Source organism: Panthera leo, chromosome B1 (assembly GCF_018350215.1).
Source record: "Panthera leo isolate Ple1 chromosome B1, P.leo_Ple1_pat1.1, whole genome shotgun sequence".
Taxonomy (NCBI): Eukaryota; Metazoa; Chordata; class Mammalia; order Carnivora; family Felidae; genus Panthera; species Panthera leo.
In genome coordinates this window covers 17,502,315-17,646,493 of record NC_056682.1, presented here as the reverse complement: position 1 = coordinate 17,646,493, position 144,179 = coordinate 17,502,315, and the positions used below count along the sequence as shown (strand labels likewise).

Below are 144,179 nucleotides of genomic sequence, written 5' to 3'. Positions count from 1 at the left end.
AAGTTAACAGCGAAGAGGATAAATTCCACGTTTTTCTTCCTAGTGTTCCCATGCCCCTTGGACATTGCGAGTTCTCCATATCCTTGTATGATTCCTTGAAGGCTTATTAGCCGTCCTGCAGAACAACGTTGCATCATTTTTCATATGGTTAGAAAGTGACAGGAACAGCAAGAGCTGCCTTTCCCAGTGACCTTAATTTGCTACCACTGTAGAGATTGGCTGAGGACCCGGCACCTGCTAAGCTAGGCAGACACAGCTGTTCTGCGTCCTGGCTCACCCTAAATAAGTACGCATCTGAAATTTTACTGTACTTAAAGGCATTCAAAGATTTCACGTGTGTGTTGTCTTCTCTCATTAACTTGGCCTCTACGCATCGCTCACTTTTGTTTTGAGGTACCGAACTCATTATTTATATAAACATTATGTATGCTCTTTAGCCATTAAGCCCATTTTTATAAACCCCCCCACACACAAAAATCTTGTATGATAGATTGGAATTATGCCTATTTCAGAGCATCTATAACGCAAGCAAGCCTTTTAAGGATTTTTAATGTAACCGACCAGATAGAAAGGCAATTCAGGGACTAGAATTTTACAAGCAAGTATATATGAATTTGTTAAGCCTGTAAGTGCCAGCACTCTGCAACGCATTTGGATACAAACAAAAGATAAACTAAGCTCTTCCCTGAAGATCTCTAATGCTGTTTCTGTGTAGATTTCACAATGTTGCATGTATTCAGCTCTCCTATCACTTCTCAAATTGACTTGGAAGGGATCTATTCATTCATCGCAAGCCAGGAGGAACAAGGTGTTGTTAGAATGTACAGCAGCAGGTATGATACACTGCTGTGGGAGTATAAACTAGCACAAATTCTTTGCAAAAACAATCTAGCATTATCTAATAAACTTGAAAACACACATACACTGTGACCCAAATCTTCCCCTCCAGGGTATAGTTCCTTGAGAAAGTTCCCCATGTGCATCAGGACACATGTCCAAAATGCTCACAGCAGCAATATTTTTAATGGAAAACAAAGAATCAGAGAACAACACAACCATCCACTGACAAAGGGAATGGCTAATTCAACTGCATGTTAAAAGAAATCTCTGCCCAATCTTGTACGTGTGCTAACATACTTGACTGCTGCCTGACCCTAAGCCTATGTGAGCCTTCTGTGACTCATCCCCAACCTTGCAGAGAACTGGACCAGATCTAATGCCTTCCCCAAATCCATCAGGCCATGATAATAACCCATGCCAAGAAAGGCTTCTCAATTCCCTTCTGTATTCCATTAAAAAGTGCCTTTCAGAACCCTAACTTATTTGGAAGGAGTTTTCAGAAAGACTCACTAAACTCACACAAGAATAATGCCGTTCTAAAAATTAAATTCACACTCATCACATACTGCTCTTAATCCTTGGTTATTCTTCAATATGCATTATGTTCACTCGCTTGTGTATTAAATAGCAGTGTAAATGAATGAGCTGTAGAACATATGCCAATAGGAAATCTACCTTACAAACGTAATAACATATTGCTTAGGAATACATACATGTATCTATATGTGTGTGTGCATGTACAGAGCGTACGCATATTGTTTGTGTGTGTATATGTAAAAGAGAGATTGGCACAAAATAAAGAGTGAGAAACAGGCAGCACCTCCAGTCATCTCCGCCCAGCAGCCAGACATGTGAACGAAGGAGCTCCAGGGATATTCCAGTTCTGTCTTCTCAACATAAAGCCAGGACGCTAATCACCATAGCATAGGATTATTATCGAGATGAAATAGCATAACGTGTGCAAGATCCTAGCATACTGCCTTGAACACAGTTGGCTACTCGGTAAACTGTAGCCAAGTAGCAACATCCTGAGATACCAGAGGCTCAGGTGAGTGCACTGCATTTCAGACACAGGGTCCGGTTTTTCACACTGTGATCAGTCTGATTACCTGGCCAAAGACCCTGGGGTGCTTTTAACAATGCAATGGTGGGCCGCGTTGCAAACCTACAGAATTAGAACCTCTATAAGTGGGGCCAGTGAACCTGTATTTTAGCAAATGTTCGGTGATTCTTCAGCAGTAAAAGATTAAACCCACAAGCTTGGAGATTCAAATTCAGTTGTCTATAAGGTAGCCTGAGAGAGGATATAAAAAGATTGGGAAGTAGAGGCAATGCCTCTATAATGATTACCAGGAGTATGAATACAGGAGTACCTGAGATTTCAATGAATAATAATTATGCATACTACTGGCTTACTGAATAACTGCCACGTGGTAGATGAAATAAGCACGGTACGTTATTTCTAATAAAATTCCTGAACAGTGTTACTACCCCTATTTGTACAGATGGGGACAGTGAAGTTCCGAGCTTTTCAGTGCCTGCCTGTGGACATAATTCTAGTAACTAAGGAGGAGAGGCAGGATCTCAAACCAAGGCTGAACTACTCTTTCTATAAAGATGTACGCTATCAGATCATACGGTTGCTGTTAGGGATGACACAAGGCTATACTGATGTTTATGTATGTCCTAAGGGGCCACAAGGTAGCTTTAATACATGAAAGCCCAGAGGTGTCTGCAGAGAATTCTTTCCTTGCTACAACTGTTCTCTCTGAGAGCTGTAAGAATTGAATGAGCCCATGCTCCGATTTTCTAAAGGCTACCCCTACAGGGGACGGGAAACAAGTGACTATGATGTTTCCAGAAAAATCGACATTCGTGTTGAATACACTCTCTAGCTCTCCCCGACATTACTTCCGATGGAGTTTCTGGTTGTCCGATTAGCAAGGTTGGAAGTCTGTCTTCCATTCCTGGCACTCACTGGACGTCTGATTCTGTTGTGACCTAACAAGCACAGCAACACCCAGAGCTTTCAGTGCCCCGAGCTCAGAGTCATGTGACGGGTCCAGTCTGTTTAGGGCGGTGAGTGAGCAGGGAAGCCGGTGTCGTTAAGGACATCCTGACAGACATGATGCTTGAGGCTGAAGAAGCCCAGCCTCCTCTCGTCCACCCCCATCACTCCCCACCTTATGCTGGGCACTGCTGCCAACGTGGGGCCTGAGACGGGAGGCCAGGGAGTCCAGAGCGAGCCCATCGATGCTCCCAGTTTGCCACCCCTCCTGGATGCCAGCCTGACCGCCGCTGACTCTATGGCTGGAGGGAATAGGTGCTTGGAGATTCCATAGGAAAGGACGATGTCCCTTTGGACGGGGAAGCCACAGAAACATGACAAGAGCCAAATACCCCCGGAGAGCACTGAACCTGAAGATCATTTCCAAGTGGACACTTCTGTTGTAAGAAGTATAAGACACAGGCGAGCCCAGGGATTAATGGGAGACAGGAAAAGGAGAAAGTATGTTCTGAGGTCTTCCGAATGGCTCAGGTCACCCGCAAGGCACACTCCACAGATCTACACTAATTCCGGCGGCTGTTGGTTTTCTCTCTGGCTTCCCTTCACCTCACTTAGCCAGGCTTCACCGCCAGGCATTTGAGAAGCTAATGAAGTTCCTAATCTGATTTCTCCTGATCTGAATGCTGGGAGAGCAATGCTGCCTTCACTGTCACTAGCCCAGCCAGTACAGTGTGTTTTCTTCTGAGTGTTTCGTGTGCAAACATGTTTCTGTCATCTGTAAGCATTTCCAAAAGAACCCCTCTGGGGGAAGGAATGAGAGCCAGTCTGATGTCCCAGCCCAGTCCCTAATGTACTTTGAAATTTTCTTATCACAGAAGGCCAATCACAGGGCTGTCGTTTTCCCACGAGAAGCTCGTGGTGTCTTTTTAGTGACTTCACATTCTATGAGCTAATTTTAGTGGTTGAGGACTCTTTCCTTAAAAGCAATGCTCTCCCCTCCCCTGTACATTTGTGTTCTGGGAATAAAAAGTATCTCAGTATGTTGACAAATATATATTGGCACCCCTATTCTATTCATCCCTTCTGGCCAGAAACCACCCAAATAGTTCATCAGCACAGAAGATATACCTGCAATTCTAAAATATTGGTGTCACAGGGAGGTGGTTTTTTTTTTTTTTTTTTTTTTAAGGCATAGTAAAATCAGTTAATGTTAAAAAAAAATCTTAAAACATTTCCAAACTGGAAATGATCAATAATCATTATTAAAAAAAAAAAAAAACCAAAACACTAATCTTTAACTTTTGAAGCCAAAAATGTTCCCAAGGCCAATTAAAGTATGCACAATTTAGGAGGTTTTTTTTTTTTCTTGTTTTTTTTTTAAGCTTGGAGGAGGTAAAAGAACAGATTATCCCCAGACAGAATCAGCTGAATTGCAATGATATATTTTAAAAATTCACACATCTTTTTTACCATAATATATTTTCCTCTGATAGCTCTAATCTTAAATGTAAAAATAGCTTCAGAAAACAATAAAATTTGTCTTTCTTTAATTTGATATATCAGTTTTTACAACAGGAAAAATGCCAAGTTTTCAAAGAAAATGTATAGACGGGATTCTTTCCCAACCAAATTACAACAGACTATCAGTCACAGCTGAAGTTTCCCTTTAACGTTTTTTTGTTTTTTTTTTTTTAAACAAACACTAGTTTGGACTCTTCATCCTGAAGTAAGAATTTCATAAATATCCTCAGTATTCTTTGTTCACGGCTGAGCAGCAAAACTCCCCTGAAAAATGTTCACATCCTCTCCTTCATTTATTCCTGTCTCTGAAAAAATAGGGACATCTGGGCAAAGTTTTTGAAGGAAGTCCCCATTTTAGGTTGAATGTGATAGATACTTCATTCCTTTTCTTCAGTTGGTCTCTGGAAAAATACGAAACAAACTGAATGCTTTTTCTGTGAAAGTAGCCATTTATCTGTGATTAAAAATCATGCCCTTTAATGAATGGGGGCCAGCAGGCTGAGCCCTCAGGAACACAGCCAAAGCAAGAGGTGGAGGCAGCTGGAGAAAAACTGTGGGAAACACACATTGTGGGGTCAATGCTGAGGTCGCAGAGTAATGGGGGAAACTCTGACTTAATTCACGTCCGGGTCAGGGTAATGTCAGGGTCCATGGAGTTCTTATCAGACCACATAAGAAAGCGGTGGGAGTATAGGTGGCAAGTGCTCTTGAGTCTAGATAGGAAAGGAGAGACAGAAAAGCCCCAGGATCTACCTGCAGGAGGCTGCAGTTCTGGGTGCCTCCGGCTCACCCCACAGCTGACTGAGCCCTGAAGCCTTGGGCACAGTCCCATCAGGACTGAATAGAGCTGGATGTATAGATCCTGGGATCAGTGACTTCAGCTGGGAGGGGTAGGTAAACATTATATAAAATTCTTCATTTGCATTTATGACTCTTCCAGATTCTTTAAATTATCTTACTTAGCCCTTTAAATTATTTTGGTTAGACAGTAATTGTATTCTCTCATTAGCAAAATGGGAGGTTTGCCCTTTTGCATTTCATAAGCCTGGGAAAAAATGCAGTTCTTAAACTCTCTTAGATAGCTAGGTTGTTAAATTTCGGAGTAAAGGAAGCCTGTGGTTAAAAAAAAAAAAAAGTCTCTAGACTTGCAAATGGTGTTCAACAAATTCTTAACAACCTTTCCTGCTTTCCTGGACATCAAGCCTGCATCTGACCCAGGCCTGAGGACACCTGCTTACTCCTGCAGGTTAACCTCTGCCCGGTGGCTCCCCAAACCATCAGTCTGTTCCTTAGATCTCGGCCTGCCTTATTCTATCATGGCCCTTAAACTGTCTACATTAAAGTATCTTTTTTTTTTCTCTGACCATTGCTCTCCTGGCTTTTCTTCTACCTCTTATTCATCCCTTCTCAGTCTTTTTCTCAGTTTATTTCTCTGCCTGTGCCTTAAGCGCTGTTTTTCTGAGTTCGGTTTTATACCTTTATACTCCTATTCCACATTACTTACTATCGGCAATCACTTTCATACCCATCATTTCAACGACCCTATGTCTGTGGAAGCTCAGAACTTTCCTCAGAGCTCTCACTCCTTGGAAGTGTCCCATGCATTCCTCAAGGTCTCTGAAACTAATCTCATTTTTTTTTTTTTACTTGCAAATCTATCTCCCCTTCTAAAGTCCTTATCATCATTACCAGCTTTTTATTCGCACAAGCTAATTCATCACCCATCTTTCTATCCTTTATCCTTGACAACAGTCATTCACTGGGTCCTTTTTTCTGGACTTTCCAAATACCTCCTGGCTCTGTATCATCTTCCTCATGTCCTTTCCTTAGTTCACTAATTCCTCGGCTCTCGCCCAGATTATTCCCATGGATTCCTAGAATTTTTCTCTCCTTCTTATTTGAATCCTCTCTGAGCACTCACCATGTTGCAGCCAAGTTATTTTATGACAACAAAATAAATTCTGATTATGTTACCCCTTGCTTAATTCTTTGTGTAGTTTCTCCATACCTACAAGATAAATCCAAACTCTTTAGAGAGTTTGCATTTTAAGGTTGTTTGTTTGCAAAGAACATAACTCGCCTTCCCCCAAAAGGTGTCTTTATTAAAAGTTACAGTGGTATCTCATGGCACACAAAGGTGGGAAGTCACCTCAAGAACCTCTCCCCTGAGTCCCATGGTATCATGTCTCTGCTTCTCTCTGAGCACCTGTTCAATAAGCTTATTTCTCTCTGTAGACCCACCAGCTCTACTTTGGGAGGCACACAGGGGAGAAGGGCTGCCTCAGCCCCAGCTCCAGGCGACCTCTGCGCACATCTCCATCACCGGCCAGTATGACTCTCAGTTCATATTTTTGGCGAGAAGTATTTAATGGGTTCGGTCTCCTCGACGGTTTGGTTCCTCTGGGGTCATGTAACCACCTTCCGTCCAATCAGCTGTGGCCAGGGGCAGCCAGAGGCAAACATGTTAGGTTGACTTACACCTTAAGCAAGGTTGTGAATGATGAGCAGGCCCCATAGAAAGGCATGGTCTGGGCAGGTGCCCCCAGTTAAGGTACACTGCAACAAACAAAGCCTTTTCTTATCTGCCCCTTGCCTGCCTTATAAGCCTCATTCCCTTCTCTAACTCTTCTGATACAACAGCAGTCCTGTAATATCCTGAATTCCTTGTTTGTTCTCACCTCTTTTTATGTTCACGTGGGCGGTGTCTGCCTAGAATATCTTTTCCTCTCTCCAAACCCCTAGAACCATGCACCTGACAAATGATAGTTATCTTTCAGAATGCTTCATAAATGTCACCTCCTCTTTGGAAGTTCCCTTAAAATTCCTCCCCTTGAATTAGAGATTCCACCTTCGGGGTTATACTTTGGACATGCCTCCCTTAGCACTTAAGTGCACAGTGTTGTCATCCTTTGTTCCCACCTCCCTTAACGGAGACTGACCCTCTTACCTGGTGAAGTCCAAGTTCAAACTGCCCTAGCCAAAAGCAAGTTTCCTGAGACATAATGAGCCTCAAGTATCAGTGGGAAGTAGGGATGGGAAGAAAAATGAAGATGATTAAGAAGGAGTAGAGCTGGATTTTTTTCTCCTTGTTTCCCCCAGCTCAGCCTGCTTCCCTGCCCTTGCCTGGCCTCTTTTCTCCCTTCCACAAGACCTTGGTTCATTACATCCATTGACAGGTTCCTGCCCCTCCACATACCGAACAGGACTTCTTGGCTGAAGAAGAAACAGCTTTTCTTTCAAGATCTCTGTCCTAAAGCATCTGCTGCTCGTGTTTCTGACATTTTGTCTCGTCTCGTCTGGCATCTTGAAGCCGTGGGCTCACCATCAGCGCCTGTGAATTCCCTGTTTTCTGGCTAATCTGCATCACACTATAAACTTGAGGGCAGAGATTCAATTCATCTTGACTCAGTTCTCCGCATCCTAGCCCTGAGCCTGACCCTTAGCAGTCAATCAAATGATGACATCTGTTCTTTATGACTTGCCCAATTTCATCCAGACCGACAGGTTCCGTGCCTTCTTCCTGCCCTCCTACCCATTGCTGCCAACCACATTACGGTGTTCTGTCTCTGTCTGGCGGTCTGCAGGCACAGGGGTTCAAGGAAAGAGGATTGCATGACCCCAAGGTCCTTTCAACCTGAGAAAAAGGTAGCAGAGTGATAACTTCTTGGAATAGTTACGTTGTGACACCAGCAGTCAGGAGGTGCTCCTGGTTCAAAAAGCCACATTTGATTTTCATGCTCCTGGGAAGGACTCTAACAACAGCCATTTCCCCCCAATTCACTGTACAATGGCAACATCTGAATTATGTTTGGTTCTTCCCTGAAGCTTTTCCTCTGCTCATAGTCCTACTCTTCCAGCTCCCTCTACTGACCCTGCCTGCTCCTCTTGGCATCACTAGCCCAGCAGAAATCATGCCCTCTGATGTTTGTCAGTGTGGCCAAATGCCAGGCCCTCTTTGTGAATAATTTCTGTGCTCTGTAGAAGAGCCTGATAACACTGGTTAAGAAGCCTAAAGTTTTGCAGAAAGGTCTTATTTCTCACTTTTATGTCACCATTGTCACTTGTATGGGGTGTGAGAGTTTGGGTCTGTGAACCAGTGTGCCTTTCAATGATCATGCTCCACAGTGAGTCTGGGCAGCGTTCTCAATCTTAAAAGTTAGCAAGGAGAGCTGCAGAGCAGTCAGATGATAAAGGTCCCCATCTGGAAACCGAAATCTCCTAACATGAAGTATGAGGTTTTCCATAGACCGACGTTTATTACTTTCCAGGGAACTAATGTTTTTCACAGAACTAACAACTGATATATTAATTAATGTCTCCAAACCCATTTCTTTCTCATTCGAGTAGCAATGCCTCGACTCTTAAAAAGGTTAAAACTACCCAATTTCACCTGCCACAGGGTAGTGAACGTAGGTATTCGAAAAATATTAAATGAGGGGAAAAAAAGGAGAGAAGATGACAGTAGATAGAAAAGGAAAGGTAGTAAATAATAAGAAAATAAATGTTTAAATAAGTAAAGTAATATGAAAATAGTCGCATGTCCAGACAGCCAATATTTAGCAAGGGGTTAATGTGGTCGCAAGAGAAAAAGTAAGCAGGTTGTGTGCTGGAAAAAAAAGTGAATATTGATGTATGTATTTTTTCCACTGGTTTCTTTCCTTATTCTTTTTTGCTATATTGACTAATGCAATATTCCAAACCACTTCAGTATTTCATCAACTTACCAGACACTACTGGAACATTAGGAAGATAAATAATTGATTTATTGTTGCCCCTTAATATAAAATTGTATTTTCAACTGAACTGAACCAATGAAAAGAAATGCAAACACAAATTTAGGAGAAAACAACAACAGGAAATTTAATTATTGTTTGTGTTGCAAGCCTGAAGTAAGAAATTGAACATTTTGAATTCCATTTCATGTCCTTCCTTCCTTGCTAAGTGTCGCTTCTTTCTATGCTTACTTATTTACCCGTGTTTCAGAATTAACAACCCTCCGCCATAATGACCTCTTGAGCAAAATTAAATATGCAAAAGGATAAGTATCTGTTTATAGATAAAATATATTTGGTGTCTTTAAAGCTTTTAGAAAAAGCTAACTCCATGATGATTAATAAATACTGTCTACAAACTTCAATAAGTGAAAGCATTCTATGGGCACTCTAAATTTCAGATCCTTGCTTTAAAGAGATCTCTGGGTCCCATTACTCCTCGGATTTCATCGCACCCATACTGTCCCGTGGTGGATTTGAAATGTAAATCCATATCATATCCCTGTGTGTTCACCCCATACGTTGGGCTGGAACAAACCCCTTGGAGCATTTGTAGACTTGGACATGACCTAAATCCTAACTGGCAGGTTGTTCCAGGTGTTCCGTAAGAGGCATAGGGAAGCCCCAGAGATGAGCTGGAGTCCAGATAAAGTCAGGGACACCTGCACAGGACCATCCTGGTGGGGGAGGGGTGGCGGGCATTGGTGACAGATGCCCAATAGACCCACCAGTACCCTGGTGATTGTGATTTCCCCAAAGACTCAATCAAGCTGCTAAACATTGAAATCAGTGTCCTAAATTGCTTACAACTTCTATTATGACACTCTCATCCTTATATCTCTTATTTAAATGTGCATGATGAATTCACTCATTCAGTCTTCAATATAGCACAGCTTCAAATATGTTTTTTTTATTTAAAATTTTTTTTTAACTTTTATTCATTTTTGAGAGACAGAGCGAGGCAGAGCATGGGTGGGGAGGGGCAGAGAGAGAGAGGGAGACACAGAATCCGAAGCAGGCTCCAGGCTCTGAGCTGTCAGCACAGAGCCCGACGTGGGGCTCAAACTCAGGGACTGCGAGGTCATGACCTGAGCTGAAGTCGGAAGCTTAACTGACTGAGCCACCCAGACATCTCAAAATATGTTAAAGATTATTCCGTATTTTCTATTAATGTGTTCTACAGAAGGCCTACCATAGTGATAATTGATGTACACCTAACCATATTTTAAAGCTCCCATTTAAAAAATCCCAATAGATCACCCAGGCTCCAGTATGAATCATAATAAGAGAGGCTTATTTGTACTTTCACTGACTACATAAAAAGTCTGTTGATATTAAATTTGATATATAAATAAACATGTCATACATTTAAAGAATATTTTTAAGTAATAGTTTACTGAAGGTTCCTATGAGATATTTTTTCATGGTAGAAATTTATTTGGATTTTATTTTGTTCATTTGTTGCACAATGAAGTAATGTTGCAAAATTAATTGTTGGGAGACAACTCTCCATGTGTCTCCCACATCCACATGTCTTGCAAATAGGCAATGGCTGTCTTTGCTCTGGGCTGTCTTTTCAAGGATTCCTTGTATAATAAATACTGTTGAGAAGATAGAGATAGCATCTCTCTCTGGAGCAAAGGATAGACTTACTTACAGCCATGGAAGATAACAATAGCATCTCCTGTCATAAGAGAGGACAGACATGCTTCATGTACACTATAATGAAAATGGCATTTCCCTCCGAAAAATAGCAAGCATGCCTACTGCCAATTATAAAATATCAGGCTTCCTAAAGTCAGACTTCTCTCCTCTAACACAACCCCCATGTGTTCAGATGTCACCTGGCCTTCTTTGCCTTACCCTGTGAGGCTTAGGGCTGAGGGAAGCAGCCCAAGAGATTGCAAATATTCTGCAAACTGCTATTGCTGTGAATAAGAAAGTCCTTTGTCTCTGACACTGGAGGCTCGTGTCTTCTGCCGGCATCCATGAAATCGTGGCAATCTAACTTCTTAGCTTGCAATTTGAGTAAAATCTCGGACCCTTCACAGTCCTTGACATTATTTTTACTAGTATCACACATTTTATATGAAGGTGCAAATGACACATGCATTTCAAAAATACTTGACTCAAAATTTTGAAATTTCTGTTAAAACCAAGTTTAGTGTCATGTTACAGCCTCTAACATCAGCTTTATTTCAAAATTCCAGAGTTCATAAGAAATTTTATAAGAAAAAAGGAATCACACTCTGACTCATAAAAATGCTTTCATGACTAACTTCTTGAAGAGATGAGCTTCTTTCATTCATTTCATTTTTATTCTTTCGAATAAAGCCTTTCAGCCTTAACTACCTCAGCTCCCCTCTGCATTTCAAAATGTTTCTTATCTTCACCAGTCTTCTCTCCTTCCCTTTTGTCTTAGAAGCAGAGTGGTAAGCTATTATAAAATGGCCCTAAGCTATTGTGCATCGATATTTGTGCCCTTGTGTTGTCCTCTCTCACAATGGACCTCAGCTGCCTGTGACCTATGGAATCCTTTGCTTTGACCTAAAGAATCTGACGTCAGCGATGCTGTGTCAATTTCAGGGCCTAGACCCGCAAAGACCTTACAACGGTCTCTTCCCTGAGCCACCATGTAAAAAAGCCTGGGCTATGCTGCTGGAAAGACCAAGGGAAAAAGAGACCCAGGAGGAGAAAAGAGAGGCCTCAGCATTTCAGCATCCAAGCCAAGGCAGGGAGGCAAAGGAGTCTGATAATTTGGACCCTCATACAAACTGGGGCCGTGTCTGATGGGCCAGCTGAGATGACTGGAGCGGAGAGGAGCCGTCTGGAGGGACAAGTAATAAAATGGTATAGCTTTATGCCTCTAAACCAGCTTTGAGGTGGTTTGTTAGACAGCCATACATGACTGACACAGATCTAAAAGTCCCTCTTTTCCAGAGCTAACTTCTGTGCTGTTGAGATCTCTCTTCATCTTTCTTAGAAGTCAACACTTTGTTTCTCGACAGCCTCCTTTCACTTATGATGTGCCATGGTCTTGCAGTCTTATCATCCAACACAAACAAACAAAAAAGCCCCTTTTGAAACAATAATACATCCAAGAAACTGTCAATGCATATGCTTCCATACACAAGCCATTGTCTGACAACGGTAAAATATATACCCATTTTTGCTTCATCCTTACCTTCCATTTAGTTCTGTCACCCAGTTTATGCCCTTATCTTTCCACAGAGAGCAGTATCTTGAAAGTCACTTAAAATTTGCTCATTAGCAAATTAGCAAATTAGCATTTTACTCTGGTAACCACTGTATTTTTTTCAAACTCTTCCACTGGCTTCCATGATTATAAGTATCCCTTGTTTTCTTAAAACACCTCTGGCTATTCCTCATAGTTTCACTGGCTCACTTTTCCCACCTGACCCTCTTGTTTGGGCACATCTGCTGTCCATCCCCCTCCTACATCTCTTTTTATTCACTACTCTATAATGTTCATGCCTTCTGGTCCCATGACTTTAATCATGACCTCTATTAAAATGGCTCCAAATCTTCCAAAACTCATTTCTTTCCCAGGCTCTAGATTTGTGTCACATGAACCGAATTGGCATCTCCTGGGAGCTAAGAGGAAAAACAGAATTTCAGGCTCCATTCAGACTATTGAGTCAGAATCTGTATTTTAACAAGCCTCCCAGTGATCTGTATTTGTATGAAAATCTGAGAATCACTGCTCTAAATATGTGTTTCCATCTATCTCAGCCAAAGCAAAAATAGTCATCCCTCCCTTCCCCACAACTACCACAAAACATACTCTTCCTTTTGCAGTGAGCCATTAGTCCATTATGATTTTACTATCTACCAGGTCAAAATAGCCAAAAGCTTTGGAATCTAGATTGTACCTGTACTTCTCCTTACCCACCCTCAACTACCAGTCCATCACTTGCCAAGTCTGGGCCATTTGACTACCAAGGTCTGTCCTTCTCCTGCATTGTCCTCTTACTTACATATTGAATTTCCTTTTCCCATAGACCATTAGGATCACGTCCAAACTGGACACCTTCCCTCCAGCCTTTCTTATAATGCATTACCACTTACTCCCAGCTACTTACTGCTCACTGTTCTAAAACAAAAGAAAACAAGCAAAAAATAAATAAATAAATAAATAAATAAATAAATAAATAAATATAAAAATAAAAAAACCCAAAATAACAACAAAAAAAATTTAAGACCATGAAAACAAATAACAAAAAATAAAACCAAAAGTCTTCATGAACTTTGCTTTTCTACACACTGTAAAGTGTAAACTCTGTGCCATAACATTCAAGACCATCAAAACTGAGCCCCAGTCTGCCTGCTGGTTGTTCTCTCTGCACTCTCAAGTCAAAATGGAAAATCAGCATTTATTCCCCTACTTACTCAATATGGAATTCTCTTCATTCTCCTTTGTCATAAGTTAATTGTCTGCATAATTATGGATTTATTTCTGGGTTTTCTATTGTGTTCCATTGATCTGTGTGTCTGTTTTTGTGCCAGTACCATACTATTTTGATTACTATAGTTTTGTAGTATATATTGAAATCTGGAATTGTGATACCTCCAGCTTTGTTCTTTCTCAGGATTGCCTTGGTTATTCTGGCTCTTCTATGGTTCCATGCAAATTTTAGTATTATTTGTTCTAGTTCTATGAAAAATGCTGTTGGTATTTTGATAGGGATTGCATTGTATCTATAACGGGCTTTGGATAGTATGGATGTTTTAGCAATATGTGTTCTTCTAATCCATGAGCATAGAATAACTTCATTTCCTTGTGTATCTTCAGCTTCTTTCATCAGTAGTTTATAGGTCTTTCACTTCTTTGGTTAAGTTTAATCCTAGGCACTTTATTCTTTTTGGTACAATTATAAATGGTGTTGTTTTTTAATTTCTCTTTCTGTGACTTTGTTGTTAACGTATAGAAATGCCACCAATTTTTGGGTATTAATTTTATATCCTACCACTTTACTGAAATTTTTTATTACGTCTAATAGGGTTTTTTTTTTTTGTTTTTTGTGGTATTTTTTGTGGTGGTCTTTAGGATTTTCTAAGTTATCTGCAAATAGTGACAGCTTAACTTCGTTACCCACATGGATGCCTCTTCAACTTACATTTATCTTTAAACACTAAGTTTAAAATATGTTTTAAAAGAATGGAAATTTCCACACCAGCTTGTTTCATTTTGTGTTTTGACGGCTGATAGATTTCCTCCCATAGAACAGGTTTCTGTGGAAATCCTGATAAACTCTGGCCCACATCACCACCAGTGGACATAATTACAATTGCAGTCTGGATGTGATTTGTATGCCCAGGCAAACCAAAGTCCATGTTTCTCCTTCAGTTTACTTATAAACAAAACTACTGTTGCTATGGATGTGTCATCCAAAATATGCTACCAGGAAGTAGGGGAGCAACCATAAAAAATGCAACTCAGGGAAAAATTAGCAGCTCCATTCTCGAAGTGTATAATCATGTTTAAAAGAAGATTTCCTGCAAGAATGTGGAATGGATCATAAAGTTAAATTATATGATAGTTAAGACAAGTTAAGTTTATTGAGGGAAAAAAATAACAGTTTAGAAACTCTCAAGCCCTTACACTGTAGAATTCTGTTGCAGAAGAGTATTTACGTACATGAGAGACTGTATAAATCTGTTCAACTGGAAAGATCAGACTTAACATGGGAAGCTTTTCACTACATCAAGGAGCAGGAAGGAAGGGAAGATATTGTCAGCTTTTGAAATTCCAATGTAAACAAAACATGGAAAAGCCATTTTAGAGGCCTTTAGAGGCCATGGCATATACTGTTTTCCTCCTTCAAAAGCAAGTATGTTGTTTCCTTATTTTTATAGTTAAGAAAACATGGAATGTTTATGACTGGTTATACTGAAGGAATTTTACACAGTGATCCTTAAATGTTACAATCCAGCACAGAGCAACTAGAAATAGGGAAAAATAAATAGCCCGGAGGGAAAATAATTTGCAATATTAGCTTTAGTCCCAGAGAATTCGAAGTCTGCATCAGAATTGAACGGTGGGTCTTCTCATTTGCTTCCTACCAGCAAAACCCAGGATGTCCATGACAATAGCCACAACAACCCTCAGAGATTCTGGACTCACACATAGAACTAACAATATGGGGTTTGGGGCCAACTTTAGAAGTCAAACTTGTGATGGCATTATTACTTCCCTTATTACCTCGAGTACCAAGGAGCTCATTTTGTGTTTTCCAGGCTTAAATTTTTCTCCTTTTTTTTCTTTCATTTGTTCACCTACTTGACCAATCTCTGTTCATTAGCCTTTTTATCAGAAAACGTTGACAGCTAGAGAAAAGGAGATTTAAAAAGTAATACAATTTGTAACTCAGAATTATAAGACATTTTATTTGCAAGTGTCCTAAGTTCCATGAATTCAGTGACTGACTTTTATGTTGTTATCTCCCTAGCATCTAGAATAGCCCTTGACAGTATTATATGCAATAGATATTTCTCAAAGTAAGGAAAAAATGAGTAAAATTATAACCGAGAAACCTGAAATGTGTAAATTTCAGGTCTTCCATTTCTGTGAATAATTGAGAGTTGGCACTGGTAAAAGCCACGTGACATACATCAATTTGTGCCCAGCCATATTCCAGTTTAGTTGTTTGGTGTTACAGGGTGGTTATGATTCCTTGATCAACATCCAAAACCCAGGTTGCTTCAGAGTTTCTAAGACAGCGGCTTTCAAACTATTCTTACTGCAACCCAGAGTGAGAAATAAATATTACATCAAGACCCAGCAAACACATCATACACACATCATACACACATCATGCCTACCACCCATCCCCCACAACTGATACACACAGGTGTATTTTATTTTTTAAAGTTTATTTATTTATTTTGAAAGAGAGAGAAAGCACGAGTCGGGGAGGGGCAGAGAGAGAGGGAGAAAGAGTGAGAATCCCAAGCAGGCTTTGAGCTGTCAGCACAGAGCCCGACGTGAGGCTCAAACCCATGAACGGTGAGATCATGACCTGAGCTGAAGCCAGGCGCTTAACCACATGAGCCACCCAGGTGCTCCAAGGCATAAATTTTTAAATAACACAGAAGTTTCATGGAACATACTTACTCTCACTATATAAAGTATACTGGCGTGTTCTATTCTCTTTGATTTTTAAATTGACTTCATGACCAATTAATAAGCTATGATTTCTGGTTTTTATAAAAACCCTTGGAACCACAATAGCTAAACAGGAAGGTTGTGAAATGGTTGAAGAGAACAACCTAGTCATAGAATCTCTGCACAAGAGTGCTATGTTGGGTACAGGCATCCAAAGATGTAACATGCAGTCCCTGACCTCACAGCACACAAGGGAGCGTGCAGATAAATATACAAGTGACTTCCAGCACGATAGGATGAATGCTGTAACGAAGTAGGAGTGAGGTGCAAAAAAAAAAGCATTTAAGGGGGTGCAGGCACCTAAATCAGCAAAAGAGGAGTTCACTGCTTTTATGGAGAACATGGTGCATGAGCACTGATGGATGAGCAGGACTTTGCCAGACAGTCAAGGACTGGGGTCATTAAAAATAGTGGGCGCATCTTGTTCCAAATTATGGAATATGAAAAACACAAGCAAGTCGGACAAAAGGCCTGTAGTTCAGCAAGAAGAGCTGAAGATGAGGCTGTTAGTGGCTTGTAAGCCTTGTCTGAGAGAGGCCTAGAGGAAGAACATTGACTTGAGAATCCTCAAGAAATGAGTGTCACTGAAAGCAATGGACATGGACAAGAATTACAAGGAAGACTTCAAGTACACGAAGAGCTCATAATTTCTAGTGTGCGACTTATACCTAACTGACTGCTTTCCTGTTATACCATTCCTGGTCTTGTGCAACATTATCATCACCACCACCATCATCATCATCATCATCATCATCATCATCATCATCATAGCTTCAACATCACAGCGTATTGAATGTCCGCAAGGCACTCCACCTGTATCATCTTGTGGAATCTTCACAATGGCCCAGTGAGATAGGTCCTATTATTATCCCCTTTTCCCAAGATCACAGTTGCAATGATGGATGGTGTCAGGTTGTGAACTAGATGGTCTGAATCCTGAGCCCCTGGGCGTTTAGCTACAATGCTCTCCCGATATTCTGTAAGAAGGTAGTCTGGGCTGTCCCAGGCCCCTTAGCCTGGATAATAAACACGGTCGAAAGAGCACTGAGTTACATCACCCCTAAAAAAGAGGCATAGCATTCTCTCTGAGCTCTCTTCACATTAATGTTAACTATTAAAACTCTCTTGTTTCTAGAATTCTCACTACTCCTTTCTGGGCTATCTTTGAGACTATTTTAAAGCTTTTAACCACGTAGATCTGCTGTTGCTGTGTGGCATGTTCATTGCTGCATAATTTGCAAGTTGTGGAATGAGTACTTACTGGGGTGATTTCAAATAGTACCGGACAGAATCACTTCAAATGCAGTAGGCAGAGGGAACTACCATGGCAGTACTGTGCTTGTTTGGGCCATAAATTTCCTGAGAAATGGAGGCTAGTTTCTACTTACAACAACTGTTGAGTATAAATCAAGCGAGAACTTCTGAAGCCAGATGCTTCATTTGTTATTTTAATGTACATTGTATTTTCTAAAGGATTGCAGGATCCGTGTTATCTTCTTTACTCAGAAACTGAGTGGCTGAAATAATCTCTGTGTCGGGTAGAACGCTTCATGGTCAATCAACGCCCACTTGTCCTGTGAACTTGAACTCTTGTGTGATTTTACTGGTGATCAGATTTTAAAGTTCTAGCTAGCTAGCTTTGTGAGAGTGACAATTTAAATAGCTCTCACCAGAAGTCACGAAAACGCTAGGCCGATTGGGTAATAAAGTAGTTCCTTTAAAGTTAAATGAGTCATAATTTAGCATGAAGTAGATTGATTAGAGAAACACTTGCAAGTTGGCAGGCAGTTAGGATCCTGGAGTCATCTTGGTAATTAGAACTGTTATGATGTCTGTTGGCACTACATATACAGCAGAGATGGGTCATGTCACAAGTCCATCCAAACACTTGTGGGTTCAGGGATTCAAACCCAAGTTGAACCTTTTGGTGTTTGAGTTTGTTAACTGTTGGCTAAATGCCACTTCCTGTTCCTAAGAAAAGAGGCTTGAAAAAGTCTCATAAAAAATGACTTAAAAGGCTTCCTTGACTTCAAAGGCTCTTACAAAACAACATTTTGATGAGTTAAGTGTAAAGGAATCAGAAACATACGGATTAAATTTCCCTTAAAGAGTCATGTGTCTAAAAATGGAGGGAGGAAAAAGTAGCAAGTTTATCTTGCTCAACTTGTTTCAAAATGTCTGGAGTGGCTATTGATTACCAAAGTAATTAAATTCTTCCATTCCAAAATAATACTGAGATAGTAACATGTTGAAAGGCACGTCAAAGGGTCCAACTGAATAAAGGCCAGTCCATTTGTGTAGGTTGGGTTATGCCAGGTCATCCTCTCTACAGTCCATTATGCCAGCCTCCACTTAAAAGGAAATAGCAGAGTGTCACAGGACAGAGCCACAAAGAACAAAGAATTTCTAAACCAGACGGCTCACTCAGGTCAGGCAATTGTCAACTCACCACACTGATGCATTACAGCTGACATGACTGTCTGAACAAAGAGCATACAAACACTCCTTCGCCATGAAGTGTCACGCAAAAGGCAGCATTACCTGGTGTATGTATTTAATTTTCCCATCCTTAATCATAATTTTGTGGGGTTCTAACCCTTGAAGATAAATAAACTAATGATTATTTCCCAAGTGGAGAAAAATGTCTTTGGCCAAGAATATAATTGCAGCATATAGAAAGAAATAAAAATCATTTGAACGAATGATGAGCAACCGTGAATTCTGTCAAGAATGATTTGATGTAAATCTCATCAGTTTGCCACTAATGAACCAACAGAAAGCTAATACCTGATTTGTTCTGTGTTTGAAAGCCTTAGAAAGAACACAGTGAGGCCAGTTTAACCTGTGAGGCCAAATAAAGCCATACACATGTAACAATGAAGCATTAGATACCAATGAATATAAGTTTAGCTAACTATTAGATACCCAATAACCCAAGGCAATTTTTTGTATTTGGCTAAATGCAATGGTATGAATTTTTATAGCAATATTTCTCTCGATTGTGGTTATGGCAGATTGTGGTTATGGTTAAAAGAAAAATTTCTAAAAGTAGACATTTTTTACTTTAATTTGCTTGTGACGTGAACTGCTATAGGAACACATAAATGAGCTGCCTTCTTAAAACCAAATTAGTGTGAGAAAAAGGTTCTAATTAATTGAATCCATAAGTACTTTTTCTAAACAGTATTGTTTTATTTGTGTCAATATATTTCTTAGGAAAAGAAATGAAGAAAACCTCCATGAATTGGCTTAAGGGGTGTAGTGATGTTTATATGTAATTCCAATGAATGTAGACTGGTAAATGTATTTATAAAACCAAATAAATATTACTATTTTTGTCATTTTTCTTTCAACATATCTCTGAATTTTATTTGAGTGGATATGTACTATTTTAGCAACTACAAAGCAATCAAGAAACCAACTGCAGATTTTTGTTTCTTTATATGCCCCAAATCACCTTGTCCCCTAACATGTCTCATGACCCAAAGACCCCAGAGGACAAAGAACCAACCTAGCCATGCTTCTGTACCCCAGCAGAGTTTGGGACTTCTGAGGGATGTGGCAATGATTCCATCTACTCTTAGCCTTAGTTACCAGAAAAGAATTTTGAATGTTCCTTAAGGGAGGAACTTTAGGACTCCTGAACCAAGTGCTAAAGAAAAATATAATGTTAAGAAAACCAAGAAGTCCTGATATTCCAAGAGTGTTCAAAGAAGTGGTTTCACTTAATCGCTTACTAAATCCCTGGAGGGAAATATTTGCCTTGATGGATACGGAAAATCACGGAATTGACCTTGTCATTCCGTAGGAGAGATGATAGGCATATAGCAATCACATAGCAGACACAACTACACTTTCTTTCGGTAAAGATGATTTGCAATTTCCTGTTTCCAATTTTTCTCTAAGTCTTGAAATTATCTACCCCACTGCCTCTCCAAAGATCCTGAATATCTTCAAGGTGTCCTTATACATACTGAGCATTTCTACTCTAATATGATATAATTGCAGGTCAGGAAGTCCAGCAAAGCCTCCCCTTCCAGGAACGCAGCTCTTGAAATTCTGCTATTGGAGAACTACTCACTTGGTTAAATATTGTCCCCTGAGGTTCTCCTTATAAAATTTATATCCTTCCAGACGGCTGGTAATTAAGCCACTAAAACCTCTGTGTTAATTAATCCGTCAAGAAGAACTCTGTATAGTTTGGGAATACATGAGATCCGTGAGTAGAACAGGAAGGAGAAAGAGTAGAAAAAGAAGGGATAAAATAATTCAAAGACAAATTTTACATCAACCAACTTGCCTAAAACTAGCTTCATTTCCTATCCTCCAGACTGGGGTCTCCATCACCAAAATTCTGTTTTTCTTCTATATTTTAGAACAATTTTTATGTGCACCTTTGAAAGTTGTGTTACCTGGTCATCAAATGCAAATAATGCACATGCAGCATTATCTACAATAGGCAAATTCTGGAAACAGCCCAAGTGTCCGTCAACTGATGAGTGGATAAAGAAAATACAGTACAGTAAAACCTTGGTTTGTGAACATAATTCATTCCAGAAACATGCTTACAATCCAAAGCACTTGTATATCAAAGCAAACTGTAAGAACCATTGGCTCAGTTGTGATCATGTGATATTCAGTGTCACATACTACTCATATTGCAAGACATTGCTCGTTTATCAAGTTCAAATTTATTAGAAGTTTGCTTGTCTTGCAGAATACTCACAGAACAAGTTACTCATAATCCAAGGTTTTACTATGTATATGTCCAATGGAATATTACTCAGATATCAAGAATGGAATCTTGCCATTTGCAATGACATGGGTGAAGCTAGAGTGTATTATGCTAAACAAAGTAAGTCAGTCAGAGAAAAGGCAAATACCATGTCATCTCACTTATATATGGAATTTAAGAAACAAAACAAAGGAGCAAAGGGAAAAAAAGAGACAGGGGCAAACCAAGAAACAGCCTCAACTATAGACAACAAACTGACAGTTACCAAAGAGGAATGAGTGAAATAGGTGATGGCGATTAAGGAGGGTGCTTGTGATGAGCGCTGGGTGTGGTATGGAAGTATTGAATCACTATATTGTACACCTGAAACTAATGTTACACTGTGTGTTAACTAATTGGAATTGAAATAAAAACTTAAAAATTCAAGTAATGCAACATCATCCAGAAATACCCCGAGAAATGACAGCAGCAACAGTGCCTCTCTCCAGGGCTTAGTAGCCCTTTCCTAATAGCCCAGGCTGTGTTCATCACTGCCGCATTTTCCTTACTGAAAGACTGTTCCACAGTCTCTCAAAACCATGCCTGGAAGGAGAGTATGATGGTGAATAAAACCTCAGGAAGTTGATTTTTAAGATGAGTGTAGGTAAAGTTTAGGACCAAAGTAGCAGATAAAATTGACAGTATGTTTGCAATGCGTAGAACAAAGAGTTTCCACACTTCTCAAGGATGTTCCTACCAGTGGCAGTGAAATCATCTTTTTCCCACAAAGGAAGTCCAGCTCCACTTACCAAAATAGGCATTCTAGGAGCCACAGTACCCACCAGCTTGCTCAGCAGGTGATAGCATATTCTTTGATAAGTTATTTTTGTTTCAGCATCTTGGGCATTATCCTAATCCATTTGTTCAGGCTGCTATACCAAAATACCATTGACTGGGTAGCTTGTAAAGGACAGAGATACATGACTGATCATTCTAGGGGCAGGAAGTCTGAGATCAGAGTGCCACTGTAGTCAGGTGACAGCTCTCTTATGGGTCACATACTTGTCATTGTATCTTTAATGGTGGAAGGGGTGGGGAATCTCCCTGAAGCCTCTCATAAGGCATTAATCCCATTTATGAGAGTTCCACCCTCAGGCCTTAAGTGCTTCCTGAAGGTCCTACCTCCTAATACCATGACTTTTGGGGCTTAGGATTTTAACAAGTGAATTTTAGGAAGACACGATCATTCAGGGCATAGCAGGTAGTAAAAGACAAGCCTTTACCTTTTCTCTGTGGACTAGATTTGACATCCTCATTTGCATCTCAGCTATGGTTACGACTAAGTAAAAACTGTATGTTCATTGAGTAAAAACTAAAAAGGAGAATGGAGAAAATGAATAAAGTTGATTTATTAAGATAGTGGGGCACTGGGAGATATTTTCCAGCTATAATTATTACAATTTTATTTATAGAGTATTGTTTGTTAAGAAGAATTCTAACAGGCATTCACTTATTTAAAGCCTTATCTTGACTGTGCAGGATTGCTGAAACTTTTGAACTATTTCAGGAGATGACACAACAAGTTCCAGCAGCTTCTTTCTTGTATCTGGGTCAAAGTACCCTCGATGTTCAGCCAACAGCCTGTGGTTATCATCTGTCTCTTTAAAACAAGTATCTAAAACTCAAACTGGAGATACTGAGGCTCAGCCCACAACTCCAGAAGTAAGGTAGGGCTTAGGAGCAACAGTTCACAGACCTGGGAACAACACACACACACACACACACACACACACACACACAGTTACCCCCCGGGAAGTCACAGGCTGGACACCCCGTGAAACAGAATGAGGAAATATTGAAACCAGCAGCAAACTGCAACTGATTTATTGTGGTCAAATTCTAATTAAATGCCCTCAATTCTGAGAACCAGAATGATGCCAGAACCTGGGTTGAACTAAATCTCCAGGTCCAGCTGGGCAGACACTAAGTTACTCCATCTTTCGAGTTGGAAATGAGTCAACCAGATAAGCCAGGCTTACCCACCAGTTAATCCTCCACCTTGAGAGTAGATTCCTAGGAGTATGCTCCCACCTGTGGCCCTTCCTTCAGTTTCCCCCTCACCAGAATGTTCTATCCCTCTCTTCCAATGCTCTTATGTTTTACTCTACTTTAAAGACCCAAAGCTACTCCATATGCTGCACAACGCAGTTCAAAGCCTTCTCTTAAATCATGTCAACTGTCTGCACACCATATATTCTATTCACAGTGGTGCTTGGAAAATATTGGCTATTTATATTAACCACACTAATAATAATAGCACGGATTATAATTAACCTTGAAAAAAGAATAATATTACAACTGGTTTTTGACAAATTTACATTTCATTTTCTTTATTTGAAAAGTGGGGACTGGGACACCTGAGTGGCTCGGTCGGTTAAGTGTCTGACTTCTTTTAAGTTTTTTAATTTATTTTTGAGAGAGAGAAGCAGAGAGAGAGGGAGAGAGAAGAGCTGAAGCAGGCTCTGTGCTGTCAGCACCCCACAAGAGTCCAACTCTTGATCTCAGCTCAGGTCTTGATCGCAGGGTCTTGAGTTCAAGACCCGCATTGGGCTCTGAGCACGCATGAAGCCTACTTTAAAAAACGGAAGTCGGCGCGGGGGCGGGGGAGCGGCGTGCCTCGTGGCTCAATTCATTAAGTGTCCGAGCTCAGGTCATGATCTCAAGGTTCGGGAGTTTGAGCCCCACATCGGGCTCTGTGCTATCACTTCAGATCCTCTGTCTCCCTCTCTCTCTGCCCCTCCTCTGCTTGTTCTCTCTCTCTCTCTCTCTCTCTCAAAAATAAACTTTTTTTTTAAGTGGGAAACATGTTTAATGTGAAATGGGACCCCACTTGGCTATAATATTCTCTCATTTTAGGACAGTTGGTCACCCCGGCAGAGAAACTACTTAGGGATAAGCCTCCCTTCGAAACTTACAGATAACTTTGTCTCATCCATTTGCTTCTACAACATTTCGACCTTTGACACGTTCTGACTTAGTTCTGAACCACCCTCTTGACTCATCTTGTATTTTCTCTCTATCCTGTTTCAAATCACCATATCTTCTGGCCTCATGAATCATAGTTTTTCCATCAAGCCTTGGTGCTGCTTCAATTTTTGTTTCCCTTCCCAGTTCCCAACCATGATTCCATTTCTTCCCACTAACTAGACAACAATTACGTACCAACATTATTGGTCCATATGAGCTCCTGGGACCCTAGCCACCGGCACAGACAGGCTCAGATTGTGGCAACTCTTACAGGTAGAGCCACAGCTAAGTGATATTATTTAGATGTCCTGTTCTGCCAGGTGTAGTCTAACTCCTGCACGGCACTGCTGGATAGGATACACCTCAAGAAAGGAATATGAAAGGTAAATTTAAAACTTGAAATTGGATTTTTAAATTCTCAATGCTTTATTAAAATACATAATAAAAGATAAACTTTTTTATTGTCTGCAGATGTTATTCTCAATTTTCAATTTTTATTTTAATAAAATTCAATAATGATGTTTTAACTCAGGAATTTTTTGGTTTCGTTCTGTTTTGTCAGTCTCAATTTGCAGTAACTTTCTCTCCACTTTGCTCCTTCCTTTAACCAATAAATAGGTAAGTATCTTCTTGTAGAGAACTGAGAGAGAATTAAATTCTCAAGACATTGAGAATTCAATCATCATCAGACTTCAGTGACTAAAGTCACTTGCCTTTAATGAACTAAAATACTATTAAATAAAACCTCTTTTTTCAGCTACGTAATGTGGAAAGAATTAAGCTTCAAAACTGGCTTTATTATGTCAGACATGGTTTTCCCCTAAAATTAAAATCTTAGATAGTAAAAAACAGAGACCTATTTTATGCCTTGAAATAAATATAATTCATAAATGCATGAGTCGGTGTGTATTATAACAGACTACTGAAGACAGTTCAATCTATTCTTTTTTTTTTAATGTTTTTAATGTTTACTTTTGAGAGAGAGAGAGAGAGAGAAAGAGAGAGGTAAAGCACGAGTGGGAGAGGGGCAGAGAGAGAGGGAGACACAGAATCCGAAGCAGGCTCCAGGCTCCAGGCTCCGAACTGTCAGCACAGAGCCCGACAGGGGGCTTGGACCCACAAATGGCAAGATCATGGCCTGAGCTGAAGTTGGATGCTTAGCTAACTAAGCCACCCAGGCATCCTCAGGGACTTGAACACTAGATTTGAGTAATATCCAAAAATTCCATCTTCTATAATACATAATATTTTCTTTCAAAAAACAAATATGAAGATCATATTCCACCTCTATGGATAGGGACTGAATCACTCATTTAGAATAGAGGAAGTGCACTTTCCAGTTCTGGAGGCTTCTAAATAAAGCCTCGCCAAGTGCCTAAAATACACACACATGCACACACACACACAAACTTTCTTTAATAATGGGTCAGTGAAGACCAATCTTAGTTTCTGTTCAAATGAGACATTGAAAAGAATATGTATGATTCAGCTCAAAGTCTTTTAGAGAATTAAAAATCACATTCTAAATCATCCCAATAAAAATTCACACCAAAGTTTATTCTAACTACTATATAGCTTTCTTTTAACAAAAGTGCTATTCTTTTTTCTTTTTTTTTCTATCTTCTTTTTTCAAAATTTTATTTAAATTCTGGTTAGTTAACATACATACGGTGCAATGCTGGTTTCAGGTGTAGAACCAGTGATTCATCACTTACATATAAAACCCAGTGCTCATCACAACAGGTGTCCTCCTTAATGCCCCCTTAATGTCCCATCTAGCCCATCACCATCCACCCTAAGTTTGTTCTCTATATTTAAGAGTCTCTTATGATTTTTCCCTCTCTCTTTTTCTCCCCCTCCCATATGTCCATCTGTTTTGTTTCTTAAATTCCACATATGAGTGAAATTATATGGTATTTGTCTTTCTCTGATGACTTATTCACTTAGCATAATACATTCTAGCTTCATTCATGTCATTGCAAATTGCAAGATTTCATTATTCTTGATGGCTGAGTAATATTCCATTGTATATATACCACATCTTTATCCATTCATCAGTCGGCGGACACTTGGGCTTTTTCCATAGTTTGGCTATTATTGATAATGCTGCTATAAACATCAGGGTGCATTACCCCTTCAAATGTGTATTTTTGTATCCAGTGGGTATTTTTGTATCCTAGTAGTGCAATTGCTAGATCGATGGGTGGTTCTATTTTTAACTTTTTGAGGAACGTCCATACTGTTTTCCAGAGTGGCTGCACCAGTTTGCATTCCCACCAAGAGTGCAAACGAGTTTCCCTTTCTCTGCATCTTCTCCAACACCTTTTGTTTCTTGTATTGTTAATTTTAACCATTCAGACAAGTGTGAGGTGGTATCTCATCATGGTTTGGATTTATATTCCCCTGATGATGAGTGATGTTGAGCATCTTTTTATGTGACTGTTAGCCATCTGGATGTCTTCTTTGGGAAAATGTCCATTCATGTCTTCTGCCCATTTCTTCACTGGATTATTTGTTTTCTGGGTGTTGAGTTTGCTAAGTTCTTTGTCGATTTTGAATACTAACCCTTTGTCAGATATGTCGTTTGCAAATATCGTCTTCCATTCTGTAGACTGCCTTTTTTGTTGCTTGTTTCCCTCATCGTACAGAACTTTTTATCTTGATGAAATCCCAATAGTTCATTTTTGCTTTTGTTTTCCTTGGCTCCACTGACGTGTCTAGTAAGAAGTTGCTCCAGCCAAGGTCAAAGAGATTGCTGCCTATGTTCTCCTCTAGGATTTTGATGGTTTCCTGTCTCACAGTTAGGTCTTTCATCCATTTTGAATTTATTTTTGTGTATGGTGTAAGAAAGCGGTCCAGTTTCATTCTTCTACATGTCGTTGTCAAGTTTTCCCCCACACCATTTCTTGAAGAGACTGTCTTTTTTCCATTGGGTATTCTTTCCTGCTTTGTGAAAGATTAGTTGACTATGTAAAAAGTTGTACTCCTGAAATCAGTAGTTTTAATAGAAATTGAAATTCTTTATAATGATAGCATTGAACTTTTATCTTTATCAGAGGTTTCATCAAAATGAAACAAACATTTATGAAAAAGCCTGATTGAACATTTGTAGACTGAAATAAATGTTCAGGTGGAACCTATTGTCTAATCTATGTCCAGGGATAACTCTCTGCCAAGCCACAAACTTAAAGAAAAGGTAATGTTAAGTATAAAGACAGATCAGCAACTACTAAATGATAATATTCTACTGTCCTCATAAAACCATTTTGCTTTTTGTAATTTATCTCAGATAAATTGTAGTAACAAGGTTTTTCTCATATATAGAAAAATAGGCTTATCACATTTCTCATGGTATTTTGTAAGCACAAGTCTACAAATATAAACTGCAAATAAACACTTTGATAAATGTAATCATTTTTGAGAGTGATAATATGAGAAACAATGGAGAATTTCAAGTTTTTGGACGACACGCTTAAATTTTTACATATAATGAGAATAGTTGGGTAAAAAGCATAGATTAGGGCAAACAAGTTTATTTACCTCGGTGAGTTCTCAGAAATAATGTTTTTACAGTTTTAAGCTGATAATGGAAACAATTATTTAGGAAGTAGAAATTTGCCAAAAACATCCATATATTGAGGACTTGAATTTTCATTTCCATTTTTCATCTTCGTCCTCAGCTTTGTCTTTATCATCTTTGATAAATTCAACGAACTTAACACTTCCAACTCAATAATATAAAATGCTTATCATGTTTAGTAACATACCAGTATAAACTATAGTGCTAATGGAACCAAAGGTTAATCTTAAAATTCTCTTAATGTTTATTTATTTTGAGAGAGAGAGACAGAGACAGAGTGAGAATGGGGAAGGGGTAGAGAGAGAGGGAGACAGAATACGAAGCAGGCTTCAGGCTCTGAGCTGTCAGCACAGAGCCTGATGAGGGGCTCGAACTCACAAACCGCAAGATCATGACCTGAGCCTGTCAGACACTTAACCGACTGAGCCACCCAGGCGCCCCCAAAGGTTAATCTTAATAAGAATATAAGTTGACTATGTTTTGTACACTTTCTACATAAACTTTGGTGTATTTAATATGGAAAAGAATCACATTATCTTTCCATATTTTATGCTAGCAATCATAAAAATATATAAAAACTGCTCAGCCTATAGTATGTTTTTACAGGGAATTTTTAAATTCCATGTTCATAAAGCCAACATCTTGCCTCCAAAGAAATTATTTCTTAGATTTTACTTGGAAAGCAAAGTTAAATAAAGAATTGCTGGAGTTTATTATGTGGCACCATCAAGTCTAGAAGTATAATACAGGGTAAAATATTAAGTAATTGATTCTTAAAACTGATTTTTCATTCTGAAGTCTACCACCTCACTCTCAGGAAACAATGGGACATAATTTTCAAATATGTGACTTCCTTTATTACCCACTTGAGATTTCAGACTGTAAATGGAATTATATGCTTTATTCTGGTGAATCATGTTCCTACATTTTAACAGTCTGCCAAAATTTGAAATCAGAAGGGAATTTTCTCTTAGAACACGTTGCAATAGACATGGGGTAGTTTGAATGTTTTTTCCCTCTGCTCTTGGGATCAGATGAACACTAGTGAGGACTAAGATCAACGTGAAAGTGTGAGCAGCTTGATTTGTCCTTTCCGCTGCAGCTTTGTACCGCACCCTGGGACCCGGCCGACGTCACATCATTCCATCTTGAAGCCCCTTGGGGATTGAATGATTTCTGGCCGAGTTCCATCCTCCTCAGTACAGGGAATTGATTGTCATGTGCTCTGTGAAAACTGGCATTTGGGCCACCAAGACCTGTAATGCCTGCCGAGGCTGCGTGCAGAGTGTAAAATGTGACCAGGGGAAAGAGAACAAACGCAACTGGAAATTTCATTAGAGCTTGCCATTTGTCCCAGTCCAAACCAAACTGTGAAATGTATGTGAAAACTAAACTCCTTGTGGGGGAGGGGAAACAAAAACCAAAACTGAATTAGTAAGAATAAAATTTAGGATCTTCAAATTAAAGGATTGTCTCGAGAACCATTTTGTAAAAATAAAAACTTGGGGTGCCTGGGTGGCTCACAGTTGGTTAAGCATCCGACTTAGGTTCAGGTCATGATCTCATGAGTTCATGAGTTTGAGCCCTGCAACAGCCCAGAGCCTGCTTAGCATCCTCTGTCTCCCTTTCTCTCTGCCCCTCCCCCGCCCACACACACATACACTTGTTCTCTCTCTCAAAAACAAATACATATTTTTAAAAAATTAAAAAAACATAAAAACTAACAATGTGACCTGAAATCATTATGATACCAAAGCATGAACAAATATGCGAGAGAAGTTCATAGTGATCAGAAACTCCTAGGATGTTCTACTACTTTTCTGCTTTTAGAAGTACTAACAGAGAAAATAACCAATTTCTTTGCAAGTGTACGAAAATCTGGCAAGAAAAACTTTCCATATTAGTGGTCAGTCTTGTTAGCCTATACACAGTACCTTGGAATCAAATTATATATATGGTTTTACCAATTAAAAAAAAAAAAATCCAGGGGTGCCTCAGTGGCTCAGTCAGTTAAGCAACCCACTTTTGGTTTTGGTTCAGGTCACGATCTCACAGTTCATGAGTTCAAGCCCCATGTCATGTCAGGCTCTACGCTGACAGTGCAGAGCCAGCTTGGGATTCTCTCTCTCCCTCTCCCTCTCTGCCCTTCCCCCACTCATGTGAGTGTGCGCTCTCTCTCGCTCTCTCAAAATAAATAAACAGTTTTTTAAATAAAAAATTTAAAGCAATCCAAGATTCAAAATCTACAAAGCAGTGCAGTTCTATTTATTTTTCAAATGAAGTTATTTATTCCATTCAACCCCAAAATGTGTCTCTTGCTGGCAATATTTGTGATGCATGCCATTTTTTCCTTGATCTTATAAACAAAAGAAAACAAACTTAGCATGAATCTTTCTAAAAAGATTAATCCTTATATTTATATTGACTTGACATTTTAGGATTTCTTCTCATGTAGGAAAACCATGGCTTGGGAAGCTTGATGGTGTTCTTATCAAGTTCCTAGCAGCAGTAAGACATTTAATCTGCTTTATCTGTGTACATGTGCACATAGGTGGATACTTTGAAATAAACAAACCCAGGCAGATTAGCTTTTTTTAAATGGTTTAAAAGTAGTTTGTGTGATTTTAATTGTGCAATTTCACTTGAATTCATCAGGGACAGATCAATGGTTTATATAACACACCTGATCTTATTTCCTCTTAGTTGCTCAGAAAGTCTTCAGTCCCCGACGACCCACACAGCAGCATGTAACAAAAAAGCAATTTCTGGATTGATTGATATTTCAATGCATTGACTTTTATGTAGGCAAGTCATACTGAACAATAAGAATGGATATATTGTTTTGTCTATTTCCATTATTTTCTATTTCAAATTGTAAATAATCCCTATGACTACTTGATGGGATGAAGTAAATCGACACAAATCTGGGTTAATTTTGCCATCAGATTTCTATTACATCTCAAAAGAAAAGCATTGAAATCTTCTAGGTTTTGAAACCTTCCAATGAACATCCATATGAAAACTGTTTTCAAAAACCAATAAAATATTCCTTTTATTTTGCATTTCACTACAAAGAGCAATATAATAGTAGCATTCACTACATTTCAGCCCAGAAACCAGAGCTGCCTTTGAGAATCTCATGATAGCTCTTTCTGTGTGAATTATAAAAGGAAAAACCCTTTGCCCGGGCATGCCCTCTGAACACTCTTCCTCCATTAGCTCATTTAATCATTAAACAATAATGAATCCTCATTTTCTCAGTGATATATAGCACTTTATTGTTGTTCTTCTTTTTTAATTCTCAGATTTGAATTTCTTCTCTGGATATAATTTCTCCTTATTTTGGCCACAGCTATATATTGAGGTATTTCCAATATGGCACTTAATTGAACCCAGTTCCTGAAACTAACTCAGAGAATAGATTCTAAGAAAATAAACTCACTGAACTGAGAAGGAGAAATTAACTACCTTCGGTGTCAGAATGTGACAGGCCATGTGAAAAGAATTCTCCCCCCGCCCCCCACAAAAGTATATTTTCTTTCTGTTCTGCACTTGTTCAGTCCACTAATACTAACAAATAGAAACCATGTGGTTATAAATCTATTATCTGCAGTATATTTTTAGTGTGGATGAATCCTTTATGTAACCAAAATGTCAAAGTCTAATAAAATCAGACCTGACTGTATATACAGAATACAGTTGTTGGGAAACTTTTAAACATTTCTGAATATTTTTCAAGTTGATTTGTTAGAACTCTTGGGAATATAGTATTGTTTTTAAACTCTGAGAAAAATAACTTTTGAGGATTTCTTGCTAAAACACCAGTAAACGAAAGGTATCATTAAGCTCCTATGCTAATTAATACTTCTCTCTGAGCAATTTCTGCACCTCTCCCTGCTTTGTTTCGATTGAACTGTGATGAATAGTGGTTTTAACATTTGACACCTTAGTATGTTTCTGCTTTATAATAGTAAAAATCATGTAAGTTGTCTGTTTAAACTTTTTGTTTGGAACTGAGAAGTTCTTTATGAATGTCTAAGATCACCATGGCACGCGATCTGTATCACTCGGCTGTACTCTTGCTGTATTCTTCATGGGATCTGAACTTCCTCTTTTGTATTTGCTAATCCCTCTCTCCCTCTTCCCCACCCTCCCCATGATCCCTGTCAGATGCCCAAAGCCCCATTTGATTTCTACACGTGGTGTTTTTTGGGGAAAGAGAGTATTTATTTGTTATTAAGACCAGTTTCTATGTTGCGTCTACCCCTGCCTCACCCCAGGGCAGTCTAAATCAGATGCAGTAATGGGAAGGAACCAGGCAGAGCGGTCCTCACTGCCATATCCTCTTATTGACTCTCTGGAGGCCCCGAGTCTTGAAAGCTGCACAGCACATGCCCACAAAGGCCTTGTTCACACTCTTTCCCTCTGGGTATGTGACACCCCCAAACCTGTATCTTTCGTTTCTTAGAGTTTTATTAAGTTTTTCATTTCAATTACAGTATCATTAGCATAGAGTGTTATGTCAGTTTCAGGTGTACTATACAGTGATTAAACACTTCCATACAGCACCTGGGGCTCATCATGAGACGTGTACTATTAATCTCCTTCGCCTATTTCACCCATCCCCCTACCCACCTCCACTCTGGTAACCATCAGTTGGTTCTCTATACTTAAGAGTCTCTTCCTTGGTTTGTCTCTTTCTCCTTTTTTTTCCCATTGTTTGTTTTGTTTCTTAAATTACACGTATGAGTGAAGTCATATGATGTTTGTCTTTCTCTGATTGACTTATTTTGCTTAGTATTATACTCTCTAGCTTCATCCATGTTGTTGCAAAAGGCAAGTTCTTTTTTTTAAAGTTTATTTATTTATTTTGCAAGAGAGAGAGAGAGAGAGTGGGGGAGGGGCAGAGAGAGAGGGCGAGAGAGAATCCCAAGCAGTCTCCATGCTGTCAGCACCGAGCCCAACTTGGAGCTCAATTCCATAAGCCATGAGATCATGACCTGAGCCAAAACCAAGAGTCAGATGCTTAACCAATTGAGCCACGTGGGTGCCTCAACAAGTTCATTCTTTTCATGGCTGAATAATATTCCATTATATATTAATATTATTATATATTATTATATATTATATATTATAATATGTATATTAATATTCCATTATATATATATATATATATATATATATATATATATATATATCTCACATCTTCTTTATCCATTCATCTATCGATGAACACTCGGGCTGCTTCCATACTTGGGCTTCAGTAATTTCCACAGTGGCTGCACCAGTTTGCTTTGCAAATAATGCACAAGGGTTCCTTTTTCTCCACATCCTTGCCAACTCTTCTTGTTTCTTGTGTTGTTGATTTTAGCCATTCTGACCAATGTGAGGTGATATCTCATTATGGTTTTGATTTGGATTTCCCTGATGGTAAGTGATGATGAGAATCTTTTCATGTATCTGCTGGCCATCTGGATGTCTTCTTTGGAGAAATGTCTGTCCATGTCTTCTACCCACTTTTCATTGGATTATTTGTTTTTTTCAGTGTTGAGTTGTATCAGCAAACCTGTATTTTGAGTGATAATTGGGCTTTCCAACCAACATGAGAGGCAATAAATTTTGTCTAAATATACAGGAAATACATTTGAAACTAAGTGTAAGTCTTAACACGAAGGAGAGATAGCCACCCGCGGTTTCTAGTGTTCTGGCTACCTCTCTGTTCTCCTCTCCAGCAGAGAACAAACCACTCACCTCACATCCCTTCCCTGGCCACTTCCATCATCCAGGAGTAGGAACATTCTTTTTGTCCTGCACACAGCTCCCACAGCATTCCATAAAGCTACAGACTTCAGATGTGTGGCTAAAGGAGTATGGTCTTATTTATATATACTGCTCACCCAGGAAAAATATACAAAAGAAAAGAAGGCCTAGAGAGAGAATAACAAGGAGATCTACACATGGTTGAAAGAAATAATCATTTTTTTTAGGATAAAGTATGCTAAGCAGATGAGAAAAACTAGCAATGTCCAAAAAAGAACAATGCATGGACTTGTGCACACATTTTCTTTTATTCCCTTCAAGGATCCTTACCACAGGTCATTATTGACATCACCCCCCCAGGACCGTTTTCCATTGAGCATATATCACTATGAAGCTTGGATGCTTTTATCCCTCTCTGACCAAAATCTCAAGGGTAGAACAACTTGTTGTATTTTGCCCTCATCATACCACTTTACGACTACTCCAACCAGGTCTCATTTGAACCAACATGTCCAAATTGTGCTGTGAAAGGTTTACTCTCGTTATTGTGTCCTGTTTTATTTTGCATTTGTTCTGTATGTCAAGATTTGCCTCCCTGTAGCATCCACATGGCCACAGAAACTTCGAGTCTGCCACTTAGTGGGGTTATTTTAGTTCAACACGTGAGGGAGCAGTTTATGTTGTGGTTAAGCCCTCAGGACTCTGGAGTGAGAGACTGGCTCATAGCCTGCATCTAGCTGTTCATCAATATATAAACTTGGGCGAGTTATTTAATCTCCTTAATCCTCAGTTTTCTTTCTATAAAGTGGCTATAATAACAATCCCTATTAACTGAGTGGTACTTATTAAGAAACAGTGAGAAGTCAATGAGATAATAAAGTGCTTACCCAGTGTTTGTTATATGGTAAGTGTTCAATAAATGCTAGTAATTATTACCATGCAATAATAAAAGACTTTTGTTTATTTGTTTCTGCCGTACCCAACATCAGTCACCTTTTTCACTTTGCCTCTTTCTATTTATATTACCTCCCTAAATGTGATTCTTCTTTTTAACTACTTCTGTGTGTCAATACAGGCTACAACTTACAGTTGATTGAAATGAGATATTTTGCTCACTTATTTTTGAACTGTTAATCTCCTCCTTTTCTCTCTGAATTATTTTTGTTTAAAAATGCGTTCTATACCTCCATGTTTATTCGTATCTTCCTTCTTGGTTTCATCTCTCTTTCTCATATGGCAAAGGAAGGACAAAATAACTGTTGTGCTATTTTGAGTCCTTGGACACATCATAGGTTTTCAAAACTCCATGATCTTGCTCTTGTTCTCACCTTTTCCTGAATGGAGTTTTACTCCCTCTCCTCTTTTGTTGTTTGCTGAGTTCCTATTTATCCCAGAGAGTAGGTCAAATGCAATATCCACTGTTTAGCTTTGCCTGGTTTCCCAAGGCACAGTGAGGAGTAGTGTCCTTGGTGCCCCCGTAATAAGGTAGGTAGGGCTCTGAGTTTATGTTTATGCTCCCTTTCTCACCATACACTGTTTCTTGAAGGTAGGGACTATGAACTATGGATTCTTTACTTGATATCTCTAGCCTCTAACATGCATGTTTTATGCAATAAGTACCGAATAAATATATTTTGAATGCATGGACGTCTTCTAACTTCTATAGAAAAAGGCTTAACTATTCTAAAATGTAGCTGAAATATGGCACTTATGGACTGCAACACCCATAGAGGGGTTGGAGGAAGGGAAAATACAAAAGCAAATGAAATGATTCAGGAAAGTGTACTACACAGGGAGACCCTTCAACTTTTCTGTGTTAGTTGATTTATTTTGACAAAAAGTGCCAGAGCCAGAATTCCATAAAAGCCTTTCCTTTGAGCTCTGCCATACTTTATCAACAAACATAACTTGTTATGACATAAAGTTACTTTCTTCTTCCTGGGCAAGTCTGCACCACCACTTAGAATCTTAATCATTAGCAAGATTAAGATTCTAAGATTAAAATTTACAGAACTATGATCCAACCAAATCATGGATAGCTACTACAATACAGTTCTGAATTTTTTGTATAAACAAAGCTTTTAAGAATTCTATCATGACACAAAGAAAAAGGTCATTTTTCTCATAAACATATGTATATGCTCATAGACATGTGTATAATACTTGACTTACTGTAATATATATATATATACATATATAAAGGTATGAACATTGTCATAGGTTGTTAAAACTACTGTAAGTTGCTTTGCTATGAGTTTAAGAATTCCCATGCAATTAATTACATTAAAATTATGCTATTACATGGGGAGCCTGGGTGGCTTAATTGGTTAACCATCTGACTCTTGATTTGGGCTCAGGTCATGATCTCACTTTTGTGAAACTGAGCCCTTCATCGGGCTCCCGCACTGAGCTGAACATGAAGCCTGCTTCAGACTCTCTCCCTCCCTCTCTCTCTGCCCCCACCTTGCTCGCTCACTCCCTCTCTCTCTCAAAGTAAATAAATAAACATTAAAAAAAATAAAATACGCTATACACAAATAAATAAAAATAAATAAAATTATGCCATTACACATAAATTACTTCTGGAGTAAATGACAACACAAAATAACAATGAAATTAACAACATTGGGAGAAAATCTGATAGTTGTGACTAAATTGCAGACAGGCCTAATTCAAGCTTTGCTCTCAGCAGGTTATTATATTATGACATCAAGCCACAGGTGGGTGTCTCTGATCATTGGCTATTTCAGGAGGTGAGAAGATCTCTGATGGGCTTCTTCCTAGGTCATAACGTTGTTAGGAAATAGGTCTCAGTCTGAGGTCTGATATCTGATTTATCCCCAGATGTCTGAGTTTAATCCTCTAAATCCCTCCTCTAAAGCATAGGAGCGATCCTCTCTTTCCTTCCCCCTTGTGGAAGTCTTTATTTTAAGAAAGTAAATTTATATCACAGAAATGATTCAGTGCAATAAAGACACGACATCTAGAGGAGAGCTTTTCAAAGGTCTGGCTATTTTAGGACTACAAAATTAGGTAAGAGAGAGGAGGGTCCCCTCAAATGGCTGGCTTATTCCTATCAAGCAGTGGTTCACAAATTTAAACTGTGTGCTACAGACTTCTAAAGAAAAAAAAAGTTCTCCGCCAGATTAATTTAAACTTTCTTTTTTAAAAAGAAAAACATGGTGAAATTATTAAAATGAGCGTGAAATGTGAACCCAATCCAGTTATTGTTGGAATCAATCAAGAAAATAATATCTGAAATTAGTTTTCAGTGCTTGCAGACAGAAGAATTTCTTTTTAAAAAAATTTTTAGGGGTGTCTAGGTGGCTCTGTCAGTTAAGCATCCTACTTCACCTCAGGTTCATGATCTTACCTGAGTTTGAGTTCCTGAGTTTGAGACCCACTTAGGGCTCTTTGCTGACAGCTCAGAGCCTGAAGCCTGTTTCATATTCTGTGTCCACCTCTCTCTATGCCCCTCCCTGACTTGAGTTCTCTCTCGCTTGCTCTCTCTCTCTCTCTCTCTCTCTCAAAAATAAACATTAAAAATTGTTTTTTAAATTTTTAAAAACTTTCTAAATGTTTTTTTGGTGTGTGTGTGTGTGTGAGAGAGAGAGAATGAGAATGAGAATGAGGGGGCGGGAGGGGGGCGGAGCAGAGAAGAGACAGAGGTTCCAAAGTGGGCTCTGTGCTGTCAGCACAGGGCTCGAACTCACCAACCGTGAGATCATGACCTGAGCCAAATTTGGATGCTTAACCGACTAGGCACCCCTGAAAAGAATTTCTAGTTCAGCATAAACTTTACTGCCAAACCACTGATGGAAATGAATAAATGTGAGGTATCATTCATTCATATCAATTGAGCATGAATCAGGTTTTCTTTACCATTGCTTACACTTTTCTCTTCAATTGGAAAACTTCACATGCTGTAATATTTATTAGGCTTTCATTTGGTGTAACCACCCTTCCCTGGTTCAGAAAGAACCAGTCCTGCCAACACCTTGATTCTGGACCTCTAGCCCCCAGAACTGTGAGAGGATCAACTTCTGTTGTTTAAGCCCCCAGGCTATGGTACTTTGTTATCACAGCTCTAGCAAGCCAGTAAACAAAGCTAGGAGCAGGCTTGGAAACGGGATTTAATTATAAAGAGGCCATCAAGATAATGCAGAACATGCTTCAGCTGATTAATTTCTTAGCCTATCATCGAAACAAAACAAAACAAAACAAATGAACAAGCACTGCTTAAAAATATTCAAGGAGAGCTCACAGATCCTAAAGAACACATCTGAGCAAGATCCAGAAATCCCATTTTGAGACCACTGAGTTAGAGGATTGGACACTTTCTTCAGTTCCTAGAGACCTACTTAAATCAAGTTCCTAGACTCTTCAAATCAATAGGCAGATGTTTGCAACAAGGTCACTGCCATAGCACATGAAAATAAAAATGCCAGATTTTCCTGAGTAATGCAGTGCACAAGACAGATCAGAGTCACCTGCACCGACATGTCATATAACCTTGAAGTTCAAGGGGCCTGATGATAGCCAGGAATGTAAGCACAAAGGAGAAACACACTGAGTCATTCCTGTCCGGTAAAGGTCCAGAGCAAAGATTCTTTTAGTGATCAACATGGCAACAAATTAGAAATTAGAGGAAACACCAGTTTCTACCAGCAGAACTAAAGGCAGCAAGGGGATAATCTATGGCAGGCAGGCCCAGCACGTGCAGAAGAAAATCCTGGTAACACGTCCGTCCCACCTACCAAGAGGACCTCACATCTGCCTCAGACTAATAGACCGATAGTGAATAGACCTGGCTGAGAAATATTATCCTCTAAATCTCCCAAAATTGAGCATCTAACTTTTGAACCACTTTCCAAATCCCTTCGATGTCAAGGAAATGGGTCTGAAAAGCCAAGTTAGTTAATTTAGAGAACTTGATAGAAATATTTATTTTTGTAATAACTGTCATCTAGAAAGTATAAACTATCACCTGCTTTAATAGATGTTTATGTCTGATAGCTCATTGATTTCTCACAGTGATGCTCTTAGGTCACTGTCATTTTTCTCAATTTGCAGAATAGAAAGATTCAGTCAACCTGTCAGTTTCCACTCTTAGATACTAGTGGATGCTAAATTACATGCTACATTATCCATTTCAGAACAGGCATCTTCATTTATAGCCATAACTTCCATCTTGTGCCGATTAAATTCAGACCCTTTCGGCCAACCCCTCCCCCACTTCACAGTATTTGATATATGACATATGACGTACTCCCTGTCCTCCGCTTGCCCCTTGTGTCCTATTTTTCTCTGCCCACATGTTTTCCTCCACTACCAGGAGAGAGAAAAAGCCCTCCAATATCTCCACTTTCTGAAAACACAGGCAAACCTAGTTAGGGTATGTATTAGAGAAAAGATAACAACAACAAAACTTTTAAGGGAATAATTCATCAGCACTTTTACGAAAGATGACACTGGGCTTCTCTGGAAGCACATGTCAATACCGCGGAGCATTGACTGAAGAACATGACCCGAGGAAGGCAGTAGACAAGATGAAGACAATGGAGAGTGGGCAGTGTGACAAGTGATGGTTGTCTGTGGCTATAACATATGTTTCGTCTCACATGAAGCTCCCAATCTGTCTCCTTCCACGTGGTGCTGTTTGTGTAAGGTCTTACACAGAGCACATGAACTTGATCACCGATGGAAGTTCCCAGGATATTCCTTAAAGAAAACGCTTTAGCATATGAGTATTTCTGGTAGAAAGGAGTTTTGAGGTCTGAATTGCAGATAATTACTTCAGTGTTCCCATCCTTCTTCCATAGATAAAAAACAAACTATTTTATCGTTTCTTTGTATTAAATTTGGAAGAAAACATCAGATGAGTGATGTGGTGATATTTTGATTTCGAGATTTTGTTTGGTCCAATCTAGCTGATAAAAGCATAGTACTCTAAGCAGTGTAGTGCACGAAATCATTTCTCGAAAGGAATTTACACCTTGTCCTCGACTGCCTTAATCTCATAGATGAGGGCTCTGCAGACATTTCGTGGTACTGCTATTTCTAACTCTCCCTCAGGTATCTGTTCCTGAAGTCGTCCACCATTTAAGACACAAGCACTGAATAATTCATTTCAAAGCGTCTCACGCGCCTTTCTCCAGCTTGAGCACTGTATAGAAAACCGCTTGTAAATTGCTTTTAGTCACGCTAACTATGCTATAAACTGTGCAGAAATCTGAGTGGTAAAACAGAGCACCCAGGTCATACTTCTGGCTTTATTTACCAACTAAAGAGGAAAGTCTTTAACATTTTCCTTCTTCTATTGAACGTATTTATTGTCTGCAAACCTCTCACTAATATGAAAATGCTATACTTTACCAGCTACAGTAGTTCGGCTGTCATGAGGCTGAGTAAAGACAGTAAAGAAAAACCGCTGACTTTTTTTTAGCACAGTGTTTTTACAACTTTGTACATTTCCCTTTAAACTCACTAATCATCAGGATCTTGGCAGTAAAAGCTTTCATACTCACACATTAAGAAGAAAATACCTACAGCATTGTTTTCCTTTCTGCCTACCTCCCACATTTCTTAGCCCCAGTTACCACCCATGTAAATATGAGTCACTTCTCTTTGGACATATAAATTATAACCGCTCACCCCAGGATATACTCGGCTTAGATAAGACCATAAGCTCTTTTAAAAATGCCAGTCACCACCCATTCTCAGTGGTCAAACAAAAATATTATGTCATAGAATGAAGAAAAGAGAGTGGAGTCTTTTTTTCAAAAGCTTAAAAGAATAATTTAAAATACTCTGCATTTTATAGTAAGGGTTTGAGGGGGGAAAAGTGGATTAAGTTGTGATAGAGGAAAAAAATACACAAAAATCTAAATATGTGATTTCATTCTTTTCAGTAGAATCTTATCCATTTCCTGATGTAAATATTTAAATAACAAACACACAATTAATAAATATCTAATGAGTAAATAGATAAACAAATCCCTTACATTGCCTTCTGAAGGTAAAAAAAAAGGTTATGTTTGGTTGCTTATTTATTATTTGTTTGATGTTCATTTGAAAAATAATGTGCAGGGTGCCTAGGTGGCTCAGTCAGTTAAGTGTCCAACTCTTGGTTTTGGCTCAGGTCATGATCTCGTGGTTTCGTGAGTTTGAGCCCCACGGTCGGACTCTGCACTGACAGGGCAGAGTCTGCTTGGGATTCTCTGTCTCCCTCTCTCTTTGCCCCAGTCCCACTCAAGCTGTCTGTACCTCTCTCAAAATAAATAAATAAGCTTAAAAAAGAAAAAAGAAAATGTTCAGCTCCCACTAGTCATAAATACCATACTGGACCATATGAAGTGAACATGGTAGACACAAGCATTGCAGGGAGGGGGACAGATAACAGGAAAGGCAATAACAGCATAATGTAATAGGCCTCATTTGGCGGAAATGTGTAGGAAAGGAAGCAGCCCAGTAAACCAGACATAAGCTACCAGCAAACTCTTTCCAGAGGTACAGACTTTTGAATGTAATCTGAATGATGAATAGTAGCTAACCTAAGGAGCTGATGAAGGGGTGGTGGGCTGGACAGAGAAGAATGTTGCAGAAGAAGAGGGAAGAAAGGAAGAGAGGGATGGAGGGAGAAAAGGTGGGAGGGAGAAAGAAAAGGAAAGAAGAGGAAGGAGGTAGGGGACCTCTTAGCTCTAAAGCAGCGAAATGGAGAGTCTGGTTCCCTGCTTTGTTTTTCTGCAACCACAGATTCCTATCAGTTCCATGAGGTCCTCATAATCTACAAAGCATACACTTAAAATGCCTTGACTTTCCCATTTATTCTTCATTAATTGGCCAAGGTTTACTTATTAATATTTATTACCTTTCTAAAGATGAATTTTAATCCTAAAAAATAAGAGTTAAAATATGTGATGGGGCGCCTGGGTGGCTCTGTCGGTTGAGCGTCTGACTTCAGCTCAGGTCACGATCTCGCGGTCTGTGAGTTCCAGCCCCACGTCGGGCTCTGGGCTGATGGCTCAGAGCCTGGAGCCTGCTTCCAATTCTGTGTCTCCCTCTCTCTCTGCCCCTCCCCCATTCATGCTCTGTCTCTCTCTGTCTCAAAAATAAATAAATGTTAAAAAAATAAATAAAAAAAAAGTTAAAATATGTGATACCAAAAACTTTTAAATCTTAGTTCTTTAATAATTTTGTTAAAGCACGCATAAAATGAACTATCAGAGTAAACTTGAAGGAAAAGTTTGCCTTCTGCTAAATAATACTTAATAATTACTCTTAATTAGAAATTAAATAATACTCTTAATTAGAAAATTCTGCCTTTTTACATAGCATTGCATAATGTGTAGGGAATTAGAAATAACTTAAAGAAACTGTATTTGCTTTTTTTTAATGTTTGTTTTTGAGAGAGAGAGAGAGAATGAGTGGGAGAGGGACAGAGGGAGGAGAACAGAGGATCCCAAGCGGGCTCTGTGCTAACAGATCAGCAGAGAGCCCAACGCAGGGCTTGAATCCATGAATCATGACCCCAGCCGAAGTCTGACGCTTAACCGACTGAGTGACCCAGTTGCCCCAAGAAACTATACTCCTTAACACTGAATCCATCTTTCCAGTAAAATTAATTGTATTATAGGTATTATTTAGAATATATTGATTATGCTATACATAGAGATTTGGGTACATTTCTAAATATTTGTATTGTGAAGATAATTTCTAACTATCAATGACATTACTATCTAGTTTTGGTGTTGTGAGGAATAAGCTCACCAAGTCAATCAAAGGAGAGACATGGAGATTCAGAGCACAGTGAAGTGACGCTTTAATCATTGTTCTTGCAAGAGCAGGTTTCTGAAGGTCAGGCACACTTGGGGCAGTTACAGCAGACAATTTATTTCTTAGCGTGCAGGTCCCTCCCCTGGCTCCTCATTGGCTGAGGACTAGAGAGGTTACAGCCTTACCCAGACATCACCTATGCCCACGTAAGGCAAAGAGTAGTCTGATTGGAACAAATGTACATTCCCTAAGGTGAGGCAGAGACTTTCAGTCCCTCCTCCCTTTGTTCTTTGGTGCATGCTCATTGCAAAGCCAGCAAAAATAAGCCCAGGACACAGAGAGGGGAAGAAGAACCAGGAAGTGAAGTGTCTAAGGGCTTGGGACTCCACTGGGTGTGTGGGTGGGGGTGGGGGTGGTGGTTCCTACATATTTCCAATAGGTTGTAAACCCATCGTTAACTAGACAGGACAGCTTCTTTTAGTATTTCTGAAAATGAATCATCTCCCTTACTTCTCATAGCGGTAGTATTTAATCTCAAAAAATAATGTGTCAGTATGTATGAAATTTTATCCTATTCTATGTATTACATAATTTATGCTATTAGCACCCGCATATATTTTACAGAAAAAAATTCAAAAATATTTGTTATAAAAACAGTAAGACATTACATAAAATTTTTAAAATATAGGAGTTAAATCACTCAAAAACCTACCACCTTAGTGGAGCAGCTATTGGCATTTTACCCATTTTAAGATTTTCGTAGTCAGGGTGGAAATGAGAAGTGTGGTACAACCAGGCGAATGCGTTGCCCAGTATTCTTTTCCTGCCTTTAGTACTGACACCTTAATCTCTTTCTGTAACCCTCTCTCTGAATTCTATCCAGGACTTGATGCCAGGACAGGCAAATTTCTACATGGAACAATTTACAAAATAAGCCCCTGAGTCCCTCACAATCTTTTTGTTTGTAAGAAGTACAATCCTAACATCATGGACATCTGGATTAAGGTTCCTTGGAGATAGCGCGCATTATAACAGCCAACCCCTGCCCGCCCCCGCTTGCCAGAAAGAAAAAAGAAAAGAAAGAGGAAATCTGTCATTGCTGAACACAACTTTGAATGACTGGGTCTTAATTCAAATATTTCTCTTAATTTCACAATGTTGAATGGTCATTAGCTCACCAGAAAATAAAATAAAACTTCTGATGAATTTTATAATAAGGTTTTTACCCTTTTACACTTGATCTTAGCCAAAGGCCGAAAAGAGATGGGGTTTTTCCCCTTTTAAGTCTAGCATTTAACACTATTAAATTAAAACACATTGAATACAATATTTTACCTTTACCTTGAAAGACGTGGTCATTTTTTCCTTTGAGGTATTTCTCATTTTCAGTTTAATTTTTATTAATTCTCTTTTAAAGATACCAAAACCTCCACAATTACAGGAAAAAATCAAAAGGTTCTTAACAGATAATTATTATGTCCATTTTTTTTAGAGAAGTTCTCCCTCAATAAATATTGTAACTATTCTGTCTATGCACACTTGAATGACTCTGAAGTAGGTTTTCTCTGGAAAGACAGAGTTAAATCGATTATTTTCTTATCCAACCTACCTTTATTCCCGACACCATCTTTTTTTTTTACACAAACCAAGAGAAAGCTGTAACTTTCAACCCACCTTCTTCTCAGCTCTGCTTTTAGTCTTTATATCTCCGTTTGTATCTCTGTGCCCTCTAAAAGTGTCCAGAACATTGGAGAGTTAAGCGAGTTCCTCCTCACTGCTCTACCAGTACAAATTAACCTTTTGGGAAGATAATTGGGAAGTAACTGCCACAATTTAAAATTGTACCACACAACCTTACTTCTAGAGGCGCGCCTGGGTGGCTCAGTCGGTTAAGCATCTGATTTCCTGTCTCAGGTCTTGATCTCATGGTTTGTGAGATGGAGCCCCGCATGGGGTTCTGTACTGACAGCTCAGAGCCTGCTCGGTACTCTCTCTCTCCCCCTCTGTCTCTGCCCCTCCCCCACTCATGCTCCCTCTGTCAGTGTAAACAAACATTTTTTTTTTTTTAATAAATTTACCCTTTAGAAATAAAGCACACAAAGCTATATGAAAGAAAAGTTTTGAGCAGTCTTGGTATTAGTAAAAAAAAAAAAAAAATTAGGAAAAAAACCATAAAAGCATTCAATAAGAAATTGAATAAATTAATGATGCTATAGTCATACAACAACATATTCAGTTGGGGCGCCTGGGTGGCTTAGTTAAATATCTGACTTTGGATCAGGTCATGATTTCCAGGTTTCTGGGTTCGTTCCCCATGTCAGGCTCTGTGCTGACAGCTCAGATTCTGTGTCTCCCTCTTTCTCTTCCCTTCCCCACTTGTGCTTTGTCTTTCTCTCTCTCAAAAATAAAATAAAACATTGAAAAAAAATTTTTTTAAACCAACCATATTCAGTTAAAAGTGTATGATGTGCCTACCTGTGTTGGCTTGAAAAATACCCACAGTAGGGGTGCCTGCCTGACTCAGTGGAGGACACAACTCTTGATCTCAGGGTTGTGAGTTCAAATGTTAGGTGTAGAGATTACTTTAAAAAAATAAAATCTTTAAAAGAAAAAAGAAAACTTCCCACAATAAATTGCTAAGTGAAAAAAGTTATACATCAGGATATAATATGATTCCATTTACATTATGCATATTGTGTGAAAAAAATTCCAGAATATGCACCTGTGAGCAGTGTTGATCTTTGGGAAGTAGGATTACATGGCAAACATTCACTTTCTGCTTTATTCACCTTTATAACCTTTTTTTCATAAATCAGCAAGTATTTCTTGATATTAAAAACTACTGTTAAATTATAGTAATTATAAAATTTGATCCAGCTTAGGAATAGAAAAATAAAGCCCAAAGTTTTACGGATCATATATGGAATTCAGAATACGGTAATGATGACATTGCAAAATAATAGGAAGAAAATTCAGCAAGTAGCACAGTTATCCATTGGAAAAGAAATTTAACCAAGTAACCGTTTCTTAGTCTCAGATGAACAAGTGATTTCCTGATTCATCAGAATTTTAAACCTACAAAAGTACTTCATAAAAGTTACAGATTTAAAGACTAAGTAAATATTCTGTGGCCTTAAAAGCATGGCACAAAATATAGAGGCACCAAAATGTTAGTATTCATTTTCTCAGTTGTGTGAAATATCAGAGGACTTTAAAATTATTTGAGACATGCTTCAACTTTGTGTGATTTTTAACAACAAATATCATGCAAGCAATAGATAAGTTTCAAAATAATAAATGGGTTCAGAATAGTCAGGATATTAGAAGTTGTGTGGTATAGTTGTAAATTTCTATACTTCATGGCACACCTGAATCATGGGAAAAAATACACTTTATATGTATGTATACATTTATTTTTTTTAATATAACTTATTGTCAAATTGGCTAACATACAGTGTATACGGTGTGCTCTCGGTTTGGGGGGTAGATTCCTACCGCTAGTCAATACTCTATCCGTGATCCATGGCACGACATGCCACGTCCATGCTTCTTCATCATTAAATTAAATTCCATTCCCTTGAAATCAGAAGACCCTTAACGTCCCCAGCAGGAGGTTTTGGGATTTGTGAACACATTACCGCATGCTATGTGTCTTTCTCACAAACAAAAAGAAAAAAAAAACAACTTTATTTTCTGACCCAAACCGGCACTTTTTTAGACATCTTTTTCTTTTCCTCCATTGCTGTCAGCAGCAGCAGCACTGTCTTCTTTTCTGAGAAACGCTCCCCAGAGAGTGAACTAAACTGCATACCACATGGTCTGCCATCATAAAGGTGCAGAGAGCCCCAGGCCTCATTCAGATATGAAAACTGGGCTGCTTCTGCTCATCGGTTAAGCGACTCGTCCTTGCCCACCAAACTTACAGCCGTTGAAAATTCAAATTCTTCCTTTCTACAGACTTTTCAAGACACAATTTGGCAATACTTATAAAAATATTTTAAGGGGCATAATTTTTTGGTATTTAAAGAGACACTATGCTTGTGTTTGAAAAGAAAACTTCTGGAAGATTATACATGAAACCCTTAATTTGGCAAAATTAAAATCAAGTAGGACTGAAAGATGGAATAATTCAAGGAACTTTTATTTTTAAAGAGCTTATTTAAGTTTTATAATTATAAAAGTCCTGCTTCAGCAAAATTAAAAATGTTTATAAGTCCTCTACTATGAGGTTGCTCATAAACAGGAAAAAGTAAATATCGATTGTGCCCATTAAGCACCTCTGGATCATTATGCTAAAGAAATAAGAACATGCCTGCCCTCTAAGAGTCTACAATTTTGTTGGGGAGATAGGCATGCAAATAAATCGTTAGGAAAAAAACTGAGACAGCCTACTATAAAGTTCTAGGTTGACTGGAATCAAATGCGTGTGGCCAAAATGCGAAAAGTGATCATTATAGTTGTTCAAAAAGAAAGGTCAATAATTGGGAAGCAGGGGGTGACATAATAATACATAATTTATGGATCTAAAGAAGAGAGAAGGGTGTTCTTGAGGAAGTGTCTCGAAAGAGATGAGACCTGGAGTAGGGTAATCAGGGTGTGAGTGAAGGTTGGGGTCATGGATGGAGACAGAAAGAGGAGCTAGGCAGGGATAGAACATGGGCATCTGACTGGCTCTGCTTATGCATGTGCCCTTGCCCTAGGGTCCGGGGTCTAAGAGGAGAAGAAACTCCCCATTTCAGCTCAAGAGTAGGAGACAGAGCCTTACCTCTCACCTATGTTGGAATTACTTCCGAGTAGTAAAAATGGGTAGGTACTGTTCAAAACAACAGAAGTGCACGCTGATAAGATCTGTCGAAAAATAAGTGGATTTCTTTTGGAGGTTGTACAGTAGGCTGAATGATGGTCCCTCAAAAGATAGGGCCATGTCCTAAATCACCAGCACCTGGGAATATTACCTTATATGGGAAGAGGGTCTTTGAATATGTCATTAAGTTGGAGCTCTTGAGATGAGGAGTTCATTCTGGATTATATGAGTGATTCCTGAATATATTACAGGTGTCCTTTTAAGAGACACACAGGACAAATGATGTGAAAACTTAAGCAGAGATTAGGGTGATGTGGCCACAAGCCAAGGAAGCCAGCAACCACCAGAAACTAGCAAAGGCAAGAAATGTCATCTTCCCTAAGTCTCTGTAGAGAGTGTGTTCCTGCTGAACATCTTCAAGTTTCTAGTCTCCAGAACTATGAGATGATAAATTTGTGGTTTTTGAGTCACTAAGGTACAGGTGGTGAGCCTCCCATTGCTGTAAGTATTTAACAGGCTGAATTCTACCTCTGAGATCAGTGTTTTGGAGATAATTCTTGCTCAGGGCCAGAGGTTGGATTTAGTGATATCGCACGTTGTTTTCAATTCTAGGATTCTGGACTTCTTTTTTTTTTTTTTTTTTTTTTTTTTTTTTTTTTAAGTTTATTTATTTTGAGGGAGGTAGGGTGGGGAGGGGCAGACAGACAGGGAGAGAGAGAATCCCAAGCAGGCTCCATGCTGTCAGAGCAGAGCCTGATACGGGGCTAGACCTCAAGAACGGTGAGATCATGACCTGAGCTGAAATCAGAGTCTCATGCTTAACAGACTGAGCCACCCAGGCGCCCCGCCCCTGGGGTTCTGCACTTCTGACTTTCACATAAGCAGCTCAGCAAATCATAGCCTCATCCTGTTCCTTAGTCTGTCATTTCTATGCAGTTAGGCTTAATGGCTCCAATGTTAATATTTGGCTACTGATAGATTATTGGAGATTTCATTTCCCAAGTTGTTCATAAACAAACTTGATCTATTACTTACACCTTCTCTTTCTTTTCCTCTCCTCTCTTTCTTTTCTTGACACAACAGTTTGAATTGACTAACATGGAAAAATTAACTGTTCAGATTATGCAGCTGTCATTTTTCATGCTCCTTGGGAATATTTGCTAGAGAAATAAATGGACTTGGGCTGCTACATTTGTTACCAAATCATTGGAAATTCCCTTATTGCACTTTGAATCATCCTGAGACACACTTATTTTTAGCCATTTTCCTGATGTTGTCATAAATCAGAGTTCATCTCCAAATCCTTGTGACTCATGTCTCATCTGCATAAATAAATATTGAGAAGTGGCAAGTTAAAAATTTCTCTTTCTTTTTACTTAAGGAATTTAAGCAGGTAACAAGACATCCTGACTATCCAAAAGCTAAAGCCACGGCACTAAGTTTGATCATATTTTATTTTCTTTCACACTTTCTCCAAATATTAAAAGTTAGTGATTGCGCAGAATCCTTTGGAGGGTTTTCTGTTTTGTTTTTTTTTAAACAGATTTAAATTTTTATATCTCTGTTTCAGATAATATATGATATTTCATGGTCGTACCCTACTCATAGCTAAGCATTACCTATTGACACATGTTATGGGAACATTTGGTTGCAGATATAATCTTAGTTTTGGCAAACGTGTAAGCCTTATGAATATTGGATTTTGTATATAAAATGAATTATAATCACCAGTAGATATCAAAGCCCTGGCATATGAAGATCTCTTGGCTCTACTGTAATCTTGTCTGCTCCTAATCTTAACGCTACTTTTCTCCATTGTCCTTTCATAATATCCCTCCCTCCCTGCCCTATCCAAATAGCTCACAGTGTAGAGGGAGGGACAGAGGCTGGATCAGATGAATCACATTTGGATTTTTTTTTTTTTTTTTGCTTGTTATTTTATCTCATCATAAATGCACTCCTTAATCCTCATCACCTGTCTCTTCCAGCCCCTCACTCTCCCTCCCCTCTGGTAACCATTAGTCCATTCTCTATAGTTAAGAGTCTGTTTCAGGGTAGTTAAGTCCCAGCTGGGTGGCTCAGTCAGGTAAGCGTCTGACTCAGCTCGGGTCATGATCTCACAGTTCACGGGTTCAAACCCCATGTCAGGCTCTGTGCTGACAGCTCAGAGCCTGGATCCTACTTCGGATTCTGTGTCTCCCTCTCTCTCTGCCCCAACCCCACTTGTGCTTACTCTCTCCCTCAAAAATAAACATTAAAAAAAAAAGGAGGCGTCTGCTTCTTGGTTTGTCTCTCTTTTCTTTTTTCCATTGTGTATTTGTCTTGTTTCTTAAATTCCATACATGAGTGAGATCATATGGTGTTTGTCTTTCTCTGACTTATTTCACTTAGCATTATACTCTCTACTCTTTCCATGTTGTTGCAAATGGCAAGATTTCATTCTTCTTTGTGGCTAAATAGTATTCCATTGTGTATATATACACCATATCTTCTTTGTCCATTCATTAATCCCTGGGCACTTGGGCTACTTCCATAGTTAGGCTATTGTAAATAATGTTGTAAAAAACATAGAGGTGCATGTATTCCTCTGAATTAGTGTTTTTGTATTCTTCGGGTAAATACCCAGTGGTATGATTACTGCATCGTAGGGCAGTTCTATCTTTAACCTTCTGAGGAACCTCCCTACTGTTTTCCCAAGTGGCTGCACCAGTTTGCGACCCCACCGACAGTGCAAGAGGGTTCCTTTTTTGCCACATCCTCAACGCTTTTTGTTTCTTATGTTGTTGATTGTAGCCATCTGACAGGTGTGAGGTGATTTTATTATACAAATAAAGGGGAGTCATTTGAAGGCTTTTGAGTACAGAAAAGATTTGCTCTCTGGAAAGCTCAGAATGATCTGAATATAAGGTTAAATTGGAGGGAAAAGAGGTGGTCCCAGGCCACTCTTCTTTTTAGGCAGCAAGTTTGGGAAATGGCATGCTGGCAGAGTGATAGTGAAGGAGAAAATCGGAAGTCGTCACCAAGGGAAAAAAAAAAAACCAATGGGACTGGATTAAACCTGGGAGGTGGAGGAAGATAGCATGTGAGGAAAGGCCAACATGTGTCGCCTCAGTCCGTTCTGCTACATAATTTCAGATGTGATCTGAATTGAAAAGCTCCCTATCCCGATGCTAAAATAATGAGAAAAAGTCCAGTAATATACTTGCAGATCCACACAACTTGAAACTCTGTTTGAATTGAATCCCAGTTGTTCCAAACAAACTCCTAAAAATCAGCTGACAGCTTTGCCACCCTACTTCATGTGGTTTGTAAGCAGGATAAGCAAACTTCGAACGATCTGTTGTTTTCCTGGATGGCTGGAGCCCACTCTAGAACTTACCCCTCTCTGCAGTCACTTACTGCTTTATTAATTTTTAGCCCAACGTAAAGACATCGTCGGTGGTGTGCGTACGGATTAGTGACTATCGGTTGGGGTCCAGGGGGAGGTGTCCAGTGTGAGGTTTGAATCCTAATTTCTCCAGTCATGGCATTAAACGCAGCTGCGGTCTTCCAGCCCGGCCCGCCCCACCCTCCCACCGACTCTAGAGTTGTCTTTTGTTTTAGGCACTTGAGCAAGCCTGTCCTACCTGCCTTTTATCCCAGGCTCCGTGTAGTCTGACCACTTAGCTTCCACATCCCTCCTGTCTTCCCCTCTCTCGAGGCCAGGCTCTCCCCAGCACATTTCTCTGCACTTATGTGCCCCTCACCTCCTGTGGAGAAACAAAGGCCACACAGCTCAGGGTCCGAATGGCGCTTACCACTCCCACTGGTCAGTAGGGGATCAGGACAGTTTGCCAGCTAGAGGGATGTTGTGGTTGTCCTTAGGCCTGCTTGGTTCTGCAACTCAACTGCGAGAAGGACAGTTTGTTTGTGATTTTTGAAATTCAGTATTTTTTAAGTGTGCAGTTTTACGAGGTAGGGCTTTTCTCATTGTCATAACATGTAATTTGTCAAGAAAACACACACACACACAAACACAAACAATTACCTATTAAAGTACTTGAATGATGCGGACTCGGAGGTGATTTCCCTTTGAAAACACACAATACATTGCATTAGACTTGCAAATGAGGTAACTTCCCATCTCTTCCTGCTTCTACACTTTGGTTGAGTTCTAGCTCTATCCTAAAAACCAGAATGGCAAACCCATAGGACGATTTAGAGTAATGCTTTGTGATGATCTATGTGAACTTCTCTCTCCTTTCTTCTCTTCCTGGATACCCACACCACAACCTCTCCTCACATACTCTTAGAGAAATTGTAAAGTAAAAAGGGCTAGCCTTGAAAACAGTGCATCTGTATAAAAATCAGAATGGAAAACGACTCCATTGATTAACATTGCCAGCCCATCTTTTGTCAAGCGCTGGCTAAGCCATTCGGAATACAAAGTCAAACAATATATCGTCTCAACTCTGAAAATGTGTCTACTTTAGTAGAAGCAGCAGCAAAGCAAATCGTCATTTCAGTGTAGGATAGCTGACTTTAGGGGGTAATATGGAAGCACCGAGGAGAAACTTCTCAATTAGATTAGGAGATAAAAGCGGTCTCTTTGAAGAAGTGATGCTCAAACTTTTGAAGCGTTTCGTAGAAGTTAGCTAAATAAGAAGGGAGAAAAAGAGAAGAGCATGAAGAAAGTTTTAAAGGAAAGAAACAATGTGACCCATTGTTTCCATACCAGAGGTATTTGGGAAAAAGGAACAAATAAAGCGAGGGAAAGAGAGAGGACACTTCTGAAAGACACACAAAAGCCACCAGTCCTAGGCTAAGGAATTTGTTACCCATCAGGCTCTGGAGAAACGTCAAAGGATTTTTATGTAAGTGAATGACATCACTGGACAAATATTTTATAGCAATTGTTCTGACAGCATTCTGAATAATAGTTGAAAAGACAGGCGAGGATTGTAATTAGGTGGCTAATGCAATAATTCAGGCACGCAGGGTGAAATCCTAACTTAAAGTGAGGATGCTGGGATAGAAGAGGTAGGTGGCTAACCTGTTTGAAGACGTTGAATTCATGACTCCATGACTCATTAACTGCAAGAGGTGGGGGAGAGGGAAAAGGTGAAGGTGTCAAATGGGATTCAGGCTTTATCAGTTGGTTGAGTAGTGATACTAGTCATTGACTGAGATAGGAAATTTAAAGGTAACCAATTTTCTAGAAAATTGTTTGAAAATGTTAAGTTTGAGGCTTATATCTACACACACAGTTATATAAATAATATATTCTGAGCAAAAAGTTGGGAGGAGAATACATCCTAAGTTTAATAAGGGTTATCTCCTATTAACATTTGGCAGATTTAGGGATTGGATTTCCTTTTTCCTTGTATTTTTTCTATATTCTAACTTTTACATAATGAATATGTATTACTTTTAGTAATAAAACAAAAACTAATAAGAAAGAAAGAAAGGTCAGTGTGGTCAAGAGGACCATAGAGCAGTAGACCTAAGGGAAGGAAGCGTCTATTGGTTTGGCAATATAGAAGTCATTTGGCAATTTTACTAGACGTCTCATTCCATGGGTGGAGTTGTAAATGGACTCAGAGGAAAAAGAGATAGAAAGCACGGAGGATGCTTTCAAAGAGATTGACTGTAAAAGGAAGCAGAAATATGGATGTGAACATGAGGAAGATATCAGTTGAAAGGAATATCTGAAGATAGAATTATCTCCGTGCATTTACAGCTGACAGGAAAGAGCCAATATAGATTCAAAACTACAAGACAGGGAAGGGATGACTATTGGAACAGTAACTCTGAAGAGACGTTAAGACATTGAATTCCAATATCAGGTGAAGTAAGAGCCTTAGACTAGAAAAGACTTCAGTTAAGAGGAAATGAGGAAAGCATGGGTAGAAATAGAAATAAAGGAACAAACGTTAAACACTTGCATTAGCCTCGAACTCTTTCCCAAATCCTATTTAGATAGCAGTAAAGCTAATTAATACATGGCAAGTATAAAAATCCAAAAGGAATGTAAACATCAGCAGTACAATTTTGGAAACTGAAAAGTAGATGAGTGAGTGGTAATTGACTTAGCAGACCTCGTAAAGTAGAGAAAGCTAAAAAATAACCCAATTTACATCTCCCACCTGCGGAAGACCCAAGAATTGGAGGGATCCTCTTACAGAATGCTGGCAGCATAGGGCATTCCTCCAGGCAAGAGTCTGGAAGAGCCTTCCCTGGGGAATCTGGCCCACCTACAAGGGGGGAAAAAAAATTACTGACATTGGGGATTCTACAAGAAAATAGCCAGCCAAATCACCATACAGTGAAACCCACTATCAAGAAAATCCAACCAGCAGCATAGAGATGCCCAAAAAGAACACTGACAAACTTGAGATTTAAAATAAGGGGCATCTGGGTGGCTCAGTCAGTTAAATGTCTGACTTTGGCTCAGGTCATGATCTCACAGTTCATGAGTTTGAGCCCCACGTTGGGCTCTGACCTGACAGTGTACAGCCTGCTTGGGATTCTCTGTCTCCTCTCTCTGCCCCTACCTCACTCTTTCTCTCTCTCAAAATAAATAAATAAACTTAAAATAAAATAAAATATACCAATAACAATGGAAAACTCAATAGAAAGATTGGAAGAGAAGGTGAAGAAGTCTAGAAATCAGTAGAAATCTAGAAAAAACAGAGAAAACAGGGAGGAAAAGAAAAAATAAGTTAGAGAACTATTTAAGAGAGCCAAAATCTATATAATAAGAGTTCCAGAAAGAGAGAGTAAGTAAGGCAAATGGAATGGAGAAAATCATTAAGCGAGTAAGACAAGAACATTTCCCCAGAGCTGAAGGATATGAGTTTCCAGATTAGAAAGACCCAGCAAGTGCCAAGTTGAATGAATGAAAATAGAACCACACCAGTACATTTCATTGGTACATTCGAAGGAGGGAGAGATGGGTGAGAAAAAGGTTCTTTTTTTTGTTTTCCACAGAGCAAAGGAAAAACAGGTCACATAAGAAGGATTAGGGATTTGAGCGGTTTGGACTTCTCAACAGCAATGTTGGAAACTGAAAGCCATGGAAAATGGCTTCGGAATTCTGAGGAAAAACAATTTCCGGCCAAGAATTCGAAACCTGGCCAAACTATCAAGTAAATGTGAGAATAACAACATTTTCAGACATGCAAAATCTCAGAAAGGTGATGGCTGCAAAGCAGACATAGCAGTCAGCCAGGCCAGACTGGAACAGGTCAGGGGCTCCACCAAGAGACTTTCCCAAGAAGAGGAAATTAACATTAGAGGTTGAAGGGATTGACTAGGAAGAGGATAGGGGAAGCTAACTTGATTACTATCAATCCTAAAAACTCAGAGGGATGTGTGTTTTCACTGCCTCCCATTCATGGCTTTGGTGAGGGATAAATTCCCATCCTAGGGTTGTGGGATGGCTGAACACAGCACCGGGCACGTGAGATTGACAACAGTTGATTAATCACAAATAGACCCCGGGGAGGAGGGCACCACCGCCAGGTTGCACTCATGGACTGTGAGAGGCAGTCTTTGCAGTGTGAAAAGGGGGAGGTGACCCCCCCCTCCCCACACGAGAATGTGATTGGCTTTTTTTTTTAACATGTTTTATTTTATATTTGAGAGAGAGAGGGATTGAGCATGAGCAGGGGAGGGCAGAGAGACGGAGACAGAATCCGAAGGAGGCTCCAGGCTCCAAGCCGTCAGCACAGAGCCCGACGTGGGGCTGGAACTCTTGAAGCATGAGATCATGACCTGAGCCAAAGTCAGATCCTTACCCGACTGAGCCACCCAGGTGCCCCTAGAATGTGATTGGCCTTCTTAATAATTCCAAGTGCGGGGCGCCTGGGTGACTGAGTCGGTTAAGCATCCAACTCTTGATTTTGGATCAGGCCATGATCTCACCGTTTGTGAGTTCAAGCCCCACATTAGGCTCTGCTCTGACAGCAGAGACCCTGCTTGGGATTCTCTCACTCTCTCTCTCTTTCTCTCTCTCTCACTCTGTCTTTGTCTCTCAAAAAATAAACAGAGAAAATAAAAAAAATAAAATAATTCCAAGTACTAGCAGGGCACTGAAATTCATTACCAAGGGATAAGCAGGAAGTACACCTGGTCCCCTTGATACGGACAGTTGTTTGGCTAGGGGACCTTCCCCATGAGAGCAGAGTGGGGAAGGGAAACTTGTAGAGAAACCATCTGAGGCCCTCCGGGTTTCACCAGATGTCAAGGCAGCACATAATATTGTGCTTTAATTGTAGGCCTTACACCACAGCATTCAGGAAAGGAAAAGTCATTGTAATATACCTGTGGCTCAGTCGTGATTGGCATTCACATTTTAAAACACATAAATGAATATAACCTGTAGCAGCATGGGGAAGGACAATACGGTCACGTGTTCATGGGGCCGAGGTTTTGCCATGGTGATTAGCTAATTCCTCATGCTTCCTTGGGGAGGGCAATAGAAAGCGGCTAAAGTGAACAGATCGGTGAATGGCAACATATGCGTGATATTTAGGACTATGGATATAAGTGCTCAGAGAGTCAGCTAAAAGTGGGTGCTTCTGGGGAAGAGAAAATTAAGGATAGGAAGATCAGGGGCTGCTGTTTTATTTATTTATTTTTTCCTGACCTATTTGTCTCTTTAAATTAAGTGCATGAATAGCTCTGAGAAATTTTTTCAAACCTAATTTTTAAAAATTAAAGAAGGTAAGTTTGTAGTCTACAGGAGAGAAAGTTGAAGAACTTCTTGTCTGATGCTTGAAAGGTCCGTTCTGGAGAACCCCGCAGGGGTTCGTGTCCGCCACCCCCAGCTGGTCCACCCTGGGTAAATGAGCCAGCTTCTTCCAGCTTCCGGGGGCCTCCGCCCCAAAGTGGAGACTTCATAACCGTATCCACTGAAGGTTAGATGAGGTGATGTGAATAAAGGACCTGGCACCGTGCCTGGCATACAAGCAGTGCTCAGTTGATGTTAGCAGTGAATTCATCAGGATCAGCTTGATTTTCTCCGCAGAATGCAAAGGAGGGTGTTTTGCGGAAAGGGATGAGGGGGAGGGGGTGGGTCGGGAGTTTGAGGAATGAGGTGAACACGGAAGGCAGTCGAAGGCTCTGGACTAGAACTGACAACCACTGCTGCGTGGAATCGGGGGCAGCCGTGGGACCTGGAATGCACGGCCACCCGCTGCACCTGCGCCTCTGAGGGCGCAATGCCTGCGGCGGGGTGGGCAGGGCCCTCCAGCGTCGGGATTGATGGGGGCTCGGAGCTTTGCTGAGCAAAGCCGGCAAGGGAGTTAAAAAACAGTGGCAAGAGAGCAATTGACATGATGGACTGGAGAGTTTCGCTGGAAATGGAACCTGGCAAAGGAAGAAGTGACCTGATGGATGGAGCCTGGAAGTTTGCTTGTGGCCAACGAGGATTACAGGGAGGAAGCGGTGCGGTGAACAAGAGGGAAGGGTCCCCGAGTTCAGACGGGACGTCAGAGAGGATGGAGGGGGGGGGGTCCCGGTTCCATAGCTCCACGGTATGGGAGGAAATCCACCACACGGAAAAGAACGTTTCTCTATTAGATCCGCGCAACAACCTTAGAAAGAAAGGAGGAAGCAAACAGACATCTGGTGAATACTTACCAGGTCCCTGGATTGATGTTCCCTATTAATCGCATTTATTTTTTGCAACAGTCTCATGAGGTAAATAATAGCCCCCATTTTACAAACGAGCGAAACTGTAGCTCAGAGAGATTGAATCCCTGGCTCCAAAGTCAATGTAACTTCCACGGCTGACAGTGAACTCAAAGACAAGCTCTTGGCTCAGCAACTAGCTGGGGAAACCGGGAAAGACGATTCTGTCTCTGAGGCTAATGAGCGGGCCGCCCTAGATATTCTCTACCGCACTTCCTGAATTAATACCCAAATATCCAAGTAACGATGTCAGTGAGCGCCCTTTTCCTCATTTGTCAGGTAGAAGTAACAGAATGTTCCTTACCCACCTCAGATAGTTGTTATGAAGATCAAATAAGATAATGTATGTGAGACGGATTTATAAATTAAGACACACTGTATGACTGAGACTTTAAAACATGTAGAAATACGGGGTCGGTGGGGATCAAAGTCATGAGGAAGAAAAATGGGGAGACTGAGATTCAAACAGTATCCACTGAACATCTACTCTCCCACCTACTAGCCGGAGACCTTGGGCAGATTATCGAACACCTCTGTGCTTCTGGAAAATGGAGATTGAAAACTGGACTGCCTCACAGATTTATTGTGAGAATTCTCTAGCACAATGCAAGGGCTGAAAATATTCACTGTTATCATCATTATTACCACTGTTTGCTAGGTGTGTTGTTTTTGCATAAAAATATGTAATTATGCTAAGAAATATGAATCTATATTATATCATGTAATTTATATATATTCTTATATAAAAATGCCTCTCCTGGAAAATATATAATATATATCTTACAGACTAAGATAGATAGATAGGTAGATAGATAGATAGATAGATTGCTAGAGGATTAGAAAAATATTCAAAGGGGAAGTATCAGGAGCCTGAAATGGGAATAAAGACAGAGCTTGAAGAAAAAGATCGGAGAACTGGGGACACGTGGACTGCTGCCGACACAAGCCTAATAAAGAGAAATAACAGACCCGTATGTCTGATCTGTGGAGTTCATGAAGTCGGCTCGGCTGCCTGCAGCGTATCAGTCCTCAGAAGTATCAATACTTCTGATGAGTACTTCTGATGAGTACTGATACTCATTCATTCTAGAGCCTAGGGTGTGCTTCCGATTGTGTGAGGTGTGGGAGAAGAAAAGATAAGCAAGGAAGGTCCCTGCCTTTAGGCGCCTAGTTGAGAAAGAATCCGTTATTTAAACAAATTGCTCGGATACAACATACAAACTCTATTTTTTAAAACAGGATAGTAATAAATGCTAACATACATTGACTGCTTACTGGGAGCCAGGTGCCGTGCAAGTGCTTTATACATATTATCTTCTTAAATCTCCCAGAAAAGCCAGGATTCCAGTTCCAGAGTTGGCACCATGGACACATTACCCTGCCCTGACTAGAAGGACCCAGTCAGGAGGTGGTTGCGGTAATTGAACTGGGAAGGGCAAGGGCCTGAACTAGGGGAGTGGTGGAAGGAACATAAGATGAAGATATGAATTCAAGTTATGTTCAAGGAATTAAAATGGGCAGGTCTTGGCAACCGATGACGTGTGGTGGGTGAAGAGATGCCGGAATTGAAACTTCCAGAGAACTCTGGAGGGACTTTGGCCAGTGACATGAATCTAGGGGACACAAACATTTGCATGTTTTTAAAAGCTCAAGCTCTTTTTAGAATCCCCAGTACCAGATACTGCTAGTTTCCTACCTAATATCCATGAAGTCATCTTCTTACTGAATAGAACATGCACATTATTAGGTACAGAAAAAGATTCCAGCCACTTTTCCTTCTAGAAGTAGCCAATGAAAAGCTAGAAAAATGCATTGGACACAGCTGCTGGAAAGTTCCTTTGTTCCTCTCCCTTCTTTTCTAAAGAGAACATGGGTATGATGGCTGGAGCTTCAGCAGCCTTTTCTGTGCACCTTGAGGATAAGCACTAATTGCTAAGGATGGAGGAGTTAAAAATACAATAGCCTGGGACATTGAAGTCATCGTGGCACCATCACACAGGCCCTGACTGTTCTACTGCTGGCAACTGCCACTAAGTGATATGCCTCACTTCGCCACAAAAACTAAACTCCCATTCTCTCTACCACTCCAGGTCTCTATTCGTTGTAGGGAGCTAGTTGGACTCAAGGCCATCCTCCATGGCAGTCAAGCAGAACTTGGAACGAGAAACCCAAATTCAAAACCAAAGAGGTGGGATTCTCTACTCCCTCGTGGCCTTCCCATGTCTCCCTTCGGCCAGGAGCCCTCGCTCAGTTGAAAATTGGGTTTAGGTTTTGCTGTCAATCAGTTTTCTGTCTTGTGCGACCATGTAGATGCCACCAACTGACAGCAGAAGGAGAGCAAGGGTGTCCAGAAGACAAAGCATTCTGTTTGGAGAAAGTTGCATTTAAGATGATTTAAGGATAGCAAGGTGAAGTGTCTTAGTCCTTCCGGGCTGCTATAACAAATACCATAAACCGGGTGGATTATAAACAAGAGAAGTTTATTTCTCAGAGTTCTGGAGACGAGGAAATCCAAAATCCAGATGTTGACAGATTCAGTGTCTGGTAAGAGCCCATTTCCTGGTTCATAGACCATGTCTTTTCACCCTGACCTCCCATAGCACAAAAGAGGGATCTCTGTAGGGCCTCCTTTATAAAGGAACTAATTCCATTCATGAGGGTTTAGCCTCTCAAAGGCCCCACCTTCTAATAGCATCACCCTGTGGATTAAGATTTCAACATCTGAATTTTAAAGAGACATAAACATTCAGTTCATGGCATGAAGATTTCCAGAAAGGAGTTGGATATTAATGTGAAGCTCAGGAGAAAGGTGTTGGCTGGAGGGCAGGTGGGTGTCTGGAACCATGAACATGGATGGGGTCACTAGGGAGAGTGTTGGAAGGAGAAGAGCAGGCAGTAGGAAGTGAAAGAACACTAGGGATGCCAACGTATAACATGTGGGCAGAGGAGCCCCCAAACGGTGACAGAGGAAGCCCAATTCAGTAAATGAATGAAAACGAGGAAAGAAACGTGTTGTGACGGGCTAGGGAGTCAAAAGATGCCAAGAAAGATTCCTTTAGCGAAACCTTCTTTAAAAGGTTCCCCCCCTCCCTAAAATCTTATTTAGATGCAAGCTGTCCTCCACGAGGACTGAGGTATGCTGTCACACAAAGGTTTTTCTGACTCGTAAGGCTTTCCTCAAGTCAAGGGGAAAAAAGTGAGGACCAGTGGAAATCTAAAGAGAGGGCGGTGGAGTAGGAGAGACAGGGAGGAGGAAGGGAGGTAACAGACATTCTCTACCTCTAGCTTCCCACTGTAATTCTGCGAGGCAACAGATTGACCATTGTGCTAGTGTTCCGAGCTCAGTGGACCCTGTTTGCCACGTTCCAGGAGCCTGCTGTGTCAACCAGAAAGCCGAGGGTTCAGTTGTCAGAGTCCTTTAAGATGAAAAAGGTGAGAAAAGCAGGTTAAAGTGTAAGACAGAGTCTCTGAGGCTGTAGATGGCCATTATTTAAAAAGTCCTATCGGAGGCACCTGGGTGGCTCATTCGGTTGAGTGTCAGACTCTTGGTTTTGCCTCAGGTCATGATCTCACAGGTTTGTGGGTTCAGACCCCACAGTGGGCTCTGGGCTGATGGTATGGAGCCTTCTTGGGATGGTCTCTCTCCTTCACTCTCTGCCCCTCCCCAACTTGTGCTCTCTCTTTCAAAATAAATAAGTACACTTTTTTAAAAAATAAAAAGTAAAAACTCATAACTATCTGGTTCTTAAATTTGTAACAGAATAAATATTTAACTTGCATGGATATTTGTAAAAGATTATCCATTATTTTGGTGCAGTTGTGAGCCACTAGTCCCAACACTTAGTTTAAGAACTCTGTTTCAGTAAATAATTCGGACTCTTTGAAAACATATCCTTTAAATCAGCTAAGAGTATTTCCATATCCTTTACTAAAACCACTTCCATTGTTACAAAGGAAGCACATCCATGTGTAAAACATGTGATTTTGCCTGTTTTTCTTATATAATGTGCATTGTAAACACTAAATCTGTCAGGTGCTCGCTATTCATGCAGGTAGCAAGCTACTCTGTTGACGATTCTTTTGATTGCGAAAATCCTTTCTTTTGAATCAGATGAAATATTTGTTTATTGCTTTAGAGTTTTATTTGTTTGTGTGTTTTCTCAATTTCTATTCCTAAGAGAACTAAAGCTATTTCTGTGAGAAGCTCAACAGTGAATGCCTATAAGATAAGAAATCAGATAAACTATCTTTCTGCTAACTGTCACATTGGGCTTTATTAATATATAGCATGTGTGCAAGGAGGTCTCTGTAAATTCCACTACCTCCAAGATGCATGGAATGTTTACTGAAGGCCTTGCCATTGTGTTCTAACAACTGTGTCTAGTTTTAAAGATTCATTTTCAAACACTAAGATCTTTGGTCATTATAATTGCATTCCATATCTCTGAAGAATGCCAGATTCATAATAGAATAGGGGACGTGTGTCTAGAGGCATGCTCTAAAACAACAATGGAAGAAAGCCCAGAAACAATGTCCTTTTCACGTTGCTTACAAAGCCTAACTGCTCTGTAATCAGGAGCACGGCGAACTTGTAAGAGGAATTGAAACATTGACTGGGTACCTAGAAACTAAAAAGGCCATGAAGGAAGGCTGGCTTGTCAAATGGGATTTCCCTTTTCCATCTAGGGAACATTTATAATTTTTCCTTGTCCAGATAACACAAAGGCCCTCTGCTTTTCTTCATACATATATTCTGCATTTAGAGGAAAATTACCTCACCCTTTAGAATTTCTCCCTTTATGTTGTAAATCACAGTGACTGAAGAGGAGTCCTCATCCCCTTTGCATGCCTGAGACCAGATTTTATCAGGAAATGTTTCATCACATTCTTTTCCTGTCATTAGAGTCAATTATCATGTATATTTATGCATTCCTTTGTATGAAAGTGTGGTTTGGGTCTGAAAAGAACCTGTACAGAAGGGCATTTTTAATTAGACAGCCTTGCGTCTCCTGACTCATAAATGGCTAAATAAAAATTATATAGACCTATACTGGACAAGCTCATAAAAGCAAGTCTCTGCTGCTTAGCCATGCTTAGCTCATTGAGCTGATGAGCGGTCAGCTGTATTCCTTTCCACCTCGCACATCACCAGCCAAACATCCAGCCAGACTCCGATCCCACAGATTATTACTGGTAATGATGTTTAAGGCAAAATTGTTTGAGCATAGCACCCTGAGCTTCTAATTTGGCAGTTAGAGCAATCTTGTCGTGACGTGTAAACTTTGCACTTAATAGGTAAGGTATTTAACACATGAATTATGTGTAGGGCTAAATGCCACGTCGCAGATTTAATGCCTCAAATTGTGTCCGGTCTACGATCGGAAATGAGCATTCCTAAATGTTCGGCCAAAAGACAAAAAAAAAAAAAAAAAAAAAAAAAAAATTGCTCTTCCCTAGAATCCAGGTAAAGAAGCCTGGCAGATTTCAAAGCCTATACGGTGTTTTCAGAGAGTTGTTTTATTCTTTTAAGGTTAAAAAAAAAAAAAACCTAAAAACAAAAAACTCTCTTTCTTTAAGAGGTATCCAGAACCTTTTGAGAGAGGGTCCAGTTACTAATATTGAAACAAAATGCCCAAACCTTGCCCTGGCGGCGGGGGGGTTGGCATCCAGCGGTCACCCTGCACGGTGGGGGCTCCACCCACCAGACAGACCCACTGCCTTTCAAGCAGCAGTTGAGGACATGAAAGGGCAGGAGCTAGGCACAGGCGGCCAGCCCGTGAGGGGCAAGTAGTCGCTGCGGCTACACCTGCTTTCAAAGGCAACAGCTTTGTCCGGTGTCCTGTGATGTCGATCTTGGCAGTGTGAGCCACGTGTTCGTGCCTAGCAGCGGCAGTTGGGAGAAGGAAAAACTTCTCCACCAATCTAGGTCTGACTTGGGGTGGGTGGGGGAACTGGCAATAGATAGATTAAAGAGAGAAAAACATATTCTGCTGGCAGGTGGGAGTATCCTACAGAGCATAGCCCCAGGAGCAGCTAGGGGTAAGGGTTTTTATATGGGCTCCAGAAAGCAGGAGGGCATCAACTATAAGTTCCACAGGTATCTTGGACTATCTAGAATAATGAGTAAAATATCTCTGTTGATTCAAACAAATGGCAAATTTTATAAGTAAAAAACAATTAGCCTGTTAACTTACTTAGTTTTCTCTATCGTGAGTCACTTGGAAATTCTGTTTCTTACTATCATGCATCCTGGTGGTTCCTCTGCTACTGTTTCTTTGCATTTCACAAACTGTACTCAGCGATGCTGCACGAAATGCAGTTAATCCCCTGTCTCCGTGTCAGGTCACTGCTCCAGAGCCGCTTAGAAAAATGTTCTTTCATCTATATTCTTACCTTCCAGGACCTGTTGGTAATATTAATACAGCATTTTTGAATTTGGGGATTCTCATTTGTGATGGGTTTGACTTCTTACTGTCAGTTCTAGATCAACTATCTGTAGATAGTTCTGTAGACTTAGTTGCAAGTTGATTGCATTGCTATTCAGTGTCTAAGAGCATCCTGATAGTTGTGCTGACTGATTACTAATATCGTCATTGCAGTCTTTTTAGCGGACCGTCTGAGCATGTGTTATTCGGCAGCAGAATTGAGACAGGTGCATTAGCAACAAAAGCCTTAAGTGTGCTAAAGATTTTATCTGATACTCATGTCTCAGTACCGTGTTAACCTTGCAAAATGGCACAATTTCTCTCACGTAGTTTTCTAAATGCGTTTCCGTAGCGTCTGAATGTGGCCCTTACTGCCAACTGAATGACTGTCGAGGATGTCTGAGAATGCGGCTTTGTGTGAGAAGAGCTTCTTCTAGGAGTAGAGGAAGTACAGTTTGAAATTGGCTACCAGGTTTCTAATTGCCTCCTTGCATAATGCAAGCTGAATAGACTGAAAAAGCCTTGAGTGTGTTTTTAAAATATCTAAACCATCTCTAAAGCCCAGGCCTGCAGGTTTTGTGCTCGGTCTTGCAGCCCTTCTCTCTGTTGGGTGTCGTTCTGCAGTGTACCCAGGAGCTTCCCTGGAGGCCTTCAGAGGAGCCGGCCTTCCCGTGCACGCAGGGAGGTCAGCAACCCGTTTGATTACATCTGATCTGCCAATGCCATCGGCTCACTGACCAAACCAACAAACTGCCTCGAATTCCGGCAGAAACTGGAAATGCGCATCTCACATAAATTAGCTTGAGCAAAGAGACTTCTTGGTAAGATGCCTGGAACTGTTGGTACCATGACGTTTGTCTTTTTTTTGTTGAAAGCAGATGTTCACCACAGCACCCTTTCACAGTGTGCTGCGAAGCCAGCTTGCCTGACACCAGAGAGCATAATCTTTGTGGTTCCACTTTCTTGGCATATTAGCCTTGATTCTATAACAAATAACTTTCCCAAACTACTCATTATTATTCCCTTCTCTCTTCTGGGGAAATGCATTCTTCTTTTCTCCTTTCCCCCCCCACGTAAGATGTATTCTTTCCCCACATGCTTTTCCTTAGTTACGTGAACTGTGTAATTGATTGTGATAATTACGGTGAGCCTCATTTATACTCCTAAAGCCACTCCTATTTTCCTGGCCTTTCAGCTATGATTTTAAAGTTCTTCCCATAGGAAAATGTAAAATTCTTTAATGTATTCTCTGATTTATAGTTGAATATATCGCATACATGAATATCAAAAACTGCCTCACATTATACTCGAGGAATCACAATGGCTAGTTTCTAAGCAAAATATTTTCGGCAACTCGAGATTTATGTTAACTGTAGACAAGTACATGAGTCTTCTTTAACCAACCAAGAAGAATTCATAAAATAACAGAGCTGGATTTTAGAAATTCTCTAAATAATGATTTTCAAATTAAAGTCCTGCAAGTAGAAGGAATGCTGTGGCAGTTTCTCTGCAGGAAAGGGCTCAGACCAGGGCTCAGGCGCAGACACACACACACACACACACACACACACACACACACACTGTGCATGTGTATCCGTGTGCACGCATACACACATATGGCACACTCACACACACTCTCCACACACATACGTCACACACACACTCTGACTTCAAGTAGAGCAGTCTGCTGCTGCTGGGTTTTTACCTATAACATCTGTATAAATGGTTCGCCAGCTGTAGGCATCAGCATAAAAGATCTGATTATTGGGGTACAGTCTCCTCATTGTTCCGAAAAGATAAGAAGTGCCAAATGGCTTAAGTGGTTTAACCAAGGCATTGGTTTTCCGTCTCTTGGTCAAATAACGTCTTCACTCACCTTGCTTTCTTCTTGTATTCTTCTTACTTGTTTATAAAATACAGGACCATTAGGTTTTTTTTTTTTAATTTAAAGTTACTTTAAGTATTTAAGTAGTTAATTCATAAATAGAGGCAGTTTTAGTTTTATGACATAACCAGAGAACTCTTTGTCACTTCCCTTACGCACCTAAAACTATCAATATGAACCATAGGAACTAAAAAGGCATAGTTATGTATCCTAGTGTTGACCTCACCAAAATTACAATGCCTTTCTCTCATTTAATATACAGATCAGAAAACTATGAAATACAGGACAAAGAAAAGATGCTATGCAAAAACAGCAAGGTTTCATTCTACTTTTCAAAACAATTTACTGTGCTTCTTTGGCCATTATGCAGAGTTTATCCACATGCTCCTGGAGTCAGTTAATAAAATATATTTGACAGTCCTAAGAAAGGGCAAGTATTTATGATATGCGCTTAAGAAGGTTTTTGGAGCTGTTAAAGATAGCACCAAAAAAGGATCAGAAATCCCGCTCTTCTATCTAAAAGGATAGGCTTATCTAACATAAATAATTTCAAGAGTGGGTTTTCCTTGACATTTTAACGTAAGAAACTTACAGTAAGAAGATGGCTCTGAAGTTCCCCAAGGATATTAATGTGATTCGACTTCAGTCAGGTCTCTGTTGTGACTTCACACAAACCATTTTTTTCTGTTTTCTTTATTTAAAGAGCAATATCAGGGCGCCTGGGTGGCTCAGTCGGTTGAGCGTCCAACTTCGGCTCAGGTCATGATCTCGCGGTCCGTGAGTTCAAGCCCCGCGTCAGGCTCTGTGCTGACAGCTCAGAGCCTGGAGCCTGTTTCAGATTCTGTGTCTCCCTCTCTCTGACCCTTCCCTGTTCATGCTCTGTCTCTCTCTGTCTCAAAAATAAATAAATGTTAAAAAAAAAAAAATAAAAATAAAGAGCAATATTAACTAATCTCACAAGATTTCTATGAACAAAAAACTATTACAGTAGCAGAAATCTTATAAAATAAGATGCAAAAGAATGCTATTTAACTGTGAAATTTGAATCATGACAACCACATTCATGGGTGACGATGACCAAAGAAACACTATTTAACTAAGGAAAAGCGAGAGAGAAACCTGCATCCTCTACATTTTGAGAATGGTTTTTCCAGAATAAGCAGTATGGACTTATATGTACACCCTCACACACATATGTACACGTAAATTTTATACATATATATACACATATACATATATGTACACACACACACACAGGAACTTTGGAACCAGACATCAGTTTCAAACTTAGTTCCACCACTTACAATCTACAGGACGTTAATCGAGTTGTTGAACTTCTTTCACCCAGTTTTCTTTTTAAATGAAGTGTATACAATTTAATAGTTGTAAGTGTTAAATACAACTGGATGAGAAACTTTAGATAATGCATCTGGCACGTAGTAAACACACGGTTTTCCTAAACACACCGGAAAAAAAAAAGACAAAAAATGGAAGAAGACTTATATGTTAGTAAGTTTCAGGATCCTTCAAAAGCACTTGTTCTGTGATTGCAGCCAGCTTCTCCACATGTCTTACAGCAAGCTTAGCACTCTCAGAGACGTGGTGATATTTTGATACAAATCTTGACTTTAATATAATTGTTTTTCCAGTATGTGTTTTGACTTAGTACAGACTCATAAAAATGGATTGAATGAAAATCAGGCAAAACAATTTACCTGGAGGCAGATCTCCAAGAAGACTATGTTTGAACAAACTGCAATTCTCAATATATATTTGTAATATCACGAGTAAATGAATCTGATGGCATGAAGAGTTTCCTATGAATCAAAGTTAAACAGAGAAAGATCATGGTTTGTGACATGTTTAATGTGATTATTGTTACTATTGTCTCTTAAAATCTACCCACTCTGATCAATTCTCTGTCCAATCTTCCCTTAAAGTATGATCTTCTCTCCTGAGGCAGTGACTTCTTTCTTCCTATGCTAGATTTTTCTTCTTTTGCTTCTGTGTGTTTACACTATTTTGACATTAAAAACCTGTACTTCCTAAAGGACATTAAATCATCCCCAAATCTTTTAGGGCTGTGTGGAATGGATAAACTTAACTGGGAATAATGAAATCATTCATTTGATTTGGATAAATGTTAAAGATTTGGAACCCTTCTTTCATGAAAATCCCATTTGCAGGCCACATTGAAAAATGCTACATAAAGCCAGGGCTAAAGGGCCTGGACTCTTGTCTCTCTGTTCCCACCTCATTCATATTCATCTCCTTCCCCATCAACTACCACGGTCCCCACCAAGGTGGCGCTGAGGGTTCCACAGAGCACCATTCGAAACTGTAGATCACTGTGAAAATGGCCTCTTTATAATCTGTCTGGGAAAAGGATGACTTCTGTTTTCTGGCAGCAGAAAGAATTCTGCATAAAGAGTAATTGCTGAGCTCACAAGAGGTAAAAGAAATCTCCAAGAGGTTCCCCAAACCCCTCAAAGTGAAAGGAAACTGGAGTGGTCAGTGAGGGGCCGAGAGAAGAGCAGTGTTAACCTGCCTGCAGGTGCCCGGTTCATCTCTGTGGCCAGGATGAGGCTTAGACCGGCATGGCAGCGGTAGGGAGGCTGAAGACCGGACTGATGGAACCACGGGACTTGGCAGGGTCTAGATAATATTAAACTGAGAGAGAGAGAGAGAGAGAGAGAGAGGGAGAGAGAGAGAGAGAGAGGGAAACATACCTTGTACATTTTGAGAATGTGTTTTCTAAAGAAGTTAGAATGTATAGTGCCCCCTGAATCTTACTAACAGCAAATGCAAATCCTCTCAGGAGAAACTTTAGATAATGCATCTGGCACTTAGTAAACAGGCCAAAAAAAAAAAAGTTACATGATACGTTAGTGAGTTTCAGATTTTGTAAAAGAACATGTTCTATAATCGCAGCAAGCTTCTCCATATGTCTTACAGCAAGTTTAACTGTCAGTTAAATTCTCTTAATTCCCAGGTTACCCTGGAGTAAAATCGACAGCATGAATTTACAATGAAAGATCAGCATACACACGTGGGGAAAAAAATCACCTTGAAGTCAGCAGAAACAGCCAATTTAGACCTTTAAAGTCTTCAGGTATGGGAGTATTAGAATTCTTTCTACTTGTTTTGAATTATTGAGCAAGACCAAAATTACCAGGCATGTTGGAAAAGTGCTCCAGAAGGAATTATAGAAATAAAAAAATAAAAAAATATCAGATTAAAAGCTCATTTGACAGATTAAATAGAAAACAGATATAGATGAGTTGAGATCAGTGGACTAGGGGTGAAAAAAGCTTATGAATCAAGAAGAATGCAGACAAGTGAGTCTCAGAGATGGAAGACACAAAAAGAGGTTAAGACATAGGAAGCGTAGAAGGAAGTCTGTATGTGTCTAACTGGATCGTTTGAATGAGGAACTAAAAAGGATGGAAAAGAACAATGTGTAAGATAAATATCATGGAAGCTCGCAATTCACAAAACAGAACACAGTGTTTGCCTACCAAAGTAAATTAAAAAGAAGCCAGCACCTAGAGACCATGAACCATCAAGGATAAAAACATGAAGAAATTTCAAGTGAGAATTGTGTACTCAGCAAAATTGCTTTTTAAGAACAAAGGTGATATATTAAAAAAAAACTTATAAATTAATAAGAAAAAAATTAAAAGTGAGCAAAACATGTGAGCAGGCAGTTCACAAAAGAATTTCCAAACGGCTGTTAAGAATACAAAAGATGTTCATCAATCTTTTGTTACTAGGAGAATGCAAATTAAAACTACACCGAAATCCCACCACATCCATATCAGAACGGCATATTAAAAAGATAAACAGTGCCAAGTGTTGGCAAGCGTAAGAAGGTGACTTAAACTTATTTATTTATTTTTAATTTTTTTATTTTTGAGAGACAGAGACAGAGCGTGAGCAGGGGAGGGGGAGAGAGAAAGAGGGAGACACAGAATCCGAAGCAGGCTCCAGGTTCCGAGCTGTTTGTTAGCACAGAGCCCAACGCGGGGCTCGAACTCACGAACTGCGAGACCATGACCTGAGCCCAAGTCAGACACTCAACCAACTGAGCCACCCAGGCGCCCTCAACTTAAACTCTTATTACTGCTTCTATGATATGAGTTAGTATAATAATTTTAGTATACTCTGTGGCAATACCTACTAAAAGTAAACATATATATAAAATATTTATATATATTTAAATATATTAACTAAGAACTCCATTCCTATTATATCTATTACCCAGCAATTCCATTCCTAAATATATACACAAAAGAAATAAGGGCTTATGGTCCCTAAAGATATATAGAAAAAGTTTTCAGCAACTTAATTCATAATAGCCAAAGAAGTTCAAACAAATCAAATATCAATCAACAATAGAATGAATAAAGTATGACAGTTGCATATAATGCAATTCTGTACAACAGTGAAAAGGGATGAGTTACAGCTACATGGAATGATAGGAATGAATCACATAGACAAAATTTTGAATAAAATAAGCCATACTAAAAAAAAAAGAGTATACATTATAAAATTATCTTAATGTGAAGTTTTAAAACTAATCTACAATAATAAATGTCAAAACAGTACTTTTGGAGTATACTAAATGGAAACAAGAAGAATGAGCCTGCCAGGTGGTTGGAAATATTCTATATCTTGATTTGGAGGGTGGTTAAATGTGTGTGTGTGTGTGTGTGTGTGTTTGTGCATGTACATGTGTGCGTGTGCATGTGTACATGCAAAATTTTAATGGATATATTTATATGTGCAAAATTTATTTAGCTGTATATATAAAATTTATATGCCTAACTACATATGACTTATACATCAATAAATGTTTTAAGTTACCGTAGGTGAAATGAAAGCATTTTCAGATTTTAAAAAATGAGAAATTTTTTAAACCTCAAACAGATCTATGCTGAAAAAGAAAGGAAAGTGATAGTTGAAGAGAAAGAAAGATTACTCCAAAAGGATGGTCTGAGATCAAAGAAGTAATGGGAAGCAAAAGAGAAGTCAATATGTGAATAAATACAAAGAGGTATTGTCTCTATAAAACGTGTTGCAAGTTTATGGGGTTTTAAAAAAGAGAATTAAAATTTTGACAAAATAGAATAAAAGCTGCAATGAAGTAATTTGAGTTAAATTATTAAATTGTTCTAATCCCCTGAGAATGGGATTATTTTATTATGCATGGCAATATTTGAGAAGTAATTATGAAAATAATAGAAATAAGGTGTTTAATTTTCAAAAATAACTCACTTAACTGATTTAACAAACAAGAAATATAGAAGAAGCAGGGAATCTAGAAATCCTAAAAAAAGAGTAAAGCAATTTTAAAATATCCATAATGAAAACGAATGTAGTGCTCGCTTCGACAGCACATATACTGAAAATTAATGTAAATAAATTTGACATGGCAGTTGAAAGAGATTGCCAGATTGCTTGGAAAAAAAAAATACCTATAACCTAATGACATGTGAAGTTTATAAATGAAGAAAAAGATGACCGTTTAAATTCTAAACTAAAGAAGACATTATCAGAAAAAAATAGATTAAGATAAAAAACATTACAGGGATAGAGAAGGTCATTATGTGATCATAAAAGTCTCAGTTCACCCAGAATGATAATTATAAATTTATATGCATCTACTAATATAGCAGGTGAAATTTAATAGAACTATAGGATGAAACTGGTAATGCCATCATCGGATGGGAGGTTTCAACACACTTCTTTCACTTGGGTCGAGAGAAAAAAATTAAGATGGAAAAGAATGTACAACACAGTTAACTGAACCTCCACCCCCAAACTGGAAAATAAGCATTTTTCTCACGCACAATGCAAAATTCACTGCATAACTGACCATAAATAATATCTCAAAAATTTTGAAATATTGGTTTATGTTATGGGCTCATTCACTTTAGACAATGCAAATTAACTAGGTGTCATTAACGAAATATAAAGGAAAAAAAAAAGCCAGTTTGTCAAACACACTACCAAAGAACTCAGTTGTCAAAGGTGAAATCAGAATAGATACTTAAAAGGCTCAAAACTGAGATGTATTGTGGAATATAGCAGAAATGGTACTTTGAAAAATAACAGCTTACATTATATTTATTTTTTTTTAATTTTTTTAACGTTTTATTTTTATTTTTGAGACAGAGAGAGACAGAGCATGAACGGGGGAGGGGCAGAGAGAGAGGGAGACACAGAATCGGAAGCAGGCTCCAGGCTCCGAGCCATTAGCCCAGAGCCCGACACGGGGCTCGAACCCGCAGACCGCGAGATCGTGACCTGAGCCGAAGTCGGACGCCCAACCGACTGAGCCACCCAGGCGCCCCAGCTTACATTATATTTAAAAAAAGAAGAAAAGCTAAAAATTAATGAGCCACATGCCCAAATTAGCAAAATATTGAAAAGAGTTTGGAGTTAGAAAATAATAAATCAACAAAATTACTAAAAGATAAAATATGGGGCACCTGGCTGGCTGAGTCGGTAGAGCATGCGACTCTTGATCTTGGAGTTGTGAGTTTGAGCCCCACAATGCATGTAGAGATTACTTTAAAAAAAAAGAAGATCAACAAAGCCAAAAGTTGGACTTTGCAAAAACTAATAAACTTCCAACACAACTATAAGGAAAAGGTGAGAAGGCACAAAAAATGTTTGGAATAAAAGTAAGGAGATAGCAAAAGTTCCAGGAGAATATGAAAAAAAAAATATGCCAAAAAATTTGGGAACTTTGATGAAATGAATACATGTCTAGAGAATTTTTCCTAACAAATCAGACTCGGGGAGATCTACAATACCCAAAGACTTCTCTAACAATTAAAGAAATTGAATCAGTGGCTAAAAAAATAATAATAATTCTTTAACAACACTGAGTCCAAATGCTTTAACAGTCAAAATCTACCAAGTCCTCAAGGTCTTTCCAATCTTAAAAAATATCTTTCACATTATAGCAAGGAAGGAATTACCAACCAACTCATTCTGCAAAGTCCATATAGCTTTGACAACAAAATCACACAATAACTGTAAGAGAAAGAGAAAGGAAATTACAAGCCAATTTCTTTCATGAATGTAGATGCAATTAGCCTATTCAAAATCATAGCAAATCAAACCCAGTTATATAATAATAATAATAATAATACACCATGACCAAACTGGGTTTATTTCAGAAATGCAAGGTTCATTTCAAAGTAGTAAATGTATAAACATCATTATCTTGTTAAATTAAGATCGTATCTAGAGAAACAGAAAAAGCATTAGATATAAATTAATATTAAATCATGACTAAAAAATTTTAAGATGCAACAGAAGTGCACATTATCAACCTAAAAACAGAGTATCTATCAAAATCCTACAGAAAACATCATATTTAATAGTAAAAATATTAGAAACCTACTTTTAAAACTTAGGAAAAAGCAGGTGCCTAATTTCACCACTCTTATTCAATACTGGAGCTAGAGAAGTAAGACAAATAAAGAAATAAAAGATATAAAGGCAGATAAAATGCATAAAGAAGAGTCACTATTTACAGAAAAAATGTGTTTGTCTACATGAAAATCCCCAAAAGACATACAGATAGGTTTAATTGGATGAGAGAGTTTAGCAAAGAGACTGGATATGAGATCAATATGCATAATTAAACTCATCTCTATACATTAGCAATTAATGTAATTAATAGAAAATATTGTGAAAAAAAGACACTATCTGCAATAGCAATAAAAATATGATAACCCAGCGGCGCCTGGGTGGCTCAGTCAGTTAAGCATCTGACTTCGGCTCAGGTCATAATCTCGTGGTCCATGGGTTGGAGCCCCACATGGGGCTCTGCACTGACAGCTCAGAGCCAGGACCCTGCCTAGGATTCTGTCTCCCTATCTTTCTGCCCCTCCCACACTCATGCTCTGTCTCTCTCTCTCTCTCTCTCAAAAACAAATAAACATTAAAAAAAATATTTAAAAAAAAGAGAAAACCATTTAAAAGAAAATATGATAACCTAAAAAAAGGTCTAACAAAAGATACACAGAGATGTATACAGAATGTTATTAATCTGTATTAAAAGTCACTCAAGAAAACATAATTAAAAGAAGTTTGATTCAGTCTGGGTCTCTCCACCCCCTAAAGGTAGAAACCTGAGAAAAAGCCTTTTGTAAAAGTCGTTTATTAGTCTGATTTTACAGGAAGGAATGAGGGATAAAGGAAGTTAAACAGGGAAGGAGAGAGAATCAATGCAAGGTTGCATTACTGAATTACTGAGTTGGCTGTTGCTATAGGCAACTGGATATTTACTGCCATGTAGTCATCTGAAAAGCTTTATGAAAAGGGTCTCATACCTCCCTTCCTTGTGAATGAAGGCAGTTGCATCTATTGATTCCCATTCTCCAGCGATCAAGGGTTGCCTAACAGGGTATGAACCACTCCATCTTCCAGGATGTGACATGTATGTTCTGAGTGGTTTCCCGCAAACATCTTACAATAAAAAAGACCCTGCCTAGAAAGCAAAAAGACTTGACAGAAGTTTAGGGCGAGGTGAGGCACTGTCCTATCCACATATGTGAAGCTAGTTGAAGTTGGCATGGAATTGGTCACTGCAGCCGTGTCTAGAATGAGAGAACTTGCAGAGGTGTACAAGAAGTATCCAAGACAGAGACGGATAAATACCATGCTCATGGACAGGAAGACTTAATATTGTAAATATGTCAATTCTTTCCACACCGTTTCAGATCAACATCTGAAACTTTTTTTCCTATAAACTTTGCAAGCCCATTCTAAAAATTATATGGAAGACCAAAGGGTCTACAATAGACTAGACATTTCTAAAGAAGAATACATAAGGGGTACTTGCCTTACCAGGTATCCAGACTTATAAATGTGACGTTATAAAGATAATGTGACTCTGGCACGCAAACAGACAGATTGACCAATGGAAAGGAAAACAGATGCCAGAAGCCTATCACACATGTGGAAACTTGATATTTGACTGATATCAGACATCCTGTAGACTACTTGGGGAGAGATTAATAAATGATGCCTGGGTAATTGGTAATCAATTCTCATTTATTAAGGACTTAACTGCAAAAGGCCAATTTCTAGATCTTTTAGTAGTAGATAGAGGACAATATTGTTAGTCTCTTTGGGAGGAGAAAAGTTTCTTACACAAAACTATGAAGGAAAAGTAATTGATAAAATAAACTAAATTAATGCTAAGAATAGCTGTTAACCAAAATATACCATAAGGTGAAAAAACTAAACCATATTTAAGGTCTAAGCTTCCAAGCTTGGAGTGAAAGAGAAGTTTTCTAAGAATGAAGGAGGTGACTTCCACAAATTTCCACAGCTTGAAGGTCTGTCTGAAGCTTTGGGAAAAATTTGGGGGGAAGCCCAATGAAGAAGTTTTATTTTCATTCCTGGGGCCTCAGGGGCCAACCTGGATATCCTATCCAGAGAAAAGGATAAGAACCAGATGGTGAAGGCACTTTCATTGGATGATTCCCTGGACAAAAAAACAAGAAAATTTCCAAAAACACCTAAGAAAGAACATCAAGTTGTAAGAGTTGAGTTTCTCAATTTATTTATTGGGCCATTGAGGGAGGGATTATTGAGAAAAAAAAAAAAAAAGTGTTCCATTTCATGACAGAAAGAAACCCAGGAGGAAGTAATAAAGTGTCAACTCCCAAAAATGAAATCACGCCAAATTCCTGGGGCTTAAGAAAAATGAAAAGGGCATTTGAAATTGTAGGACAGCCAAATGGCTGTCCCAAACAGTGGATATAGAGACATCACTTAACATGCCCAGACACTATCCTAGTTAGTGTCTAAATCTAATTTATAGGTTAACTTGTGCAATTATTATTTGTTGCACAATGATATGTGGTTCATGTAAACTCTTGTAGGATGATTATATATTCACTGAATGATACCAGAGGAAACATGGCTAAAAGCTAAAAGAGTATCTATCAATAAAGAATAAATTCACAGGAACATGGAAGAGGGTTTTTCTTACAAAAAGGCCTATAGACTAAACATAAAATAAGTTAAATAACATATACTTTTTATGCACCATAATATAATAAATTATGACATATATTATAATGATATGATAAATATACAATAAAATAATATGTGGAGGATATAGTAAATATAAATAAGATGCAAGAGATTTGTATAAGTTAAGAGCATTTGTATTCACCTATTCTGCTATTTAAGCTACTGCCCATTTCCCATGGTTATGAAGAGTAAAGATGTTCATTAGTCTTTGATCTCACACAAGTGCATCTCCCAGAGATCCATTCACCTGCATTAAGCCACACTCATTCACTCATACATTAACTTATTCAATAAACACTAACTCTGTGCCTACCATTTACCAGGCACTAAAGAAGTAGTTAGGAATCTCTGCCCTCAAGACTAAAGTTCATTACGGAAGGCATCAAAACAAAACAAACACTATAGCTAAAGAAGTTCAGGTTTTTCATACAGGACACTAGGCAGCTAATCAATGAGTGAATAATGAGCAGGGGGCAGGTAGAGAAGCAGGTATGGAACTAAGGGCAGTTTAAAAGGTCACTCAGGGTGACACTGATTTGAATTTTGAAAGATGTATGGTGGTTACCTAAGGGGAAGCATTTAAGAAAATGGAACAACAGGTCCAAAGGGCCGGATGTGTAAAATTGCATAAATTTCAGTAGCAGGATAGAGCCGAATCTCTGGATTGGTGTGGCCATGGGGCAAGATTAGAGGATGAGGCATTGGCCCCAACAAGAATTTTGTATGACAAATTCAGACTTACAACTCACAACTATTGCTGGAAGGCATGGAGATTCATTAAAGGAGTTTAAATAAGAAACTAAATGCTCTGGTTTAGATTTTCAAAGATCTCTCTGATGCGGGAATGGAGGTGGGCTGCCTCAAGACAGGTGCAACATATAGAGGTTTTGCAGTGTTCTAGGCAAGACTCAATGAGGGCAGCAAAGCAGGCAGAAGCCGAGGATAGGATCTGGAGGGGAAAAGTCTGATAGGAAAGGGATCAAAGAGGCAGACTCCACAGAAGTGGCTGCTGATAGGGTTGATGGAGATGGAGGAAAGGTAGGATAACTCACCAGGTTCTGGGTTGAATGTCATTTACCATACAGTTGGAGAACTTTGAAAATGGGAGTAGGGAATGAAGAGTGAATTCAGCTGGAGACAGGTTGACTTTGAGGACGCCCAAGTAAGAAGAAACATTCATTACATAGGCAATTAAATATGTGGTATTTGCACTCAAAAACAAAGTCCAGATTTCAGATTTAGATGTGTTTGCCTTCCCAAGTAGCAACTGATGTCATAAGTTGGACACTAGGAAAAATAGAGAGTAAGAAGAACCGAGAGCCAACTATGGCACCAGAAAACCATTTCAAGAACCAAGAGAGGAGGAGTGGCTACAAGAGGTTAAAGGAAGCATCCAGAGGGGAAGAACTAAAACAACAAACAGCCATGTCACAGAGCCCAACAACAACAACAACAACAACAATGTCCACAGCAGGAGGTTAAAGAGTAGAAACTTGTTTATAAATTCTTCCCTGGGTTTATGAAGCAGCGTTGGCGATGCTGCTGGGGAGCCGTTTAGATGGAATCATAGATTTCAGGTTGTGAAGGTGAGAAGTCAGGAGAAGGAGTTGAGGAGGTGTGGAAAGGGAAATTTTGACTGAACATAACTTGGTCTAGAAGGTTGGTTATGGTCCAGAAGCAACAGTGGCGAGAGGCACAGAAGGGATGAGAGACGGTTCTTGGCTCTATGTTTCTGTGCCGAAATCACAAATTCTCAAGTACCGCACCCAGGTACACAAACAAAATGCAACTTCTTTATTTTCCTGTAACTATTTTAATCTTACACTGGGCAGAGTGGAATCAACATAATTATTATAAATGGGCTCGTTCTCTTTAGCTTATATGGTCTCTTTTGGTGAGTCAGCCTCTTTCAAATTAACGCCCAGCTCCTCCCCCAAGAACACCTAAATCAATGAGACAGTTGAGGGGTTAACCTGTGTGAGGCACATTTTCAAGCATATTATAAAAAATATTTAAACTGTCATAACAACCCTGTCTTTACTTGAGAATTGAGGAAAATGAATACTTTTACCAGGATTGGGCATCTAATAAATTTTGGAACCAGGGTTCAAGCTTGGGCAGCCTGACCTGAGAGCCCGTGCTCTTAGCCACGACATTTGGCTGACACCAAGAAGTTGGGTGTGTAGAGGACTGAGAAAAATGAGTCCCTCGGGTCCTTACAATCTCTAATCATCTGATGGTTCCACCTGCGCCCTAGGCTTCTGAATGCTGGGGGGGGCAGTGGATCCCCTCTGACCGTCAAGCTGCAAGGGCTACTAGGTTCCGTGGCCCTAACCGTGGCGTTTGGGCACTCCTGTCTCCACAGACTGTGGCCCTTTTGAGCTCCGTGTAGGCCCTCCCAGCTTCTCTCGAAGCATGGAAGAACACCTGGGTGTCCCACGTGGCCCTTAAAGGCACGAGAACCAGCACCTCTGCCTTAGACACATCCTCCTTCGGTCACTAGGCACTGTTTCCTTTACACTGCGCTCAACACGGCCACTGGCTGCGTCCTGCCCCATCCGGGAGTCCCTTTATCTGCGGTTTCGGTTACACGCAATCACCTCAAAGAGGTCCAGAACCAGGTGCTCCTCCTTCTGACGTAGCATCAGCAGGTCAACAGTCGCCTACTGCTACGTCACATGCCTGCGTCATTCCCTCCACTTGCTCTCCTCATGTGGCATTTTATCATCTCACAGCATCACAGGAAGAAGGGTGAGTACAGGACGATGAGATATTTTGAGAAAGAGACCACATTCACCAAACGGTTACTACAGCATATTGTTATAGTCGTTCCATTTCATTGCTACTGTTCTTCTCTTTCTGGGCCTAATTTATAAATTAAACCTGATCTGGGGTGTGTATGTTTAGGGAAAAAACATAGTATCTGTAGGGTTTGGTACGATCTGTGGTTTCAGGCATCCACTAGGAGGAGTCTGGGAATGTATTTCCCAGGGATGAGGAGTTACAACGGTAATACCTATCGCACCGCCCTCTGTCTTCTGTACTCAGCTAGTTCGTCTCTCAGGTCAAAGGGGAAGTATTTCTCATTTCTCTCCGTCTCCAATTCTGATTGCCAGTTACACTTTGCATACGATAATCAACCACATTGTTATGTTAATGGGACCTAAAGAAACTTAGAAAAGGAATCTCCTTCGCACCAAAGCCTGGATTTCAAAATTCTTGCCTCAGCTACATACTCGAGAAATTCAGCTCTGTGACCAAAGCTGATCAGTCCTATCTTTGTTCTAGGCAGAATTGTCCTCTTATTCTGTGGGGCACTGAGCCTCAAGGCCCATCTGTAGACATAGGAAGCTGGCAGGGAACATGTTATTAAAGGGGAAATTAAAGTGCATTGATTTAATATCTTCAAGATATTACCAACAGATACGTGCCTAAAAACCTTCCTTAGGGTTATAAACAACTGTAAGTACATTCTTCTTACTTCCCTCTCCTTGGGGCTATTCTGCATTTCAGTCTAGGGAATTCGTCCTGTATTTGGCCAGAGATTTGCCGCCTATAATTTTATCACAGCCCTCTTTAATTTTTGCAGCCAGAGTGGGAGAGACTCAAGCTTGTCAACATTTTGCATCTTGAGGAAAAAGATTATTGTAACAGGTTCTTTTATTTAGGACCAGAACTGAGTCGGGTGTCTACTTTAATGAGTCCTACACAAATGAGAAATTTAATACTACATAAGCAAATATTTTCATTACGTAAAGAAGACATATTTTCCTTACAGGAGTTCAGCTTACAGATTTAGAGAGTCATAAAAGAACTACTGGTATTATTTACATCAGTAACACAGATATTCTAGCTTTAAAAGGTGGTATTCATAATTATTATGAGCTGACTTCTCTATCTGCTTTAATGAATGCCTGCATGAATTATATGTATCTATGTACAGTTGGTTATCAACCAACACATCTTATTGCTGGCTCTTTTAATGTAAGTCAGAAAATCATCCACAGGCTCATACAAATTAACAAGTACAGCAATAGAACTCTAATAGATTAGCATATAAGAAATATGATCAGACATTTCATCAAAGAAAAAACACCTAATAAATATACAGGGAAACAGCTTTTTTCATACTAAAGAGGAGCAAACATCTTTTTGAGACCATATGACATTCCTACACTGGGGCCAAGTAAATCCAGTCCCAGCAACTTACCTTTATGAAATTAACCAAAATGCAGAAGAAATGTGGGTACTACGATAATCATTTGGAGTTGGCAGTGTTTTTCTGTCCAGGGCCAGATAATAAGTATTTTAGGATTTGTGGGCCATCGTGGTAAGAAAGCAGCATTGATGGTATGCAAATGAGTACCTGTGGCTGTGTTCCAGTGAAACTTTATTTACAAAAATATGTAGTGGACAGGATTTGGCCTGTGGCCTAAACCCAGCTTCACAGTGTTATTGATGGTAAATGAGTGGAAAAATGTAAACAACGGTGTCAACAATTGGAACATAGTTTTATAAAATAGGATAATCAACTCAATGGTTGATTGTGTAGCCATTGTGATAACAACTATAAAAATTGTAGGAGCCTGGGGGGCGCCTGGGGGGGCGCCTGGGTGGCTCAGTTGGTTAAGCGTCAGACTTCGGCTCAGGTCATGATCTCACAGTTTGCAAGTTCGAGCCCCGCATCGGGCTCTGTGCAGACAGCTCAGAGCCTAGAGCCTGCTTCAGATGCTGTGTCTCCCTGTCTCTTTGCCCCTCCCCCAATCACGCTCTGTCTTTCTCTCTCTCTCTCTCAAAAATAAATAAACATTAAAAAAAATTGTAGGAGCCTGGGAAATGTTGGGTAAAACAAAAACAAAAACAAAACCAAAAACCAGGATCTAAAATTATATATTCAGAAAGATTATAAACATAAAATTCTGTTCGTAGAAAGACAAAGGCTGAAGGGGGATACATAAAAAGTGCAAATAATTGTTTGCCATGATGGGTGAGATTTCAAGTTTATTATATTATTTTCATCACTAGTATTAAAAGTTTACTTGAGAAGTAACACAAACTTTAAACATTCATAGCTATATAGCATTGCTGTCATCACACAGCATCTGACTTTTGGTTAGGAAAATTGCTAGAAAAACAAGGCAGAGGTTTTAGGTACTGAGGAAATTCTAGGGTGATCATGTGTAGTTTCCTAACCATACACGAATTTGCAACACACATGGGCTACACTGACCGCACTTAATCAGATGAAAAACTCTGCACGGTTTAAACAAATCTGCAGGCACGTCTCTGAAACCAGCTCAGTGGGACTAGCCAGCTAATGGTAGATTAATGACATTGTCATCATAGAGGACGGTGGTCCATATTTTTACATCTAGTTCTTGTTGCACACGCCAGAGGCCTTTCTTAAACTAAATCTTGTATTTGTCAGCGATTGAACATGGCCTGAAAATCATAGCCATAAAATCTTCATACTGCTATATACTACTCTTAGTTGCTATGTTTTTCTATCCCCTTTGCTCCCCTGAACTCATTGTTAAAAGCTATCAGGAAATTTTAATATAATTCTTGATTTATTATGACACATTAAAATTACATGTAACCATTCTATGGGTTGGTGGTTAAGAGCACGAATCTGGACCCACAGTGCCTGGATTTAAGTTCCAATTTCTTAACTTACTAGGTGTATGAACTTAGGCAAATTTATTAACTTCCCTCTGCCCCAGTAAAATGGGTATATAGCAAAAATGGGTATATAGAAAAAACTGTAAAATGGGTATATAGCAAAAACTACCTCATAGGGTTGTCCTAATGATTAAGTAAGTTACTGCAATGTAAATTGCTTAGAATACAGTTTGGTATACTCAGTAAGACTAAGGACTCGGTATTTGTAAATACTCAGTAATTATTGTTCTTTTGAGAGAGTATATTCCACTGATATTTTATTTCTTTTCTTTAAGATTTTATTTTTAAGGAATCTCCACACTCAACATGGGGCTTGAATTTACAACCCCAAGATCAAGAGTCTCACACTCTACCAACTGAGCCAGCCAGGCACCCCTGATATTTTATTTCAAATCACTGTTGTTTATGGAATTTTATTTCTCCACTCTGTTTACGTTATTTTCTCCTCATGCAGCACGTAAAAATTATGCCAACTTCTTCCTAAACAGACAATAGTTCAATATCACATCTCACAATCTATAGCATTGTAAGAAATGCAGGGAAAATAATCAGATTTACTTTCATGATAATCTTAATTTTCCTGTTGCGCTACAAGCACCCTTTACTCTCTAAAAGCAATACTAAGAATCAGGCCCCAATAGATATCCAAGAAACACTGCTTATTAGATGGCAAAAGTCATCTTGGGCTTTCCATGGAAGCTACCTGGGAGATGACAGGTTCTATCTAGGTCATTTCCAGGAAAACTGGTGGAAAATTTGTCCTGGGATCTGTGCCGTCAGACAAAAACAGGGATGTGACAAAGCACAGTGAGTGTTGTATTTTTTATTTTAAGTCACAGTCAGCATTCATATGATTTTTAATAGTTACTGTCAACACCCTACTTTTACTATCTAAGTAGCACATTGAGCAAATTGTTAAGGTATCAATCATATCCTGAAGACAACTGAGAAGAGTTCTGAAAAGTAAATAATATATATAATTAGGTAATCGCATGCTTTCTTTGATGTATTTGTCATAGCAAATATATTTATATTTTTCCTGCTGGTCCTAATGCCACGATTTTTACACTTGCGGACACTCCCTGAGAGTGTAGCACAGAGATGGTTTTCCGCTGTGCCTGTCAGTCTTCCGCAGAGTTTCCTCCTCACCTGATAAATTTAGCACGTCCTTACAATCCTCCTAACAGGGTTAGGAGGTGACTGGATTATTGGTGAGAAACAGTTAGAATCTTAACCAGAATATCGACATAAAGAAATGTTAGAGAAGACATTTCCAAATACAGTCCAAGATGCGGTGGAGTGTTTGTTAATCGCTAACAGTTTGTGGGTTACCCACCAACGTAGGCGGTGCATGTGTTAGTATGCAAGAGATTTGCTAAGGAAACATATTTAAGATACAAATCCCTGAGTCCCACCCAAATTCTGATTCAGCAAATCAGGGCTGGGGCCCCGGAATCTGCATTCTTCCCAGGCACCCCATGTCTTTTATAAAATGAATCTCAGAACACGCGTTGATAAAGACTGTGCTAGGCAACTTCAATGTTTCCACAAATCTACCAAGACAGAGTGCTTAGTGTATGACTATATGCAGTTGATGTACCTTTATTGACAAATGATATTGAATCGGGTTCTAGATGCAGCCATGCTGCTTAGTATGTGACGAAGCCAACACCCTTGGATTCTTTCAGACTTACGCTCTTGCGGTTTGTTATTACCTCTCTAGCATCCATGACCCAAGACAACAACCTGAAGGTCCCTAAAATGTGGTTAGTATGGCGTTGATCCTGGCTTCACCTCCAGGACTGGAAGTTGTTTCCCTTAGCCCACTCGGCAAATCCAATCCCATCAATCACAGAGGTTAATTCAAAAGAAAGAGTGGCACATGACCCAAATCAAGCCAATCAGGGCCAGGAAAACTCACTTGGGGGATTTGGTTTGAATTACCAGGAAGGCAGACTCTTTCCTAGTGGAAGTGTGAGGAAGCATGTGGCTAAGGAGCTGTTATCCCCGTTTTGTGGTCTGTACTGTACGACAAACTGGGGAGACACCGGGGCCTGGTCAGAGCCTGAGCTCTGGGTAAAGCCTCTTCTGTCACCTAGAACATCCAGTGCTATGAGCCCCAGAATTCCCATTTTTACTAACGGTAGTTTGAATCAGTTTTGTGTTACATGGAACCCAAAGCATCCTAACCAAGACATTTGTGAAGAGAGATTATTTTCCTAGATGAACTAGAAGATGCCTTCCCTTCAAAAAAAAAAAAAAAAAAAAAAAAAAAAAGTGACCTTTAAAATCTTTTAAGTTAAAGAATTAGATTAGCACAATAGTATCTGGACGATGCCCTGCATACAAACTGAAGAGAGATCTTATCTTCTGTTAACTTGTAAACTAACTGAGAAATTTTCTATTGGCTACTCTGGCAGATATTCTGGAGAGAACTCTCAACTGGTCCAAGAACCAAAAGATGTAAACTGGTGTGGGATTTGCTGTGCTAAGCCATGAAACACTGAGGGAACCCAAATACTGAATTCCCATATTGATCTCAACCAAAGGGACAGTTTGATCTAGGTGAAGGGTTACATCATGATTTGGGCCAAATAAGAAAAGAAGGAACTTTAGCAGAGATTAGTCAACTGAAGTGGGTGTGACAGCAGATCTAAAGTTATTAAGGATGGTCATTTTTATTGGAAGGAAGTGAATTGTCAGACAATATATCAAAGACTTCCTCCAGGAAACATCAAGTTAGTTTTTTCCAATTCCTAAATATATTTGTCACTTCAGTTCAATTCAGCCAAATTCGTCATCATCTAAGATACGTAACATTTAAAAATTATTTTACTATATTCTAAGTCTTCAGATTATGTTCCATGTAATATAACATACTGAGAAATAATTAAATACATTAAAAATAACATCAGTGTTACCATATTGCTTTCCAAATTAACATGTTATTACATGTTCTGTGATATATTCTGGCCATCCCTTTTGAATTAATTAGGATTACAAACACTGAGCTTAAGAATCATCACTGCAAAAGAATCTGTCCAATAATAGAAAGAGACAGAGCCAGGCATGCCAGATCTTATAAAAGTTACATTTTTCACCTCTGTAAATCATAATTTCAGTGTTTGCAACATTTTGAGTGCAGACACCACAGGCAGTAATAACTGGCTTAAATGCCTTCACAGTACAGCTGTTTGCAACAATACCTCCATTCATAACGCTCAAAAAATAAAATGACAGCTACAAGTGCCTTGAAAGAATATATGCTCCTCTTTGCATAGGTTAACTCCTAGGGTGCTTGCAGCTCTACACAACAGTAACTGTAAATAAAAGCACTACACCCAAAGTTATTGCACAAGGCCATGGTAAGTAACTACAAACATCTCCGTGTTTTCTCAATGGGGAATTTATGTTTGAATTGCACTGTGAAATCATTCTGTGTGTTGTGGTGAATTTGTTCAGATTAGCACAAAAAATTCAAAGTATCTCATGTGGCTGTTGGTCAGACCATAGGACAAAAGGAGAGAGAGTGACAGAAAGATGTTAGCAGAATTGCAGTCAAATCTTAACAGAAGTTCTGCAATAGGGACTACATTAGCTAAGACCCTTTTTGGTCAGACATGTTAGAAACCCAACTCAAACTGGCTTCCAAAATGGGAGAATGTAATGTCTCTGTGATCGGGAAGTCAGAAGTCAATGTGTCTTTAATTATGGGTGGATCCACAGGTAAACAGTGTGCTTAGAGTCCTGCCTCTCTCCTTCTTCACCTTTCAGTATGCTTATCTCCACTTGTATCGCAAGCAGGCTTTTCCTGTGTGTGTCAGACATGATGGCGTTCATCAGCCCCAGATGCACATTGGCCCTGCTTACCAGTCACGGTGGAATTATATGTTCCCCACCCATTAAAACCCTATATCAATCTCAGAAAAGACACTGATTTATCTTTCTTGAGTCACATGCACATTCTTGAATTAATCCTTGGCACTCTAATAGCTAGCCTTGGTTACCCACTTGCCCACTAAATGGGGATTGGCCATTCTGATTGACATCACCACCTGGAGCACTAAGAATGGGGAAGGCGTAGAAGGAAGGGGATGGGGAATGATGCTAAGCAGACAAAAACTACAGCTTCCACCAATCACTGCACACCTTCTACCCTCCTGATCAACCTACAGACCCTAGAGAACGGATTTCTACAATGTGGGAAAGATTATCCCAGTAAAGAGCATTGATCCTCTAGGTTCTTTATGCGTTTTCATTTGTGAAGAAGACTTTTAAACCAATCAGCACTGAAAGATCATTTATACCTGAACCAATGCATGAGTGGTCATTTGTAAATCATATTTCCTTATGTGGGTGAGGACCTTTTGAAATTTTCTGAAAATCCTAAAATGTGACTAATATGAAGTCATGAGTTTGGAAAATATAATACTTAAATAGAAAATAAAACAGGGCACCTGGGTGGCTCAGCTGGTTAAGTCTCCAACTTTGGCCCAGGTTATGATCTCACAGCTCATGAGTTCAGGCCTCACATCAGACTTGGTGCTGACAGATCAGAGCCTGGAGCCTGCTTTGGATTCTGTGTCTCCCTCTCTCTCTGCCCCTCCCCCACTTGTGCTCACTCGCTTGCTCTCTCAAAAATGAATAAACATTAAAAAAAAGAAGAGAAATCAGGTAAGTCTTGATGTTTTATACCCAAATCTTGAGGAGGAAATTCACTTAAATTAGATTTTATACTGTGGGGAAAGAAAACCACCACCCAAAGAAATCTCATCATTCGCATGAATAAGTGAATGAGGAATTCCACATTGTTTTACTTCATAAACTTAAAAGAGTATTTCCATTTGATTTCCAAATTTACAGACATGCTTTTGAGTATCAGTATGGTCGCCCCTGCTTCCCCCCCCCTTAAAACAACATAACAGCTTAAGTTCAAAACTAAAAGCCATTCCTACCCTTAAAGTGGGTGATTATTGTCCTATCATAGTTTCAAGCATCTTTGGATTAAACAATTATTTCTTTTTTTTTTTGTATTAAACATTTTAATTGTGTAATATATGACCATAAGCATACAAATAGTAAGTGTACAGCTCGTGCATTTTTCACAAGGACACACCCTTGAAAACAATTATTTCTTTATGTGCTTTCCAAATTCGTGTGAAAATGGTCAGTGGGAAACCAATGTGGTAACATTATTGGAACTGATTCAGCTCCAGTCGAGTGGAGATGAGAAAGGAAATGGTTATTCTTCAAGCTCTTTCTCTAAATTTTGACAAAATTGTAGACGTAGAATTTACTCACGGGCTTGAACATTCACAGTGAAGTCTGGTGCTTAGGAATAGAGCTCTTCAAGCTGGCAAAACACAATTTCTTATTCTTGGGGCTGGGGTGGGGGTGGGGGATTCCCTGAAGCTAAGAACAGTAATTTCCTGCTTATGAAGCAAAGGTGGGAATCTATATATTGTACCTGCTGGGTCACCTCTATGCCATTGTGGAGAACTTGTCTAAGATGGGGAAAAATGGTTAGAAACCAAAAGAACCACCACAGAAACCCTGAAAAACAGAAGACTTGACTATAAATTGTAAGTTCCTTTTATCACCCATGCTATAAGAGAGAGAAAACAATAGCTGCGTTAAAAATTAAGACGAAGAGTATAATTTAGTAAGTTCACTGAAGCCAACAGTTTCAGAAATAGGTAAGAGCTTTTGTTAAACTCACAAGGTGGCCAGAATCACCATCTGTTATGAAAGGCTTTTCTTCAGCAGGGGTCCGATCCAATAAGGAATGGTTTATTTCACAGATTTTCAAACTCACTTCATGGAAACCTTACAATATTTTTATTATTTCTGAGATATGACAAGAGTGTTAGTTCTGTTTTCACTGTACAGGATAAGGGAACTCACACAATTGCTTTCAACCCTTTGTTTCTTTCCTAAAATCCAGCTGAAATTGCAAAGCAGTCATTTCTCCCTTGACTGAAGTTTATTCCCACCCCCAAAATCCCTTCTTGATAATTGCTATCACCAATTCACTGAACTTTTCTTAACTTTATAACATAAACTTTTTTCCTTCTGAATTCTCCCAGGTAGAAAAGCTTTAAATAACTGTGTTTTTAGTGCTGTTCTCAGAATAAGATTCACCTGGCTTGCCTTGCCAATAGTTTTTTTTTTTTTTAATATTTCCACATATTTTCATTTAAGTTGAAATATAAATCTAGAATTCCATTTGCCATATAATCTATTCACTAGTCTAGAAAGCAAGTTTAGCCAAATATCATTCACAACTGTTCCAATTTTGATGTAATTAGTAATTGTTCACTTCTTTAATCTTAGCAGTCCCATCACATCAAGTAAGTATTCTTTCACCTTATACACTTTTAATTACCAGCAAACTGTACTCAAATGTAACTAGAACAGGATATAAAACATATAATAGCTAACAATTACAGAAAGTATTCTCTTTTTTTTTTTTTAATGTTTATTTTTGAGAGAGAGAGACAGACAGAGTGTGAGCATGTGAGGGGCAGAGAGAGAGAGAGAGGGAGACACAGAATTCGAATAGGCTCCAGGCTCTGCGCTGTCAGCACAGAGCCCAACGTGGGGCTGAAACTCAAGAACGTGAGATCATGACCCGAGCCAAAACCCAGAGTCGGATGCTTAACCGACTGAGCCACCCAGGCGCCCCACAATTACAGAAAGCATTAATTGCAAAACATTTTGATCTTTGATTTCAGCTTATCTAGAGACATGTCTTTAGGTGGTTGAACTATACCATAAAGAAGGCTGTAAAAGGTGCTATGACTCAGTTTTACTACATGGATGTAGACCCATTCCACCCATGTCATTTAGAGGCCAACTCTGTGCTGCTTAAGTAAAAAATTACCTTCTGTGCCTGGGCTGTAAGAGATTCCAGTCTGTCTTAAGCATGTCTAAGAAACTGTAAGAATAGGCAGGATGATTCAGAAGCCTCTTGGGAAAGCCGCATCACTTTGGGACCCATTTTACCGAGTATAACACTAAGTGGAAAGTGCAATTTATCTTCCAGGATCTTCTTCACTGCCACATACCACCTAGCTTTGGCACTCTAAAGGACATCAGTTCTAAAGACTGATGGAACAGCTTCCTGGATCATCCAAGCAACAAGAAAGACGAGGGTGCCTGTTAGAATGGCTGCGGAGAAAAATCCCAGTCTGGCCTCAGTGCCAAAAATTGTTGTATCTCTCCAAAGCAACTGAGAATCATTTTTCTCCTGGCCCTTGTGACCATGTAATTGATTAGATTTCCCTCTTCTCAGTGCCTGCTAGAAAGCTTAGAGCCAACTTCTGTTTCTGGCGCTCTTATAGATCAGATATTTTGAAAGACCTTGCCAATGAAAATGACTAAAATGTTGAATTAAGAAAAAAAATACATCTTTAATTGCATTGCTAAGCTGGCACAAATGAACAGAATCCACAGAGGCCAAAATTAAAATGAAAGAAGAAACCCAGGAATTAAGCAAGAGCCAAAGCCAGCTTTCCCTCTGAGGGGTTGAGCTAAGCACTGAAAACCTTGACTTTCCACCATGACAGCTGCACGGAGTGTAGAGGACAGGAGATAAATACGTGCCACGATGGGAAAGTAAATGGGAAGCTATGTCCATGTCGTGCTGAGACATTAAAGAGCTACACATGCTCTGCCTTAGGACAAATGAAAAATAAACCCCCTTCATAGAAGTGGACGGCACAAAAATTTTCCTAACTCAACCCTGGAGCAACGCAAAAGAAGAGGGAGAAGTTAAAGAGGAAGATATATTGAGAATTTATGTCATTTAAGTTCAAATTCACCTACCTATGTGATTCAGATCTTTTAGGAGAGAAATTTTATTTAAAGTGGGTCAGTTAAAGAGTATGTGTGTCCAGGATGGCTGGAAAAAAGCAAATACAAACTCTCTTTGAAGGAACATTATTTTAATCTAGAATTTAATGAAATTCCATGATTAAAAAGAATGTGAGTTCCTGTAACAAGGGTCACAAACATCCAAGGAAACGATACAAGATAAAGTCAACCAAAACAAAAGACAGCAGAAAATAACCACAATAACTTCAAATATTAGAATTTTTAGGTACAGAATATAGTGTAACTATGCTTGTAATCATAAAGTAATAAAATAAGAATTTGAAAATAGCCAGGAACATGAGACTATAGAGGGAAAAAAGAATTTTTAAAAGAATCAAATAGAAGTCTTAAAAATTAAAAACTCCATGGACAGAGTAAAGGGAATAGATACAACTGAAGAGAAAATTGGTAAACTGGAAGAAATCTCCAAAGAAACTATCCTAAATTCAGCTAATGGAGTGAAAAAGAAAAATATCAAAAAGAGTTTAAGAGACTTTAAGAATAAAGCAAGCAAGATCTACCATATTTTCAAACAGAGTTTAACAAAAAAAAGCTGAAGGGGTGATATTAAAGAGATAATGACAGAGCGCCTTCTAAATGGTGAGTCCTGTGGGCAGAGTGCACTATGGCATCTTAGACATGGATGCTTCAGATAGCCCCAGGACAATGAAGGCCATGCTCATTAAAAGCTACGTGTAATTTAAAAGGGGTGACTCCTTAATCAGTGGCTGGACTGGTCCCCAAACTTGTCCCAGGAACCCCAGCAGGGCAGCAGATGTGGATGCCACGAGACAGAAAAGCTTCAGTCTAGTGGCTTCAGAGGTCACACCAATGCCAAGTCGCAGACCCAGAAAAACCCTAGAGTAAGTCTGCCAAGGCCTCAGAAAGGACACGAAGATGCGGAATGTCTACAATTTGACTGCTAAAGGCTTGAACTCAAATTACAGACACAGCAATCTAAAATCACTTGATTATACCTTCCAAGGGGTCAGAAAAGTGGAAAGTGGAGAAATGCTTACCATCCTCGTGCTCACTTCTTGGACTTATCTTTACTATTCCCTGGACCTAAGACTCTTCTTGGAATTTTCCCTGATAACCACTCCTTCCCAAATGCCCCTAACGTCAGTTCGCGGAACACTGCACGCCCATCACAACGTTTAGTCTACTACACAGAATTTTAATCTTCTCATAATCCGTGTAACTGTCCCCTCCACTCTGAACTTCACACTGTTTGTTCCTACAAAATACAGACTTTAGGTTATTATTAGTCTTTGTATCTTTAGAGTCTGTTAGGATCTAGTTCAATGGCTAGTATATAGTTCAGTATGTTCAACAAATGTTTTTTGAATGATATATACATTACATATCATCTAGTATATATATTCCCAGTTATTACACCCTAATGTGTCAGAAAGGCTGGACTTTGTTCTCTGATCATAAAAACGAAACCTAGAGAGAGCTGCATTTAATTGAAAGTAAAAGACAGAAAAGGCTAAATAATAGCACAAAAGACCACAGCTAAAAGAAACGAGTTTAACATTTTTCATATTTCTCTTTCTGCTCTGATTTCCATGCTTCTACTAGGCTTTAATTTTCCTTCCAAAATTCTTGAAAAATAATTAGCATTCCTTATTTTCCAGACTACATGCATTTTACAAAACTTCTTCTTTTCACATTTTTCTCCTCCAGGCCTCCCAGGCCCCCACAGCTGGATGTGTTCTGCCAGCATGGAATCAAACAGTATTAATGCCTCCCATCAGCTGGTGCTGTCATTCAACCCACATCTTTTTTATTCAAAATTAACACTGCACCAGATTCCTCATTAATTTTAGCAGAAGGTTTTGTAAAAGCTGGTGCTCTTGTGGTGCGTGATGTGGACCCCAAGAACAGATTTAGAAAAAATATATATATGAACATAAGGACTATTATTCCCCACAATAGTAAGCCCTAAGTTATGTCCTAAGAAAGGTGAATAATATAATACAATAAATTAAATATTTATTACTCATTTCACTAAGTTTTTATTTTCATGTAATTCCAAACTTACAAAAGTTGCAAAAATATCATGAAGTTCAGTATACACTTTACACAGGCTTACTGTTTGCTACATTTACCCCCTCTGCTGAATTTCTCTTTGTCCCTCATTATATAAAACATATATATATATATATATGTATACATATATGTATATATATATATAATTTTTTACAAATCATATGAGAGCACGTTATAGGCATCATGCCCCTTTACACTTAAACACTTCAGCATATAATTTCTAACAACAGAGGTGCTCCCTTCTTTAACCATAGTGCAATTATGAAAAATAGAAAATTTAGGGGTGCCTGGGTGACTCAGTCAGTTGAGCATCCAACTTCAGCTCAGGTCATGATCTCACAGTTTGTGAGTTTGAGCCCTACATCAGGCTTGCTGCTGTCAGCTCGGAGCCCACTTCAGATCCTCTGTCTCTTTCTTTCTCTGTGCCTCCCCCACCTCAGGCTCTCTCTCTCGAAAATAAACACTTTTTTTTTTTTTTTTAAAAAGCAAAATTTAACATTAATGTAATTGTCTATAGTCCATCTCCAAATGTTGCCGATTGTCTCAGTAATACCCATTATAGCTTTTTTGCCCCTCCAAGTCTAGGATGTGAGCCAGGATCACCCATGACATCTAATGCTCCTGTCTCTTTAGTCACTTGGCCTTGCTGTGTGTTTTGCCATTGTTTTCAAAGCCTATAGGTCATCCATGTTGTACAGTGTCCTTCAGATTGGGTTTGTCCAATGTTTCTTCATGATTAGATTCAAGATAGGTACTTTGGGCAGAAATGCCACACAAGTGTATATTGAATCACATCAGTAAATGAAGTGAGTAATACACATACACATGGGCTTTTATAAAAGCTTACAAGAAATGAACCAAACGTAAGAAATGGATAACATTCAGAGAGGTCACATATACTAACAGCCCATTTTGACAAATGAGACAATAAGTGAGCTATCAGAACCAAAGAGATAGGGCTACGGGAAAATCTGGGAGCAGGGACATTTGCCTATTAAGGAAAAGCAAGTTGCTAATAGTTTCATGAAATATACAATAAATCAGGAGTCATTTTTAAAAAACTAATTTGACTTCCCTGAGATCCCCTTCCCAGGGCATTGCTATTTACTATTTATAAATAACTGGTGTATGATCATGGAAAATTTGGTCTATCTCTGGGGGGAAAAAAGTGATTTCTTTTTAAGTCCCTTTTGATTCAAAAGTTTTTTATGTTAAAAAGTTGTAGGAATATGTCCTTATGACACAGCTTTTAGTACCAAATTATAATATGTGAGAGTAAACTCAAAAATACAATATGTGGATTCGTATGTGTACATATGCATAATAGGACATATACGTATATTTTTAACATGTACAAAAAGTGGAAAATTTGTTCCTTTACATTAAGAAAGGACATAATTCACAAAGCATTAATTCAACTAATGTCACCTTGCTTTGCTACCTTTCCCCATTCATGGAGTTTCCATGTGTAACAGGCAGCATTTTGGTTTAAGAATGATATCAGAAATCTCCTGTGGTAATTGTATTCCATCCCCACAATTGGATATAGTACAATGCTTTTCGGAGTCAAGTAGAAGGGAATTTCAGTGCATTACAAATGTGCAAACTATAATTTCAGTCCCAATTTTCAGTAATTGTTCTGTTAGAAAAAAATAACTTCCCTGGAAGGTTCAGCCCTGTACTATTTTTATGCAACTCTCTAGGCATGCAAACTTAAAAACCTGAACTGTGCAAATAAGTTATTTTCTGTTTTGGTTTGGTAAGAACTCAGTTCACTTAGCACTGAAGTTGAGAATGAAGAGATTCTTTTTTTTTTTTATTTTTTTTTTATTTTTTAATAATGCTGTGATGACACAAAGCAGGACATGGAAATTACACTTTTTGTTCTTCATTCTTATCACTCTCCAAAACCTAAAGACATTAACTGGAAAGAGGCTAACTCATGTGCAAGGCACCATTTTAAACTATGGTATAGAAGTTTAGGAAGAGAATGTCTTATCTCTTGAGCTATTTAATACCACCTAGGGATGGTGAGATATAACAAATACAAATCATTTTTGGATAATGTTGCTATACAATGTTCTGACAATTCACCAATTACTGTGAGGAAAGTCAGCTGAGAAAGATGTGGGAAAACGGCCTAGAAGAAGAGCAGGAGTAGGGACCGGTTGGCTGAGCTTTGTGTGGGTCCCTCCTTGAGAATCTTCCCGGACTTTTAATCTCCAGGGAAAGGAATTTAAAAAAAGAAGAATACTTCTTTCTTAGACATCATTAAACACCCTTTTAAACTTCTGCCATGACGTCTAAAACATGTCGTTGTTCAAAGGTAAGGAAAGTTCATAGTCCAAATGAAAACTTTTGACCCATTCCTGTTCTCTCCTAACCGGTCTTCTTGTGTTAAGTCCCTTTTGCCCGTTCACTGCTACCTGCACAGTTAGGCCTTTCCCATCTGCTTGTCTTCCAACCACGGAGCCCTGGTAAGTGCGCCCTCACGAAGGATTTAAGGAGAAACCATTGCAAGTAGACTTGGCTATGGCCCTGTCATGACAGCTTCCTGCTCCCGAGAAGATAAGACAACTTTGCCACTCCTTCATGTCAACTCACTTTATCAGATGGAAGAAATGAGTGAATTATTCACTTAGTGAATCATTGGCAGGGGAAGCAATAACTGACTTTTGGACCCTGCGTGCCCTTCATGTGTGGCCTTTCATTTCATCCACGAGAGAGCCCTTAGGGAATGAACAGCAAAATCATAAACAGGGAGCCAAGGAGTTCAGTACCAGCCCTTCACAACCTACAGCGACTTCCAGACATTTCTGAGAGCCCTTAAAAATAATCCTGTTTATATTTGAGGCCTTACAAGACAGTTGGTCACTTTTACTCTTTTATTTTTATCTCTGTGGAAAAAACAGGAAGCTGTTTATATGGGGATGGCGGCCCGTTGCCTTGGGTAAAATGCAGCAAGTCTAAAGAAAGAGTGTAACAGGTTAAGACGTAACAACTGATATAAATATATTTAAAGGGGGGGGACAATGGAAAGCAGTTTTCCCATTTTGCTTTTGCATTTTAACAGAGAAATGTTGCAACCCCTATAGGTGGGAAGCAAGAGTTTCTTAAAACAATGATTTCTTCTTTTAAAGCAATTCCTTCAGTTATGAACTTTGACCAGTTTTGGCACGAGAAGCACAAACAGATTTGACAGAAAAGCACATTCCATGCTGCTTGAAGTGGGAGGAAAGAGGTAAGTCCACATGGTTTAAGAGTTAAAGCAGGGGCACCTGGGTGGGCTCCTTCCTTAAGCGTCTGACTCTTGATTGCCACTCAGGTCATGATCTCATGGTTTGTGAGGTCCATGTAGTTGAGCCCCAAGCGGGGCTCCGTGCTGTTAGTGCAGAGCCTGCTTGGGATTCTCTCTCTCTCTCTCTGCCCCTTCCCCACACTCTCTCTCCTCTCTCAAAATAAATAAACTTAAAAAAATAAAGGGTAAAATCATTTAAAAAAAAAAAAAGAGTTAAAACACACTGCACTTGGGGTCAGTTACGTTCTTGCAAAGTGGAAATCATTACATAGTATTTTCCTTGTGGGAGCCTCCTCTTTGGGGTCATGAAAATAACATTTACCTTAAATGATCAATGTGAGCATCCCTATCCCAACAATAGCAACACTGTGTAGTTTGGAATCAGATGTTCCTTTCATAACCAACGATGTAACATGTATAAGCCCCAGTTTTGTAATCCAGAATGAGAGTAGACGCAAGAAAGCAGCAGAAGATGTCAGCTGACTGAACTCCTGGACTGACCTCATTCAAGGGGGGGGGGGGAAAGAAGACAAACTTAGTGAGGGGCTGCCTTTGAAGTGGTTGCTGCTTTAGTAACCTAAGGGATAACCTAAATCTCTAGCATATTTTAAACCTAATCCGGGTTCTTTAAAAAGTTTTGGATGTGATTCAGATACGGCGAGCCCCCTAAGCCTAACATTTCCACAGCTGCCTTCATTTGCTGGCTTGTAAGCGAGACATTAAAAACGTCTATTGGAGAAACTCCACCATGGTGTGGTTAAAAAAAAAAAAAAAAATTGCTCTTATTTCCTCCTCCCACACTCCTGTGTGATACAGTCAAGAGAAAACTGGGGTTTGGAAAGCAGAGACTGATTCACCCCTGTCATTGTGAATGTCACCGCTAAGTCAGACTTTGAGCAAAAGTAAAGCAAAAGCACCGTGGAGAATCCAGCCCTTTGTCCAATTCTCTTTCTCTTTCAAACCCTTCCTGGCAGATTCGTTTATAGTGAGGAAAAATGAAAGACAACCAAATTATCTACTTTTGAGAGCGGGTTAAATACTTTATGGGATAATGAGCCAATTGAAAACCATTCGACCGTTTAAAATAATGAGGTAAATTGTACGTCTCAATATGGAAAAATAACCGAGACATTGTCGAGTGCAAAAAGCGAGTTGCAGATTATTGGGGATACACTCAATCTGTTTGTTTAAAAAAAAATGAAAAAATATACATATATATTTTACACTTTCTGGAAGAATGTGTAAACCACAGCTAATAGTCGTCAGTCTAGGGCAGGGCACCTCCGTAGAGGCACTGATGACAGGTCAGGCTGGATAATCTTTGCTGTGGAGACTGTCCTGGGCACTGTAGGATGGTTGGCAGCAACTCTGTACCCCCCTGCTACATGCCAGTAGCAGGAGCACCCCCTCTCCATTATGACAACCAGAAATGTCTCTAGAAAGTGCCCAATGTCCCCTGGAAGGCAAAACAGTCCCCAGTCAGGGACCACGGCTCTGCAGAATGAAGCTGGAGGGAAGGTTTTATGTTTCATCTTCTGCTGAACTATTGGGTTAATTTTTGTTTGTTTGACTTTACCACGAACATGTACTATTTTTATGAGTTATATTTTTATTTTTTACGTTTTTAATTTTTATTTTTTTTAAGTTGTCTTCATGCCCTACGTTGTGGGGCTTGAACTCACAACCTTGAGATTCAGAGTCACATGCTCTACTGACTCCGCCAGCCAGGCGCCCCTATAAGTTATATTTTTTTTTTTTTTAAAAAAAGGAAAAATTTTCCAGGCTAACCTCAGAACTCATATAGAAACTTGGGGAAAATGAACTATATAACTAATAAAAATACTCCATAAAGCTGTGTTGCCATTTTGACTGATTTCACAGCTTCACATAGTACATTTACTCTGAAGAGCTTAAGGCTCTGTTAAAAAAAAAAAAAAAAAAAAAAAAAAAAAATCAGAAAAAAAATTTTTATAGCCAGAAAATGACAGCAGCAAAAACATTGGGAAAGTGGCAGCCAAAATCAAGCCCTTTAATGAATACAACTGGCGTCAACATCGGGGGTTAAGAATTTATTTTCTGGCCAGTAGCACCTGCCCTGGGTGAAACCGTACAGAATGTGAACCGTCCGCAGTATCCTTCCAACCTCTCGTGCCACTGACCTTGATCACCAGTTCACGTATTCACTCAAATAAGCAGCAGGATTGTATTAGACTCTGCATTCTTTGGGATTTGAGAAGCACCAACAGCTTTGGTGGTATAAATTAATTTGTGGTTTCATCCTTACCGGTGACCTGTGCTTTAACATATCACTCAGAGACAGGAAAGTTCTCCTGGGGCATCTTCCAAGACCGATGTCTCTTAGCAGGAGCCACATGGGGAAAAGGGCTGCTTATCACAAAGGCAGCCACCGGGTGAGGCCAGGGGCAAGGCCAGCTGCTCCTCAGGAAGGCAGGAGTGAGATCCATAAGCAGTGGGGATGGACAGGTTGCTTCACTGAGTGACCAGAAATCCCAAAGGACGACGTGGAACCTGAAGACTTTTCAAAGACAGAAGTGGAAGTGTTCGGCCAAACTGCGGGGAAAGCAGGCGGCACACCAAGGAGAGGGCAGAGAAGAGGGAGGGAGGGGCACAGGGAAACACCACCACTCAGGACAGCAGTATGAGGCGGAAGAGTCTCAGGAAAAGAGAGGTGGAAAGAAAAGCGCCACCTGGGCCTGGCGGAAGGGGCGGGAGTTCAGACCCAGTAAGTGCCTCAAGGCAGAGGGTATTTTCTTACAGCACAGAACCAGTGGTGAGCTGTAGGGGTAGGGTCGATGAAGTCCCATTCCCCAAAGTCAGAGACGTGAATAAGTAGGTCCTACTTTAGAAAAAGGAGTATTTAGATTCTTCAAGTAGCCATATTTTAACTTCACAGGACTTACCCATTATTCAGCCTTTGCCTTCCTCCGGCTCCAGCCAAGACGTGAGTTTCCATTTCCCGGTTCTGTGGGTGGTTAGGATAATGAGGGGTATTCTGTGGCTTTGCTTCATTTCTGGCCTCCCTCCCTTTGTGAGGGTGTGTCTCTCTTTGCTCCATAAAAGATACTGTCACACACGAACGCTGTCTGTGTGTGGCCCTGGGGCCCGCCCAGCCTGCGCCTTAATAATAACAGCAGCAGCCAGAAAAGCCAGAAAATGGATTACAAACCTCAGTGTTAATGTTAGGACTAGCGGTGGCCATGGCGCTCGTGCTTTTTTCTTCTGAAACAGAAACAGAAAGAATGTGTGTCCTGGGCTTTGTATGGAGTAAGTCATCATTTGCAGAAAGTTTTCTTTGTACCTCAAGGCAGTTGTGATACAGACTTTTGAAAACGTCCGTGATCTTAATACTTGGCACATTATAAAACCAAGAATTCTACATTTAAAAAAATAAACAAGACTTTTTACCTTCCCCTATAATCTTATTTATGGCGATATTTAAGTGACTTAACTAAAACTGAAGTGCCAGGAATTATGAAATAGCCAACTGGATGCTCTCTTTTACATAAACCGCTTATAAAGGGATCCCTGATCCGAAAGAAATGGAGGAGTCCCTTAAGCTATTTCCAGTATTTCTGAGAGTTAAACAGAAATTGCAAGTTCACTTTCAAAAGAGTTGCACAGGCTAATTGAAATGTGGGGCACCTTTGATTCTGCCGGGAATTAAATTGATGTCATGTGGCAGCACTCGTCATCTCTTGCGGATCAGAATTTCTGTTACAGAGAAAAGGAAAAGTAAGGGAGGAAGAAGAGAGACAAGAGCAAAGAAACAGGATTTAGGTCTAGACCTGAACAGTCTCTGGTAACCTGGGTGATTTTTAATCTCAACAGGTCTCAGTTTTCTCATCTGTAAATTGGGCATAATGCTGACTGTGGCATGCTCCTACAAATACTGGGAATAATCTTTGTAAGCACTCAGATTATGTAATGAGGAGTGCTCGCTGTGTTCTAGACACTGTTCTGGGTGCTTTTCATGGGTTAATTCAAAACAACATGAATTTGCATGGGATAACAGTTATTATCCCACTCTTTAGGATGAGGAAATTAAGACACGAAACAGTTTTTAAAAACTCATTTAAAACCACACCGCTAATGAACTGGGGTCTCAACCGAGGCACTGGGCTTAAGAGTCCATGGCTGTCCATTACAAATCCATGCTGTCAACACTGTGCTCTATTACCTGAATAGGTAATGAATCTAACATGCAATCGTTCTGTCAGTACTATGATTCTACGTCATTGTTATTAGAAAGGAGAAAAACCAAACTTCCACCCGATAAATTTACTGTGTTTAGCAGATAAAACTCTTCAAACCTTAAGATCCATGGTGGTAAAATGGTTGGTAATCATTGCTCTATAAAGGGAAATTGTACACATTCTACGGTCCGTCATTAATTTCCTCCCTAGAATGGCTCTGATATAAATAAAGTAACCTTCCCATCATTCTCTCTTTTCTCCCAATCATTCATTCATTCATCCATTCATTCTCCAACTGCATGCCACATACTATAAAGTAGGCTATTTTCACAAATTCAAATGTAGTGTTTTTCTGAAACGACAGTGTACTTATAATACATGTCGTTATACTCATTAAATACAAGATGTATTTTTAGATTCCTGAGTATATCCTCTGAAATCGCAAATCTTTTATTTAATTCACTTTCCCACTTTGCTCTTTGTTACTAATTTATAACTTATTTATGCACAGTTACACACCAAAATGCATTTTCTGAAGCATATAAAAAGTCTTGCACTTCCTCTGAGAAGATTTCATCCAAACTGAAGGAACAAGTATAAAAAAATAAAGGGGAGGAAAAAATAACCCCCAAATAATCCTTATGTACTATGGATTCTAGTACAAAAAATATATAAGGCACATAACAATCCATTTCTGATGTCCTGATATATAGTTCCTATAAACCGAGTTTATGAAAAGTTTAAAAACATAGCTACAACCAATTAGAATGCAATTAGCTACAGTGGGTGGTCCATTCCCAATTGTCCAACAACAGACTTTTCAGGTTAGAGATTAACCATACTCCCCTTCTACCATTTTCTCATTTTATGCTTCGGGCTTCTCTCCCTTTAGCCATGTACCTGTTCACTAACATGTGAAGATCAGAGGCCCAAAGAACAGAGTTCTGAGCTAGAGCTCAATGAGGCCCTTTGACTCCTCATTAGCAGTTCTCATGGGGCTTTCATCAGAGACAAGAGACAATACAATGCATTACATTAGATGGCATGAATCAAAGTAAAATATCCTCCTTTCAATACTTAGATTAGCTATCTGTGACACCTTATGTCAGCTGGAAACATCCTTACAGATCATGAATTCCTACCTCCAAACTTTACAGGTGTTAACACCCGAGTCCAGACAAGGTAGGTGACCTGCCCCAAGTCATCCACGTAGATAACATCATAGGTTGAGAAACTAGGTTTTGCTAATGTTTCAACGTGTCCCTTTGAACCCTCTATTCTAATTTTTATCCGGATTCATGTTTTCCCAGTATATTTTATTTCTTCAGCATTTCACAGTGAGGAATTGAGTGAATTCAACTAAGACAATTCCATTAATAATTACAATAAAATTAGTTTATTTGAATACGTTTGATTCTTTCCGTCACATGGTAAACCAGTATTTATTAATTGTTATATATAAAGTCTCTTCAAATCACTTTAACAAAGATACGGATCCAACAGAATTAATAGCAAAAGTTCACTTTTTCCAAGAGCATTTAGTATAGAGGTAAGCAACTTGAATATTTTTGGGATGAGATAGAAGAAGGAAGATAAGAAAGGGAAAAAAAGGAGGGAGGGAGCAAAGAGATGCTAATATTATTATAAGGGTTCTGTTCTTCAAGGACATAATAGTTTCATTGTATTATTGAAAATTGTTTTTAATTTGTGATTGTAAGGAGATCTTTCAACATATACCCATGACCTCTTTTTATATACCCTTATCTAGAATATGTTCTTTAGTAAACTCTAAGAGCAGATACCCAAAATTGTTCTGCTTATAACCTATTGTTTATATAAATCATCAGCTCTAGAACAAAATTAGTTTCCCAAAGTTTACCCATTGATTTATTTCTGCTTTGTGGTATAGAGTGTAATAAATCAATATTTAAAAAAAAGCCTGAAGAATTCAAGGAAGATAAAGGACTAAGATAATTTAGTATCATTTATGTTTAGAATTATACAATCAAGCGTATGCTACATTCATATATTATCTAGGACTTTGGTGATAATACTTTTGTGATATATTTTGCTTCTTGCAACCTTGATCTATTTTTATTTGTTCATTTTAAAATGTGATCAATTCAATTCACTTAAATCTATAATTTCTCTAAATTTTTACTTACAAAGTCTCTAAACTTGTCTTCATTTGCCAATTTAACATTTCTTCAAACATTGTGCTGCTAAGAATTAAAAGCAACTCTTAAAATTACCAGTAAAAGAACAAAAGAAATGCTTCATTTTTATAGGTAGTGATAAATTAATTATATTTTTAATATCCTAAAACTAAATTTTTAATGTCTGAAAATAAGCCACAGGACACTTAATGCATTTCAAAAAATTGGTTTTCTGATAAATACTTTTTGTATACAGGTGCTTTTACAGATGCACAATCTGAATTGTACAATTCCCACAATTATCTGTTGTGCAATTATCTGAAAACATGCACATTAGCTAGGTAGTAATTTTGAATAAAAAGAAAAATCAGTGTATGCATGATCATAACACTATCAGCATTTTTTTAATATAGAATAAGCGACCAAATATTTAGTCATTTGAAAAAATTTCAAAGAAAAATATTTAAATAGTTTATTAAGTTATATTGCTGGGACATACATATTACAAATTTTGTGATAATTGGGGTTTTTCTTGTATTCAACGGTGGTGAACATAAGTGGGCTAACAACAACAATGAAAAGTTAAAATAAGTATTTGCACAAACCCTAATCATTCTACTAAGGGCTTTTCACATATTGTTTTCAGATTTCTACGGGTAGCTGTTTTATTTCTGAGTATTAGCTGTTTTTATGATTTTCCTGTTACAGAAGATGAAACAGGCTTACAAATTAAGTAACTTACCACGAAGCTCATATTGAATGTGGCTAAGTTAGAATGTGAAGCAAGTTCTGGCTCTGAGCTCTTTCCACAAATAACATGTTCGCTGTCTTTTGGCACCACAGCGTATAGGTGTATAAGGTTAAAGAGTAACCTTATAAAATCTATCAAAAGGTCAAAATTCTTCAGGCTCGTTCACTCATGCAAGAAAATAAAAAAGATCATTCTCTGGAAAATTAAAGAAAACGCTTCTTTCATCTAAATTGACTAAGATAGTTGATAAGAATTTCCATATTATTAACTCAGTTATCCTCTTTCACGTATAATCTTTGAAATTAAGAACTGAATGGGGAATAGGATTTTGTACGCAAGATGCTAAGAAAACTGGATCGAATTGATTGATTCAATGAAGTAATCATTGAATTATTTCTTAATTAATTAAATTTAATATTTGGAGTTAAATGGTCAAAAATAAAACTTGATTCAGAATTTTTCTGATTCTCATATATAGCCTTCACCTTTTTAATGTTTTTATTGAAATATAGTAGACACACAATGTTACATTAGTATCAGGTGTACAATATAATGATTGAAGAACTCTATACCATATGCTATGCTCACCACAAGTGTAACTACCATCTGTCACCATACAACACTATTACTGTGCCATTGACTCTATGCCCCGTGCTGTACCTTTCATCCCTGTGAGTTATTGATTCGATAACTAGAAGCCTCCTTCTCCCCTTTACACATTTTGCCCATCCCCCTTCCTCTCCGGCAGCCATCGATTCTCCATATTTATAGGTCTGTTTCTACTTGTTTGTTTGTTCATTTGATTTGTTTTTTAGATCCTACATGTAATTAAAAACATATGGTATTTATGTTTCTCTGTCTGATTTATTTTATTAGCATAATACCCTCCAGATCCATCCATGTTGCTGCAAATGGCATAATTTCACTTTCTTTTGTGACTAATATTCCACTGTATATATATTTTATGTATTCTTTATCCATGCATCTATTTATGGACACGTCGATTGCTTCCAAGTCTTGGATATTATAAATAATGCTTCAGTAAACATAAGCATATATCTTTTTGAATTAGTGTTTTCATTTTCCTTGGGTAAATACCCAGTAGTGGAATTATGGAATTGTATGGTATTTCTATTTTTAATTTTTTGATAAACCTGCACACTGTTTTCCACAATGGCTGCATCAATTTACATTCCCACCAACAGTGCACAAGGGTTACCTTTTCTCCACAACCTGGCCAACACTTGTTATTTCTTGACTTTTTGATTCTAGCCATTCTGACAAATGTAAGGTGATATGTCCTTATGGCTTTGAGTTACAATTTCCCGATAATTAGTGATGTTGAGCACCTTTTCACTTGTCTGTTGGCCATCTGTATGCCTTCTTTGCAAAAATGTCTACTCAGGGTCTCTGCCCATTTTTAAATCTGATTCTGTGTTTTCTGTGGATTGAATTGTAAAAATTCTTTATAGATTTTAAATGGTAACCCCTTCAACCCCTTGTCTGAGGAGACATATCTAGATAAATACTATTCAGACTGATGTCAAAGAGATTAACGCCTATGGTTTCTTCCAGGATTTTTATGGTTTCAAGTCTCACATTTAGGTCTTTAATCCATCTTGAGTTTATTTTTGTGTATGGTGTTAGAAAGTGGTCCAGTTTCATTCTTTTGCATGTAGCTGTACAGTTTTCATAACACCATTTATTGAAGAGCCTGGTTTTTCCTAATTGTATATTCTTGCCTCCTTCATCATAAGTTAATTGACCATATGTGCACGGGTTTATTTCTGGGCATTCTATCAGTTCCATTGACCTCTGCATCTGTTTTTGTACCTATATCATACAATTTTGATTACTATAGCTTTGTAATATATCTTGAAATCTGGGATTATGATACCTCCAGCTATGTTCTTTCTCAAGATTGCTTTGGCAATCGGGGTCTTTTGTAGTTCCATAGAAATTTTAGGATTATTTGTTCTAATTCTGTGAAAAATGCTATTGATATATGCATAGAGATTGCATTGAATCTGTTGATTCTTTAAGGTAGAATATATATTTTAATAATACTAATTCTTTCAATCTATGAACTGGTATATCTTTCTACTCTTTTACATCATCTTCAATTTCTTTCATCAACACTTCATACTTTTCAAAGTACAGGTCTTTCACCTTCTTGACTAAGTTTATTCTTAGGTATTTTATTCTTTTTAGCACAATTATAAATGGAATTATTTTCTTATTTTCTGTTTCTTTACTTCATTATTAGTGTATAAATATACAACAGATTTCTGTATATAATTTTGTATCCTGCAACTTCACTGAATTCCTCTATTAGTTCTGCTGGTTTTTGGTGGAGTCTAGGTTTTTCTATGTATAGTATTATGTCATCTTTAAATGGTGTCAGTGTTTCTTCTTCCTTACCAATTTGGATGCCTGATTACTGTGACTAGACTCCCAGTACTATGTCGAATAGAAGTGGGGAGAGTGGACATCCTTGTCTTGTGCCTGACCTTAGAGAAAAACGTCTCGGTTTTGTGCCATTGAGTATGATATTAGTTGTGGGCTTTTATATGTTCAGGTATTTTCCTCTAAACCCACTTCATTAAGATATTTTACCATGAATGGATGTTGAGTTCTATCAAATGCTTTTTCTCTATCAACTGAAATGATCAAATGATTTTTATCTTTCATTTTGTTAATGTGTTTTATCACATTGATTGGTTTGTGGATATTGCACAATCCTTGCATCCACGAGATAAATCCCACTTCATTATGATGAGTGATGCTTTTAGCGTATTAAATGTGGTTTACTAATATTATGTTGAGGATTTTTGCATCTATATTTATCAGGGATATTGGCTTGTAGTTTTCTTGTAGTGTCTTTGTCTGATTTTGATATCAGGGTAATGCTGGCCTCATTTAAGTATTTTGAAACTTTACTTCCTCTCTTATCTTTTGAATAGTTTCAAGAGAATAGATATTAACTCTTCTTTATGTTTTTTTCTTCCAAGATTTTATTTAAATTCAAGTTAGTTAACATATAGTATAGTATGGGTTTCAGGAATAGAATTTAATGATTCATCATTTACTTATGACATCCAGTGTTCATCACAAATACCCTCCCTTAATGCCCATGACCCATCTAGCCCATCCTCCCACCCTCCTCCCCTCCAGCAACACTCAGTTTGTTCTCTGTATTTAAGAGTCTCTTACAGTTTGTTTCCCTTTATGTTTTTATCTTATTTTATTTTTCCTTCCCTTCTCCTATGTTCCTCTGTTTTGTTTCTTAAATTCCACATATGAGTGAAATCATATGGTATTTGTATTTCTCTGGCTTATTTTGCTGAGTATCATAATACACTCTTCCAGCCACATCATTGCAAATGGCAAGGTTTCACTCTTTTTGATAGCTGAGTAATGTATGTATTATACACACACACACACACACACACACACACACACACACACTTACATGCACACCCCACATCTGCTTTATCCATTCATCAATTGATGGACATTTGGGCTTTTTTTCATAATTTGGGCATTGTTGATAGTGCTGCTATAAACATTGGAATGCATGTGCCCCTGCAAACAGCATTTTTGTGTCCTTTGCATAAATACCTAGTAGTACAGTTGTTCGGTAGTAGGATAGTTCTATTTTTAACTTTTTGAGGAATCTTCATACTGTTTTCCAGACTAGCTGCTCCAGTTTGCATTTCCATTAACAATGTAAAAGGGTTCCCCTTTCTCCATATCCTCACCAACATCTATTGTTTCCTGAGTTGTTAATTTTAGCCATTCTGACAGGTATGAAGTGATATCTCATCATAGTTTTGATTTGTATTTCCCTGAGGATGAGTGATGTTGAGAATTTTTTTCATGTGTTTGTTAGCCATTTGTATGTCTTCTTTGGAGAAATGTCTGTTCATATCTTCTGCCCATTTCTTAACTGGATTATTTATATTTTGGATACTAGCCTTTTATCCAATATGTCATTTGCAAATATCTTCTCCCATTCTGTAGGTTGTCTTTTAGTTTTGTTGATTGTTTCCTTCACTCTGCGGAAATTTTTTATCTTGATAAAGTCCCAACAGTTCAGTTTCCTTTGTTTTCCTTGCCTTCGGCAACTTATCTAGTAAACAGTTGCTCCGGCCAAGGTCATAGAGGTTGCTGCCTGTATTCTCCCCTAGGATTCTGATGGTTTCCTCTTTCACATTGAGGTCTTTCATCCAGTTTGAATTTATTTTTGTGTATGGTATAAGAAAGTGGTCTAGTTTCATTTTTCTCCATGTTGCTATCCAGTTTTCCCAACACCATTTGTTGAAGCGACTGTCTTTTTTCCATTGGATATTCTTTCCTGCTTAGCCAAAGATTAGTTGACCATATAGACATGGAGCCATTTCTGGATTCTCTATTCAGTTCCATTGATCTTTGTGTCTGTTTTTGTGCCAGTACCATACTGTCTTGATGAACTGCTTTGTAATACAGCTTAAGTTTGGAATTGTGATGCTTCCTGCTTTGCTTTTCCTTTTCAACATTACTTTGGCTATTCGAGGTCTTTTCTGGTTCCATCCAAATTTTAGAATTGTTTGTCCTAGCTCTGTGAAAAATGTTGGCTTTATTTTAACAGGGATTGCTTTGAATGTGTAGATTGCTTTGGGTAGTATAGACATTTTAACAATATTTGCTCTTCCAATCCATGAGCACGGAATGTTTTTCCATTTCTTTGTGTCTTCTTCAATTTCTTTCGTAAGTATTCTGTAGTTTTCAGAGTACAGATCTTTTACCTCTTTGGTTAGGTTTATTCTTAAGTATCCTATGGTTTTTGGTACAATTGTAAATGGGATCAATTCCTTGACTTCTCTTTCTGCTGCTTCATTATGGGTGTATAGAAATGCAACAGAATTTCTGTACATTGATATTATATCCTGCGACTTTGCTAAATTCATGTATCAATTCTAGCAGTTTTTTGGTAGTCTTTTGGGTTTTTTGCATAAAGTATCATGTCATCTGCAGAGTGAAAGTTTGACTTCTTCCTCACTGATTTGGTTGCCTTTTATTTCTTTTTATTGTCTGATTGCTGAGGCCAGAACTTCCACTACTCTGTTGAAAAACAGTGGTGAGAGTGGACATCCCTGTAATTTTCCTGACCTTGGGGGACAAGCTCTTAGTTTTTCCCATTGAGGATGATATTAGCTGTGGGTCTTTCATATGTGGCCTTTGTGATGATATTAACCCTTCTTCAAATGTGTGATAGGATTAACCTGTGAAGACATCTGGTCTTAGACTTTTGTTTGTTGAGCATTTTTTGATTATCTATTCAATTTTATTACTAGGAATCAGTCTGTTCAGATCTTCTATTTCTTCTTCATCCAGTTTTGGAAGATTGTATGGTTCTAGGAATCTATCCATTTCTTTTGAGTTGTCTAATTTGTTGGCATATCATATTTTAGTAGTCTCTTATAATTCTTTGTCCTTGTGTGATAACAATTGTTACTTCTCTTTCATTTCTGATTTTATTTATTTGGGTCCTCTCTCTTTTTATCTTGATGAGTCTAGCTAAAGATATATCACTTTTTTTTTTTTATTTTTACAAAGAACCACATCGTGGTTTCATTTATCTTTTTTTTCTTTTTTTTAAAGTCTCTGTTTCATTTATTACTGCTCTCTTTTTTATTTCCTTACTTCTACTAACTTTGGGCTTTCTTTGTTCTTTTTCTTCTAGTTCCTTTAGGTGTAAAGGTAGATTATTTATTTGTGACATTTCTTGTTTCTTTAGGTAGGCTTGTATCAAATTAAATTTTCCTCTTAGAATTGCTTTCACCATATCTCAAAGATTTGGGTCTGTTGTGTTCTCCTTTTCATTTGTCTCCATGTATTTTTATATTTCTTCTTTCATTTCTTCATTAACCCATTGGTTGTTTAGCAGTATGTTGTTTAGCCTCCATGTGTTTGGGGTTTTTTTCAAGTTTTTCTTTTAAATTTGATTTCCAATTTCATACTGTTGTTGTTGGAAAAGATGCTTGATATGATTTCAGTCTTCTCAAATTTATTAAGATTGGTTTTGTGGCCTAATGTGATCTGTTCTGAAAAATGTTCCATGTGCACTTCAAAATAATATGTATTCTGTTGTTTTGGGATGGAATGTTCTGTATAAATCTGTTAAGTCCATCTGGTCTAATGTGTCATTCAAAGCCACTGTTTCCTTGTTGGTTTTCTGTCTGAATGATCTATAATTTAAGTGTAATAATGTAAGTGGAGGTGTTAAAGTCCCCTACTATTGTTATATTACAGTTGATTTTTTCCTTTGTGTCTGCTAGAATTTGCTTTATGTATTTAGGTGCTCCAAGTTGGGTGGATAGGTATTTATAAATGTTATATCCTCTTGTTGGATTGATACTTTATCATTATGTAAGCACTTCTTTGTCTCGTTATAGTCTTTGTTTTAAAGTCTATTTCATTTGAGATAAGTATTGCTACCCTGGCTTTTTTTTTTTTTTTTTTTTTTTTTTTTTTTTTGGCTTTTATTGGCATGGAATGTATTTCTATATCTTCACTTTTAGTCTGTTTTGTATGTGTCTTTAGGTCTGAAGCCTACTGTAGGCAGCATATAGAATCTTTTTTTTGTATCCATTCCATTACTTTATGCCTTTTGTTGAAGCATTTAGACCATTTACAACTAAAGTAATTATTGATGGGTATGTATTTATTTCCATTTTGTTAATTTTTTTCTGGTTATTTTTGTAGTTCTTCTCTGTTTCTTTTCTTGCTCTCTTTGCTTGTGTTTTATGACTTTCTTTAGTGTTATGCTTAGCTTTATTTCTCTATATTTTTTGTATATCTATTATATGTTTTTGGTTTGTGGTTACCATGAGGTTCATATATAACATCCTAAGAATATAACACTCTATATTAAGTTGGTTACTCAAGTTTGAACACATTCTGAAAGAACTTCATTTTTACCACCCCCTCCATGTTTTATCTATATGTTGTCGTATTTTACATTTTTATTTTGTGACCCCCTTTAGCTAATTTTTTGGATTTAATTGATTTTACCTTTTTCTTTTAACTCTCATATTAGCTTAAATGTGATTGGTCTACTACTTTTACAGTCTGTTTGCTTTTATTCATGAAATTTTTTTCTTTCATAATTTTCTTACTTTTAATTATGGCTTTTTCTTTTCCACTAAAGAAATCCCTTTAACATTTCTTTAAGGCTGATTTAGTGGTCATGAACTCCTCTTTTGTTTGTCTAGGAAACTTTTGTCTCTTTTTCAATTCTGATTGATAGTCTTGATACTCACCTACTCGTGCTGAGTAGAGTAGTCTTGGTTGTAGGTTTTCTTCCTTTTAGCACTTTGAATCTATTAATTCTACTCCTTTCTGGCCTACAGAGTTTCTCTTGAAAAATAAGGTGACAATCTTATGTGGTTTCCCTTGTATGTTGCTAATTGTTTCTCACTGCTTTTAAAATTCCCTCTTTATATTTAATCTTTGACATTTTATGTATCATGATATAAACCTCCTTGAGTTCATCTTGTTTGAAACTCTTTGTGCTTCCTGCAACTGGATGTCTGTTTCCTTTTCCAGGTTAGAAAATTTTTCAGCTATTATTTCTTCAAATAAGTTTTCTGCCCTTTTCTCTCTTGTCTTTCTGGGGCCCCTATAATGCAAATGTTTATTCACGTGACATTATCTAAGAGAATCCTTAATATATCTTCATTTTTTAAATTCTTTTATATTGTTGCTGTTCAATTTGAGTGCTTTCCATTACCCTCTCTTCCAGATCACTGATCCATTCTTCTTCATCCTCTAATCTCCAATTGATTCACTCTGGTATATTTTCAGTTATTGTATTCTTCAACTCTAATTGGTTCTTTTCTGTATTTTCTTTTTGTTGAAGTTACCACTGAGTTCATCCACTCTTCTTTCCAGCCCAGTGAACAATTTTATGACCACTACTTTGAACTCTTTGTCAAGTAGATTCATTACCTCCATTGCATTTAATTTTGTTCTGAGGTTTTGTCTTGTTCTTTTGTTTGGAGTATATTCCTCTATCTCCTCAGGACACCTGGGTGCCTCAGTTGGTTAAGCATCTGATTGTTGATTTTGGCTCAAGTCATGATCTTGTGATTCATGAGATCAAGCCCCGTGTCAGGCTTTCTGCTGACAGTGCAGAGACTGCTTGAGATTCTCTCTCTCTCTCTCTCTTTCTCTGCCCCTTATCTAAACAAACAAACAAACAATTTAAAAAATTCCTCTATCTCCTCTATCTCTGTTTTTGTTTCCATGGCTTAGACAGAACAGCCATTTCTCCTAACTTTGAAAGAATGATCTTGTGTATGGTCATCCCCTGTATAGACTGTGTATTCCTGATGACTTTGTTTGACTGACTGGAGCTGTGGCTGACATGGGCTGTGTGTCCTAGGATACTTCATGCTGGACTGCCTGCTGGGATGGCTGTAGATGAAATGGGCATGGGCCAGGGTGGTCCCAGGGCTTTCCATGCAGAGGGCAGCCTGATAGGATGGCTGGAACTGAGGCAGGTGCCAGTGAGGGTGTCCTGAGGCTCTCCACACATAGAGCACCATGGCAGGACAGCTGAAGCTAAAGTAGGTGAAGGGCTGGACAGTCTTGGGGCTCTCTACACAGGGGGCAAACTGGTGGGGCATCTGGAGTAAAGGCAAGGCATGGATCAGGGTGTCCTGGGGTGCTTTGTGCAGGGGAGCATGTGGGACAGATGGAACTTAACAGGCATGAGCTCAGAGATGCCAGAGCGCTGTGCACTACTGGGTGCCCCAGCGAGTCAACAGGAACTGAATTGGTACAGGCTTGGAGTGTTCTAGGATACTTTCTGACTGCGTTACCTTGGTGAGACAGCTGTAGCTGTAGTGAATACCAACCAGGTGTGTCGCAGTGTGTGTCACACTGATGCCACCTTGGTGGGCGGGCTAGGGAGGTGGTGTGGCTTAGGGACTCACAGTGAGGGCACCCAGACCCTGCTCCTATCCATGCTATCAAGGCGGATGGGAAATGTAAACCATAGTGCTCACCAGCCCCTCTGACCTAGAGAGAATTCCAGCAGCTCTCCTATCATTTGGTAGGGTTCTAGGACTGGTTCCTTTATATTCTGACCGCCCTCTTAAGCCACAGCTTTTTTCCTATGTCCCAGGGCACATGAATGTGTTCATGGTCCTTTAGTACTATCCCTCCCCACTGCAGTTCACAGGGTCAGGTGTGCAGGTTCCTTTCATTACTATATTTTCATCTTTCTTGCCATTCACTATTTGATCTCGCTTTTTTTGTTGTGCAGAAGCTGTTCAGTCAGGCCTCAGTTCTCCAGGAGAAATTACTCTATAAATAGAAGTAGATTTGTTATGTGTATGGAAGAGGTGAGTTTACGGGCTTCCTATGTGGCTATCTTGGACCAAAATCACCTTCAACTTTTTTAAATTGAAGAATAACTGACATGCAATATTGCACTAGTTGCAGGTGTACAACATAGTGATTCCATTCAGTATTTATATACATTATGAAATGGTCACCACAGTATGTCTATTTACTGTCATCCTACAAAATAATTACAATATGATCGACTCTATTTCCTATGCTATACTTTACATGCTGATGTCTTATTTATTTTATAACTGGAAGATTGCACCTCTTAATCCCCTTTGCCTGTTTTTCCCCCTAACACCCCAGGAGCTCAGTCTTAGACATTATTACACTTGAGATGACTATTAGACACCCAAGTGTAGATACTGAGTGAGTATTAGATAGACAAGTCTGAACTTGAGAATAGAGGTCCAGGCTAGAGAGAGAAATTTGGGAGTTGACCATATATATGGCATTTAAAGACTAGATGAGGTCAGCAAAGGAATGAGTGTAGATAGAGAAGAAGTCTAAGGACCTAAGTCTTGTGACAACACAATATTAAGACTGCAGGAAAATGAGGAAAGACTAAAGAAGGAAATTGAAAAGGAAAAGTGGTGAGTTAGGAAGAAAATCAAATTGTGGGGTTCTGGAAGATGAATCGAAAAAGTGTTTCAAAGAAGAGGAAGGGGTTACTTGTGTCAGATGCTGGATATAGGTCAAGTCATATGAGAACAGTGATTAAACATTTGGATTTAGCAACATGTAGGCCACTGGTGACTCTTCCAAGTGGATTTTAAGTGTAATGGTGAGAGAGGCAAATGCCTGATTCTAGTGGGAAGAGAAAAACGGAAAGAGGGGAAGCACAGACACAAGTACTAAAAGAGACAACTCTTTCAGAGTTTTAACTTAAGACGAGGTAGGGAAGAAAGATAGGGAAGAAGAGGTAGAATAGAGGAATAAAACAGTAGTTGCAGGGGAAAGTAGAGCCAAGAGAGATTTTTTTGTTTTGAGATGGAAGAAATAATATCATTTCATATGCTGATGAAAATGATTCCCCAGAGGAAAAGCTGATGATGCTAAAGAGAAAAAGGAAGGCTGTGGCATTCAAGGTCATTGAATAAATGAACAGAAATGGAACCTGTATTGGTTTTCTCCAACTATCATAGCAAATTATCATAGGTTTTCAGCTTAAAAAAACAAATTGATCATCTGCAAGGCTCTGTAGGTCAGAGTGTGCAGGGATTGGGAAGATTTCGCTGATTCCTCTGCTCACAGTATCACAAGGTCAAAATCAAAGTGTTGGCCACTGAGGACTTTAATGTGGAGACTGCGGGAGAGAGTCTACTTCCGAGCCCATTCAAGTTGTTGGCAGAACTAAGTTCCTTGTGGTTGTATGACCAAGGTCCCCATTTCCTTGCTGGCTGACAGCCAGGAGACTCTCTCAGCTCCTTAAAGTCACCAGCATTCCTTGTCATGTTGCCTCCTCTGTGCTAACCAGCAATATCACATGGAGTCCTTCTTAGGCATCGAATTCCACCACCTTTTCTGCCACGTCTCTCCTGCTTTCAGCCAGAGAAAGTGCTCTGCTTTTAAGGGCTCAGGAGCAAGATAATCTCCCTCCATTGAGGTCTATAACCATAATTCCATCTGAAAAATCACGTTTTGCCATTTAACCTAACATATTCACAGGTCCTGGTGATTAGGAGATAGGTAGCTTTGTGAGGGCTACTTTATCTACCATGGGAACATTTCTGATAGGAAGCAGAGCAGAATACACAGGTGTATTGTACAGGTGGCAAGGGGGACAACATAGGCTGGAAATCCTCTGTGACTACTCCCGTTTTCATCATCACGTAAGTGTAAAGCTAGGGCTATAGGTGCCGAAGGTTTGAGAAGAGAGAAAGTATGAAATGAGTGAGTGCTCTGGATGTGGTATCATTCCCAGGCAAAATGAAACATTTAGCTGATGTCCACATCCAAGAATATAAAGGGGCCCGTCAGCCCAGTGGTTATTAAGCCTGAAAGCGGTAGGAATTGAAAGGAGAAAATAAAGATGAAAAGAGATATTGCAAAGTTGGACTGGATAAATATTTAGGAAAGGGAAAAGAAGAAATCCTATCTAGGGGATGGGTAACATTTCATTAAAATCAGGTACGTGTGCTATAAATAAGGAAGTTGGAAGCATGGGGGCACTAATTTGGTGGGGGCAAGGGGAGTTGATAAATTCAGTGTTTGGCATGTTGTATTTGAGAGAATGTTGGGACACCTGTCAGCCAAGCAGAGATGGAGGTTTGGAGACTGGGAGAGTGACGGGGCCTAGAGGTATAAATTGGGAAATCTTTGAGGAGCTAAAAATTGTATCCATAAGAGCCCATAAATTTTCTAATCATCCACTTCCTAGGATTACTATAAGGATTATAGACAATATTCTGTGGATAATAGATAATGATAATAGATAATGCCTTGTACATAGCACCTTGCACACAGTAAGCATTCTATAAATACTAGCTCAATTTATTTTCATTATTATTATAAAATGGTAGTGCTAGAATTCAAACCCAGGTGTTACTCCAGAGGCTGTTTCTCACCCACGCTACCTTTAAGTTAAGGATAAACGAGTCATGAAACTCATTTCATATTTATTATACTATTCCTCTCTGTTCGTCTTTTTTTAACAAAATCTTTGAAGGGCGATAGAAAAATCAATATGTTACTGATAATATCAGAGGGACTCATTAAAATTTTGTGTGCTCGACAATACTCCATTGTATATGAATATATACACACATATACACATTTTTTATATATTGTATGTAATTATATGTGTAATTACATATAATATGTTATGTACACACATTATAAACAAGTATATGTTTATAATGACTATAAACAAGTTGAAATAATTGAGTATCATTTCAAATCCTTATGTATTTTGTGGTCTCCTTAGAGGCTTTGTTTGGAAACAATTAGAAATGTCAACTTGACATATTCAAGACTCTCAGATCTCTGTTCTGAAAACCATCTGAATTTTTTTTTCTCTGTGAGGTATATTGGTAGACAATACATTGACTGGAGGGTACATGAAATTCTGCTTTCTGTGTTCATCCTAAGAAGTGTCACAAGTAGCAAAACTTCTTTTATTCTGAATTCCTCTGGCTGGGTACTAACCACTGAGCAACTATTCATAGAAAGCATGAAATTGGGAATTTGTGACGCCCAAGCCAGCTGTGACATCACAATTTAAGACAGCAGCCATGCATGCGAGCAGCTTTCGCTCATCCCTCAGTGCACCTGCCAGCTGGCGTCCATCATGGCGGGCAGTGCTCTACCTTATGGTCTGTTGCCATTCCACTCACTGGCCCTTCTCTCCCTGGGAGATGCCCACCAGTCTGAGACTTTGTAAACAACCCCATCAGCTTCTGTGCTCATGTGTCCTTTTCTTCCAGCCCTGTTAGGGGCAGATACTTGCCTGCTTTCCTGACAGACATTTTTTGGTTTAACACAGAGGAATTGTTCCAGACTTGCTAATGTATGGGAAATGCATAGGGTCCAATACCTTTACCAGATTGTAGCTTGCTTCATCTTGGTAAATTTGGAAGCGAGCAGTGTTGCCACGTGCCTGTGTATGTGGAGAGATCTATTTTTTCAAATGCTTACCTCCCTGCAATTAATGAATTTCTATTTTTTCCTTAGTTCTTATAACAATATTAAAAATCTCTTAGTAGTCATCCGTAAGTATTTCAGAACCTGGGTGTGAACAGTTTTATCGTAGACTGTTGCCAGGTGTTGGGCAGAGACCTCCTCTTGCAGGAGGAAAACAAGGCCTCTCTAGCAATTCCCCCCATAAGTGAGTTCTAGAAAACACTATCACTCCCTTTGTACACCTTTTTGGAGACTCCCTTCATTCCACCACGTCAAGAATTTACACCGTTAACGAGAGGGCCCATTTTATTGTTTTTATCTATGAATGAGGGTGAGGATAAGGATGTGATGATGAAGACAATGAAGACAGCCAGTTGTCTAAATGAGCAGCCCAATCACTTCTAAAACTTATTTGACAATCTTAAAAAAATAAAATAAAATCTCACAGTTAGTTTTTTTCTTTCCTAAAACATGACCTTTTCATTTCCCTTGGTTGTGTGTGATCCTAACCTCTGCTCCTCCAATATTATCACATTTCTTTAGCTCCAATCCATACAAATGTAATTTCCAGATAGAATTAAAATCATAGGGATTAAAGTGAGAATGTAAGTTAGAATCCGTGATACTAATTCATAATGATTGCAACATATATTTATAGTGCTTCACGGTTTAAAAGGTAATAAAATATAACACTTGGTTTATGCCTGACATCCATCTTCTGTGTCGAACAGTATCATCATTTTTCAGTGGACAACACCACAGCTCATGACGTTAAGAAATGTGCTGGTAATATGTAGATGGGATTAGGCAGAAGTGTGTGTAATTGGTATTTCACCTTTTCTGACCTATATCTTCATGTGGTTAGCAAGCAAAAGCTAGGACGCCAATCCTGAGCTCTTCCCCTCATACTCCAGTGCCTGGATTCTTAGTCTGTGTGATTTTTTTTAATGCTATAATGGGCAGATCATTTCTATAAAGCACTTAAAAATAATATGGTTGGCAACTTGTTACCTGCCTCAGCCTTAAGATGAACTTGATTACTCTGTAGTAAGTTAAGAAGCTTTATACAGTTGCCAAGTTAAACAGTAAGGAAAAAGGAGGTAAAACAAAATATCTTGAAAGTATGTAGGTTACATAAAACGACACAAAATTCTGAGTTTAAGTATGATGGAAACAGCAATTTCATGACTCACTCTCATTGGAATAACAACTAAGTAACAAGTGAATAGTGAAATTTAAGCCACTAGATCTGCAAGTGTACAATGTGTGTTGTATAGGAGAGGTCGTTGCTGAATTACTAAAATTTGGTTTTATTAACTCCTGTTATATGGGTTTTCCAGTATTTGTTATTTACACCTTTAGTAGTAAAATGTAAGAAAAATATTTTTTCCCTTAAATTCCTAAGATATTCCATTCTCTATCATTGTGTTACTGTAGTCCTTATTTATTATTCATGTATCAACTTGGAAAATAGGTACACACACACACACACACACACACACACACACACACACACTGAGAAAAGTGTATAAAATTTTGCAAATAAAGGGCATAAGTATGTTACTACACACAAAGTATACAACCAATATAGCCTGTTCTTTAGTGATAATGGTTCCATTGCTGCTCAGCTTACACTATCCCCCCTTCTGGAAGACAAGAGCAGTTATCTTTTTATAGTCACTGCAAGGTAATGGCCCTAAGTAAAATGCTAAATCATGGTAATAGACTATATTATTTTACATGAATAAAAGTAACATTTATAACATGTTATAATAAACAATTTATTATTAGTTCCAACAAGGCATAAAGGCGATAAAATTCTATGGAACTCTAAGATTATTTTTAAAAAGGCACTTTGCTCGTGTCAAATATTGCAAACCGAATTAGAAACTAGCAGCTCTGTCCTTACTCCCATTTTGCACAGGAGATGGCTGACCAGTAGAACACAATCAAGAAGTTTTAATTAGTTTAAAAATAAGCCACATTTTCCAAACCAAATTTCTATCTTGCAGCTTGCTGCATTATCCACCTCTACCATGATCAAACCTTGTTCCAATTAAGTAGACAGTAATGTGAAAACTGAATACTTGTGACTCACTTTCTCACTTTTTACCCCTCCTTCATGGCCCTAAAGACAGGGGGAGAAAGAACCTTGAATCTTGAGAAAAGATTTCTATGTCTCACGATATTTCAGCAAGATATCTGGACATTCCACTGTGAATCCTGTAAGAGTGCTATGTGAAATATTCATATTGCCTTACAGATGAATGGGTGAGCTTGGGGAAGAAAATAAGGAAGTATCTATAAGATCAGAAATGAAGTGAAAACAGTCCTACGCAGTTAAGCATCTACCAGTTTTGGGTGGCCTTGAACTTTGGTTTCATGTCTGTATAGGGTCTGAGATCACTGCCAAAACCCAGAACCCAGAAGGCTATAAGCATCAGTGATAGGGTAAAATGGGGGCAGGGAGTGGAGGTTAGAAAACCACTTCGCAGAGGCAGACAAAAATTGATTCATAAGACAAATTGCAAAGAACCGCTATAATACAAGCCACATTTTCTGACCACATTTCAAGATGGACAGAAATGAGTAACAAAAACAACAAAAAGGATTATTCCTAGAAGTAAGACTCTTTTCGCCGATACTCTCTATAAAGTGTCTTGCCACCAGAGACCTTCTTGGAAGATCACACTGCATAGTTAATTTCTGCTCAATAGAGGAGACTCCCACCTTTAAACCCTATAAAAATGAAGTTACTATTTTCTGTAGACATGTTTCAATAGTTACTCAGTCACCCCACCCGGTGAGGTCAGTTATATCCATGCATTCATTTACTGCACCAATATTTAATGATACAACTACGCGTCCGGTTCCTCTAGCCATTAGGGACACGGCAATGGAAAAGGTACACAATTTTAGCTGTCACAGAGCTTGCTTTGTAGCAAAGACACATCATACATAATATGTGATAAATATATATTCAATCAAATATGGTAAATTTGTTCATAGAATTGACCTCTTTTCAAGAAAAATTACAATATAGAAAAATGGCCCATGCATTTTATTTTAAAGCTCACCAAAAATCTGTATTTACAAGGAATTAGCATTGGCTTTGTAGAGAAATAGCAGCCTTTTGATTTCATAATATGTAACCACATAGAATAAAGTTGGAAACCTTTACTTGCTTAGCGTAAATGGAGAAAAGGTTTCCTTTAAAGAACATACATTACAACATGCTTTTGAAATATGATCAGTTAAGTTTATAACTAAAAGCGAGATGCCTACAGAAACAAATGATCCATTCTACTCAAACATGTCTTGCGCCCCTGTGACAGTTGTTGCATGATGGTATAATCCCCCTAGAGAAAACTCTGAGGGTTTCCCACCACCCGCCCCTAAGAGAAAAGTCAATTTGCACATACTAGTTATTCAACTCTGACCTATTTGTGCAGCATAATTCCCAAGATATCCAACTTACAAATAGGTCCACTTATTGGACCTGCTGGTTGCAGCCAGTCTTTTAAACTTAAAGAGGGAACTCCTCTGGGGGTTTATGTAGGAGGGAGGAAGCAGAGTCTAATCCTTCACAGCACGCTGGCTGCCTGCCAAAGCGCTCCAGAGGAATTCCGGAGCGCAGCCCCTGGAACGCAGTCCCATCTGGGGAGGTTGTCTGATGACAGAGCTCGCATCCAGGAGGCTGCCACTCGCGCTGCATGTGCTGTTCCCGGTTATTTCAGGGAGACACCAAGATGCAGCGTGAGCAGCGAGTCCCAATTCTCTATCTTGACTGCAGCACACTCTGGTTCAGACAGTAGGAGGGAGGGAGCTGGAAAATAGTTTGTCTTTTCCACAGCAATAGAAGCAAATGATTTATCTTAATTATTTTTAGATTGCAATATGTTGCTTCGTATGTCAAATGTACATTAAAGAGCAATTAGCTTAAATGTCAGCCTTAAATGATTCACTACTTAGCATTCCAGCAACAGAAGACAAAAATAACGAATCCGAGCGTCAGTATATACCAGCCTGAACATTTTCAATAGCAGTATACTCTTCTTTCTGCTTTGAATTTGGAATAAGGTTTTCTGCTTAAATTGTATCCAGGAGCGAATAACTATAAAAGCAAAATAAAACAAAATCCAAAAGACAGTCAGTAGTCAATAAGCTAAGGCCCATAAGCCAAATCTGGCCTGCCACATGCTTTTGTATATGAAACTTTATTGGAGCATAGCCATGCCCGTTGATTTACATATGATAAGTGCTTAATGTTATAATGACAGAATCAATAGTTGCAACAGAGACCATATGGTCTGCAAACCCTAAAATATTTGCCATCTGGCCCTTTACAGAAAAAGTTTTTGACCCTAGGTTTATAAAGTGTGAATAATTCTACGAGGTGTGTCCTTTCCACAGAAGCCCATCTACTTCACAGAGAGAGGATTATGGAGATCTGTGGAGAGCCCCTTGAGTATCCAGAAGAGTACCGATCAGTGACCAAACCACCCAAGATAAGGGGAATAACCATTAGAAGAGTAAAAGGAAACTGCCAGGGTCTCACACAGAGAAAGAGGTAGTTCCTGCGCTACTAGTCATACTGGAAAACATCATAATTCCAAAGCACTGGGGAGAATACTCAGAAGGGTATTGCCTTAGTGGGGAAGGCAAGGAGAAGGGACTAAAAAATACACTGACTGAGAATAACAACAGACTAGACATTGCAGAAGAAAATATTAGTGACCTTGAAGAAAAAAAAGCATTGAAAATACCCTTCCCCCCGCAAAAAAAGCAATTAAGTGAAAATGCATCAGTGAACTGTGAGACAACATCAAAAAGCCTAACACATATTTCTTTGGCATCCTTGAAGGAAAGGAGAGAAAAGGGGGAAACAAAGAAATATTTGAAGAAATAATGGCAAAATATTTCCGGATTTGATTAAAACTATAAAACCACAGATTGAAGAAGTTCAACAAACACAAAGTTCAAGAAACACAAAGAACACTATACCAAGGTCATCTGTTCTCACTATTTCTATTCAACATTGAACTAGAGGTTTTAGCCAGTGCAGTAACACACAGAAAAAGAAATAAAATGCATCCAGATTGGAAAGAAAGAAAGAAAACTGCCTTTATTTACAAATGACAAAATGGTCTATGTAGAAAATTCATTGGGATCTACAAAAACACTACTAGAACTAATACATGATTTTAGCAAGTTTGTAGGATATACGATCAATATAGAAAAGTCAATGTTATATCTATAGACTAGTGATAAACAATTGGAAACTGAAATTTAACAAGGACTACAATTAAGAATAGCATCAAAAATATGAACTACCTAGGGACAAATACCTGTACAATGAAAACCACAAAAGACTGATGAGAAAAATAAAACCTGAACAACAGTAGAAATGTACTGTTCTATGGGTCAAAAGACTCAATACTAAGATTTGACTCTTAATAAATACAGGTATAGATTCAACATAATATGAGAAAAACAACCAAATGAGCTTACAAAAAAAATCCAATAGGTTTTTTTTGTGTGTCTAGAAATTCACAAGCGGATGCAAAAATTTATAAAGAAATTCAAAAGACCTAGAATAAAAATTATTTTTTTATTAAAAATAATAATTTTTTAAAAAACTTTGTAAAAAGAAGAACAAAACTGGAAGATTTTTACTACCTAATTTCAAGACTTATTAAAAGCCATAGTTATCAAGGCACTGTGTTATTGACATCAAAGTAGACAGATAGATCGGTAGAACAGAGTAGAGTCCAGAAATAGACTCTTATATAAACAACTAATTTTTGCAAAAGATGCAAAGATCACACAGTAGAGAAAGAAATCTTTTCAACAAATGGTACCAGAATAATTGGGATATAAATATGCAACAAAATAAATGTTGATACATATGTTGTATCATATACAAAAACTAAAACACATCATAGACCTAAATGTAAAATCTAAAACTGTAAAACTTCTTTAAGAAACTTAAGAGAAAATATTTGTGACCTAGGCTAGGCAAAAATTGCTTAGACGCAACACCAAAAAGAAAAAAGACAAAAACAAAAAAACCAAATTGGCAAATTTAACTACATCAGTATTAAAAACTTCTGTTCTTTAATAGGACCGCTGAGAGAATGAAAAAATGAGCCACAAACTAGCAAAAAAATATTTGCAAAATATATACCTGATAAAGAACTTCTATCCGGACTCCAAGATGAATTCGCAAAACTCAGCAGGAAAACAAAACAACCAAACAAAAATTGGGTAAAATGTTTTAACAGACACTTCACCAAATTTGTACAAATGACAAAGAAGCCCGTAAGTAAAAACTCAATATGGTAGATCATTAGGGCAGTGTGCATTAAAACCACAAAGAGAGACTACTTCCCACCAATTAGAATGAATAAAATTGAAAAGACTGACCATACCAAGTGACGGTGAGGAAAGAAGTGACTGGGAATTTATACATGAGTGGTGGAAATAAAAAAAATGGCACAGCAACTTCAGAAAACAGTCTTGCAGTCTTCTAAAAAGTTAAGCATACACATGCCATATGTTCCAACCATTGTATTCCTAAGCATTTACCCAAAAGAACTGAAATCAGATGTTCACACAAAAACTTGCGTATGGATGTTTAAAAAAAATTTTAGCAGACTTAATATATTAGAGTCGTTTTAGGCTTAAGTTTAGGTGTTGAGTGAAAGGTTCAGAGATTTCCCATTTACGCCCTTCCCCTACACATACATAACGTCCCCCATTAACAACATCCGCTACCAGAGTGATATATTTGTTACAATTAATGAACCTACACTGACATCATCATCATCACCTAGAGTCCATAATTTACATCAGCTTTCACTCTTGGTGTTATACATTCTCTGGGTTTGGACAAATTATTCTGACATGCGTCCACCATTATAGAATCATATAGAGTAGTTTTGCTGCCCTAAAAATCCTCTGTGCTTCACCTGCTCATCCCTCTTTCCCACATCTTTTATATTTAATATCCCCCAAATGGAAACAAACCAAATATTCCTCAACAGGTCAATAAATAAACAAACTGGCATATCCATGCAGTGAAATACAAGCAGCAATAAAAATAAATGAGCTACTGATACACTCAACAGTAAGCATGAATCTCAGCGTCATTATACTAATATGTGAGAGGAACTAGACAATACATATTGCATAATTCCATTTACAGAAAACTCTGGAAAATGCACATTAATCTACAATGACAAGCCAGAAATCAGTGGGTACCTGGGGAAGGAAGGACTGGGGGCTGGGGGTGCAGGGGCAGGAAAGAGTGACTACAAGGAGGCAAGAAGACATTATTTGTTGACTGTGGTGGTGCTTTCATGGATGGATGCAAACAGCATAATGTTTCAAACTGCACACTTTAAATATGTGCAATTTGATGTCAATGGGTGCGCTTATAATAGCAATTGTACCTCAAAGCTGCTCTAAAAAAAGAATATATGAAGATCTACATCCTAAAAATAAATTTGTGTTAGAGCCAAGTCAATCCTAATTAATATTTATTGAGTTCTTATTTTTTTCAAGGCAGTTTTACAATACATTATCACATTTAATTGTCATAACACATCATAGGAAAAAGATACTGCTGTCCTCATCTGGTAGATAAGAAAACAAAGCTCAGAACGGTTGGGTAACTTCCTCATTGTCATAGAAATGGGTAGTAGCAGTTTGGTTTTGAAGTCAAAAGCCAAAAATATTCTCTCAGTACATTTCACTCTACCAACAATTCCTCCTCAACAAATAATTATTAAATAATACTAACTTACTACACGTCTTGAAATGCACTAGCCTCTCAACTGATAGAAGGCAAGTTCAAATTTCAACATTTATAACTCAAGCATACTTTTTAGAAATTTATCATGGTATAAAAAGTCTCCCATGTAGCAGCATGTTAGAAATAAATTTGCTAATAATTACAGTGATTTAGAAATGGGATGCTTTTAATGGGGTTCCTGGGTGGCTCAGTTGGTTGAGTGCCCAGCTTCAGCTCAGGTCATGATCTCACAGTTCATGAGTTTGAGCCCTGCATTGGGCTCTGTGCTGACAGCTCAGAGTCTGGAGCCTGATTCAGATTCTGTGTCTCCCTCTCTCTGCCCCTCCCCTGCTTGCGCTCTGACTCTCTCTCTCTCTCTCAAAAATAAATAAACATTAAAAATTTTTTTTTAAAGAAATGGGATGGTTTTCCTATGGGTCAGCAAGTTAGTTTTCTTTCTCAGTAAGATACTAAGGAGAACACAAGTGGATATCCGTACCCAAAATAATGAAGTTGGACCCTTACCTCATATCATATGTAAAAATTAACTCAAAATAGATAAAATCTCAATGTAAAAGCTAAAACTATAAACCTCTTAAAGAAATCATAGGGGTTAAATATTCATAACCTCAGATTTGGCAATGGATTATTAGATACAATGACTTAAGCCTACCTCATAGAAATATTTATTACAATCTAAAGGTCCCACATGAGGCAAGATGTTAGAAAGAAATTTGCTCATATTTACAGGTAGTATTTGGAAAAGGAATGATGTGTCATGAGGTAAAAAAGTCGTTTTCTTTCCCTACAAAATGGTTTTCCTAAAAGAAATTAGTAAAACAATCCAGAACTTTGTACTATAGTCCGTGACCTTTGAGCTCCTGAAGGTTTCAAACTAGAGGATTAATACCGTCCTTTTCTACTTTCCTTCTCTCCATTCCAATCTGTCACATTAGTTGTAGGAAAACAAACTATTGAAATTTTGAGCCAAGAAAGTAGTTGCTTCCAAATTATAAGAAGTTTGCAAACTATTCCATGTGTTTGCACATTTTATTTAAAGAAATGAAATTTTCTAAAAACTCCACATGGCCATATTGTCTAGCCTTATGGATCTCCAAACATTTCATTAGTTGCAAATTTTGTAATGGAACAAAACTTGTTTTGTTTCTCTTTCACAAAGAAAAAGAAAGAAAATTAAAACAAAAGGTTGAACTCCTTTGCAGTTCTTCACTTACACAGATACAAAATCTCTCAAAAGGACTCTTTGTCAGCCATTTCTAGGGTTGCAATCTCTGCCCAGACACAGCAATGTTTTGCTTACATTAGCACGATGTCCTGTAATACAAGGCCTCTGACTGCTTTGGATAGAGATCTAAACCCTAGAAAAGATTACATGGGAATGTTTCATCAACTCACAGTTTAAATCAAAGATGACTAACAGAATCCTCAACGTCTTTCACTTTTAGCTTATTCCAAAATTGTGTCCTTTAATCCCAAAGAATCTCACTGAACATGGCTATTTTCTGGCAACAACATCTTGGTCCACTGTTATATCCTCAACAGCACAAAAATGCTGTGTTGTTCTCAATAAATATGAGATACATTTATATGAAACAAATATGTGCACATATGAGTGTATATGTTTTATGATACACAGAGAGACACAGAGCTATAATAGGAAAGGTGTGGGTTTGGGAATGGAGATCGATTCTGAGGTAGGCATACGGATGCTAAATTTACAGATTCTACAGATCCAGATCAGGACTTCTATATGTTTCTTTACTCAGATGGCAATTTAGAGATCTCAGAGTCAAACTCCCATTAAATATAGGATTTCCTTCTTCAGTCTCCCTAATCTTGGCTTGAACACTTCCCATGCCCAAGCGTGTGTTATTCCAAAACCCTTTCTGAGACAGCTGAAATTTATAGATTGTTAATTACTATAGTTAGGTTGAAATCTGCTTCGTGTTTTCTGCCCGTTGGCCTTCTATCAATCGCCTAAAACAAAAATGTCTAGTCTTTTGTGGGTGGGGAAATAAAGAGACAGTCTAGTGGAAAGAAAAGTTTTGTTTTGTTTTATAAAGCATGTTGTGCAGTAAACTAATGATGAATAGGTTATGAACTAATATGAGGAGGTGCTTTCTGAGAATGATGACAAGAAGGACATGCTTCATTAAGCTGGATGTGCCACTTTCCAGGCTCAGGATCTCATCTATAAAATAAAATGATTTAACTAGTCAAGGGTTATAAGCACAAATGTTTTCAAGAGGCAGAGATGAAACATCAATGAACACAAGATAATAGGAAGGTTTGGCGATGGTGTTCAACTGAAAACTACTGCCCTCTAATGACATTCATATCCAATTTAAAAGTTGTTCTACTGTGAGTCCAAACAGGCACATCCACACCATCTGACCTTGAGCCTGCCCTTCTCTACCTTGTACTAGCTGACCGACTTTTCAACCTATCGCTCATGTTTCTTTCACCTATAACATCTACAGTTTTATGGTTAACTGACCCCTCACCATACTGGTCTTCTCTGACCATCCGCTATTCACAGTTCACCTGCACCTGCGTTGGCTTTCTGAGATGTGTGCGTTGTCCGTCTGTGCATTACCCGTTCTTTTCGCTTTTGCGCACTCCAGCACTTTGGCTCACTCCTTAGGGCATATGGTTTCCATCCTCCGGAAGTTTCGTTGTCACTATGATGTATAAAACAGGAATATCTGTGTTTTGACAGTCTCAGGAAGATTCCATTTACCCAAAGGTTTAAAGTCAGAAAGATGACATTCTAGGCATTACTCACGACAGTGGGCAGGATGAATTTTGAGGATCAGGGTTATAGTTTTCGTGTCCTATAAACCCCCTTCATGTGTTAGCTTTCCAGTTATGTTTCCCCACACACACTGGTATCAAATTAAAAAAACAAACATATAAAATTATCGCACTAATCCCAAATCTGTGATTGATATGTAAATATCTGCCAAACTGTCTGTGACCATGTTTGTATTTATTTGTGAAAAATAGTTGTGGTGTGCAGCAAATAGTGCCGGCCTTGAGGGAATTAAAAGATACAAGGTCCTTCTCTGCCCCTTGGCAGATTGATCTTCCGCAAGAGATTGAATTTTTTGGACCCTAGTCCCTAATCCATAAAATAGAAAGACTGATGCACATCTGCTTGGAATTGGAAGTGAGAAGGCAAATTCCAATTGGAATTGGAAGTCATGGGATTGCTGCGAGAATGCAAATTGAGATATTGAACTTACCCTGCAAAATACAAAGAATTATATACAACAACCTGTAATTAAAATTAATTTACTCGACCCCTGTTTCTGAGATGTAGTAGGTTGTGAGGGACCAATGCTTCTGTGGTGCCAAAGTAGAAAAAGAAAGATATCCTCAAAGATAAGAGATGTGTAAAGACATCAGAGAGCTGTGGAAGCGACAAAGAGTAAACCGACTAAAATTCCAGAAATATTATAAGGGATATCTGGTGACCAGGGCATTTGCTGCTTCTAGGCTCAGGCTGAGGATAGCCGAGGGTCCGATCAGAGATGTTTAGCACGGGGAAGAGAAACCAGAAGAGCATTTAGCAGTTGTGTGGTGCCAGAGGACAACATGGAAACTTGGGGGAGCTGCAGATACACTGCTGTTTTACATCCTGGGGCCTTTGCTGAGTTCTGAGGTTTGGCAGGAGGGTGTAGAGCCAGGGCCCAAACTCCTAAAAGACGGAATGAGATTCCCCGCGGTTTCATAGGGCTTAGGAAACACACAGGCCAGGGGAGAGAGCTGCCTCACGTACATGACCAGTCCTGTCCTTAAGATTGCTGCGGTCTCTCCAAGTGGCCCGGGAAAGGTGGCTTGAGAGCCGGACTGGGAATTTCTAAAACACAGAGCTGGATCTCTTACAGTCTTTAAGGAAAGACGGAAGAGAAGGGAAATTAACGGCCTTTCAATCAAAAATACCGCACAACTACATTCAAGGAATGGCAGCAAGCAGGATGTCATTAAATTTTATTGACATTGCAACCCATTCAGCCCCAGTCCAGTGCAATCTCTGGATTCAAGTGATGCTCCCCTCAGTCTGTCTCTGTCTGCCTGCCCTTCGGTGGAAGACAAAGGCATCTGGGACTTCTAGGAGTCTTTTCATGATAGTTTAGAGCATAAAATAAGAAATTACTAAGTATATAGGAGCCAAGATAATATGACCAATAATCAAGAGGAAAAAATAAATCATTAGATGCAGAACCACAGATTTCAGTACTGGAGTGGACAAATACTTTTAAATAACTATAACAAAGTGTGCTTTTTAAAGACGAAAATGTATACAATAGAAATGCATAGACATATTTACCAAAAACCACGTACATTAATGTCTAATAGCAGCACTATTCATAATCATTAAAACTGGGAACTACCCGCAAAATGGTTGAATGGAAAAATAAATTGTGGTATGTTCATATAATAAAATACATGCAGCAATGAAAATAGATAATCTAAAACTACTTCTAGTCATATAGATAAATCTAACAAATACAGTGCCCAGACCCAAAAGAATACATTCTCTATGATTCAATTTATACCAAGTTAGGAAAAATCACAAATAATCCATAATGGAGAAATAAGGAATAGTCGTACCTTAGAAGTGGGAGAAGCATCTGGAAAGAAACATAAGCAGAGCTTCCAGATGCTGGTAATGTTATGTCTCTTGATGGGGATGCTGGATACCACAGTGAAAATTTGTCAAGCTGTTTACACTTAGATTATGTGCACTTTTCTTGTGGGCTACAATAAAGAGTTTTCAAAAACTAAAAAATACATAATTAAATTGACTTACATTCTACAAAAATTCCCAAACTGACTATGTAGGCACAACCTCATTACCCAGAGAATTGACTTACAACCTATTACATGGGGGGAAAAAGAATTCATCGGGAACAACTTTTTCCAAAGGCAACATTGTGAGGTTTTTTTCTACCAAAGCCAATCATTTCTCCAAACCACATGTCACACCTCCCTCTTAGTTCTTATTATTTGATAAAAATCTCTAGTAATTCCCTTCCCAAAGATGTTTTCTTGTGCGGGGTGTTCTTATTATTTAGTAGTAAAACACTCCTTTAAAACTCTTCGAGTTCTACAGGAAATCCCAGCCCATGGCCAAATGTGTTGGAGAATGTCTCGAAGGCAAATGGCAACACAGAGATGAGTTTTTCTCCAAAGCATTTCAACTTAGTCATCTTGCCTGGCACTGTAATCCTCAACTAAAAGCCTCTAACTAAAAGTCATCCATTCGTCACATCATGAAAGGATGCTGTTATCCCCTTGTAGTTGGCTTGGTCTGGATCTGCGAGAACTTGTTGACGCCCTGTCAGAATTCTGTACATCCCTTCCTTTCAGGGATGTACCACCCTCAACAGGGACAAAACTTACTTACTCACTTGTGTATGACACTATCGTTAAAGCTGGAAATGCTGGCAAACTAAAAAGATATTCACAGAAAAATGTATTCGCGCAATAGCTGTCCTATAGCTATGACCATATACGTGTTTTTCCAGAAAACACTACGCATCTCAAAACACTGCAGTGTAGCTTCAATGGAAAATGTGCTTCCACAAAAAGCAGTCACACGAGGATATTCTCAGACTTAGTGAGCACAGGAGCCATTTTTCTTTACAGTGCTCTAAAAACCTTATTTCTTAAGTTTGTCACATCCTAGGCTAGAACAAAATGTAACAGTGTAAAGGATGACTAGGTTGCATTATGTACTGCGGGATCTGTATTCTATTAGCAGGGTCCCTGCCAGGCGTTTCGTAATTAAAACTCTATTGACCCATCTCTTTTTCCTCCAAAGCTGAAGAAGATTATTTAGTAGGTCACAAATTTAAAGGTCATCAGATCTAAGACTGTACAAATGAGCATAGTGCTGCCAGAAATGCCCTCAAAACAAGCATCGCTATGATGAGATCAGAAGCACAAGCAAGAACAAATACTGAGGACATGTTCCATATTTCTAGTTTCATCATTAGATGAAAACACTTTTTTATATCCAAATTCAAGTTTAGGCTCACGTAGTTTAAAGACCATGTCCATGATTATGTAAATATAATTAACAAACAGTGTCCATCACTGTGTAATCTGTGTTGTCTTTTTTTTTTTTTTTTTTTCCATTATAAAATCTGTCTTGGGAACTGAATGCCAAAATCATAGTTCTTCTCTGTAGCCGCTACAGGGATAAATCCATGGAAAATACATTCTTTAATCTGTCTCCCATTAGCAGGATCATCAGCAGATTTTATAAACAGCAGTTATAAACTTGTTTGCCAATTCCTTTTCTTCCTTCTGTATGTAAAAAGATCATTTATCTGTGTCCTCAATCTTAAAGTTTTCAAATGCCAAGCCTCATTTGACAGAAAAGACATATATTGTAAAAAATCCTTCCTTATGTCTCAAAAATTTAATTTTCCCTTGAGCCAGAACATTAGGCCTGTGGACCTTGGAGCAGTCTTCAATACCTGACACTTCAGAGAATTAAGGAAAGTGCAAATGGCAAGAGTTAGATAATTTGTTGAATGTTTTCGAGTTATCTTTTTAACATTAACAAAACAAGTTGGACGACCTCCAGAAAATGTCCTTTGGAGATAAGTCTAAGCACAAAAAAAAAAAAAAAAAAAAAAAAGGATTTTTGCTCCCCTGCAAAGAAAATAAACACTTCACCCTAAGAAATAAAATTCCTTCTAGATCTCTAGGTTTTTAGTGCATCTGAATCGGTCATAACTTCAAGTGCACTTTTCTTCTGTGTCCACGATGGAGTCTGCATTAGGCTCCTCTATATATTTTAAAAGATAAAATAAAAGATAAAGTAAACTATAATCTTGATCTAGCCTCTGCCAGATTCATCCAAAAATTAATCTTGGAAACTTCAAGACAAAGCATAGATACATTTTTTTTTTTTTTAATTTCAGACTAAAATAAACGGTCATTTCTCTCTGGAATACATTCATGGGGGCATATAAAGCATATCAGACATGTAGTATTTTAAAACCCTGAAGATTACAGGCCCTCCTTACAAGGAATGATTATTTTATACAATTGAATAATCAGTGTTGTAACAAAAGTTAATTGGAAACAAATTAAAGATAGAGTGAACATTTTTAATTTCAGACAATGGAACAATTCATCCAGTTTCTTTAGAGTGAGTTGCCAACTTTAAATGAATTGTGAGGTTTTTGTTGTTGTTGTTGTTGTTGTTTGAAGTAACAGGAATACAAAGTTCATGTTTAATGTTACAGTTAATGATTGATTTCTGACCCTGACAACTAAAATCCTTTTCTCTGTCTCTCTCTCTCTCTCTCTTTTTTCTCTGGTGCTCAAGTTTTCTTTGGTCTTCAGCTTTGAAGTGGTTGCTTTATAAAACCAAGTAAAAATGCACAATGCCTCCATTAAGTATTGAACCTCCTTCTGACAGATTTCTTTTGTTCTACATAGGACAATCCATTCTTTTCCCTCATTAATTCTAATAAACTCAGACAGGTGGCTGGCCTTCTCAAAGGACTTGCTTTAAAAATATAACAAAACCTGTGTCTACACATATCAAATGAAGGGGAAAGTTAAGCTCCCTTTTGTTGAACTCAATTAGTGTGGACTGCCAAGCTCAATTATTTAGAGGAAGAAAAAAATATTTTCTTCACACAAGTAAGAATTGGCTTGAACCATCCAGATTAGGGGTCAGCAGACTATGACTCACAGGCCAAACAAGGCCCGCTGCCTGGTTTTTTTTTTATATAAATAAAGTTTTATTAGAACACAGTGTGTTCATTTATTTATGCGTTGTCCAAGGTTGCTGTGGTAGCATAGTTGAATAGTTGTGACAGAGATCAAATGGCACATAAAGCCTAAAATATTTACTGTTTGGACATTTGCAGAAAGGAATTTGCCAAATCCTGAGCCAGATAAATATCTCAGCTCTCCACGTCAATCTTGCCTCCATAGAAGGAGCCCAAAACATGGGAGAATAACCCTTTGGGCAGCCTAAACTAACATTATGTTTTATGTTGAGTTTCTGTAAATCTTTATTTTAAAGAAGATGAGGAAGCAAACCATTTCGATCAGGACTTATTTTAATAGGCAATTATATCTGTTGGACTCTAGTTTTGCTGTAGCCTCAAAGGGCATATGGAAACTCTCCCTGTAAACTGCAGCTTACTTAAAGGCGTTTGTTGGTTTGATATGTGTGGTTTTCTCTTTAATTGCTGCAGGGATTTGGATTGAAGGTGTATTAAAATTTAAAATTCCGCTCATTTTGCAAACTTGTCATTATGCATGCTATAGGCAAGTTAGTAGATTTAGTTATGCCAATGATTGCGAAAAGATACATTATTGCTGCATTATAATGCATAAACAGGTTTTATGTTCTTCTGCATAATATTAGAAACTCAAATTTATGGAGTCACAGAGCTGTGATCATCATCCAGGTTTTAAATAAGGAAGCAATTGGTGATTTATATCACACATAAAGAAGTTTCCTTGTCAAGGTGCTTGCTGATCCATGGCATATAATTTGGATAAATGAAACAAACCTTTGATGGGATCATTAGGAATTATTTGCATTCATGGTTTTTTTAGAAGTGGTTTTTTTTTGTGATTGTTAATCTCAGGTGGCACTTACCTCTTCTCAACAAATCTTGGTTGTTCAGAAAATCCATCTGAATAGCTTTTACATCAAAACTTTTAAAATTTAAATGTGTATGTGAAGATCTAGGTGTTGTGTATCAGCAGTTGTTAACATTATAATAAGACAACACACTGGAAGTTATGAGCCTCCTAATGAAAAAACACAGCTTTATCCATTAAGAAGTCTAGCCAAAAATACTCCTCCTCCTCCTCCTCCTCCTCCTCCTCCTAATAATGATAGAACCTAAATCTGATCTAAACTCTAGATACAATTACCAATTAACAGAAAATACAGAGAGCAAAGAAACATGCTAAATCACACTATGAGGCTACAACTCCCAAAATCCAGACTGGGAAAAACTATAGGATAATGGCCTAGTGCCCTAACCAAATAACTGTCAAGGAAAAATAGTGAGGTGTAATGGAACCTACAGATTAATAAAATCTTAAACATATTAAAATCTTAAACATAAAATCTTAAACACAATTGTATGTGTTTACCTTATTTGGGTCCTGACTCAAACAATTAAAAATCAATTTATGACATTTAAGAGGTAACTACAAATTTGGGCCCTGGCTAGATATATATAGGGAAAGAATTACTGTCAGTTTTTAAGAGCTAGCTGTAAGTTTACTGTAGTTATGTGGGGTTTTTTGTTTTGTTTTTAAGAATCCTCATCCTTAGGGGAGCCTGTGTGGCTCAGTCTGTTGAGCGTCCGACTTCAGCTCAGGTCATGATCTCACGGTTGTGGGTCTGAGCTCCGCATCAGGCTCTGTGCTGACAGCTCAGAGCCTGGAGCCTGCTTTGGATCCTGTGTCTCCCTCTCTCTCTGCCCCTTTCCTACTCTCTTGCGCTCTTCTCTGTCTCTCTCAAAAATAAATAAATATTTGTTTAAATAAGAATGCTTATCTACAGGGATGCATGCTAAAATCTTGAGGTTAAAAAGATTTGTTTTAAAATGATAAAGGGAGAAAAATTAGTTAAAAGTAAAACTTTAGGGGTGCCTGGGTGGCCCAGTTAGTTAAGCCTCTAACTCTTGATTTCAGCTCAGGTCATGATTTCATGGTGCGTGAGACAGACCCCATGTTGGGCTCTGTACTGACAGCACAGAGCCTGCTTGGGATTCTCTCTCTCCCTCTCTCTGCCCCTCCTCTGCTTGCTCTCTCTCTCTCTCTCTCTCAAAATAAACAAATAAATTTAGAACAAATAGGTAAATAATTTAAAAAATAATAACAGAAAGGGTTAAGAGGGTAAAATGAAACCAGATTGCGAGAGATCATGAATGTGGACACTGGATGATCAGTACATTGGGCTTACTGTGCTGTGTCTACTTTTGTAGCTATTTAAAATTTGCATAATAAAAAGGTAAAAATATATGTAGGATACCATATAATGTAAGATGCCTCTTTATGACTAGTTTTACTAATGATTAGCGATAAATAAAGGAATAGATATAAGTAATGTATTTGGGCATGAAATTAGTTCTGGTACTTGCTTAAACAAAAAAGAAGTCACTCTCTGGTTAGCCGTAATAAACAGTTATTTTTTTAAAAAAATACATCTGTTTAGGTTTGTTTAACAAAATTCAGGAAATATAGGATTTGTGTTTTTTGGCTCATTTGCAATATGATTTGTAGTTTGTTCTTAAGACGGAATCCTTCACACACTTCTACCTAAATTGTATTCAAATCACGCTTCTTCTGGGTCCACCGCGCATCAGGCAGGCTAGCTGAAGTTGGGCAGTGCTGAACTCAGGCTCTTTCTTCTCCGTTTCTTCCCCGGGAGGGGTCGGATTTCTCTGTGGGAGATTTATGCAGGAAACACAAACAGAGAGCACCCGCACAGCTCTATGCTCCTCACTCACGTCTGTCTTCAAATGCACCAAACATTTATCCCCGCGCCCCTTTCAGGCTGCTGGGTAAAGCTTACCTACTGCGCGAAGCTCACTGCCGTCTCCCAAGTACAGGTTCTGGGGAATGCTACAGACTGCATTTGCAGGGTAAAATAAATCTAAAATGACCACATGCACACAAAGAGATACGTGGACGTCGGTAATTCAGTTCATATCTAATCAAGTCAACTAAGCTGAAGGGGTACATTTTGAATTCTTTCAGAAATGTTCTCTTATGACAGACTTGACATGTAGGGACATGAAAATCTTTTCACCGCGTCCTACAGGTTTTACTCATTAGCAAGGATAGAGTACGCATGTCTTTCTTTTTCCAGTTTTTTTCTCTCCTGTGACCATCACTTGTGGACTTCTCCACAAAGCTTCATGGTCATAATTTTTACTGTTTAAGTTTCAAATGTTCTTCTAGAAAAAAATCCAGCCAAGTTAATGCACGTGAAAACCTAACGTTTTCTGTGGCAGAGCGGTAAGCGGCTGGGGGGCCAGCTGCTGAGTCCGGGCACCTCGGACCCCAGCGGAGCCCTGGTGCTCGGGACCTCACCCGGACTTAGAAGCGGGTCTTCCTTCTTCTGGAATCTCTTGTCTCCACACCATCCTCTACAGAGCCAGTGGAGTGATGGGCACTTGCCCTGATTAAAACCTGTCATTGTCGGGGCGCCTGGGTGGCTCAGTCGGTTAAGCGTCCGACTTCGGCTCAGGTCACGATCTCGCGGTCTGTGAGTTCCAGCCCCGCGTCGGGCTCTGGGCTGATGGCTCAGAACCTGGAGCCTGTTTCAGATTCTGTGTCTCCCTCTCTCTCTGCCCCTCCCCCATTCATGCTCTGTCTCTCTCTGTCTCAAAAATAAATAAACGTTAAAAAAAATTAAAAAAAAAACAACCTGTCATTGTCGCCCCGTGACTTACAGTTGTAGCTCTGCCCACAACTACTCAGACTCATCTGTCACCACCCTCTTCCCCGCCTCTGTGCTGTGTATCATCTCCTCCTCCACCAAGCCTGCCCCAGACATGCCATGCTGCTTCTCACCTCTCCGAAAGCCCAGATCACTCTCTTTGCCTGGAATCGATACACACACCCACACACACACTGCAAGCACATGGGTCTGCTTCACAGACACGTAGCATTCCTTCAATACCCTTCTCGGAAGTAACAATCTCTGGTCCACGGACCCTTTACTGTCATCCGTAGGCCATCGCTTCCTACGCTGCTGGTACATCACACTGTATGGGAATTTTTTCGTTAAGTGTCAGCCTGCTATTTTATGAGATCCTTTACTTCCAGCCACTGTGTTTACCTTTATGTCTTTAGCCTCCAGCCCAGCGTCGGGTGCACATTACACCTTCAGCAAGTGTTTGTTGAATGAATAAATGAATAATTTGAATGCCGTAGCTTACCTAGCAAATCCCTGGCTAAGATCTTCTGTAATAGTTCCATCAATTATTTAATAAATGTTTGCTTAGCATTTTGTGTAAGACACAATGCCCGCCGTTGTTGTGGTTTACAAAGCTGAGCGGTGTGGTACGGTCCCTGGGCTGCTGGAGGGAAGATAGCTAATGTACACGTGTCACTGTATTCAAAACACAAAAGACAAAACGCTACACGTTCCATAAAAGAGCGTAAGTGAATTTTTGTAAATTAGACAAGGAATAGGGAGGAGGTGCCAAACTTTTTAATGAGATGGAAAGCATTTAATCAAAACAAATTGTTCCAAAGCTGTTGAATAACATTCATATTTTTGAATGAACCTTTGTTTTACTAGCCTTTCAGCTAACGTTTGAAACGTCTTTCTTATAGCTTAGAAGTATAAAGCTGCAGAAATACTAAAGATGTTAGAATCCAGCTGTCTTATTTTCTAAAGAAAAAAGCAGAAGTAGATCTCAGGGCTTCTCTCTCCCATTCTATAACTCTTAACACAGTGACAAACTGCCCCAGATTTTAAAACTTAATTCTGTCTATTGCTATTTGATTTGTGGTAACTGTAGACACAGACCCTAAAATGTGTTTGGAAAAAAAAAATTGAAAGACAACGTTTTGCTCATATCTACGCTGTATAGGATTATTGTAAACTCATTTCAAAATTTGCTTTTCTGTATTGCTTTCTTTTAAGGACTGTTTATGGATAAAAATTAAGATGAATACAAAATTATATATAACTTAACTCTGGCAATAAAATAACTTTAAAGTTATTTGAAATATGGATGGTATGTAATGTTTTCTTTGTTTCTCTATGGACTTTGAAGCATTTGGCAAATGATAAATCCATATGGACAGAAAATAACGTATGATTTTATATCATACAAACTGGTATAGTTGATGTTGGCAAATAAAGCTGATTATTAGAGGTGTAGAGAGGGTAAATGTTGGATAAAGATAATAGTCAAGGGGCGCCTGGGTGGCTCAGTCGGTTAAGTGGCCGACTTCGGCTCAGGTCATGATCTCGTGGTCCGTGAGTTCGAGCCCCGCTTTGGGCTCTGTGCTGACCGCTCAGAGCCTGGAGACTGTTTCAGATTCTGTGTCTCCCTCTCTCTGACCCTCCCCCGTTCATGCTCTGTCTCTCCCTGTCTCAAAAATAAATAAACGTTAAAAAATTTAAAAAAAAAAGATAATAGTCAAGTGGAAACCGGAAAGGAAGTGACTTACTTACCTATTTGATATGAAAAATCATCTGTCATATTCTTGAGAGTATTTTCCAGTATCTGTTGCTAAGTGTGTCCCCTTTCAGAGAAATCTGGAAATAAATACTACAGTTCAGTTATAGGTTTGTCTACAGTTGTGGCTGCCAACTTTCAACTTCATAAATTGACAGAATTTCAAATATAAATTTGGGGATTAACATAGAGTCATCAACCTTTAAAGCTCTTGTCCAGTAAGAATATTTTTTTAAGTTTATTTATTTATTTTGAGAGAAAGAAAATGAGGGAGGGGCAGAGAGAGAGAGAGAGAGAGAGTCCCAAGCAGGCTCCCTGCTGCCAGTGGAGAGCCCACTGAGGGGCTCGAACTCACCAACCGTGAGATCATGACCTGAACCGAAATCAAGAGTCAGACATGTAACTGACTGAGCCACCCGGGTGCCCCCAGTAAGAACACTTTTTAAAAGAAAAGAAAAAAATCATTGTAACAGTGACCATATTTCAAAAGAATGTTCTAACACCAAAATAGTGGGAAGGGTACAATATCAGAATAGAGAACAATATTTCAGGAAGAAAAAATGATTGTAAGGGCCACTATATTATACTAATTTTTCTCACTTCAGAATGGACTGGTGATGCTTTTAGCTCATTTAGTAACTAGGAACCACCAGAGGAAGGGAGGGAAGACCAAAAGGATTCAACGAAAACTTAATAAGAGTACAGAAGTGGGGAAAGAATATCCTATTTGTGAAAAGGCTTATTTCCTAGAAGTAAACGTCAGTTTCTTATTTCCATGTCTCCCCTTTGCTCCAGGCGACATAGCCAGTGCGGCCAACTCACTGGGCTCTCATGAAACTCTCTCACTTAGCTTCAAGTTTTAAAGAACCGCAGAAATTTCTGAGTGTATTGTAGTATTTATTTTAGAACGTTGCTCGTATTCTTGGCAAGTAATAAAACAGGACCTAACATATTTGGGGCTTAATAATGCTGTAGCCTTCTTTGAAAGGCTTCTAATCAAGACTTGGAAAATGGCCTTCCTAAGATCTTTTCAAGATGAAAACTGCTGGCACATAATACTTGACCCCAGAAATCAGTAATCTTGTTCTCAGCTGAGCCCACATCTACCTACAGCCCATATTCTTTCAACATCTGCAATGTCACATACAGGCAAGGGCCAGGTCCTAGGGCACTGTCAGTACCAACATGAGTCCTGACCTACAAATGACTTAAAACCAGATATGCACGCCGAGGCAATAGAGACTCAGAGTGACTTTTTAAGAAGGAAGGCGTGATTATGAATGTTCGTTAACAGCACTGCAAACTAGTTCGGAAACTTACCTTGGGATTTAAGTCCAAAAACTACTTCAGTGTTGGTTATTGTTGTGATGTTTCTAAGCCATGATATTAGCTGATCATAAAAACAACAACTATTACCCTATATAAAAAGCAACATGCCAAAAGGAAAAAAAAATGTTGAGGCTATGGCATGATTGAAAAACATTGGGACTACATAGATAAGCCTCTTCTTGCATGGTGTTTTTCTAACTTTTAAGTTTCCGGCTCTCCTTCCAGCTCTGCCAGTGTTTAGCAACGTACAGGTTTAGAAAAGTAGTATGGTGTATATGGAGCCTTTCAAGATGTTAACATAAGGACAGTGAACACACCCCAATGACCTCAAAGAATAATATGACCAAAGAGACACTAATAATTTACAGATCATGCACACGTAGTCACATATTGCATACGAAAGAGCAAATCTAAAAACCGTTGTTAGTAAATTGTTGATATCTAACTCAATAAATCTGAATTTTGGAGAATGATCGTGGTATAAATGTTAAATGTGTGTTAGTGAGAGATCTGCCTTCACATCAAAGCCTTTCTGAGTTAATGATAGTGGCTATTACATTCCATATATAATGTCAATGTCTCGAGAACACTTTGGCAGAAATAGTACCATTTAACTTAGCCCACTTTTTGTCCTTCACACATCCTCTGTTAAGAAATAAATTATTGTGCTAAAGAAAGGAGTTTGTGATATTAAATTAACAGATATAAGCTAAGCACTTCAGCTGGAAATGCCACCTTTGGAGTTATATCCTTTATAAATTGTTATTGGAAGTTCTGAAAAATCAATTTTAACCTTGTACAGGAACTAAAAGCAAAATAATCATGAAGTGTGTGGAGCAGAAAGGAACCATAAGCCAAAGAATAGAAAAATGTGGACTTTCGGTGGTGAAAACAATAAATCCTAGATACATTGGTCCAATTTCAATAGTAAATCAGTTTTTGATTATTTTATACTCTATACACTTTTCTGCCATTATTAAAACAATAAATAACATCCGAGAAGCAAAACTTGTGACTAAAAAACCCCAATTTCACTAAAAGGAGATAAAATCTTATGCTTTAAAAGCGCAGGCAACTATTTAGCCCCAATGAACGTAAGGTGTTCCATACTTCATGCTTAGAATTCACTTAGCCCTCAAAAGAGGATTTAGTTATGGTGTAAGACCAATTAATGACTCATTGGTCCTCCCTTATTTTCCTACAGACAGACACCCGTTGAAGTCAAATCTCAGGCTGAAGACTGAATTTAGTCGGACAAATCGGGACTCACATCTTTAAACCTGTCTCTTCACCCAAATCATTAGGACAATGGTCCTCACCTGCCTCATGTGGTTAATCAGAAGATTCAATGAGAAAATGTATTTGAATGCTATCACATATTAAGCATTCAAAAGAACCAGCAGTAGTAGCATTAGGAAAAGTTGTAATATTAAAGTACATGAATTAGAACAAGGGAAAAGAACTGAATTAAATATTTCATGGCATTAGGCATGATAATCTGATTCATCATTCTCAAGTAGGATGGTGTTGCTGATGGAATTTGAATAGTCCGTGCAGAAGGAGATCTTGCAGCCCGTTCTTATTAGGAATGTCCTTACTACTAGGATAGAAAGAATTGAAGCCTGTTGGCCAAAGCTGCTTCTTCCTTTGAGAGTGGTCGCCTGGCTCTGCCACACCTTGCTTGTTTAAATTCCATTTTTCCAGGCTTCCAATATTGCCCAACCTCACTTGATCATATCCTTGCGATTCTTCCCTTGGATATGCTAACACGCTCAACCCAGTTACAGTCTTACAGACCCACAAGTCATTCTTCCTTCTCCTTGTGACCTGAGATGATCAGTTAAGGAACTGATCTTACAGTTTAATTTTCTGAAGGACAAACTTCACCTCTATTCCAAGTCGAATGGGACACCACCAAGAATAATCAAACAAGAACATCTGCAAAATGCAGTCATTTTTTTTTTTTTTATCTTCGTGTGGTATGAAATCCAGTTTGACTCTAGGTTGTGTTAAACCTAGGATTTGACATGTCTGGGCATATCTGGAAGACGAGTCAGGTCAACCTGGCAAGACTCTATTTAAATGACAGGTGGGAAGGTTCCTTGAAATATATCTATCTCGAGGGAGGCTTTACTCAAGATACACACGTTTAGTGAAAGGACGGCAGAGTGCCTTGCAGAGGCGATTCTGAGCACAAGATCGTTTCTGTCACTGACATGTTCTTGAGTATGTGTCCACTATGCTTAAGTTCTAGGAAAAGGAGCTGAATTAAAACCGGGAAGAAGACCCAAAAGAGCCATATATTACAATCCCACCAAGAACAAAAGCACTACTAGGCTAACCGTCTTATCATTTCTGCAAAAATGTTGCTCAACTTTGAGCATCAGAAGCAAGAACTCAGTGAACTGAGGGAGACAGCTGGACCTACCAGTGCCAGGAAATCCAGGAGAGTTCCATGAGGCCCCTTAGGGCCCTCAGGCATATCCCCTTAGCAGAATTAATCACAACAAAGGGAAAGGTCCATCCAGAAAGAAAAATTAAAGCCACTCGTGGTATTTCTCCACAAAGCATCCCCAAAGTGATCTCAAAATTCCTTGGGGCCAGAATTTAAGCTGCTTGGGATCTCCATGGAGGAAGGCTAGGGAGTCAGCAAAACTCTGTTTTCTTTCTGCTCTAGTAACTTTGTTTTTACATCCAGGTCATTGTGAAAGAGGAACTGTGTAAATAGATTACATTAACATATTATTTCAAACAGTTTCAGCTAATCAACCCAGCTTTTTTTTTTTCTGTTTTTCTTTTTTTCCAGTATCACAGTGTTTATTGATAGATACAAGTATATAAAATCAGGGCATGAACATGACTTGATAAATTAACTAGACTTAATTTCAAACAGTTTTTGGCCAATCAACTCAGCTCTTTAAAACCATATGCTGGTCCTTCATGATAAACCATAGTTGGACATAGAGAAGGAAACTTCTCATTTGTTCTGATAAGGAGGACTATTTTTTTTTTTTTTAATGAATGTTTTCCTTATTTTTGAGAGAGCGTGTGAGTGGGGTAGGGGCAGAGAGAGAGGGAGAGAGGATGACTATTTTACAGTGCACCCAACAAGCCAAATGTAAAGATTAGAATCCATTCTTTCAAGCTACCATTTTATATATATTATCAAACCAGGCAATAATTGTTAACACATGGACAGTGGAAACAATTTGCATGAGTTCAGTCAAGTGCCAGCTAAAACACTGAGTTCTTTCTCTATCTAGCTTATTTGTAAAATAAAGACAATACTTGTAACCACCTCATGGTGTTGTGAGAATTAAAAGAGTTAATGTCTAAAGTACTTAGAACAATGCCAGGTACTTGCTTAAGGTTAGCTGAGTAAAACTTAGTTAATAAATGACTAAATACACATTCATCCCACAAATATTTATTGAGTGCACATAAAAGCATAATGAGAGCTTCTGATACTGGGGATATGGGAAAGAACAAAACACACAAAATTACCTTCCTCAAGGAGCTTATATTCTGAGTATTCCGTGAACCATAATCAATAGCTAAATACTCCAGGGTACCATATTAAAATGTTTCCATACAATCAGGCATTCAGGGCTCGTAATGTCTCACGTTCCATATAGCACTACTAAAGATCAAAATTTTTGCCTACATTTTGAATACTTTTTTTTAGCATGAATATCCAAAAGTAGAAATCCTGGGTCAAAAGTTGCTAACATTATATTTTAAGGAATAGATGCCTGATTCTTCAAAATAGTTGTGGTTAAACCTCTTTGGAAAGTAGCTAAAATGATGATGACCAGCACTCTAATTTCTGACTGTGTTAATAAATTTAGGCTTTGCAAAAATATAAATAACCTTAGACCTCTGCTAATATAATAGATTTCAGTTATATTGTACTCAAAGAACAGCTCTTCATGGCAAAGCCTTTTTTGGAGGGTGGATTCCATGCAGAAGTTATGAACTTGTTGTGATTAGAGAAGAAGCCATCGATTTTCACCATTTAGGTACACTTAAAAGCTTCAAGAATTAATATGTTTTGAAGCACGAATGGCCCCATATTAAGACAGGTTTCAGGGGCACAGGGCAGCTCAGTAGATTAAGTGGCCAACTCTGTTTTTTTTTTTTTTTTTCCCTTTTTTCTTTTTTCTTTAATATTTATTACCTTTGAGAGACAGAGAGAGAGCATGAGCCAGGGAGGGGCAGAGAGAGAGGGAGACACAGGATCGGAAGCAGGCTCCAGGCTCTGAGCTGCCAGCACAGAGCCTGATGTGGGGCTCGAACCCGTGAACTGTGAGATCATGACCTGAACCGAAGTCGGATGCTTGACCGACTGAGCCACCCAGGCGCCCCTCTTTTGTTTTCTTTTAAATTGTCCTGTGTAAGGGCACCTGGGTGGCTCAATCAGTTAAGCATCCGACTTCGGCTCAGGTCATGATTTTTTGGTTCGTGAGTGTGAGCCCCTCGTCGGGCTCTGTGCTGACGGCTCAGAGCCTGGAGCCTGTTTCAGATCCTGTGTCCCTCTCTCTCTGCCCTTCCCTGACTCTAGCTCTGTCTCTCTCTTTCTCTCTCTCAGAGATGAATAAACATTAAAAAATTTTTTAACTGTCCTGTTTATTATGTATTTGAAGATTCAAAACAATATAAAATCCATGTGAGAAGAAATTGAGCTCAGAAGTCATACATAAATAGATTCTAGTAAAACCAATTAAAAATTTTCAATTGAAATCACATAATCTGCCCATTTCTTCACTGGGTTATTTGTTTTTCGGGTGTGGAGTTTGGTGAGCTCTTTATAGATTTTGGATACTAGCCCTTTGTCCGATATGTCATTTGCAAATATCTTTTCCCATTCCGTTTCATATATTAAAAAAAATAAATAAATAAAAAATAAAAAAAATTAAAACAAAACAAAACAAAAAGACATCACATAATCAGTGACAGGCACTTCAGCATCACTCCTAGCTTCGCATGGCACCTTGTTCAGCTATAAACGTGGCATTAGAAAGCGTCTGAGAACCGTTTTACCAGCAAGTGTATAAAATCTGTGATCTGGCCTCCTTGAGCAGCTACACAGTAGGACGCCTTTGGGGAAGGAATCAGTCTCTGTGTACGGGCCTAACTTGAATTCTAGAACTACCGGCAAAAGAATAGTCCTTCCTTAAACCAATGATTGTTCCCACTGAACTGGCAACTTAAAAAGAAAAGTAATTGGGGTGCCTGGGTGTCTCAGCTGGTTGTGTCTGACTCTTGATTTCGGCTTAGGTCACGATCTCACGGTTCGTGAGTTCAAGCCTCACGTCGAGCTCTGCACGCTGACAGCACAGAGGCTGCCTGGGATTCTCTCTCTCCCTCTCTCTTTGCCCCTCCTCCACTCTCTCTGTCTCTCAAAATAAATAAACTTAAAAAAGGAAAAAAAGAAAAAGAAAAGCAATATCCAGGATTGGGTAGGGTACAGGGACACAGGAATTCTCATACACTTCAGATGAGAGTGTCCATTAATACAGGCTTTCAAAAGGCAGCATTGGCTAGTGGTTAGTGACAGGAGTTTGGAGTCAGGAAGACCTTCGTCTCAGTTCTGGTTTTCTTACTTCCCGGACATGTGAAATTGGCCATTTTTTAAGTCCTTTAGCCCCCCACCCCCCGCCTCTTTTTTTACCATCTTTAAAATGGGTATAATGATAAAATCAAATTTTAATGTCATAATGCAGATTGAAATACAGTGCCTAGCACGCCATAAGCATTCCTGTGTTTGGTTCCATTATGATTATCACTTCTTAAGATTGTAATTTGGCAATGTACACAAAGCCTGTAGGTTAAACATTAGCTTCTGAGCCAGAAATTCCACTTTTAGGAATTCAGCCTTAGTAAATAATTAAGGGCACCCACAATGATTTAGCTGCCAGGACACTGTGGAATTTCAGAATCATAATTCTGAATATCCCTCGTATGTGTTGGGTTTGGAGCTAGAACAAAAAGATGGAAAGTGAGATGATAGTAACTCCAGGTCTTACTTGCTGGTAAATAACCTTTCTGGAATACTTTCAAAGTGAAATAAAGAATTTAAAATTCTGATTATTGTACCAGAATAATGCTATCTGGAATAATGGTCTTGAAGTTTAGGGTGAAAAACACACTTTAGAAAATAATTGTCAATTTGAAACTTTCCCTGAAGCTTTAAGTTTGGGTTTTGTTTCTCATCTGTAGTGAAGAAATGCTTTTAGCTGACAATAACTAATTAATAACAAGATTAGCCCCAGGGCAGTATTTACTTGGTGTGATTCCCTAAACCCCCTGTACTAAAATTCACTGATTTGTTTGTTAAACATACAGATTCCCATGTTCATCTCAGGCCTGCTAAATCAGAATCCTGGACAGGGGGTTGGAAATCTGTACATTCTAAAAGCACCCAGAGGTTAAACAGGCTGAAGTTTTGGTTCCGGTCCCCATGGGGATGGAAGAACGCTCGCCCACCCAGGAGAGCAAATGCAGATCTTCTCAAGTTGAGAGATTCAAGGTCGGGACCTCTCATGCATTATTTGAAAAGACAAACATAAAAAGAAATGACTTTTTAAAGGAAAAGGGAAGAATGCAGGGTTATTTTGCATTTTGCTGGCTTGTGAAAATATATTAGATCATTTTAAATACGACCATTTGTGTCCTCCTCTGCTTCTGTATATGTATATTTCCAGGATTGTGTCAGTACGTTTTTCCTTAGGCGTTTCATCTGTAAAGAATGTACCTATAAGCATTCCATTCCTTAAGGGGCACTTGCTTATAAACTCTTACACCCCTAAGAAAAAATAACAGCTGCCCAGAGCCTAGCTCTAGCAAAGGGTCTCATTTTTCTCTCTCCACTCTCTTTGTTGGTATAAGCCTTAAATTTATCGTCACAGATGAATGCAGTTGAAAGATTGGCTTTCAAAAGGTCAACATGGTCCACTCAATGGCAACCATTCTGTAGAACAGAACGAGTTCCCTCTGCATCCTTTTGACGTTGTGAGTTGTTTCTCACTTAGGTTGTGTGAGGTGACAATGAAAAACTTGATAATCCATTTTTAACTTGTATATCACTTTTTCAAGCAATTCAGTTTTTAAAAAAGTAAGAGCAGCATTTTAGTAACCCAGACTCTATGGCAGACCTTTGCTTTGGAACCTTCTATACATAATGCCATAAAAGTTTAAGATGTTTAAACATGACAGTGGCTCAAGGAAATTGCTGATGAACTAAAGAGAAAGGGTAGCTGTTTCAACTGATGTGGAATTTCTTAATTGGTCAAAGGTTTATATATCTGTGTACATTCAATTTATATATGTCAAATATGCATATGTATCTTTGTCTATACAGTAGGCTATGCCTACCTATTATATAGTTATTAGGCATAAAAAGGGTTCACATTAATGACAAAATTAAAATTTACTTTAATGCAGGCTGGAGTTTTAGGTGTTTCCCCCCATATTCCAATATCCAAAATCTGAGTCTACTTATGTAAAATCTGATACCATGTATTTTTTATGGAACATGGTGGCCCTGGCACCAACCAGTCCCATCCACGCTATCCTAGCTCCCATTTTCCCCACTCGCACACATACGCACACAAGTTATCCACACGGAAACAGACAAAATCTTCCGATGTGATTTCTCAGTAACGGAAATTACAAATCTCCACAGTAAGGTGTCATACCTAAATGCCCCAGTCTGAGATCCCTTGTGTTTTAGAAAGGGCTGTAA

General features: G+C 38.7%; 2 long non-coding RNA genes across 5 annotated transcripts; one reads left to right on the top strand and one right to left on the bottom strand.

The window, feature by feature from the left end:
• Window positions 1-59,912: 59,912 nt before the first annotated feature.
• On the top strand, window positions 59,913-137,912 carry LOC122217411. Of its 3 annotated transcripts, XR_006201471.1 has the most exons (6): window positions 59,913-60,094; window positions 67,965-68,084; window positions 69,902-70,028; window positions 93,790-93,890; window positions 96,862-96,909; window positions 137,640-137,912. It is a non-coding gene; the product is annotated as an uncharacterized LOC122217411 (long non-coding RNA). The 3 variants fall into 3 exon arrangements; XR_006201473.1 differs by lacking the exon at window positions 96,862-96,909 and having other exon boundaries at window positions 59,916-60,094; XR_006201472.1 differs by lacking the exon at window positions 69,902-70,028 and having other exon boundaries at window positions 59,922-60,094.
• On the bottom strand, window positions 123,981-135,184 carry LOC122217412. 2 transcript variants are annotated; one of them, XR_006201474.1, is made up of 4 exons: window positions 135,103-135,184; window positions 126,519-126,665; window positions 124,452-124,582; window positions 123,981-124,092 (listed from the first exon to the last, which is right to left on the bottom strand). It is a non-coding gene; the product is annotated as an uncharacterized LOC122217412 (long non-coding RNA). The 2 variants fall into 2 exon arrangements; XR_006201475.1 differs by lacking the exon at window positions 123,981-124,092 and having other exon boundaries at window positions 124,406-124,582.
• Window positions 137,913-144,179: the final 6,267 nt, after the last annotated feature.